At 40.4% G+C, this 131,077-nt stretch overlaps 4 protein-coding genes across 12 annotated transcripts; 1 reads left to right on the top strand and 3 right to left on the bottom strand.

Moving 5' to 3' along the window:
• Positions 1-17,952: 17,952 nt before the first annotated feature.
• Positions 17,953-77,127, top strand: LOC107223842 (proto-oncogene tyrosine-protein kinase receptor Ret). Of its 2 annotated transcripts, none has more exons than XM_046735260.1 (19): positions 17,953-18,479; positions 55,339-55,566; positions 57,774-57,901; positions 58,471-58,606; positions 59,880-60,139; positions 60,806-60,974; positions 61,555-61,652; positions 64,802-65,073; positions 65,505-65,678; positions 65,819-65,997; positions 66,497-66,703; positions 67,737-67,839; positions 69,882-70,050; positions 71,667-71,971; positions 72,687-72,888; positions 73,142-73,271; positions 73,367-73,568; positions 73,666-73,844; positions 73,905-77,127. In XM_046735260.1, the coding sequence occupies exons 1-19, from the start codon at positions 18,428-18,430 to the stop codon at positions 74,366-74,368; spliced, it is 3,657 nt and encodes a 1,218-aa protein (XP_046591216.1). In that variant the 5' UTR covers positions 17,953-18,427; the 3' UTR covers positions 74,369-77,127. The 2 variants fall into 2 exon arrangements, with proteins under 2 accessions (XP_046591216.1, XP_015519144.2); XM_015663658.2 differs by having other exon boundaries at positions 67,734-67,839.
• Positions 77,128-77,278: 151 nt separating this feature from the next.
• LOC107223844 lies at positions 77,279-80,914 on the bottom strand. Of its 5 annotated transcripts, none has more exons than XM_046735271.1 (10): positions 80,670-80,914; positions 80,324-80,568; positions 80,180-80,240; positions 79,964-80,098; positions 79,669-79,887; positions 79,261-79,566; positions 79,005-79,109; positions 78,671-78,837; positions 77,986-78,394; positions 77,279-77,880 (listed from the first exon to the last, which is right to left on the bottom strand). In XM_046735271.1, the coding sequence occupies exons 2-10, from the start codon at positions 80,438-80,440 to the stop codon at positions 77,714-77,716; spliced, it is 1,686 nt and encodes a 561-aa protein (XP_046591227.1). In that variant the 5' UTR covers positions 80,441-80,568; positions 80,670-80,914; the 3' UTR covers positions 77,279-77,713. The 5 variants fall into 5 exon arrangements, with proteins under 5 accessions (XP_046591227.1, XP_046591234.1, XP_015519150.2 ...); XM_046735278.1 differs by having other exon boundaries at positions 80,180-80,228; XM_015663664.2 differs by having other exon boundaries at positions 80,324-80,386.
• A 40,549-nt stretch (positions 80,915-121,463) lies between these two features.
• LOC124293318 lies at positions 121,464-125,812 on the bottom strand. 2 transcript variants are annotated; one of them, XM_046733761.1, is made up of 6 exons: positions 125,582-125,812; positions 123,814-123,959; positions 123,476-123,544; positions 123,104-123,236; positions 122,484-122,647; positions 121,464-121,888 (listed from the first exon to the last, which is right to left on the bottom strand). In XM_046733761.1, exons 4-6 carry the CDS (start codon positions 123,185-123,187, stop codon positions 121,771-121,773), a joined length of 366 nt encoding a protein of 121 aa, XP_046589717.1. In that variant the 5' UTR covers positions 123,188-123,236; positions 123,476-123,544; positions 123,814-123,959; positions 125,582-125,812; the 3' UTR covers positions 121,464-121,770. The 2 variants fall into 2 exon arrangements, 1 of the variants encoding a protein (XP_046589717.1); XR_006903251.1 differs by lacking the exons at positions 123,476-123,544; positions 125,582-125,812 and adding an exon at positions 121,973-122,172 and having other exon boundaries at positions 123,814-125,330.
• Positions 125,813-126,995: 1,183 nt separating this feature from the next.
• On the bottom strand, positions 126,996-130,296 carry LOC107227961. Of its 3 annotated transcripts, none has more exons than XM_015669292.2 (9): positions 129,723-130,293; positions 129,580-129,652; positions 129,368-129,511; positions 129,039-129,260; positions 128,667-128,975; positions 128,422-128,529; positions 128,131-128,291; positions 127,461-127,869; positions 126,996-127,331 (listed from the first exon to the last, which is right to left on the bottom strand). In XM_015669292.2, exons 1-9 carry the CDS (start codon positions 129,846-129,848, stop codon positions 127,168-127,170), a joined length of 1,716 nt encoding a protein of 571 aa, XP_015524778.2. In that variant the 5' UTR covers positions 129,849-130,293; the 3' UTR covers positions 126,996-127,167. The 3 variants fall into 3 exon arrangements, with proteins under 3 accessions (XP_015524778.2, XP_046589673.1, XP_046589679.1); XM_046733717.1 differs by having other exon boundaries at positions 129,580-129,633; XM_046733723.1 differs by lacking the exon at positions 126,996-127,331 and having other exon boundaries at positions 127,687-127,883; positions 129,723-130,296.
• Positions 130,297-131,077: the final 781 nt, after the last annotated feature.

Raw genomic sequence — 131,077 nt, 5'->3', positions numbered from 1 at the left:
TTATCGTACTCATTGTTAAAATTAATTCCTCACCTAGTCCACAATTTACTCTCAAAATCTCATGTATTATCTTTTTCGAACCGCTTTTGATCTTGAAATCGACAGTTGGTGAATAATTCAGCTTTTCAACTATTTTTTTACTCCTGCTCCTCAATATAATTGTAAACGTAACAAGCAGAATATTTATTGTGAGTTCCGTTTAATATTGCTCAGTATGAGGGATAGTTATACAACTCTAAGCTTTTTTTTTTTTTGTTGTTTTATTTTTTGTAACTTGAAAATTGCCGGTCAGATTCGGTCGAAACATTGAAATAGATTAAATTTCTTTATTTATATAAGAAGAGTTTTTTTATTTTATTCTTCGACCGAAATCGCTGCGGGTTTCTTGAAATATACACGATTTACAGGTGAGAACAAAGTTGCGTGTTCATTAGTTAGAAAAATTACATATTGCAGGAATATTTCATAGACGTTTCCGCGGGTTTTGATTATATTGTGAAAGAAGCCCGCATTACATAAACTTCAATTTACGGAGAATGAAGCAGCGTACTCAGACGTCTCTAATTGGCGCGTACATGCCGCGAATATTTCGCGATGTGAATATAAAACGAATGCTCGTGATGCGTTGAGACCCCAGACCGGAAGTGAAATTCAGTAGGTTATATATACATATACATATTACATGTATATGTTTATATGCATCATCTGGACATTCCTTCGTTATGAAATCGTAGGGCCCTTGCATTATATACACCTAGGAAGCGTTGCACGAAACGTCGGAGACGCTTTAATTTGCACCGAAACATTCCTCGGCGATCCGGAACGCCAGCCGAAGCTGCAGCTTACGCTTTGAGAAAAGTCGTCACAGGTCAACGTTCGTTAATCCAAGCGAAACGACATGACAATACGTGAAGGCTAAAGTGACGTCAGGTTTTACGGAGATCGCCGAAGTTTCGAAACGTCATGTATAAGTGATTCCAAATATTTTTCCGATCACTCTGCACACTTTTTATATGGATAACAATTGAGGATGAGAATTAAAAAAGGCTCGAGTGCCATTTTCTTTTTCTTTGAGATAATTTATTTCCTTAAAAGACGACAATTTTTTTGCTAGAAAATTTTTCTACCAATTTATTGTTAAATTGGTGATTTGTTTTTTTAAATTAAGATAATTGATCGTAAACTTTCCCGTGACCTTTGTTCTCTCAACCCTAGATTCACACCGTGAGGAATAGTTCGTCAAAACATACGAGATATGGAAATGGCGAATTGGACCAAGGGTGCGAAAAATTTTGTCGATGTGAAATGAAATTCGACTGAGAAACAAATCGATGTTGGACCACGTTGAGTTTTTGAAAGTCGCTCTATTGTTCCTCTTTAACGATTAGAAGGAATAGGTTTACTGTAAATATATCTATGTAGTTGAAATTAATGATTAGAAAAATCAGCAAATTATAGAAGCAAAGTCGATGAACATACATTAATTTTGTAAATCTTGTAACATTAGCTTTGCAGCTAACTGCAATTATGTAATTTAGCGCCTTTGCTCATCTGATCTTGCGAAATGCTCCGTCCACGCAGTCGATGACCCGTTGAATTACGACTTAACGCAGCTTAAGTCTATAACAGAGTCTGAAAATTGATGAATTATTCATGTAGGTCTGATGCTCCGTTATAGCGAGCGCGATTCGGACGGCAGGACCAACCGACGGTGTTATAATTGCCAAATTTGCATATTTATTTGGCAGATACCACATTGAGGTTCCTCGCCACGTGAATAAACGTGCACTCTGCCTTAGGGGAGACCCCATCATCGCTGCCTGACGTCGGCCATCAAGTGCATTCTCTTAGAACGTGCGAAATCATCTCGTCACGGTGCCTTGATATTTCATCATAGAAAAAAAAGTACCCAAATCTAGCGGAAGTCCGACGTGAAACAGTGTGTTTCGTTTCGAATCGACATTTTTTTTTAGAGAGAAATTTTTTGTTCTAGGTACACGAAGAAAATCAGTATTCTAGCTGTTACCGAATACTATTCTTTCTCATTATCATCACTGTTACTATATTTTCTTGTAACTGTTGCGAAAATTTAATGCCTGTGCAACGATAAATTGACGTCAAAGCCTTATTTAACTGAAAAAGTAGAGTAAACCGAAGAAACTGATTTTGCGTTGCAATTACCAAAAAAGGATCGACAATAGCGCAGAATGGTTACGTGTACCTCGTTTTTCGTAGTTCCAACAATATTCAAACAGTTTTTTTTTTTAACGATACCTGTTTTACTGCACTTTTTTAGTTACTGTAAAAAATTAAATTTTTCTCAGTGCTGAGAAGCTTATTGTAAATAGTAAAGAATATAAGAAGGATAAGTCTTGAATCCAATTTTTAAAAGTCACTTTCGAAATCTACATCAACTCGACAAAATTGTTATTACTCACAATCAGCCACATTCAATGACGCAAACTTTATCTTAAAAGCATTTTGTAAGCCAAAGCTTGAGCGATTGGAAAGTTATAAGCCTTGACTGAAAAGTCAATTTTATGTCATATAAATCATCTGTGAACATCTGTAACATCTGAACCATTGATTTCATAGCGAAAATTGAAATGCCACTTTTGCAGAAAATTCATCCCCATGTTATTTAAATGCGAAAGCTTCGAATTCCGCCAGAGAGCGATCGTTAGATTAAATTGCGGGCTTCAAGAGATAACTTAGCTCCAATTTTGTTATAATTATCAACTCTACTATCGAATGCAGATTCTTTCGATGATTAATGGCGTTTTTTAAATATGGCGAACATCATTTTCACACCGTAAGGCCTTGAGCAGTGTGGTTTTGACGCAACATTTTTAGCCATGTTTACCGATCGGATCGGCGCGCGATATTGGCTGAGCTCTGTAAACGGGGATTCGAACGAGTCGTCGACCAATCAACGCTTCTTCTTCCCATCTACGCAAATTCGATAATCTCGGTTGGATTATTACTCGATTAACGTCGTCAACGCTGCGTGTTTGTCGACAGCTTACAGTGGCTATCGTGCAGACACAATCGGAGTACATTATCAGCAGCGATTTCTAAACTTCGCAGGGATTCGGCAAGGTCTTGTAAAAACCCAGGACAGTCTGCGCTGACCGGATAACCAAATTCTGACAAGACCATCCACCGTTAAAATCGCCAAAGTCTGTATGCGAAAGGATTTAAGTTTCGCGGGAGCGCAGAATTTTATCTGGGAAAATTTGGACCGCGCTAAAATTCACAAATGTCGGTTTTACGCGAGTCTGATACGGGTTTTTGAAAGCGGTACTGCAACACGCGTGTTCGATAAAAAAAAGAATTTACACTCACGGCTTTACTGCGAAATTCAAATTAGCTCGTACATTTTAATCTCAGGCAAAACTGTTTGAAGTTGAAAGCTTTTTCTACCGCGAATATTTACCTGTACGCTATTGCTAGAACGAAATCCAAGCAGGACGAGTATGTGCAAAATACATAGAGCAATCTGTGTGCGTGTAAAAATCACGGATGTTGGTGTAAGCCTTTGAGCCCGCATCCATCACACGTCAATTTCGGAGGCCACGAGCTGTCTGGCTCTATTCGCTTGACGCCAACTCGGCTTATCGTCTATTACAATCGATCCAGTCCTACGGCAAGAACACTTCACGTGCCTGAAACACGCGCGAATTTGTAACTCGCCTTTAACGGCTCAGTCATTTCCGCAAATGGTCCATTCGACGCCGTCGTATCGTGAATTCCTATCGATCGTAGTTCAGACGTCAACTATAAGTAGAAAATTACCTGATCTTAAATCTCAAATTTTCTTGCGATAATTGATTAAGGAAAGTAACAATGAGAGCGTCATTTTGGTAGTAAATGAACGTTGAACAGTTTCAGTAATCTCTTTTAAGTCTCATTCGTTTGTAAGACGTTTAAAGATAAACTGAAATTATCGTGTGTCGAATTCTATTACGAGAACAAAATGCGTTCGAACCTTGCTCTGTCGTCTTTTTACGAGTCAGCGGTACACGGATATGGATTTTATACCTTGTACCTCGTAAAATCAAGGAAAAGACAGCAGTACCTGAGCCCTGTTAGTTTTCCCGGCAGTAAACACGTTCAAAGGAAAAACGAAACGAGCAAAAACGAAGAAAATGGTAAAACAAATAAGGAAGTAAGAAAGCACACGTCTGATCGAAGATCTTCGATGGTTTCTTCCAACAGCGGACTGGGAAACGGACTCCAGCAATTTCTTATGACCACTTTGGTTAACAAGATGAAATAACAATGTTAGAGCGAAATAGAAAGCGCGTTTAGTACCTGGACAAAGCAAGCGATAAATTGTTCTTTAAATTTATATTCAACTACGACGCTTCGAAGTGGTCAAAAATATGGTGGACTCGTTTCGTTGAGCAAAAACTTTTGGCCAATTCCAAAAAAATATTTTCTCAACTGAAATTATCCGTCGTAGAGTGAAATCGAACTAAATTATTGGATTTTCAGCCATTTTAAAACAATTTCAAATCAAACGTCGCTGTCTAAGATTTTATTTGCAATTCTAGTATTTTATATTCCGGTACACTTGGAGAGATCTTCGTAGCTTACAAACATAATAAATAATTGAACACTCAATTTGCGCCTATCTTGTAATAAAATTAATAACAAGTATCCATTTTTGGCCACGATTTTCCTTCAACCATGCAACGCCTGGATAATATCTTGCTATTAAATGCAAAAAATCTTACACGATTTCGCGTCATTCTTGTTGTGTAGACGAGGACTTACTTTGAAAAGACTCGTTATTAGTGCCACAGTTTTGCGAGAGACAGCGCCGACACCTAATCCCACACAATGGCTGGTCCCGGAGGCGAAATTTCGAAGCAGCCTCAGAAACGTGGAAAATGTCTGTAAAAGTGAAGTGCAGATACGTCGGTAGTCCGAAAAAGTTGTTGAAAACAAGCGGCTTTAGACTGGCCGTTAGCCAGCCTTCAAACTTCTCGTTGTCACATTGCAGGTTCCAAGTTCATAAAAAAAAAAAGAACAATATCCAAATTTAGATTCGTGATTAAGGATTTCAAAGCCCTCGGATACTCAGATATTACATGAAAACATGCTGGTTGTTTTTTTTTATTTTGAACCACTCTAATGCATCCACCGTTACAAATTTTTCAAGTCTGACCTTGGATTCGTTATCAGTGATCCAAAAAACCTCCGCCTACCAATTTCTACCAAAATCGGAACATTTTTAAATTTTTTTTCCACCAAATTGGATCATCAATTTGGATTTCGCAATCTGACTTCAGATTCGCGATCAGCCACGCAACAAACCGACGAGTATCAGTTTTCATCAAAATCCAAATGTTTTTAGTTTTCTTTCAGCTTATTGAACACGCTAAATTCAAATTTTGTAACTTTGACCTTAGATTCGTGATTGGCTACCCAAAAAACCTCGCGATACCAATTTTCATTCAATTCCATTTATCCATTCTTAAGATATCATCATTTTATTTGATTTTTTGCAATCTTATAGTTAAATAATTGAAAAAGTACTAAACCAATCAAAGCCAAAATCTGATGAGTTCTAAGTTGGGGAAAGCCGCGTTAATGGAGATGAAAATCACTAAAATCCACTAACTCGTTCTCGAATGATCGTCGGACAAAAAAATCGATCCCATATGTACATCCACACAAACACACAGACGTTCATCCGTAAATGATTGGAGGTGATTATCTAAACTATCTAAACTTCAAATCGTGGTGCTCCAGTGAAAACTCAACTTTTCATTTTCGAGGTGATTACAATGACATCCTTTTCTCTATGAAAACAGAGAAACGGGAAGTTAAAAAAACGAACCGCCGAGCCAAAACATCGCGGAAGAGCAAAAATGTAGGTACTTCGTAAAATCTACTCAACTCCCGCATCTCGCGAATTATTCACCAGGGAAGAAACTCCTTCATTTAGGGATAACTTGGAGCCAAGCATAACAGCCGATGAATTCGTGGTGGGAGTCGCTCTGAGTCACCGGCTTTTCCCTGGCGAGACAATTCGGGAGCCTAGTCGGACTTTTCTGCCGTCGAATCTTCCACACGAGACGTGCATCCTGTGGGAAATCCTTAAGGGAGTTTTATAACCCTCCGGAAATGCGTTCGCTTGTTGAATCGGTCGATAGGAAATACAATTCGAAGCAATTGCACCAAAAGATATCCCCGCGTAAAAATGAAACATTTTTCATGCTTTGCAGAAATATAATGAATGCAAAATATCCATACACTATAAAATTTCCAAAAAATTACGTAATTGATGTCAGAAACTCAGTGTGAGAAAGAAGTTGCGAATTTTGAAATCCTGACCGACGTACTTAAGGATTTGTAATTTAACCTGCTGAAAAAATGATTTTGTTGCATGAAAGTTCGGCGAAAGAAAACCGCACGCTAAGTTTTAACGCGTATCAATACAGAGGAATTGCAATTTTGTATTCCAGCAGCAGCGGCTTGATCTTATAATCCACTATTCTACAAACGCAGAGCTTATTCGTAGCACGCGTGCACCTTTAATCCAGAGCTTTTCGCGGATATGACTCATCCTCTGGTACGGGATTCATTCCAGCTACGTATCATTATCCTTGGAGAAAAGCGTCGCTGGGACAGGAGTGTGAACGCGGTTGGATTTGGCGGTGACGAATGCTGCTATCATGGAAGTAGATACATTGCCATAATTCTTTTTCTCGAGAAAAATTATCTCTTTATACATTGTATACGGAATCCAAGAATCGCGGGTGTATTTATTCTGGATAAAGAATTTTTTACGGTACTTGTGCTTCGTTATAAGCTTGTAGCAATATAATTGACCAGATAAGAAATTGACAGTCACGTCAAAACTCGAGAGTTCAAAGTTTCGAATTCTCGTCGAATATAAGACAAAAATATTGTTGAAGTTGTATTCGACGACACGTTGTGATAATTTCGTTCTTTACCAAAGAAAATCGAGTCATTTGTTATAGATGGATATTTAAATAACCCAAAGTCAATGAAATTTTACATGGCTTGAAGTCGGGACATAAGTTGGAAAAATTAAAATCGAACTGAAAGCTAGACAAACAAATATTTATTAATTATTGAAGCTACGGAAAGATCAAGTACGACGAAAAGAAAGTTTTACAAAGTTTGAAGGATACGAAAAAACACGTTTTAACTCAATTACCGAGAGTTCCCTACCAGCCGTGATTTCAACGTAATTTTCATGGGTAAAAACGACATAATAATTCACCGAAAGAGTGACGCGGTGCAGTGCCTAATGGCGTTTCATTTTTAATCGTCGATCGGCAGGAGGAAAATACATCCGTATAAAAATGGCACGTCATACTGGTGATTGCACTGTGCCTGGTCCAAACTCTCGGTCTAAAAATACATTTTTTTCTATTATTCCCGGCTCGTTACTTCCGGCATTACTTTTTAGGGCAACGGGTAATCAGCGGCTTCTCGTGAAACGCGTATCCTGTAGAGCGAGAAATCGATTTGGCGTATAATTAAAGAAGAGTTTGTTCAAGCCGTTTCTTCTCCGACTTTTACAAGCAGCCGCTGAAAGCTCGCGAAGCTTTTGGGGATGCTGCACAAATGCAGAACTGCAAGTACTGCGATCGTGACAAGTTGAAATCCGCGCGATAGAGAAATAAAAAAAATAAATAAAAAATAGTTAATTCTCGCGAAGGACTCTCGCGTATATTCTACTAATTAATTGATCGTAAAGGAAATGAAGGACCCTCTGCCGTGTAATCGCAATATGCACCCTTCGTGAGACCATTAATACTGCAATCTTTTGTTCCCATTGTGTTCGGTGCTGAGAGTGATATTTTTCGGTAATCAGCTTATAACGATCAGCCATAATAATCGCTGACGAAGGGATTATTTCACACCTATGCCCAAACACCATTGTTACGAAACAAATGTCCTGCGTGATAGCTGCTCCTATCTTAATAGGGGTTAAATTGGTTCTGAACGGCAAAAGAAACATATTTTCTATAATTCGTATTCTTTTATTTTCATATAATCAAAGAATTATTTTATTCAAGCTTTAAGCGTATAAGAGAACAATGCTTGAACAATGTTTTACGTAATATTCATCAAATAGTTTTGAAAATTCAGCCGTTGAGAACTGGTCTTCAGGATAACTCACGATAGCTTTATCTGAAATCAATAAACCAAATATTTTCTGTTAGTAGGTGACTATAACTCGTGATTGAAAGTAGGATTTTTTTTTCTTCGGTCACAACTTATTTCACAATGTAATACACGGTGTGAATTTTACCGAAAATTGTACTTTTCTGCACACAACTCTGCCAAAAATTCAAATTTCATTTTTTTCAAATCCATCTAGAACAAGTTTAAGCTGATACGTGAGAAGTGAGAGGTTAGAGTCGAAGATCGTGTAACTCAATTAGGTGTCTGGCTACTTGAAAAATTCATTGCCAACTGGTTAAACCAAATCGAATTGTTAATAATATTTTCAACAAGCTCACGGTTCTTTTCTCGCAGAACATTGAAAAGTTAATTTTATTTATACGCTATAAAGCAAGAGAAATTCCAGTACAATCACCTGAATCTGTCACCAGAATTCTTTCTCTCACCCTCACCGTGATAATCGATACGCGACTTGAGTTTCTATCTGGCTTCGCTAGCCTGTAAAAAATAAGAAATGTCAGTTTCTACTGCTTCTGCAGTACGAGAACCAACCGATACATTTCCGTATTTTTATTACCTGCATGTATCAATAAGTTGTACCGATCATTCATCGACTGTATAATGGCCGTTCGATCAAACTCGTGCCTTTCGGCAGACGTTGCTTGCGTCCTTCAGCCCCCGTGCAGTCGAAGGAGCTTGCAAAGAAGTTTTCCCCGCCGCGCCGTTGCAGGGTGGAATCGAAGGAGACCTTTTTCCGCACAATGGGGATGGAAGCCAGTCGCAAACTTGACCCGCCCAACCCTCGGATGTATTTCTTCCACGGTTAACAGACGGTGCTTTCGTGTCTTCTCTCAGTTTGCTGCAGTCGTTATCGAATCAGACCTCGATATAGTGATAATTATGCGGCATCCAGAACCCCAGATTGTCTACCCTCCTTTTGTGTAACGGTCTACGCTGTAAAAAATTAATTTATTCATGTTACAGTTACTAAACAAGGCCGTGAAATTCGTTATTTCCTGTCGCACCAAAATCGAAACATACCAATTAAATAATCCGAAAATATGGTAAGAGTGAACATAATCAATAATAAAAAATAACACTTGCTAGATTTTCCGGACTTAGCTACAAGACTCATTTTCATTGTATATCCAGAAGCATATTTTTCTTCGATGATGAAAACTGAAAATGTAGTCAAGGCCTAATAAGTACTGCATGGTAACCGCAAATAGAAATTTATCTCGTTGATTCTTGTGCTCAGAAAACACTAACCATATCAGAGTAAAAAATTCTCATCAATTTTTTTATACCTAAAAAGAGTCTGCAGGCGATCGGAACCGAACAGCAGCAGCATTAATTCGAGTCTGTGCCGGAAATCATCGCGTGCCGTTCGCCATTATGCCTCATATCCATATATATATATATACACATGTATATACACTCGGTATCGTAGGTATCGTAACACGACAAATTCTAGTGGCCATTAATGTGGCACAAAAATTCACACAGCACAGAGGGGAGATTAGAAGTTGTCACATATTATTGCCGCGGGGCTGCAGGACGAGTAATTCGAGATACCAAACTGCAGAAAAACGTACAAGCGGGATAGTGGGTATTAATTTCCGCGTCTCGTTGCATCACTCATTCCGTATCGTGTCGGCTGAAGGTGCAACCTGCATCCGGTTCTGGAATAGGTACTTCCAGACATGTTCTGTGCTAGTGAGGAAGCCGGAGATGAGTTACGCGATTACAGTGATATAATTTGTGGAAATTTTAACAAAACTGCAATACTGGGATTTGTCACGAATTATGATCTTCTAGTGATTTCTTGACTCTTGGGAAATGTATGTAACCTACGGTTTCAACTACAAAAGGTTTCGCGGTGAAAGGAAAGAAATGAAAGTAAATCGAGATTACTTAATTCAAGAACTAGCAATTTTTACTTATGCCTTGGTTATTAAATTTTCAATTCACTTGTCAAGTTACCGACGGAAAAGTTTTTACTCAATCGCACTTGATGGCTAATTACGAAAACGATGTACAAGTTACGAACTTTTTCGTCGTTGCAAAACGTATTAAGATATCAAAAATGTTCTAGTCGCATTTCATCTAAGAGATCCGAATCATAACCGAAATTATCCTTGATAAATCAAAATTGAACAGATTATTTTGGTACTAAAAATAACGATCCAGTAATTATAACTCTGCATTGTGAAAAATTTCATTTGTTACAGCAACTAGAAAAATTCTGTAAAACAGGTATCGTTAAAAAAAACTGTTTTGAATATTGTTGGAACTACGAAAAACGAGGTACACGTAACCATTTTGCGCTATCGTCGATCCTTCTTTGGCAATTGCAACGCAAAATCAGTTCGTTCGGTTTACTCTACTTTTTTAGTTAAATAAGGCTTTGACGTCAATTTATCGTTGCACAAGCATTAAATTTTCGCAACAGTTACAAGAAAATATAATGACAGCGATCGTAATGAGAAAGAATAGCAACGGATACTAGACTTTCCGGTAACAGCTAGAAAACTAATTTTCTTTTTGTACCTAGAACTGTATTTTTCGATTGCGGTAAAAAATGAAAATAGTTAAGGACTGAGCGGTAACCGGAACTAAAAATTTCTCTCAATATGCGATATTATCAACAACTGATCAAACTTTGTTGATTAGAATTTTCAGTTATTGTATTTCTTTCCGTGTCCAGAAGAGGTTCCTTTCACGCATCGTTTCACTTGAATAATTTTAGATTACACAGTTCTCGATCCTTTATTTTCACACAGCGGTTTTGACTAACCAGGAACTGGTGCGTCTACCCCGTGTAATTGGAAAATCGGACCAAGTCATTAAGCACGTGAAACGAGCAACGGATACCAGAAACGCCGTCGACAATGGTACAATAAGAGGATCATGGGCCCAATTAGAGGAGCTCCTGGCGTGTGTGAGATTGCCTAAGCCGTTTAGAAATTGTATTTCCTCGCCTGATCTCAATATTGCGAATCGAACAGAAGGCGAGATCTCTTAATTGGGGGAAAAATCTGTGACCTGCTCGGTAAGGATTGTACCGTAGCACGGAATTCGTGAAATGTCATATTATACGCCCTCTATCAACGACTAATTTAGACATATGGCACGAAATTAAGGCCTCCTTATACACAAAGCGTCCCGTAAGATTAATCGAGTTTCTAATTTATCACCAGTGTCACACACACGCTTGCTCCATACATGTCCTATATTTATAGTCACCTTCCCTCCGCCCTCTCTGTGCAGCGAGTCGTGCCGCTTTTCTGTTGACGAAAAGAAGTTTACGATTTAGATTTTAGACGAACGAAAGATGCGCCCACACGCCGCATCGACCCCATTAAATCTCGCGGCATCGCTTCTGATCAGGCCTGTAGTCTTCGTATCGTCGAGCAGCGGACGAAATACACCCTTCGGGGTTCTTCCGACCGTTCGCTTTTTCACGCTGACCGCCCTCCGAAGCTTTTTACGAATATCGCGGTTTCGAGTTGCGCCGAAGGGTACGGAGTGGCAAAAAACCCTCTGACAATGCCAGAATGATTTCAGCCTTTAACGAATCCGCGAAACTTGTTCAATTACCTTGTCATTCGCAACCCTCGTTTCCAAATCTGGAGCTTAAATTAGTCGAGTACCGCCTTTGACGACAATTATTGTAAAATTGATTGTTCAGTCTGTTGGAATTTGAAGATTTTTTCAGTTTCGCATTCGCTTCTGAATGTGAACGTCGGCCTGGCTGAAATTTGTCAACTGATGGAATTGGAGAACGTATTGTTTCTGCGCATCGCCGAAAGAAAACAAGCAACGAAACAATCGCTTCGTTTCGGTTTCATCCCAACATTGACCACCGTACTCCTGTATGAAAAAAAAAAAATGTCCACTTGTCCTGCGTAGAGTAAACACGAGATAGGGTCTTTTTGTCAATGGACAAGGTAAACGAGCCGAATGACCAATAAATTTAATGAACCAATTACGAAGATTGTCCGAGTCCCGGCCGAAAGAATAGGCCAATCGATAATCGTTCGACGACGTCGCGCTGATCGCTCGTTCAGCATTGAAAGGTGATCGAGTTGGACAACGGAAGTCAAAGGGCACCGAGAGCTTTTTCGCAGCGTGGCTCGAGCGGATTTATGCCACAGGTCGACAAAACAATTTTTTTTTTTTTATACTTGAGTTTATATTTAAATAAATGAAGTTTGCTTCTACACACTGAGAAAAATTTCACTTGTTATACTAATTAGAAAAATTCAGTACAACAGGTATCGTTAAAAAAACTGTTTGAATATTGTTGGAATTACGAAAAACGAGGTACGCATAACCATTTTGCGCTATTGTCGATACTTTTTTGGTAATTGTAACGCAAAATCAGTTTCTTCGGTATACTCTACTTTTTTAGTTAAATAAGGCTTTAACGACAATTTATTGTTGCACAAGCATTAAATTTTCGCAATAGTTGCAAGAAAATATGGCGACAGCGATCGTAATGAGAAAGAATATTAACGGATACTAGACTTTTCGGTAACAGCTAGAAAACCAATTTTCATTTTGTACCTAGAACTATATTTTTCAATTGGGGTAAAAAATGAAAATAGTTAAGGACCGAGCGGTAACCGGAAGTAAAAATGTCTCTCAGTGTACATCGAGTAGTAACGAAAATCTCAATTCATTACCCATAAAGATAGCTATAACCAAAAGCTTCAGGACTTATTCATCGACGTAAAAAAAAAAAACAAAAGCAAAGTTTGTAAGTAATCAATGAATACGAAATGAATATTTTGTTTATTATTCGATGCATAGAATAAAAATTTATCTATGCAAATATAAACTGGAAAAAAATAAAAAAAATTCTGTCGAGCTGAGATTGATTGTTATTTTTGAATAAAAGTGATTCAAATGCGTAACTGAAGCTTGTTTCATCGCCATTTAAAATAAATGTCTTGGAAAATAGATGACTCTTTTTTTAAAACCGAAACACCGTTCTGCTTTCTTCAAAATCAAACTTTATCCAATAACACTATTTTTCCTTTTTTATCATTTACGAAGAAGAAATGACAATTTGACATCCAGAACCCAGACCGGCGTAATGCGATCGTGAGTTGCCAAAGCGCATGCATCGTGTGTAGAAACTCAGCGACGCGGCCTAATAAATTCAGTTGTCAGACGCACCTTTCCTGCAGGCAGAGTGTAAAAAGGCGTTATATCTTCGTCGAATTGCGCAGCGCATTATCATGCGCATTTAACCTGCGTGCAATTTTTAAATCAAGAGCAATGACTGCGGCGTTTATATATATATATAAAAACATATACCTATATATATATATATATATATATATATATGTATATATAGGTATGTCGGTTGCAAATGTCTATGCAAACACTCGAATGGAAATGTATTAATACATTTTAATGATATGCGATTACAACGAGCCTCGTCGTTAACGCCGTAATTGACGTCATAACGCGTGTTCTTAAAAACCTGTTCACGTTTGATTTTTGTATTATAGGCTCGAAGATTCTTTCCCCGAAGTCAGTGAATTGCTCTCAACGCAATTGAGCGAAGATAGAATTTGAATATTTTCTACTTTCAAGCGCCGTGACTGTAAAGACTATTCTTGCCGTTAGCCAGTTTCGTGTGAATCGGTGTAACACGATGGTCGGTGGATGCTGTGAACGATCGCAGCTGATGTGAGAAATAAAATTGCAAGTGGATAAAAGCTCCGGGCGTCTTGATCTTGCGCCAACTTTTTATTAGCATGTCAAATATACGTTACGACTATTTTATTCGTGATTTTAGCTGACTTTCCACCTGAAAAAACACTATTTTACTCCGAGCAGGTATCTTGATCCGAGTAATCCAACGGTTGCCGTTTCAATAACACTTTAAATATTTTTCTAATTAAAAAAGAATGCGGTACTGTGAGTAAAACTACTTATCACACGACTATAGTTGTCAATAACACATTTTATGGTTATTTGAATTATAACGTTGTTGAATCTGTTCCTTCAGTTTAGTTTACACGTTTCGAGTTGAATAATTCAAGGCCTCAGCATTAACTTACTATTGCACCAACATCAAATTACCGGGTTGTTTACAAAAATCTAGAATCACAAAAAAAAAAAAAAAATACATAGTTAAACGTACCTGATTTTCCGGTTATACAGCTGCAAAACTGATTTTCATTTCGTAGTAAGATCTGTATTTTTCGGTAATGGTAAAAAATGGTAACGGGTAAGAAATTCGTGGTAACTGTGATAAGAAATTTCTCGTCCTGTGTGCGCAGAGATTCGGCCCCTTGGGTGTTACACCCCTGCAAAAGTGACACGACAATACGGAATAATGTCAGGGGCGATGCCACCTTTACAATTTTTCGTTACTGAAGCGTGCAACGCGTGTCGCAAGAGGGGTGCGTGCATGCGTGCACGCCGAGCAGAACCCTGCACGTAAAAATAACGGGAGTGCGTGAACCTTGAGTAGGGAGGGATATAAATCATAGTTAGAATGCGGCATGCGAGTCCTTCGGGGTTAAGCCCTCCGTGGTTCGACTAGGACCTCTGCTTCCTCCTCAAAGTTGCAGCTACTCTTGTATCGGATAGAACGCATTTTTTAGAAATTTTTCCGATCGAACGACTCGAGTCAACGCGATGACAGAGGCGGCTTCCAACGATCAAATTTAAATGTTACAGCGACTTGAAGGAGTTGATACACTTGAATCGGTACTTTTGTAGTTCATTTCATGCACAATAATCGCGTTTTGGATACCAATGACATTTATCTACTCGTGAGCTGAGAGAATTTCCTTTAAATCTTCCGGAAAAAACATCTTAAAATTATAAGCAATAGATTAGATATGAATTTTTCATTTTACAGTGGTTTGAAATTAAGAAGAATCCATCAAATCCGATCGATCTTGTTCTACCTTGGCTAATTTGTTCGGTCAACTATTTACAACGGTTTTTTGGACAATATTCAATTTTTTAACATTACACGGGCAACAATTCGGATGAATAAATAGTAGTATTCAACTGAGGATTGAAAAAAAAATCAATCGTTTCCGTGCAATTGTAGAAAATAGTTGGCTAAACACAACAAGTCAAGGTACAGTGAAATCGATCGAATTTTATGGATTTTTCTCCATTTTAAAACATTTGGAAATGCAAAATTCAAAACCAAGCTATAAGCTTGTAAGTTCTCTAACCTCACGAGTAGGGAAATGTTATCGATATATTCACCTACGAAATTAATTAGAAAAGTACTGATTCAAGAGTACGAACTGCCTCAAGACCATCGGAGGCGGAAGAGAAAGTTGTCGAGGACGATGGTTGGCAAAAAATGGACACTGTTTATTGATAACAATTTCACATCTGTAAGCTACGAATATTCATCTCAAAGCATAAAAAAAAAAGAGTATAGAACACCGTTATTATAAACAAAAGCTCGAATTTCCAACCCTTTGTTTCAAGTCGCTTCAGAATTGTTGATAATCTGGTAGCTCAGTTCGAGTATAATAATTGATGCACAACTCACGGTACGACTATATCGTAATAAAATGTTGAACGGTATCGATCTTTAGCCAACCTTCTTTAGCTCGAGACTCCGGGAGTAAATCATAAGTGACGGCGCGGCTCGTGCCGGCTTTTGGATCAGGGTAAAAGAAAGCGGACTTGAGCCCCGTCTAAAGCCCGACGTCTTAAATCATACGTGCTTGCCGGTAAGCCAACCCTTCCGCACTGCTAAGAAAATGAAAGACAAAATATCGCTACGCGTGAGATCTAAATACGTCTTCGAGACTCAACGCGCTTCTCTGAGCAACCAACTCGCAACCCTTTCGCCACAAACGTGTGCCGATCACCCGCGTTGTTGATTTTGGCGGGACTCTTCTTCTGGTCGATATTTTAATTCAATTAGAATAAAGGGTGCCGGTATTGACTGAAAACCAACACCTCGACCCGTCGGGGAACAAACTCGACTGCAGCTGAGGAACCCGATCGCACGATACCTTATACCTATGGTACAATGGTACGTACTTGAGAATTCTTTCTCGCGTCGGCTTTTAATCCGTATTTTGGCACGGAGACAAGAAAACAGATATGAAGATGAAAAGTAACGTCGAACAGGTGTGTTGTGTATTTGGGCAGATCCAACCATTATTCGAAAATCACTCGGAACCGAAATTTCGATGTATTGTAAACCGTACTATTTGTCAGATGTGAAAATAAGATTCAAGGTGTTTTCGATCTAAAAAAGACTCACCTTTCCGACCATCGTATAATCCGTTTTGAAGTAGATTTTCAGAAACCATTAAACAGAACTAAAAAAAACTCGTTCGTTTCTTATATTGTCAACTTTTATGTCAAATTTGACATTTTTATCCGAAGATTCGCAGTTTCTTACGTAGAGAACTCATATCTTTCAAAGATTTTGAACTGCAATTGATATCATGAGTAATAAAATTTTCCCTGTGTCAGAAAATTGTCTTTATTTCATTTACGTTTGTAGAAGAGCTAAATGTGGTATTTACTAAATTCGATAATTCTATTATCTTAACGCGAATGAATATATCCTCAACCGTGAGAATCAGGAGTTTTGCGTATTAATACGAACCGAAAGGTATGAAAAGTACGGAAAACCGGAAATTTCATGTATAACTTCTTATATCGTATATAGTGTTCAATGGCGACCATAAGTCTGAGATAATCCCTCGGAATTAATCTTCGTCTTATCGTTCCGCGACATCGACGCAGACGTAGGGATTAACCCAATTTCGAGAGGTGGTACAACAGACTTTTGACTGACACTGTGTCTACAAAGGGAATTTTAACGGCAACCAATTCTTTCGAAATTTCTCGGTTATATTTCGGGTGAAATGCTCGCTTTTTCAATAGTCGGTCGAGTTCTGAAAACCTATTTTAACCTCCTTTCTTCTAAAACGAAATATTCACGTATTTTGTGATTAAAATTTACAGTACATTTTTTACGAACCCCAGTGTTTAGAAATAATTTTCCTTACAAACTATGGCAAAAATATCTAGTTATAAATACAATTATTGTTTGAAAAACTAGACAGTTGCAGTGGTTTTTAATTCAATGGAAACTGTGCAGAAATACAGGACCGAGTTTCAAGTTAACATCTCTTATCCGATTCTAATTTTGTCCGTATAAATTTAAAAACACGAGTGATTGATATATCAACGGTGTAACAGTGTATCTAGCCACCTGGTTTAAAAAAAAGTGAAGTTCTAAAATTATGCTTCGAAAAAACCAAGCACGTTCTTAACAATGCTAATTATTAATTAATTAGTCATGAGTAAGTGATCCTCAGACCATTGCGTGAAAACGACGTCACAAGTATTTACATACTGTTATAATTTAGTATTCTCTGTCGTTTCTTTGCGGTTCTAATTTCCCACAGAATTGAAACACCTAATAGAGAAATGGTAACGAGAGGGTTGACCGCTCGGCGAATTCGCCCCTTATTACATTTAATACACGCGAAAAGTATACGATATTTATACAGTCTACAATACGCCCAGTTTCACGCGAATATTAATAAGGTGAAAAGGGGTGAAAATTAGACAAATTTTTTAAACCAATTAGCGCCTCTTCGTATTGCAAACATGGATCGCGGCGGAGCCGAATTGAAAGTAACTCCAACCCCTGGCTTAAAGGTATTTCGGCGCATGCGCGTGGGCGGCAGGCGAAAAGTTGGTGATAACGCGAGGCGTCGCGACGCAACGACGTCGGTTTAGTATCGGCCGCCACGCCGCTGCGTCACGACGCTCACGGAGCAACCCTCGCGCATTCTTTCAACGAACCGTTTGACAGGCCACGCGCCTCGGTCATTCTGTCAGAATCGGAGTTCGAGTTTTGAGAATTGCGTTTCGGATTTGAGGGATCGAATACACGAGTGCGTCGCGCTTGTCGAATTTGGACTAAAACCGTGAAAGTTGTTTCGAACAAAGAGAAGAAAAGTAAAAAAAAGAAAAAAAAAATAAAACAGTGAAAAACAGTGACTTGTGCCGCGGAATTTTTACGCGAGCTCGCAAGCTTTGAAATGGTCACGGTATCGTGGATGCAGGTCTGCAGCGTCGCGTCGATGGAATCGGAGGTTGACATTTTTTGCGAATAAATTAACCGCCTAACCGCAGTCAGATAAGAGAGAAGAGAAGCGGTTTACCGGGAACGATGCAAACCGAGTAAAGAAGGCGAGGAATTGGTGAAAATTCACACGTCACGGCGATGGACACTAGAACTGTCAGACTGCTGCTTTTGCTGACTACGTGCGCCGCAGGTAAGACGGTGTTTTTTTTTCTTTTTTTTTTTTTGTTACTTTTTGTCTTTGTCTTCCATCTTTTCGTTTCTTATAATTATCGAGAGCGCAGGTTAATTAGAGCCGGAAACTATCAGCGATCCTGCGTTATCTATCTTTTCGGGAAAACAGTCGATCCTCGAATATTCGTGAACTATGATCGAATGCCGCTCGACGCGGTGATTTGAAAATAGACCAACTACTGCGTATAAATACAACGTTGTTCCACTTGTGCAGAGGCAAGGCTCGTTACCTTAGAATCGAGGATATTTTGACGGTGCCTGGCTAAAAGTCAGTCCGAATGAACAATCGGTCGTTTTTTGACAGCCGTGACCTTCGAAGAGACTATTAGCCGCCGGTTATTTCCGATTTGAAATTTTTCTTTTATTTCGCAGTACGTACACTCTCGACTCGGTCGATCCATCAAATGAGCTTTTGACGTGTTTGAAACATCTCGAGACACGTTTGAAACGGTAAACAAACTGCGGTGCCAACAGAGAGCTGGAACAGCAGCCGGCGTCCAGGAATTATTTACATCTATACCTTTTTATATCACGTTGAACTGGCGTGCAGGCCGGATCATCGGAGCATCGAAAACACCTGTGGCATTAATGACAGGTGTACGTTTACAATTTAACGCCCATCTTCGAATGCACCGGCAACAGCAGCGGCGTGTTTTCCCAGCAGTAGTTTACCGTAGAGCGCGCAACGCAGTTGTTTGAGAATTAACTAACCTGCATCCTGCACTCAAGAATAACTATGCAAGCCGATGGTCGGACTGTAATAAATTCAATAATAAGCCGGCTCGATTCTTTGCCCGTATCGTGGATAGGAATGAAAACATACTATGTAGGTGGTTTCATCCTAATCCCAGCAACCCGAAGAATGCAGCTTTAACGCTTAACGAGTGTCTCTCGCGCACGTGATTTTTTCGAAATATTCGTTGCACAAGGCTTGTTTCCTATTTTTTCTATAACCGATGAACCTACCGACTTCAAACCACGACCCTCTTTCTGCCGGAAATACCTCCGCGTTTACTTTCGCTTTTTTTTTCCATTTTATCCATGCCAAAAACTTGTTTCTAGGTAAGGTTCTTGTTCCTAATAACTACCTGACTCCAAAACGTTTTAACAGTCCCTCTTAATTAGTCTTAATGTATGTACAGCATACCGACTATAAATTCTTACTAGGGCTATTCGGCATATATGTAACGTATATATAATACATATATACCTTTCCATGCGCCAAATACATAATTTGCATTCGATCAGCTGGTCGAACCATTGTATGTTGATCCAGAGAATTGACACCGATTATATGCATTCGGGATAAACGTTACCGTTCTATTGTTAGTAACTGAAAATTATAAGATTTTGTTTTTGGTTACTCAGCGTACGATCATTGGCGGAAAAGTAGAATTAACTTGGGCCGTTTATCAAATTCAAATTACTGTCACAACTGACTGGATTCCTCAAATTTTTAGTAACGAGGTAATCCCGATGTTATTATTCTAGTCAATTCCGGTCCAGGACAGTGGTGGGGGACGGAGTAGAGATTCCGAAAGCGCCAAATTCCGAATTTTTCGGTGGTAAAACTTAGTGTGAAAAAATGAAACTTTGATACAACATCCAAGTTTCGAATAGTCCGAAACCCGACGCTCAAAGTTCCGAAATTGCGATACTGAGAAAATTTGATAATTTGAAAGATCAAAATTCCGAATGATCCAAGATTTACAGTTCTGTGAATCCCTGGTTTGGTGAAATTTCACCACTTTGATCTTTCTCTGTTTTGGAGTTTCGATATTTTCACATTCGTAATCCTGGTCGTTCTGATTTCCGGTTTTTCTGATTTTTACACCCAGTCGTTGAGTAAACTGTGCCGTGTATTTATATTTTAAGTTTTGGAATTTTACTCTACCGAAACTTTATTTTTCAGAATTTTGCTCTATCGTATCTTGAATTTTCGGAACTTTAAGCCTTCGGGTTTCCGACTATTTGAAATTTCGTCGTTTCGTAAAAGTTCGATTTCTTTACTCCAAGTTTTCGCACCAAATAATTCGGAATCAGATCCTTTCGGAATTCTTCCAATTCGAAACTTCAACCCCACCCCGGTGGCGGTCACCGTGAAACAAATTATGAAAGGATGCGAGTTTGAGAAGAATCAAGAGCACGTTGAATGGTTTTTGCCGTCCAGCTATTAACACCGTTGTAATTGATACTGGAGAATGACGCTCAGCGTCCATTAACACAATTTCAAACTAACGATCACGAGTAGGAGTCGCGACCCAGATTTGATCCATCCCGTCTTGTACCACACGGCGTATTGTGTCAGCCAACAAATCGCGATATACATACAATAGATATACAGGCATAATGTAAACGCCGCAGAATTAGCGAGAGGGAGGAATGATCCGGATGATTCAACCAGCGCACAGAAGTTTCGTTACAATATACGCGAGGAATTAGACATCGACCATCTGCTCTCGGTTGTGCAGGATCGCCTTTTCCCCGTTGGTCCCGAGTCCTAATCCTTGGAATGAACACGTTGCGGCACAGTTTCCGTCTAACGAGATCTCATCTGCCCCGCTTCGCTTGTCGCATTAGCCAATTACAGTTGAACTATAACAGTGGTCATATTCTCAGCCGATGATGGCACAATGGTCTCGGCTCTTACCTATAAGCCACTATAAGGGGTATTAACTTTTCTTGTGCCCCGAACGGAAGCTGCGAAGGTTTAGGCGGACGTTCCGACAATAAATAAAGGTCGTCGCCACTCGGGATACTTACACAAGAAACGTGACGGGGTCGAGACGTTGGTGGATTGTGTTGTCAATTCTGAATGGCGGTGTGTACTCTGGGAGTAGAACAGGGCTAGACCCTCCCTAATTTCAAGTCTTCCGAGCAATTTGTTGGAACAGCGGTGCGACGGAAATTTTTTTTTTTTTTTTTTTTCTACCGCGGGTGTCATTAGGCACCATTCAGTTTCACAATCAGTCGAGTCGATTGTGGGGAGATAGACTAACTTTTTGAGAAACTATTCTGTGAAATATGCGGCGATGCTACCAGCTGCGAATTTTTCGATTCACCGATGCTAGCGCGAATCGAATTAGCAGCACCGAGCCAACGACGCTGTGCTAAATAGTATCTATCTGGCCAAGAGAACACCCATTTTCAATCTATTTACTGCGCTGTAATGACGTAGGTACAACCGATAATAGAGCTAGTATTTTCCCAAGCCAGGGACTCGATTGACTAACTTGATTGTGTAGGTGGTTGGGTTGTTGCTCACATGTGTGGTACCATATCGAAACTTACACATACGACACCGTGAGCGTCGCGTCTACGAAGAATAAAAAATAAACCGTGATTGCGAAGCCCTGGAAGACGAGGGATACTTACAATTTTTATTAAGGATATATATATGTGTATCCTGAGGCTCGATTCAATATTGACTTGATATTGCAAATATCATCCGACGGGAAATTTTTATGTTTGTTTGAAGGAATGCGTAACTTTAGGATTTTTCTTTGCCTTATTTGTTGATAAGTTTTGCACGTTTTTACAAGCACACGAGTAAAGTGGAGGAATTGTAGAGAGTTCGCATCACCGACGGACTCCGTTATTTTGTGAATTTTTCGCTTATCGTCGCGACGCGATAATTTTTTATCTCTGGCATACATCGTGTGCGTACGCTTGTATATATATATGTTCCGTGAAATTTAAACCGCACGTTATGTTTGATGTTTATATTTGCTGATCTCGTACCAGCCATACGGACAAATGTGTTCTTGTCCACGAAGCTTTGAATCTTACACACCAAGGTAGACGTACCTTGAATTGCTCCTTTTTCGCGTGCACGCGACGATGCTCCTTGTCCGGGACAAGTTTTCCCCCCGAAAAATATCAGCGGCTCGTCGCTCTTTATATCTGTATAATCTCAAGTCTCGGTTCAGCTGCGATTTTTCGCGTGAGATATGCAATTAGAGTGTCAGAGGGTGGTTTTGGCGTTGGCTAAAATTGATTGACCTTTATCGTCCTACGCTTCGATTAACTTCAGGGGTGTAAATACCGTATTGATGTTCGAAAATCGCAACCAGGATAATGTATGATATACGGACAAATGGGATTACAGTGGGATTTATCCTGTATAAGGCAAATAAATTGGACTGCGTATATTGCGAAGTTATGGTATCTATTGTCCAATTTATTGCGAATATTCTCATCTCTCCGACAATTTCTCTGTCACTTTTTTCATTATTTTCGTTGCAAAAGTCCAGCTTCTGCACTTCGGTCTAATCGTGAGTCGTGTATTGTTTGTATAATTCCTGGGATTCAGAGTTGATGGCTTGAAACAATTTGAACGGAAATACTCAAAATAATTTCTGTCTATATCCTTTCATCCCTATGAAATTAGATACCCGGTTTACCCAGCACAAATCCGGTGAAATCGCGTCTTGAGCGTTACGACCCAAGGTGACTGAATTAAGTGGTTTCGATTAAATACGTGATCACAGGCTCGACAAAGCCGTTTTACCGTAGCTGTAATTATACGTACTTGTGAAAATCGTACAAAAAATCTTGAGAAAAATTTGGTGCGATAGATTAATTTTGTAAAACGAAAGAAACAAATTTAGTTATACTTTTGTGAAATCCTTTGCAAGGCTCTGTAGACATCAGTTCAATCGTTTTTTACGAGAAGCTCTGAGAAAGTTCGACATTTTGGAGAAACTTTGTAAGAAAAATCGCTTTAGTGAATGCTTCTTAGCGTCACAAGTGCGGGGAAATATGTAGGCGCATTAAAACGCCGCTTGAATCCGTGTACACAAGTTTCACCAGACGCGTAATTATGTACCTGATTTGAGATGATTGATGGAAATCTTGGAGTAATTTATCGAATATAAACACGGCTGATCCCAGGTCCCCATTTAACTTTCTCGTAGCAGGACTCGGTGACTTAATTAATATATGCCAAATATTCACAAGACAAGAAAGTCCTGCACATATATACGTATTCATACTTATGAAACTCAATTTTACGAATATATGAGATAAAAGAAAAAAAAAAAAAAAAACAGACCTGGAAGTATCAGCGGCACGAATTTACCGTATATAGAGTGCTTTGTTACGGAAATTGACCTTTCCTCGATAAAAATGGAAGTTGTCGGCCGAAATAAGTATGGGAATAGATTCTATACATCTGTGTGACCACCCGTAAAAAAGTTCACCATGAAAATGGTATTTTCTAATCACAATACCCTGAATTTTCATACTTTCAAATTCAATCTGAAAAACGTAGAACTCTGTTGTCGTTGAAGGTGTATAAAATTTGAGGGTTCGGAAATAAAAACATGAAAAATTACACGAAAATTTAACTCTGCATTGAGATGAGGACTCAGACGCAGTTCTCATATTTTTAGTGGTGCGTGACGTGCTGCTTTGACGGTGTTTCAATGAGAGTTTCGTGATACTTTCGTTATACACACTGCGGAGCTTTGCCCTAAGTGTGTTTGGCCTCTCGTGCCGTATATCTGCGTCAAGCAAGTGCCACAAATTTTCGAGGGATGAGACGTTCGTACGCGATGCAGGGTACTTAACGCCGAGGGGTTATTCAAGTACGTTTTTCAGTCTATCATCGTCGGCTACCTCGTGGCAATATATGCTACAGGCGGACTATTATGAGGACCTTGTAAGAAAGGGAAACTAGGCACCGCAGGGAAATGTAAACAGTCTGACTTTTCATAGTCCGTAAACTTTTGTCTATCGTGTGACAGCATGAGAGTCGGCTGACAGTCGGACGAGCGTTGAATGATGACGTTAATGAGAAATTTTTTGAATGATAATGCAATTTTAAATAGATCAGGTTCACCGAAAATCTCAAGGCTAATTAAAACAAATCGTATGTGCAGTTAAAGATTGTCCGAAATGTTCGCTTTCTTCAATTAGTCTGCACTGTTGTAAGGATTACTTCATTTTTAATTGAGTATTACGAAAGAAAAATTGTATTCGATCCACGTTACCGATTACGGTAAAAAGGCAATCTACCCATAAATGACGTTGACTTGCGATTGGAATGCCCGTATCTGGATATTCGCAAACTAAAAAACTGCAGGGCATTAGCGAATCGATACCGAATCGTAATCAGAAATCGGGTTTTTTTGGTTGAAAAAATGCTGACGCAAAGTTGTTTGATATATCAGTGTGATTATTCAGACTCATTTCGACGAAACTTTATCGTTCGAAACTTCAGGTACCTGCGTGATAAAACCAAGCTCATTGAGTGGCCGGATAAGTGTATCCGCGTTAATTGCAGCAATCTTGGAACCGATCGATAACAAATCCAGGTATGTACGCCTCGGTGCCGCACGTCTCCTTGAAGCGGAGACTTGAACGCTGGAAGCGAGACTCGATGCAGAAGCTCGGTCTCACGCAGGAATTCGCACTCTCAGGCTGGTTGACTTAATTTAGGTTGCATTGAAAGAGGCGTAATTTTATCTTTCGTTTCCGTGCGGTAGAGCTTCTCGTCGAGACACTCACCTCCTCGGTAACAAGCGTGCAGCCCCGATTGGACTAGTAATCCTCATTACGGTTGCACCGTCTTGACTCCATTTCATGATTGCAGTTTCCTTATCGGTTCCCCTGCCGCTCCGCAAACCCAAGCCAAGCCTGAAAAGACAGTGACTGACGTGAATCTCGGATCTTGAAGTCTTCATCCGCTGCGAGTCGACCGACGAATATAGCCACGAATCGAGTAGCCGCTATCGATCTTTCCATAATGTGGCCGTACGTTGGGAACCGATGAGAAGGCGTCTTTTCTCAACCAGCACCCCGCGATGTCGGCCCCTTGGTTCCCGTTCTCGATTAACACGTGATGAGTATATTGGCTCGAACCGTTATTGCGTATTCCCAACACAAGGCCAAAGGCGATTGTAGTTCTTTTTATTATCCTCGAGGGATGTCCGGCCGATATTTTGTACAATGGTTACCAAGTCCGAGGCGTTCAGCTCAGTTTCAGAGATCGAAGGTCAAACGTGTGTTTAATAGAGAAAAAACAACACGCGCCATTCCATGGTTATCAGGATAAGCCGAGTCATCTTGTTGGTCTGGACTCGGCCTGAATGAATTGATCTTTTTCCAAATTTTGCCGGCTCAATTTTTCTCTGCGGTTACACGAAAGTTGTAGTACTCGAAATTCGGAAGGATAGTAGCTTCTGGTTGTCAAGACCACAACGACGCATTGGAATTGTGACATTTTTACAGCTTCCAACAATAAGCTACTGTCCACTCTCCAGAATCAATCCTCCAGATGACTCTTTAAATCCGAGGTCTCGTCCAGTGTTGAAATTGATTACATCGGACGCACCACGTACGGTATAATCAGGATTTAACCCAAGCCAAAGCCATGAACCAGACCAAGTCTGGTCGAGTCGAGTCTCGCGTCAGACCAGACAAGGATATTGCGTTTCCTATTTTAGTGTTATAGCCGCCAGAGAAGGTGTGCAAACAGAAGGCGTTAATTAAAGCTCCGCGTGACGCAGTAGCGTCTTATATGTGTTTGGTACGTCTGTCTGCCCGCTTTCTGCACCGCGCGAACGTCAATCGCCAATTCTTAACCGTTAACCTGATGGAAATATTCATTCAGAACCGCCTGACGGACCGCCTGTCTTTTCTTAATTCGGGGCTTTGGAGCCTTTCCGGTTGCCGGAAGTTTGGTCTTAGGATTATACGTATTTAAATCCGATTCAGGTGGCCTGCGGAGAATTAAGTAATTAAATTCATGGCTCAACTTTACAGTCGCAATGCAGTGGCCCATTTTGCGGAGAGATATCGCACACTACTTGTTGAGTTTAAATTATCGTTTGTTTAAAAATCGAACCTTGCGTGTGTTCAAATCCATTCCGTGTGCCTAGCACCGAATTTTTATTTTCGTTTCCACGGTATTTTCAGAACGCGATAGAGCGGTACCGTTACTAATTGCTTGTCAGAGCTTCTGTGAGGTACGATAGGTAATCTGGCACCGCCGTCTCTGCTTTTCCTGCTGCCTATAACGTCTGTCGGCTACGGTACACGTATAGTTATGCGGTATAGTATAACGTTTTTTCCCGAAAACACCGGAACATCACTCTGTATAAAGACCTGACAAACAGATAAGCAACTTTGTGTGCGTTTGCGTGCGTGTGGCGCACACATAGTTCAATTTTCGGATCGAGAACGGTGCTCGTCACTAACACGCGTATGCATTTTGGCAGCCCGAACCTGTCGGTAAAAATCAACTCGCAGTTTTAGCTACTTTTCACTGGATGACGACAGGTGCGTGATATATAAGCTCGGAAATTTCGAAGCAGAGTCGCAATGACGTCATTATAGAATTGAGAATACGCAGAATACATGTGTGTGATTTCACATTGCTGTATCTATAAATCCCGCAGTCAATAATCGGCAACCCAAAACTACGCAGAGAGAAATTTAAAGTCCTTGACTACTTTCATTATTTACCACAATCGAAAAATATAGTTCTAGGTACAAAATGAAAATTAGTTTTCTAGCCGTTACCGGAAAGTCTAGTATCCGTTACTATTCTTTTTTATTACGATCAGTGTTACTATATTTTCTTGTATCTGTAGCGAACATGTAACGTTTTTGCAACAATAAATTGATGTTAAAGCCTTATATAATTAAAAAATTTCAGTAAACCGAACGAACTGATTTTGTGTTGCAATTACCAAAAAAGGAGCGACAATAGCGCAAAATGGTTGGGCGTACCTCGTTTTTCGTAATTCCAAACATTATTCAAACAGTTTTTCTAACGATACTTGTTTTACTGAATTTTTCTAGTTATTATAACAAATGAAATTTTTCTCAGTGTACAACGCAACAGAAACTGATGACCAAATTGGCCGGGATCAGTTTTCGTGGTCGATTCTGAAATTTGTTATGAGATCGCGTTAGATTGACACCAAATTACAGATCGCAGTATCCTCGTCATTACAGTTTCCTGCATAAAAGCGAACTTGCGCACTAATCGTATCCCTTACTGCGAGGGGAAACTCTTGGACACCGTACATCAAAGGTTACCTAATGACGTGGTCACGACAGCCGAGTCTAGGCCTAGGTCAGACTCGACGAGGGGGGGGGGAAAGAAAAAAACCTCGCTTCCGACAACATTGACTCATCAGCGAGATCAGTCTCTATGCAGTTACCTATTCACGAGCCCCTCTGCCATCCTCGTTTACAACTCAACCTCACCGGCCATTCCATGGTCGGTTGGTCGGTGAGGGGCGATCGGAGAAGGTGCAAGGTCGAATGATATCTGGAGATAACATATCGTCAATAGAGACATTGATTTAGGATGTCCGCACTGTTATAACAAAGTGTCTCACCCACGGTTCACGGCTCATTGCTAAATGTATCATGGGTATGTGCATTAACCGATGGCATACATCTAATTTGTTTGTCCTATAAAATTCCCGCCCGGCGCCTAACAATGCGTAACTTTAGAAACGTAGAGGCGTTTGATTTTATTGCGAGGAAAATTGTCCAAAATTGACGGGTACAAATTGATTCGTCAAAGAGGTTAATTTCGTCCCATTTTTTATGGATCTCTGCACTGTTATTTTCACCCTAGACTCTCCTCGTGATCACAACTGCTTAGCGAATATCCTTAAGAACGCGAACGAGGGTCTGAATTATCGCCGTATATCCGAATTACCAACGGAAGAGTTCAGCGATGCTCGAATTCGGTCTTCTATGGTCTCGTTACTTGATATTACGCCGCGATTACTGTGTAATTTGTCTTCGCCCCGCCGCTTCTAGATCACGGTCTCTATGTGACAAATTTGACTCTGTGTGACTCATCGAGTATGCAAAGAATACTTGGAATCGATATCATGAAGAGATTTTAACACAATAATCGTCGTATCGTTCGTGGCTGTACAGGATAAAAACGATAACTTTGGCAATAATTAACATTCGTAGTGTGTACGATTTGAAAAATGGTAAAAAAGAAGGGATGAGCGAATGAGCTGTAAGCCAAGTTGAACTCTTCAACCCTCCAAAGGCTTCATCTTCGATACTCGTTGCCTTGACTAACTCGGGTAGCGAATAAGCGTATATTGATCAGGGGGTGGATGAACTTGGTTTAAGGCCTGAAATTATCTCGCTTTTAAAAGACCGGAGGTAGTTTTAACTGAGAATGATTATTTAATTCGATGCGACACGTGCCAAGATCTGACTTTTATACGTTCCGCCGAGTAATTATCGTACTCGTAAAATGATAATTAATAATCTTGTGTGACTTCTGTGCACTGCAGCGCATCGCGTACGTTAGTATTTGGCTTGGAATTAGTGGAGCAGATAAAAACTCCGAAATAATAAATATCAGCCCGGGGGCAGTACGGAAGAGATAATAATCTTGTGTGTTTTTATTTTGGTTTACTTTAATTTTTTTTTTCCTCGAGGCAATCTTCATATCGGCAATTTGCTGCAGCGTACCCGAAGCCTCGCGTAACGAGCCTCCCTGCCTATGTATAAGCGACCAATTAACCGTGTTATTTATAGTATCTAGACGCTTTACAGTACATGTTAGACGTCAAGAAGCAAATGTCTCGTATTTATATATTTATATCTCGAACCGAAGCGCAACACTTTAAATCATGCCGAACGAAACGATCGCGTATACCTTATACCTGAGTATAAATAGATCTGCTTGATAGACTTCACGGTCCCGTCGTCCGACTATCGAGCGAAACTCTGCCACAGTCACGTCGGTTTCCAGCCTTACGCTATTTATTGTTCTCAAACTTCGACGGTCATATAACGATCCTGAATCTTATCGCTCCGTAACAGTATCCGGCCAAAATCAACCACAGACCCATCAACCTGATTTTTCATAATTACTACGGGAAGTGCTTGACGGTATCGTATAGATGTACCGCGGAGCGCCGTTCCCCTGCCAATTATACTGAAAGTAATGGCCGTCTGCAATTTTCGAATAACGAAGACTCCGTCTTGTTTCTCCAACGGTTCGTCTTCGATCGTCAAAACCTCCGCACACAAATTTCACTCCAGTCGAGCTTGAAATTCTTTCACCGTGGGTGCAGAGCCCGTCCATCAGCCGAGTAAAAATGTAACTCAGAGACGAAAAAAGAAACTCTGCCCACCGCTCGGATGGAACAATTGATAGCACTGGTTCCTGAAGAGCCGGTAATGACAAATTGCCCGTCTTGAAGAAGCTCGTTCCAGCAACGATGAGACTAAAGACCGAAGACTGCCGGTCAATTATTCGATAAAGAAAAAAAAATTGCTAAACAGCAGGATAGTGATTAGCAGTTTCATATGTGATTGCTGGGACAAGGTTTGCGTAAGATTGATGAAAAATGTGCTTTGAAAAAGCTCGCGCCACGTAGAAGGTTGCAATTTATACCATGAAACTGTTCGAAGTGTGTTTAAAGATCTTCAAATTCGTTCGAATGTGCTTTTTGGCACGACCAGCAGAACGAATTATTGCGAATTTGTAAAAACTCACGGCGTTTGTCCGAAAAGTTTTCCAAAATAAGAAACCAGCCCTTTGATCAGGCGATCAAAAGGACGTCTCGAAGTCCCCCTAATCACTTCTTGATCAACCGACGCACCGGGCTACGTCAGCTATACAGTTTAAACAAACTTTTGCAGTAAGTAAGAAGACTTCGAGTCGGAGGTCGACGCGTCGTCCTCATCCTGCAGGCCGCTGCGCCACGAGCAGGAGCGTCGACACGGAGCATTGGGCGAACCCCTGTTATCGATCCTTGAGGGACATTAGCATTACACGGCATAAAACGCATCCTGGCGTAGGACAGGTTGAATTTCAAGGTACACAACAATGGCTTATAGGTGTGTATTATTATACAGAGTTTTATACCTGCGGCGTTGGCCGTTCCAGCTGAGGACGACGGGGATTCTCTCGCTTTTGGTTCACCCTTAAGCAGGCATGTCTCGTGCCGACCGTTCGCGGAAAGACGCTTTGTGACGATGTTTGAAAACTCTTACTTACTATGATTGAATTCAACTCCCACAACCGACTTCCGTTTAACTGCAAAACGTTTCTCCGGGTCACGATATACACGAAAAATTGGTTTCTAAATTTTAGTTATTGAACACATGAAATCTTTGATGAAACTCCGGCATCAGAAATTTACAGACAATGGCCCAAAGCTCGTCATATTTTTTTACACTTCTTTCTCTCTTTTCTTTACCATCACCGGGCACTGAAGGGTTAAAGATGTACGGGACGTACAGTCCGGGAAAAAATATGGTTGAAACTAGTTGTCAGAGGTGATAAAATAATGACTCAAAAGGCTCATTTGAGCTAATCTATTTACACGTAACTAAAGAAGTCCTCGTGACATAGGGGAGAATTTTAAATGGTAAGACCTCGTTACGTTAACAGCTTCAGGGAAATAACATTATTCTGCAATTTTTCACAAAAAATTCCACACTGCTTGTCCGAATCTGATAAATTATGACTCGTGTTTGATGTCGGAATAAATTCTCCACAGATCGTCTGCGGCAGATTTTGGGTAATAATAATGCAATTATTGTTTAATCACAAGTTTATCATCTGTAAATTATAACGAGTAAAGGCGTGTATCGAGTTTTTCTTTTCACCCACCGGCAAGCTCAAGAAAAATTATCTCGGACGATTTTTGGTATATTTATTTATTACGAACAAAAAAGCTATTGTTTTAAAAATTCAAAAGATGTACATGAATCGATTGGTATTTAACTTTATTAGTTTAAATTTATATATTATTTATATGTTGTTAACTTTACTGCGCGTTCTGAATTTTGTTACGTCAAGTAGAAAATTCTAAATTATATACTTTTTACCAGTCTATATTGAAAGAAAATTCGCTTCACCAATTCCATCAAAGTTCATTGAAATGAAGTTTATCTTACCTATTCTTAACGAAAATAGGACAGGCATAAAGCGTGCACACAAATAAATTTCACGGTGACTTCACAACGTGCCGTCGTTTCCTTCACCTTTTATGCACGAACTTCCCGCGGTGCACGATGCCGGGAACGAATGCAGGCCTGTGCGAAGGTGTATCACACCCTCCGTGATGTGTCTAACGTGCACCAAGACAGATGCATGTTACCGTTAAGGTATCGATTCGGTGAGCCTTCTGTTTGCTGTCTCTGGTCGCAGTCGCGGGCAACTTATTGCCTAGAAGCATGCAAGTCTGTGGCCTTAACCCCAACCTGGAAGTTCGTCGCTATCGCCGCGAATACCTTATACATGCTCAATTCCTGGTCTTCCGTCAAACGCAGCTATCGATCTGCAAAGATCACGGTGCAACGGCACCGCCAGGTTCAAAGTGTCCATAAAACGGGAAACTTTTGGGTACGGGACGCTTCAACTCGCGTTTGTAAAACGAATAACGCCGTGGGATGCAATTCTGGAATTATCGAAATTTCGGACCGTAATCATTTGCCAGAGCACGTGAACTGAGCTAAATTATTCAGTCGTGTCAATTCTCGTGTTTGCTGTCAAACAAAGATTACAGTTGGCTTTAGACTTTGTTTTATCATAGTTTACGTACCTATTTGAACTTCGCGATAAGGACCAACAACACTCGATATCTTTGAACAGCGTGAATTCCGTTGTAAAGAAACAAGTGCACAAGTTCAACTTTTTCTCAATCATATTTTTCTTTAAACCAACTTGATAAATTGCTTGGTCTCGAGTCACCGAATTACTTCGGCAAAACGTAAACGTTGATAGATTTTAATATAACTTACTAAATCAGCTTGACTTCTCGCAAGCTGATACACTTACATGAAAAAAAAAAAAACATATGATCACGGTGATATGATTTACTGTAAAGTGGAATTGCCGTACGTAATTCGAAAAGTCGAATTCACTTGGCGTTTTTTAAGAGGGGATAATTTATTGAGAGTTTCGAAGCCATTGAGGAAATGTTGGGAATAGAATAACTCGGTTTAAACTCTATCATTCCTTAAAATTAATCCTCGTCCCAACATCCCTCAAATTTGTGGACGAAAAAAGATTGAACCTAATTTCATTGGATGATCTGCTCAAACTTTTGACCGCCACTGTTAAACAATAACGTAAAATTCGGCGGTTTCGAAAATAGTTGATACCGAATCGATCTGAGTTTTTATCCTCCAGATTTTGTACGTCTTGAGAATGTTTTTCAGAAATTCACATTCCCCAATTTATTAATCCAATATTGATCCTTTTAGCTTCCATTGTACGTATGAAATGAACATCTAGCAGTTACTTTATTCGTCGCGCCTCAACGTGTGCATAACGCGTGCATTTATTACGTTCCCTAAAGTGCAGCGGGCACCTAATAGTGGGCACATTTCGTGTAGTAGACGTCGGTAAGAGTCGAAACGGGAGCAATTAGAATATTTAATGAAACTGAGGCAGTTTTGCGGTTGGGAGATGGAAGTTCAAGGTTCGAGTGCTGCCGAGTGAATTTTCTGGCGCGTTGTCCCGCACATGACATCCAGAGCAGCGATTTCAGCGAATGGCAAGGTTAACGTACAGCCAGATTAAGAGATATACGTAACATACGAATGATATATTACGTTATCCTCGGAAATGCAATTTTTTCACCCGTTGAAACGAGCAGGGAAACGGTTACAGTGAAGAGTTATTCAACGCCAGCTGTAATAAAACTGGAATGACATATAATTTAGTGATTCTTTATCTGATCTTGAAAGACTCTTCATAATTTTTGTGAAATATTTTATAACCTTATTTTTGTCCACAAAAATATACCGAAGCATCTACGAATTTCCTTCTGTCTCTCTAACTCTGACATTGTGGTTCTGTGTGTAAAATTTCCTGCTTCTATTGGACCAAAAATTGCATCTCCACATTTGTTTCCCTCATTTTCTTTTAAAGACTTTTCTAAAAATGTGTAGTAATTCAAGGAACAATCATTACATTATAACAACTAATGGATGAAATAGATTTTAAAAAATTGATATAATTTGAACGTAGCTTTGTTTATGAGGTGACATGTCGCGAGCTAATGAAATATTCTGATATAGCGTATTGAAAATAAGGAATATCCGTGTATGGCTTGAAAATTCTTGATGTATAACAATTGTGGAATATATTCGTATTTCCTTTGCGAATATCGTAATACGAATGTCTCTTTCCGGAATCTGGTACAATCTATAACGCGTTTGACTGTGATAAATTAAACCCATCCGTCATACTGTCAATATCGATTCAACGCCAACGCAAAGTAAGCTCCGAGAAAAATTTGCTCCTCATTAGAGCTCTTTTGAATTCAGTAAAAAATTGTTCTCGGACATAAATAAATAATTAGTCTATTTTATTCAATTGCTTTCATAAAAAAGAACCATTTCTTGGGCAAGAAAAATGTTTAACAGAACTAGGAGACCTTTTCCTACAGAGTACTTATCCACGAATCCACTTCATTCGCATAAGCAGCTTGCGTTTAAGGGTACAAAATGTTATTTAGCACGCAGAAGTTATGCCTCATTAAACTCAGTTATTTCATTGTCGGAACGAGAATGTTGCGAGGTTAAAAGGTGTGATAGAAATGTTTGAAATTGTCGTTTACCTCGAGGTTTTAATCATTGAAGGGGGGTTAAAAATTTTTTCCAAACAGAGTCCAACTGGGTCATATGTTCCATAATTTTACAATAACGGATGCTACAAGCTTTTGAAGTATTATAGTATGTACCAATATCAGTATTTGTCAAAGACCTTTCATTTTGAAAAGCGCTGTACAAGTTTCAAAATCACTTAAAATTATTAAGCAAAACCATGATCAAATGTTATTGAGAAAAACGCAGGATTCATTCTTTGTTGTTTTTGTCATTTCAGTAGGGAATTTATGAGAGTAATTTGTACGGTGACATAGAAGCACGTGGATGTCGAGAATGCGTTATAAAAACGATACGATCAGTAATAAACAGCGTCGTTTCCCCTGCGAGTTTAATTCGAAATTCAAAGCTGCTGCTGCACAGGTTATACCGGAGTAAATCTCGCTCGTGATAGACGTGTCCGAACGCAAGTGTAAATAACAAGCCGTGCCTTAAATGCAATGAAAAAGGACGATGGGGGAAAAAAAAGAACAATAAAAAATAAATAAACAGGTACATGCGTGTACCGAAAAATAAATATAATACGTAACGCGACATATCATATGCATCAGGCTAATATGATAATACGTTGGAACGAGGAAGTGATCTAGCATAGCTATTTAATTAGCGCAAACCTCTTACTATCATTGTGAACAAACACTATACACGTGTATAAAAATATGTGCATGCATTCGTCGTCTGCATAATGTTGTATGGTTTAGTATTTAGGTTACAGGGTGCGGCCGAGGCCCATGGGGTTTCCATAACAAACCCGCAACCGCCTTTCCTCTACAAAGCTGGATTATGACCGCGGTAGAAAGTCAACGAATACAAGCATGCGATGAAAAATTTTACAGTGGTCGGGAAAAATTTTGGCGGGAAAATTACGTCAAGCACTTTCATTGGAACAAAGGTGTTGCGGTGAATTCGGTCGGAACATAATATTAACATTTTTTAACCGTTAGAACGTGACGGGTTTTAATATAAGTACTTCGGGGTTGTTTGGTGGGTAAATACAAGGATTACTAACCAGAAACCGTTTGAGGCGGTAAATTCTCCTGTTTCACCCCGAAATTACCGTTATTACTGATTCACAAATTGCCTGAAACTGTTGCAGCGTCGATGTAAATCAGCTATACACGTGCCGAGTGTAATTGCGAAATTTGGAGATGTTTCGTTGAATAGAGATTAAATCATTTTCGTAGAAGTGTCCCTTACACTGAGCAATTTCCTTCAAAAGCATTTCTTCATTTCAGGTTCAATTTAATCAATAGCGTCAGTCGCAGTGCTCTTGTTCCGTCAAAGTTTCAAGAATCATTGATAATATCGGATAAGTGAAACACCAACGATATTACCGTCGGTGATGTTCGAAACTTTACACGATCGATCGACTTTTAGAAAAAATGTAAGAACTCGCAATCACTATTTGACTGATACAACGTGTGTGCAATTTTTGTCCTTATTGTAACGCGTATTTCTACTTCAAGTCGTGGTGTTTCTAAAAAGAATCGTAAAAATTGAGAACGAATGACAACGGTCGAAGCATTGAAACAAAAATCACGGTTTCGCGGTTCTAGAATAATTCTCAAGCCGAGGTTGAAGTTGGTAACGTTGACGTAACGAAACATTAGAAAAATATCATTACTTCGGAAGTTTAGAATGGTCTTGTTGAAGATATAAATTTGATAAATTTGAAAAAATTAGAATGGTCTTGCACGAGTTGGCTGTTCAAAGTATGAGCACGTTATGCTTCATTAGGGTTTAATTAATTTCGGACAATCCTTGAGTTGCGTAGAAATTATTTTTCTTAAACATGCATCGTTACGCTAACGTTACCAGCTCCAACCTCATTTCTCAAGGCGTTGAGCTTGCAACGTATGAGCACATTCACCTTCATTGTGGTTTACCGAATTCTGGACAATCGTTGAGTTGCAAAATGACGATTTATTCCTGAAAACACACCTTTACCTTAACCTTACGAACTTCAACTCCATGATGACTATTAGCATCATCTTGAGTGTGTCAATTCTCCCGGAGCGAAGGTAAATTGCAAATCCGAATATATTAGGAACGAGACATCGGGACGATATTTTTATTAAACTAAGCCACGTAACGTCGTTCGGGCCAAACTACAAACAGTCTCTTGAACAAACACTGCGGCGCCGAAGTTGACGATACATAATAGGTACGTAATATCGCATTGTGGGTACAGATGTGATATCCACGCGTGAAGATATCGCGCAGTCGTCGTGCTTGTTGGATTCTACGACGAGGCTGTTAGCGAGACTGCCACACTGTGGGCCAGACAATAATCCGCCTTGTGTCGTTGACAAAGCCGTTCGACACGTGTAGTTCCATAATGGAAGTTAATTTGATCTCCGTCTTCTACTGCACCGCTGATCCTTTCCCTTCGAAGCGCCGTAAACCAGCTCCTCATCCTCCCTCTTTCAGTCCCATCGTCTTTGTGCTCTATCTTTTTTACTCCCATTCTTCCATCCCCTCAATTCCACCTTGTTATTCCAGCAAACGGGTGCTCGCCCTCTGGCTTCGGAGTGTGTTTGCTGTAAGTCGCCGACAGTTTTCTCCCCCTTGTAATCGGCCGGTCATTCCTGCTGGCACTGAATTCTCGGACGGACGAACTCGAGAGTGTCATCTATGAGGTGCTCTAATACCGCAGTAGACCGGTACTCGCAATTCTTTCGGGACATTTTTCGCTAAACAGGATATACGTTACAAAACGTTGATCCGAGATCATCAGAAAAGTAAGGAAACGGGCAAAAGGGTTATTGGACCCTTTAGGATTTTCGACTGTCAATTTGGTTTTTGACAATGCACGTCCGACGAGTTTGTTCGTAAGAGGTGAACCAACTACGCCACCTTTGTTCACTTGGCAAATTTTCAACCATTATTCGCAAAACCCTATGGATCGAAGTACAGGTGGGAAAACGTGGAAGCGCTGTTTTATTGTAACCTCCGACGAAGCCAGCCAACATGTCGCATACATAAGGCATATTTGTCAACAGGACGCCACTTTATAGTGTAATCGTATCCCTATCTATACACTCTCTCCGAGGAACGTTACGGTGGAAACGGTAATGGACATTTTTTTAATTCAAATATTTACCACCACCCGGTACCGCCTATTAGTAGCAAAATAGGATTGTCCCTTTCATGGTAAACCGGTTGTTTACGCGATCATCGCGCCTAGCCGTCGTACCTTCCTTTCATTTTATCGGGTATGATATGCAAGCCCACCGTCAACGTTAAGAGGGAAAGGAATTCTCACATATCTCAAAATTATTATGATTTTGTAAGAGATCCAAACCGTCTATAAAAGGTGCCGCAGATCTTGCGGTGTCGTTCTCATTCATTACTTACAATTTTTTTTCATTTCACAAGTAACGTTAAACTGTATTAAAACAATGATCCGTAAATATTTACTCGTGAATTTTTGATAGTACATACGTCGAAGTTAATTGAGATTTGTCCTAAAATGATAGTCTTGATTCTTCTCCGAATATCTAATACCAGATTTTTGGAAACTGTCTATTTTCTTTAAACCCTCGTGAAACGGTGAAACACAGCTGGATGGTACAGCGTTAACTGTTAAGCACGTTGAGTGTTTTTTCTAGTCCAGCCTAATGCGCACCTTGGAGAATAGTAATGGAGACGAACCGCAAAACACGCAGTAAAATCCATATATCTCTTGAGAAGCGACGAAGAGGTTGGGCGAAATTTATTTGATGGCGAATGGGTTTGTTCAGGGTCCTTTGTGCAGAGTTTAGTATAAGTTAATAAGACGTGGGCGGATTGAATTCACTTGAGCAGGAAGGGTCTGGAAGTGGGTCGTGTTTGCCGAAGTCTTGATTAAGGCTAACCACGCCTGTATTACACCGCCAAAAACAGTCTGACGGACAGTCGATCGTCATAAGCGGCCGTTATCGAATCACGTTATCGGATTGAAGAGATGATTTTTCTCCAAGATAAAGAAAAACTTTTTCGTTTGATTCTTTTCACCGTTTTTTATTCGATTCAAGCCAAGGAATGAAATACTACTCAGCGGAAGAACTTCAGAAGCGTATTATAGGTTACATAAATTACTATCACACTTTGTGAGCGCGTGTCACTAATTACTTTTCAATGCCACCTACGCCTTCCGCGCCGCAAGACAGAGCGGTGGTAATTTAGAGTCACTCAGTTTCTTCGGGGCGAGTACCATAAAAACCGTACTTTCAACGTTTTAAGTGGTGAAAACCACCGAAACGATATAAAAAGAACTTGAGTTACACCTACTTTAGACGTTAGACGTTAGAGGCTATGACTTCGGGTTCACAACTTTTATCTCCAACGTTCGAACCCGTTCGCTGCCCTTTTTTTTTCTCCTTTTATATTCTCCCCTCATCACGGAACTCTCGACGTTACCGCAAACCGTTATCGTAACTTCAACAATTTCCTTACACCATTTTTCCCCCTGCAACGTTTCCTGTCGCACTTCCGACTAGATCAAAGCCTCCGGGGTACTCAAGATCTGTGAAACGCAGTTTTCGGGTTCATCGCACCCCGTGTTTGACACTACTTACACCTACACTTGTGCCTACCAATTCCTGCGAACCTTGGATCAATATCATAGGGAATACTTGCACGTTGTACCTACGCCTGATCAAATTACCTCGAGGAAAGCTAGCATCGCGATGAGTTCACTCTGACAAATGAGAAAAATACCGAGATTCGATCAGAGTGTAATTACTCGTGAAAATAATTAATCTTCTTATGCAGCTCACTACGATTTATTAGTTGTCATCAAATGATGATGATTGATACCAGTCGACGGAGGCTTGTATTCTGAAGAACGACGAATACCGACAACTTGATAAGGTTGGTCGGCCAAAAGTCGATACATTTCGATAATTTTATTATGAGGTAATCGTACATTGAGTATACAAAATAGTAATAACATAAACAAAAATTTGATCAGTCTAGAATAAAGTGTTACCAAGTGCTTGGTACTCTCCGATACCAAGATCGTCGACATGTCAAGCAACCATTTTCAATCATGCAAACTGCACCGAAGAGAACGGGTCGAGGACGTCAAAGTCTCGTCTTTGTCAGGGGTCGTTAGTGATTCAGTGGAGTTTTCGCGAGGAAGAGGGAATTGAATTTCTCGAAGGAAACATCGGCCACAAAGGTGGGATCGTGATGCCCCCAAGGCAGAAGGTTGAGAAAACGTTATACTAACATGTACGTGTAATCTTTGAAGAGTATAAATTATTCTTTTTGCTGCGTGTCGTACATAATAAAATTTGCACAACCCAGTGTTCGTTAGAATGCTTCTTTTGTCACTCGACTGTCGTGACGACCCCAATTAAAAACAGGCGAGACTAAAGTTCTTACCTCGCAGCTGACGGAACTGTTTAAATAACCTACAGGTAGTAGGGTCATATCTGCATGACCGCATATACATCGCATGTGGAATGGTATAAGGACGTATGCGCCAAAAAGGTGAATTTGGTGGTACAAGGGTGGATGATTTTTTTTTTCGAGCCACTCGATACAAAAACCGCTCAAAGTACATGTCTACATTAAACTTAGACGACAGAATAAATGAAGGTGAAAAGCCTTATGTTTGGTGAATACGCTCTTTCAGCCGCAAAATCATACATCATACATCATTATAGTAGTATTATCATACATAGTATTGAAGTTCGAAACCAAAATTTGGATGTTCGGCTGCTTGGATGTTCAGAAAACGACAACACCCAAAATTTTTTTTTCTTGACGTTATCAATCTATAGTAATCGCTGACGACGAAAATCAGCTAGCCGGATTCCTCAGTCTGGAAACAACCGCGCAATAGAACGGACGTATGAGAATCGCGCTGCGCAGATTTCGAGTACCGGGTTCTCTACCTCCTGGATCCTGCGCTCCGAGTCCGCTTCTTGGTGCAACTCGACTTCCAGGACAAGCGCTCCGTAGTTTCTGCACTCAAGGTACACTACCTGGTGAAATTTAACTTCCAGGATAAGCGCTTCATGGTTCCTGCGGAGCAGGTACGCTACCTGGTAAAACTCGACGTCCAGGACAAGCGCTCCGTAGTTTCTGCGATCAAGGTCCACTACCTGCAGGAATTCGACTTTCAGGACAAGCGCTCCGTGGTTCCTGCGCTCCAGATCTGCTACCTGATGCAACTCTACTTCAGGGACAAGCGCTCCATAGTTTCTATGCTCCAGGTCCGCTACCTGGTGAAACTCGACTTTCAGGACAAGCGCCTCATGGTTCCTGCGCTCCAGGTCCATTTCCTGGTGAAACTCGACTTCCAGGACAAGCGCCCCGTAGTTTTTATGCACCATATCCACTACCTGCAGGAACTCGACTTCCAGGACAAGCGCTTCGTAGTTCTGGCTGTCCAGGTTCTTGACCTAATGATTTAGCTGATCGTTCTGTGGTATTTTTTGACGAAATTTATTGTCATAAATTCACAATACGTTATACTTACATGCATGTGTAAATGTGATTTGTCACATTATATAGGAAAAATCTTACGGGCGGATTCGGTTTGCGTCACATGCGCAAAGACAGTGTTCATTCTGTATACTGTGAAGCAAGTACCACAATTTTTTAGGGAGTCCATCGTGCCCCAGTCTCCCCTACAACTATGTCATATGGTAAAACACTAACAACAGTAAGCGATCGCACGAGCATAAAAACCAGTTACACTAGGCATCCGACCCTGAGCGAGCTCTAGCGAGTAAGTGTTTTTAGACTAGAATATTTTTATTTATCACATTTGTAAATGGTATAAGGTCGTATCCACCAGTTTTTTTTTTTTTTTTTTGTGTCGAAGGCTTTAATAATCTTTGAAACGTAAAGATTCGTAAATTTCGGAAAGAATGTTTTATTCTCCTAAAAAATAAAAAATACATTATTAGCGAATGTGACTGTTTTTCATAAAGTTCGTGATAAAAGTGCATAACCGACAATACTTACGACCTTTCACCGTTAATCAATCTGTTTTTCAATTTCAACGTTTAGAATGTATTCTTACGCACTGAGAGTTTTTAATTCCGGTTACCGCTCAGTCCTTGACTATTTTCATTTTTTACCACAATCGATAAATATAGTTCTAGGTACAAAATGAAAATTAGTTTTCTAGCTGTTATCGGAAAGAGTAGCTTTTTCACCTTTACGTGTGGTAAAAGTTCGTACAATGGCGCATACCTCCTTGTATCCTTAGACATGCAATATCTGAAAGAGTATGAAATTTTTATAACTGCAATGGAAGGAAGTCGAGGTTACCTGTCGTCTCACGTTGGTTTTATCCGACACTCGGGGCGCTTATCGAACTCGGAAAAATGAGAGGAATAAGAGGAAGTTGCGGAAGAAATAGAGACGAAGAAAATAAGAGAAAAGAGAGCAGGAAAGCTCCGTCGATCCTCTCGAATCGTTTCGAAGTTGGGCGTTACTCGAGTCGCGGGTACGAAACATCCCTCCCCCCTAAAAATAAGCGTCGATGAAAAAAACTGTGCACGGGGCTATTTCGGGGCGGCATGGAAAGTCCTTTCGTAATTTACAAGCTGCGACTGCGTGCAGGTGTAGGTACCAAGTTTCGAACTTATACCCTACGACTCCAAAGTTATGACTTACCAGCGCCTCTAGGTTATACACGCGACGTGCTGCTCGGCTGGCTTACACATTCGATATCCGTGTGTATCTCTACATGTTATGTGCGCAATGCTCTCCCACCCCAAATAGCAGACATTTTTAGGCCAGTGGTAAATTCGAGGGCGTTTAAGGTTACACGCGGAGACGTTGAATTATGCAATCGTTGCTGCAAGCTCACGGAGTTTAAAAAATATTACGGGAAAAAAATTTGAATATTCGGCGAGGAAAATTGTCTCGTGCAATTTTTCAAAGTTTGGGAAATTGACACTTTACTTGGAAATTTGAGGAAGCTGGAACAGTCAGAGGTCTTTGTTTCACCTTGAATAATCATGGAAAAGTTAGGGAATTTTGTCGAAGTTACGAAAAAATTAGATTTTCAACTTTGACTTGAAAATGTTGATGTTTTAGTGAAATACTTGTACTTCGATTTTAAATAGAAAAAAAAAAAAAACTTTGAAATCAAGTAAAACGTAATTTTTAACGATTGCTGAAATTTATTCGTTTATCGTTCCATTTTGAGAGGCGAAAGAAGAATATCAAAAATGAGAATTTTGGGTCCGAAAGAGCTGAATAAGTTGAGGCATTCTGCAAACCAAAATTACTAACAAACCTACATCGAAACACTTATTGACAGGCATTCTAAGCTCCGTTAATTATCGGTCTCGAATAATTACCTATCTATCAATTTTCATCGTGGAATAAATAGTTTTTCCACACGGTTTCCGATTCCAACGCCCACGCATCGTATCGCATGTAGAAGTCTGATAACCTTTGACATTTTTCGAGTCATCACCCGGAATACAATGCGCAACTGACCCTGAACTAACATTCTCATACCGCGTTTAATTATAAGAGGATGATAATTAGCCAAGCCGGAGATTAACTCGACGCTTTTCCTAATTGACAAAAGAACACCCACGTGTGGCACGCGTTTAATCCTCAAACAGCATAATTCGAATCCTCGGTAAATATGGCAGCACCATGATTATTTTCATTTAATTAATTAATTACACCGAAGGTTTCACCCTCAGCTTTCCGGACTTGGATAATATGCACATCCCGAAATTCTATTTCATTCAATTCGACCATCGGTAGTATGACAATGAGTCGCGACAGCAATCCGAGGAACCGAGGTCTAAGGACGAGGGGACCTTCGGGTCTTTGGACTCCTTTACGACTGTTCTACGGCTGCTGTATCGAATTCACTGGATCCATTTTCGGGAATCGTACCTCGAACTGCACCCAGGGAGTAATAGGGTTTCCAGGTATACATCAACTATCCGGAGTCTCTTGTACTCGTAATGTGAAACCCCCTTCTATTTCCCCCGATCGTGGATCCCCCCCCCCCCCCCCCCCCCCGCCAACCTTTTTTATTTATTCTCATTTCCCTCAACTGGGATAACTTTTTACTTTCGGAATTTTTCGTATTCAAATTGTATATCGAACAAACAGTCACATTCCGTGCAATATTATTATTTCGAGAGTAACATGTTAATCGTTTTATTTATTTAGCAGAAAATTTCTGTAAAGAATCTACTGAAGTTAGTATTTTTTTCGAATTTGACGCAGCTTTCTTTTCTAACAAACATCATTTTACATTACATTGTGTGAAAACGAACAGAGAAAAATAGGTGAGCAAAATGTTCAACGAATGATTGGTAAAAATAAATGTAATCAGCACGAATTCTACTTGAATAAAAGACTCCGATCAATGTTGGTGATGTAAAATATCTTCGCCCAAACCTGCGAAAAAATTTTAACTAGACGCGCAGGCAGCATGAAAAAGTTTTTCATAAATTTTGACGCGAGATGCACTTCAAATGGATAAACTACAGAAGCACGGAAGATATCTTGAACTTGGATCTTCGTGGTCCCTCTTCGTCAAGCCGTTGCTGTTTGAATTTTATCGTCTGTGCATGCGACTGAATGCTGAGAAGAAAAACGATAACGATGATTAATTAGAATGGAGCAAATAATTTATATCGCATCAGCTAGTATCGACTTTATAACCGTGTAGCCTGAAAGTAGAGACTTTTTGTCAAACTTTGATTAAACTAATGAGACAATCATTCGTCGTCATTGATTCTCGAATGCCAATAAGTGTTATTTTTTTTCTGAATCAGCGAAACGAGAAAAATTACAAAGCTGTCAATGGAAGCGAGATCAGGTGTCGGTTAAAAATGATCGATTGTCCGTTAACGTATTTCAACCGCGTAATTTTCAATTGATAACAGTTTTCCAATGGATTTTTACGAAACGAAGATGGATTCACCTCTGCTTTACAATTTCTCCAATTTCCTCATCCGCTTCTTTGATGATACATCCCGCGACTCGTTACCGCAGCTGCATAGTGCGTAAAGCTAAGATAAAACTAATTATAGTTATCAATACACTACAAATCAGAAACTCCCTCGATCGCTCTGCACAGACTTTCAATTTTCCATTTTTATTCCCAAGCGTACAATTTCGTGGTAAGTGAGGGACGCTAGCTGCGATGAGTTTAAAATATCACGTAGTTATTTATCGATCTATAAGTTGCCGCCGACACTCTTATCCTAAAAGCTTTAATGCTGTACCGCTAAGGGTTCGAACTGTTTTGACATAAATATCACCATTCATTTCTAGACCATTTAGTCTAGGTACAATCAATATTACCGAAGCGTGAATTTCTGTTACAATAACAAACAACGATGATTTAAATGCGTATACCGACTAAAGGCACCAGAATCGAGGAGGTTAATAATACGTTAATTTTTACAGGTAAAAATTTATCGACTCATTGTATGTAGATAACATTTATTATTGACCTGAAGATTTGTTGATTTTTTTTTTTTTTTGATTCTGAAGAAATATCCTGACGTAATTAATGAATTTCGATTCTGCGGAGTTTATTTCTTATAGATTTTGCATTTAGATTCAATACATACAACGTATTGAAATCTCCTTCGTGAAAAAAAACCTGCTTGCTGCTTTTCAGAGAATCAAAAAATCGTTGCAGACATTATAAATTTGTATTCTCTGATCGAGTTGACAAGACAATATTCAGTGTAATAATAATCCGACCTTATTATCTCAATATTACCCATCAAATTAATAACTTAAGCCGAAATAAATTTTTATCATCATCCCGCCTCGTCGATATGTAAAAGTGGATTTGAAATTGAAAAATGAGACAAGGAACAAAAAATGTGGGATTGAATTTGGAAATGGAATGTATAACTAGATGATTGAGTTTATAAAATTCTTCAACGTTATTTTTTATAACAATTCCCGGCAAGTTTCGTTTCACCAATAAATTCAAACTGTTCGTTTCTCACAATCAGCTACGAATTATCGTGTCTTGCAATTAGCGCTTTCGATTTGAATCGATTGAATGTTCTTAATATCTTGATAAAATTCAAATCCCAAGACTCAAATCTACTTCCACCGATTTCAAACGCAACCTCGGATATATTTGAAGCGATTCGATAATACCAGCACCCTCGGGAGTGTCGATCGACTCAGGGGTGTTTTTTCGCCATGCGATACCGTCAACGCGACAGCGACGTTTAACCCGAAACAGCCCGAAGAGAAGAAACGTGCAGGTCTAGCGAAGGGCGGGAAATACAGGAAAAGTAAGAACCTTTCGAACGAGAGTCGACTTTATTTTTCCTAGATATTTCGTAAGTGCGCGTATAGCAGAGCTGCCACGAAAATACCCAGCTCTGACAATATCGTGTTACGGTACGCCTAGCGCGTGTATAACAAACAGGGACCGAGGGCCGGCCACACATATATTACCATAGGGCGTATAAATAGGCCCTTACAGCCCTCGGAATACCAATTCCTTGGAGACCCTCCTCCGCTTCTTCCCACCGTCGGCGTCATCGTCGACGGGCACTTGCAGATCCCCCGTGTAACCGCCCCTGCCTCGCCGACTGTGAGGGAGGGAGAAAGGAATAGAGAGAAAGAGAGAGAGAGCGAGAGAAAGGGAGGGAGGGAGGGCGATAAGTCGCTTCGAGCTTACCGCCTAATCCTTTGGTTTTATTATCACGCGCAACGTCCTAAGATCTTTCCTGTGTCCTACGGTACGCGTAGCCTCTTCAACGTTTGGATTTGCTTGTCGGGGTTGGTAACACTTTTTTTCAACTATTTATTTGCCCCTTTTATTTCACTCTACGATTATACGCTCCCTTCTTTATTTTCAGATAGATACAACGAACAGTTTCGCTTCGAAGAATGCAACGAATCGGGGAATAAAGTTGAAAATAAGACCGTTACTGCGGTTTTATTTTCAGGTTTGTTTTTTTTAGGTTAGGAAACTTTTTAGCCGTGGTTTTTAACCAACAAATTTTTACGTTGGCAATTTTTTTTTTGTTTTATACGCATTTAAACCTACTTATTTTGTTGAGACATTTGCACCGTTTTTATGTATGACAAGCTAAGGCTACTTAATTCGCTAAAGGAAATCATGAATTTAAACAGTTGGAAATCAAATTGTTAATCAAAGAAAATTTAATGGCTAAAATATTAGAAATATTAGGGAATAACTTGAAGTCATATGATACACTGAAGAAATCGCGAGGCAAGCGTTTGGGAATCGTCAAAATTAAACATTGGAAATCATGTACAAGATGAAAATTCAATGAGAGTCACACAGCACATTGGAAATAAATAAAAACTGCATTATAAGATAGAAATCAATAGAAATCGTTGTAAATCAATGTTGATCATTTGAAATTGTTTCGGACAATTCTTTGCTAAATGGTAATATATTCGTGTTCACACATAGCTCAAAATAACTTCAACCTAAGGCCTTAATTCTTGTTCATTTGATGTATTTTATTATAATTCATGATGCAATTGTCATGATTTTCGGCAAACAATCACGCACAACGGAACGTGACTCTGCGTGTTTGCCCGTTGTCAAAGTTGACTCGAGCTGATCTCTCAAGTTCTCGAACTGATTCTTCTTCTAACCGCTTTAACGAATCGATGAGTGGAATAAGCCGCGTTGGGTCAGCCATGCTTGAGTGGTCGGCTCTGACCGCCGTTGGCACTACTCGATTATCATAGCAAAAGACCTGCAATGCGGCCGGATTTTGAATGGTCGCAATATTTAATCAAAATTCTACACACTCTCGAAAGAAACTGTATACGAATATTCTTTTTTACATGGACCTGACAAAAATGCGTGGAATTATTCGATGGAATATTGATTGATGCTAAATGATGGAGTCAAAGCTATACAGTTTTGTCTTCTGCAAAAAAAAAAGTCACAATTATTAGAAATGAAAATGATTAATATTATCTTACTTAGCAAATATACGAAGCAAGTATTATACGTATTCCAAAAAATGCTCGACATCTGTAAGGATGTAGCTATATTATTTTTCCCGTGCAAAAGTAATAAATTCTTGCCATTTGCATGAAGATTTTTTTCACAGAGAATTTCAAGTTCTCTGCTACAAAATTCTCGTCTTCGTATTACCCGTTTCCTCGAAGCACGTCGTTCAGATCGTCGCTTTATGTGCTCAGGATTTATATCCAAATTTTTTCCAGCATTCCGGCCTATGCTATAAGGAACGTATAGCCTCATCCGTTTTTCCGAAACGAGTTCTTCTTATCTGCGCGTTAGGAATATGATTTCTTTTTCAATTTTTACTCTTTACTCCCCAATTATAAAGCATCGCTTTGGATACTTGTGGAAAATAATCATGATACTGAATAAATTAAATGTAATTTTGTATTCTAATATGCTTAATTTTTACTCAAATTGTTCCAAATGTTCAGCTATCGCAATTCAAAAGAGTATAACCAAATCTAAAAAATATCACTGGATTATAGCGTATCGAGTAAAACTTTGATCTTGCAAAGAGCATCGGAATTAATGTATTACACAAAGTTCAGCATCGCGGAGAAAAATCGAAGTGCTTAAAACCAGCGCATCAGCTCACTGCGGGTGGATTCAAAATAAAATTATAGTAAGTACAGAGTAAGTAAGGAAGATAAAACAGTCCAAATGGGCTAATAAAACGGGGTCTAAAGCAAGCCTGTACAAGTCGATGAGTTCCCTCGACGACGTCGTCGCTTCAGGATCGGGGGAAGTTTTTCCAGCATTCTCGGATCAGACGGCGGCTCTTTAGAGCCTCAATAAATTGGGATTGGGATAAGGGTTAAGAGGAAGAGAAGATCATCGAGCACTCTCGGCTCGTTGAAACGCGAAAGCGAACTCGTTGCGCCACGGAAGTCTGCTAAACGATCGAAATCACTTTTCGGGAGGTTGGTTGGCCCGGAATCGATACTCTTTGTTAATTTTATCACGGAATAGTCGTGCACTGATCGTTTATAAAATTATCATATTCGGAAGATAAGAAAATCTCTGCGAAGTTGCAACAAAAGAAAAGGAAATACTGGAATTACGATGAAAAGCTTAAATTTTGATACTTTATTTGTTGATTAAAGTTTTTTAATTTCATCATACGATGTATCATTTTGTGCAGACGACTATTTTCTATAAATTCATTTGAAAACTTATTTGGAATATTGGGTATCGTTGAATATTCAATCTCACGTCATACTGATATTAATTGATATGAAAAAATTGCGATATTACCAATTGAATATTGTAAAACAGTCAGCAGTTTTGTAAAATATTGTAAAATCTAACGAATCTACTAGATTCTTAACGATATCCAAGCGATTTGAAATATTTTCTATTTTTTCATTCTAGACGAGATTTTCGTATCACAGGATTATAATAATTTGATAAATACTCAACATAATGAACAAAAATTACAAATATTTTCCCAAACAATATCCGTAATGTAAAAAAAAGGTGAAGCTTCTGTCGGGCGAGAACTTGAACCAAAAGGCGAAGCCAAGGTCCCGACTAAAAGCCGGATCACGTGGAATGGCACTTGCAAAAAAAGGAATGCCTTTGGTCGACACGCGAATACGCGTTCAGGTGCAATTCGCGATCGAGATTACACGCAGCACTCGCCTTTCGGACAGCCACACACGACACTTGAACTTTACCTTGCAGGAAATCGGCCTGTGTGTGCGTGCGTCGATGTGTGTTTACTACCCCTAAGAGCCACCCTCTCCATCGGTTTAACGCTCCTCTCGCGTGACCCACGATACGACCTCGCGAATCCCGCATCATCGACGACTGGGAAACGTTAACGAATTACGTATGTTATACCTATTTATTCCTACTTCACAGTTTTCCACGTGTACGATTGTACAATGCGCGATATCTACGTAAAATTTAGGGTGGACCTGAAAAAGGTCATTTTTTGAATTTTGACTGGCTTACCCCCCAAATTGGCTCCGAATATTTAAAAAATAATTTCCTAATTTTTTCAGATTATTATCTGAACCTCAACCCGTGCCCGCAAGAGGGTGGATTTCCCCGTTTAACCCTTTCAAGGGTACATTAAACATACTGAACGGATTTCGATAAAATTTGATGTAGGGGGGTTTTTGAGGTCGCTGATGACGAATCCGAACTAGAAATTACAAGATATAGTAAAGTATGTTATGTACAAGATTATCTCATACATCAGTGAAAAAATTAGCCTAAGTCATAAAACGAATTTTCAACTCGTAAAACGTGATCTCGTGATGACGTATAATGTTCGATTGTTCTGGCATCAAGTGAGAAGAAGTTGATTGAAAATTCGACCCCTGTAAATTTCTAAACAATATCAATTTCCGACTAAACTATAACTATCGTTAATTAAAATCGGAGGAACGGTACCTATACCTGCTTATAGCATAAAAACAAAAAAGTTACCGACAAGTTGTTAATAATCCGCGAAAAATTTCGTCGTTCCAGTTTACGATATTTTCCCACTTTTTCCCACATCAACCGCAAATCGTCCAGATAAAATAAATTCGACTCGATTTACTCAAATTTCTGGAAGCCTAATGCCACGTTTTTTTTTTCGACATTGACTCATCGTCAGTATTCTTTCCACCAGGCTGTAGAACTGATGCATCATTGATACCGTGATTCATGAAGGATTTGATCCAGCCCTCCTCGCATTACGCATCCGTGTATCCATCTCAACGTGTCATTCTTCACTTCGCCCCGAATACCTCGCGGGCTTTTAGGTCTCTTTTATTATTTACTGCAAGATATTTGTTTTATCTCTTTTTTTCTTCTCCTCGCGTAAGCGATTACAAGAATTACGTAGGTACTGTAAAGATTCGGTTACGATTTTGCTCGCTGTACGATAAATTGTCGCGATTTTGTTGTATCCCGCGGTGTCGGACGATAGTATCTCCTTACAACTCGTTCTTTGCTCGAGATATTAAATTTCTCTCGAATTCTTTCCCTTCTGACTTTTTCTCTAAATAATTCCCCGAGTCGAAACATCGCGACGGTTTTGAATTTCGCAACCTGCAAGACTTTTAAGGCTTGTGGCTGATTTCGCGACAGCTAGACGCCCACGCCTGAATGCCACAGTCAAAGTGTTACGACCATCGGTGGTAAAACGTGTATGGCTCTTAATCAAGATCGTAACTGAATTTTTAATTTGGTAATAGGCGCCTCCGCACTGTCGTGCAAAGTCTGAGCGAGAGTCCCTCGGGGTTCAATCGCGGTTCATGAAACCTAGAATTCCTGGTATCGCCGAAATTAACCCCGAGTACACTGAGAAGAATTTCGTTTATTACATTTAAAAGATAATTCTAGTAAAACGGGCTTCTTCGCGATAGCGATTCAAATATAATATTATTGAAATTACACGAAAATGTGGTACAATAAGCAATTATATTCATTGCGATTATAATTGACAATACTTGTACACGGTTTCTGCTTATCACGAGGTTTATTAAACCTAGCAAAACAGTTTTTAATTTTGAATCTGAAGAACTGTATTTTTCATTTATAGTAAACAAAATAAGTAAATAAAACTATAAATTTGTCTCGGCAGACATCCCGCGTTTATTCTACGCCTTTTATCCGCAATGTGAAAACATGTGAGGTCGCGCAAGGGAGCGGAGGATCGGTAAAAGGGACGGAAGGATACATTGAGTTATTGTAAATGAAGAGAGAGAAAGAAAAAATTAACGTTCCATATAATAGCGGATGTTTTCAGCCTGCACGAGGATGGCGTCACGCAACTGTGCTGATTAAAATTAACTGCCTTGTAAATATCGATTAAACGCTCACCTTGACACGTGTTAGTTTGTTTTGTCTATATGAAAACAGACATGTATGTATGTTATATGCAGGCTGTAAATGTTGCGCCAACATCAGAACTCGTTTCCGGCTTCTGCTGGCCAGTAAAGGTTTTCTACCAGTCGCCTATGATTCCTCAAGATCATGTAGTACTCCCACCTTTACTGACTGAGCAAACTCAGCCTTTTTTCATTTATTAAACAGACAAAGGAACGGAGAGGGGTTTCTATTCAAAAAGGAACCACACACATTTTTGACAATTTTCGGAATATGAGTAACTTCGAAATTTGAACCCTTTCCATTCGTTTGTTTATTCAATATAGGAAGAAAAAGAGTGAGATTGCTTGGTCGGTAAAGATAGGACTACTACGTGACCTTAACTTGTTCGGGAGCCGCAAAGAATTTTCCTGTATGCGGTAAAATATATTTAACCGAACTAGCGTTCAATCCTTAATATCTGTTTAGATATCTATGATGCGTTCAATTCTGAAATGTAATCACAGTTTTTTTGAGATGAAAATATATATTTTCGTATCTAAAGATTTCTAATTATGTCGCAAAAGTTTTCTCGTAGATACAAATAATCTTGGGATATTTTAAAAACAGATTCAAATTTATTTTATGTATTTTAACGACTTGAAAAGAATTATATCAGTTAAAGTATCAGGTTAGTAGCTTTCGTGATTTTTTTTTCAGAACGTCAACGAATTATTCAGCGATAACGATTTCCGAATGAAGAATGTCCGAAAATAAATTTTTGTTTCACGCGAAGTCAATCAGTGTTTAGCTATCGACTAGTTTCGAAAATACACTTGCTGAACAATAATATTCTGTTTATTATAATAGAAATTTCTATAAATCAATCAGAGTATCGAAATAAAAACTGATTCCCCTATATCGCAGATCTATCAAAATTATGGATATTGAACATAAATTAGCAAAGTTCGTTTCAGAGCTTTGAAAAGCAACTTAATCTTGAAGGTTTCAAGAATACACGGATAAATAACGATTGGCGATGAAAAATCTGAACGAATTTTAGTTTTTTTTTTCAGATCGTTGGAGCGGTTATGACGAGAAAAACAAAATGGCAACCAGAGACGAGGCAACAGTAGAGTTAGCATAAAAAGTACCCCATATCCCTGTGTGTTTTTCTTACGCAGTCGTAGCTATTTCATCGCGTCTGTTTATAACTATGAAAATACGTGCGCGATTCGTACGAAATCTTTTCAACCATAAGTGGTTATTTTCTAAGGTCAATATTTTGTCAGTAGAATATTTTTTGCCCGCGGAAAAATCTCCGCAGAAAAATAGCGTATATATTGAAGAAAGTTTTTGTCGGTGATGTCTTTACACGGTTACCGCATTTTCGCATAAGTTATACACTGTATGTATAATGTATACATAGGCGAGTTAACTTGGGTGAGAATTTGTCTGGTAAATTTTGGCAAAGGTAAAAGAGAAAAGTGACAAAGTTATGGAAGAACCTTTACCCAACTCACTTAACAACAGATTAGCGATATTGAACACTGATGAACCTTTCCGCGCCCCTAAATGGATCGACGACAAAGCGGCTCATCCCTCCATTCTCGAAAGCAACGACAATTTGGGCGTTATTCACTTCGCTAGGATCGATTAAGTCCCTTATAGGTACATACGATATATATATACGAATGTATACTCGTATGTTCGTATGTAATGTACACCAATTTATTTCCCAGCAACGAGTAAAACGTATTAGTGAGAATCGCGAAGATTAAACAATGTTACATTTTGTACAGCAGTTGTACTGCGGTGAAATTTCAGATCCTAGTTTTTGGATCCTTCGCAAATTGCGATCCGTTTGAGGCGAGGCAAATACATACTCAAAATATATCGACGCATGTGTGAGAAACGCAGGGTCGTTTTTGGCTCATGTGGCAGCTCTATAACACTCAAAATTCATGATCCTCATTTCTCGAGTGTTTCGAATATTTTATGCTACTCGAGATGTAGGTGATATACTTCAGGGTCAGATGATAAATATGTTTGAAATGTCACGGGTATCTGTCCACAGCGATAAAATACAACTGCCAATACGTCTCAGCTACGTAAAATATTAGGGTTTTTCGCAAATTGTACTAAAACAAAACAAAAATAAATTGATAAAACAAATAATTCCGTTCACCTGATTCGTAACTTTGTTGAAATTTAAGTCTGTTTCGATAGAATCAAATTCACACCAATTTTATAAATATAACTGAATTAGTTCATTTATTTTTTAATTTTTACTCCTGTTAGTGAAATCACTTATCAAACGCCATCCTTCCGCCCTTCTATGATGACAAAATTCAAGTTAATGTTTTATTGCACTGGGCATTGAGTAACCTTTCATCATCTCAGACATCAAAAGTCTCCCGGTGAATGAATGAAAACGAAAAATCGGAGATTCGTTGTTCGAGTGGTAAGAAAAAAAAAGCCGCTTCCTTAGTACGCATCCGGCACCGAAGCGTTTAGAAAAACGTAGGTTTCATCATCTCGTTTGATTGAAATTCCGGAAGTTCCATTTGCTCCGATTATTTTAGGATATCCGATATATACACACATACCTTATACATTGTATACGGAAATAATGTGGCGCACTTTTTCCTACAAAGAAATTTTATATCACAAAATTTTCACTCGACACTGTGAAAATTAAGGAGCGTCCGGTTATTTTAAGACGTGAAATTATTATTTACGCATACTGTATATACCATTAAATGGAGCCATTTTTTAAAGGTCACCCCGTCTCAGGGGAATTTTTCATAGCGCAGCGGCTTATTACGAGACAGTTTGATAACCTGTAAGAAGTCGTGAAGAAGAAAATGAATGCAGAGTATTATAAGAATAATTAGAGAGGCTTTATAAACTGATAATCGTAATTTGATCAGAAGTGTGTCTCCTTAATTTAGAAGATTGTTTGAGTCCCTCAAGTTTCACAAAAATCGAATCAAAAATATGATTTTGAATGTGATTAATGACCGTTAACGCCCCTGCGCACAACCCCGAGTATACTCGGAGTCGGAGTTTTCATCAATAACTTTTGATGCATTAACTTATTGGGGGTGTTTGACAGCGCAAATTAAAGCTTATGAGCACAGCTTACAGAGGTGCGTACTTATGAATTTCAATCAGGCTCAGATTTTTTTTAAAATGACACGGAAAATGGGGAAAATTTGTCTACAGTTGTGGATAATTATGATCTTTTATCTCACATCTAGGAATGATCTAAAAGTGGCGGAAACGGGCTGAAACTTCATTCTAAGGGGTTTTCGAGGCCGCTGATCATGAACCTGTTATCAGATTTCAGAAATTCCAAGATGGCTGCTTGGTTTAGCGCATGCGCAATGGAGAACTCGTGCTAGACTTTCGGAATCGAGGCGAAACTTCATACCCGGGGGTTTTTGAGGCCGCTGATCATGAACCTGTTATCGGAATCCAGAAATTCTGCATTCCAATTTTTTGTATTTTTGTATTTTTTTTTTCTTTTTTTGTATTTTTTTTTTTCTTTTTTTGTATTTTTTTTTTTGTTTTTTTGTGGTCTTGTAGATTCCGAGCCATCTGTTGACATTTTCCCGTACTACAAAGAAAAATAGGGTAACTGAACAGCGCAAAGGCGGCAGATTTGACAGTAGGACTAAGAAATTTTGCCTTCAACGACTCCTTCCAAAAATTTTTGGCTGCACTGGTTTGAGAAGATTCTTGTCATCCCCAAAGCCAATATGTCTATTTCGACTCCCAAAGGATCGATAAAAAAATAAATGATTAAGTAAATTTATTTATTTCTTGTACATGAATTTGCATGGATTTCGCCAAAAGTTTGGGTTTGGCCATGAAATTGGCCAATTGAATATTGACCTGTCCAATTTTGACACGGCCATTGTGAATCGCGAACTTTTGGCCTTATATTCGTGCTCAGCGACACGGAGAGCCCATGTACACAAATTTTCTCAAATTTTGCAAAAAGTTTGAATCTTACCATAAAATTGGCCAATAATGGCCTGGCCATTCTGAATTTCGGAAAACTAATGCGAAATTCGGTTTCAGCGCCCTCAAAAACATAGAGTCTGATAGTTTTCCTGACAAACCCATCACTTTGCTCAGGATTTCATATGCGCAGGGGGGTTAAAGACGAACCGCATATCGCGACATTGCTTCGTACTTCAAATGCAACTGAGCTTTCATTGACGGTTTGAATTTCTTCTCTTGTCACAATAATCAAGTCAATCAATTTTAGTTTGAATTTTGAAGCCCTGATATCATCACAGTTTGCTTTATGAATTCTCTTAATTCTTCACGTCGCCTCTGTAAATCCTCTACTCGATATCATCGATTTTACCGGAAATGTCTTTCCACCTTTTTGTTCCAGTGTCAGCTTTGTACTTTCCTCAGTCAGACCTATCCCTGAGGTTACCTTACCTAGCCAAAGGCGGGGGTAAATTGATTGGAAATGTCAGCCTAGTCACGGTCAGGGCACTTAGGAATGACTCTGTCGCTTCCACGGACCTAAAGTACCTTATCGCCTCGTCGTCCCACAAATCACTGACCTTAAATCCTTCCACCGGAGACCTGAAATTATCGATCACGACTGATAGAGGTAAGTATACCCTTACTTTATGTACCTTATACCCCAATTTTCAGCTAATTAACGTCAACGTCACGACGTTGGATCAACGACGATCGCTAGTATCAAGTGTCCATCAATTACCTTATAGGTATAGTTTGCCCTTAGATGGTTGAACAATCTCCCGCTAGTCAAGTATTAAAAGGGGTTTAGCCGTGATGAGATATATTTACTCCAGAATAATCAATTTGCTCAATGGCTTGATATTGAGCAACTAAATTCCATCGATTGTACTCACGAGATCCGGGTGCGGGTCAAAATCTCGAAAGGTCAAAAAGTCGACCGGTCGAAAGCTCGAAATTTTCGTGATACGAATTTTTTAAGCAATGAACGATCGGTGTGTTCCATGAATCACTCGGTTCAATAACAGTTTTTCTGAAAGTTCATTTAACCGAATGCTCTTTTATCTGAAAAAGTATTTTCGAACACTCTACATTCCGAATGAACGGAGCACAGAATGTTAAGATATAGAAAACTGAAAAGTTCCGAAATTAGAAATTGAGAGCGGATGATAATTCATATCCAATAAAATTATCTGGCGAAAATCAAAATTCAGAACGAGCAAAATTTCAATATGCAAAATACAGAAGGGCCAGAATCCCGAAATGACGAAATACCGAATCTGCTGACAATTCGGGATTTGTGAAATTCGTGAACTCGATGCTAGATTCATCAAGATTATATCATTGTATTAGACAATCGCCTGTGTCATCAAAGAAAACAAGAAGGCAAAGGAACAGGCAACAAATTTTTAATAACATTCAAACAGTACATCTTGTTCCTCGTACGTTTAATTTATTCAAGACATTACTACATTAAATCGTGTTCCACATTCACGTACGCGTCCTAGTGTCACTTCAGAAGCGCAACGCCATCGATTAGCTGCAACTGGTGACGTTGGAGAGAATAAAAGTGCTCCTGACGTCTTGCAGCTTTTCGGTATCTTGTCCATTCTGACTTAGAGGATTTCGAGATTTCAACCATTCGAGTCTTTGGTCAGTTGTTATTGATAAATTCGGATTCGTAAATTTTCGAAAAAGGCACGAGTCTGAGATTTGAAAAGTCGACTTTTTGACTGTTCGATATTTTTGTGATTCAATATTTTGCCGTAATCTTGCCCATTCTTAAAAAAATATTTCTGTAGAAATTAATTACAGATTTTTGCGTTATCAAGTTTTATTTTTCTACTAGATAAGTTACCGTATTTGCGGTCTTTTAACGTTTTTAACCGTCGGCAATTTGACTTTCCGAACTTCATCCCGTCGACTTTTTGATCTTTTGCATTTTTATACCCCGCCATTAGATTCTCAAATAAAATGCGGCACATCAAGTGCAATTCGTGTTATAAAAATTCACAAGACGCAAAGTTTCAAATAATTTTAAAAACTTGATGTCAAATTATAATTACTTTTTCTCCTCATACTGCACGTATATTTTTATGCGGGATAAATTTTGAAATTGTTGAAGCGAAACGAAGCTTTCCGCAGATCATAAAATTCATAACTTCGTTAGCTAATAAAAAATTATTAAAATGCTGGACTCGTAAACAGAACCTAAGATTTTGACGCATCATTTCAAATCATTTCAAAATGTTTAAAGATATAGTAAATTTATTTGATTTCAGTCCATATCATCGCTCTCTCTATTCAGAAGATTATTTTTTACAAAATAACTTTGACATCTGTTTTCATTATGTTGGCATCGTTAAATATTTGAGAATACAGTGCACTGATATTGATTATGTATCAACAAGTAGCAATATTTAATTGACAATTTGAAGAAATAATCTGCTACACTGACTTTCTAGAAAATAGTATCCGTGAATAAAATGCGCCGTAGCAAAGTGAAATCGAACGAATCTGCTCGTGTTTTCAACATTTTGAAGCGGTTTGAAATAAAGCATCGATATCATTCTAAGCTGTCGTTTATAATTGCAGTATTCACTGTATGTTAATCTTTTAATTTTTATTTTTCTAGAGTTATACGTAGCTTACGTTTTAATAATTTGATAAATACTGAATCTAAGACTACATCGTCGTGAAATTAATGTACGATATCGAGCTTTGCCTGACAAACCTTCTCAACGAGATGATTAATTCTATCATTCGTGCACAGAATCAGCTTGTATCTCTTTTTCGCCTAATTTTTCTTATCCATTCACGTCAATCTTATCTTTAAAGTTTCAGAGTTTCCAAAGGTAATAATCGTGCAGGCGACGGCACGTGGAAGATCGGACGCCGAGCTGGAAATTAAGCTTCAGAGCATTTCCTCGGAGGGGAAAAAACTGAACTGTACACCCTACGTGAAGGTAAAAGATACCCGTTAAGTACCTACGGTCAAGAGAATCGGAGCTTGTTTCGATTGCGATTAGCCGAGTCACTCGTGGCCGAGTTTTGATTGGTAGAATTCCAGGACGAAAATTCTGTGCTTCGCTTTTCCGGGGGGATATTTTTATGACTCAAGAGTCACGTTTATACGAATATCATCCGTGTGTGCAATAACGCCGGCGTATTGACTTGGCATTAGGCTTTGACACCGAGTTTTATGACATCACGTCTCGAGTTTATGAGTTTTAAAACTCGTCGACGGTTTCTGTGTAGCTGTATGAGATAAAATAAAATTCTATGTTCGTAGAAACGTTTATACCGATACCCAACAATTTTAAAGGGTGGGATGACTGCTTTACATCCAGCAGCTGGTACGGGGAATTTGTATTTCTGTCGAAGTACGAAGTGGGTACACAGACACCGAGATAGTCACACTTTCCATTCGTTTCATGACTTCTCATAAGCGTCTTGATCCTTTTACGTTGCTGCGTACCGCCCAGAATAATCGATCCATTAATTACTAAACATTACTCGGCAATTCACTTTGCAGGACATGTGCTTTTGGAACACTTCGAAGTACCGAATATACGAAAACAAGCCTGCCACCATGCTTGGCCGACTTGGACCAGAAGTCTATGCCACGATATGTCCAGACTTTCACGTCACACGTTACGAGCTGCTAAACGGTAAATGGACAAACCTTTAACCCTGGAAAAAACTAAAATGAATTTCATTCTTCGTGTATACAAAAACCCCGAACCCGAACTAAAAATTTTTCTCAGTACACCTAATTTAAAACATCTTTTGCATTGTGATCGACACAAACACCGCCCCACAAATCTCCCTCACTCCCTCCGATTCCAGTTTCAATTTATCCGGAACGTTTCCAGCTTGTGTCATAAAGGTTATCTAATACGTCACGGGAGTAGAAATAACCGCAGCTATAGAGAACGAAGGATTTTCGCTCTCCAGCCGTTATTATACCTACGTATCCGCGCTAGATTGCAATTTCAATATTTGTATACGTGCGTCAGTGAATCGAACTGTTATTATTTACGCACGTTTTGTACATAGCTTGTTTTCAACCGTGCAACTCAAACGACACCGTGATAAACTGAACTTTGCACAGTTAATTTTATCCTTGCATTTTCACGGTTTTGTTTCGCGGCAAGTTTATAATATATATTATGGGCGTCAATATACGTATGTTTTAAATATTTGTTGCACAATTTTGAACGCATTCAGGGAATGATTGTCGATATAGCAATTTAAATTTTGTTTTGTTTTTTTAACCCCACTAATGTGTTTCGAAATTAGTTTTCACGCTCGTGAATAATTCACCCTGTCAAGAAGAAGTTGAATAAATTCTCAACTGCCACATTGGGCATAAAAATAACAATACAGCTAGTACAGTGGCCTGGTTTCAAATTTCAAAATGATACTTGTTTTACCCTCAAATGTTAACTATTCATTTGATACAAGTTTTTATGTAAATATAAATACACTTTTCTTCGATGTTCAGTATTTTTTCAACAATTGTAACAAAACTGCATTAACACTGACTTTTGTAATTGCATTAAGTATTGTGTTTCTCTATGGAATAGAATGTTCAACCATCAATTTCGTACGAGGATAAGAACATTTTTTTAAACGACTCAATTCTTCACTATTATATTATTAAAAAAATGGAATCCAGCCCAAAAACATCGGAGATATTTTTGAACAAGTAATTATGCAGTTTGTTTCCAATTATTTAGGAAATACTTTATTTTTCAAATTAATGATTTTGTTCTTTAGAAAATTTGGTTTCAATTATTGTTGCTTTGTTGTACCTTACATGCGATAAAAGAAAAAAATAATCACATTCGGGAATGAAATATAAATTTTCGCGTTTATCCTCAACAGTTTCAGCAGCCGCAAATAAGTCCTGAACAAATGTTTCCAAAAAATTGTTCGCAGGTACAAAATATTTTCATATAGTGAACAAAAGTCTCCAGGCTGAAGCTGCTCTGGACCGAGACACGTTGCCGAAGCCAACTGGCCCTGGTCCCGGACCCCACATGAACATTTTGGTGAGCTGCGTTGTTTGGAATGAGAAGACGGGCAACCAGCATGTCTCGAACGCGACACTGAGCATCGACATCCTCGACGAAGACGACAATCCTCCCGTTCCCCAATTTCCGAGCTTCAAAAAAATTCACCTCAAGGACTTCGTCGCGGTAAGTCAACGAGGACGAAGTTAGTGGATGTTAATTTAAGGATGCATATTTGGGAAAAATCGTTACTTCGCACACGTTGGCAATGTCCAGGATTTAGTAAACGATGATAAACGAGACATGCTCTTATTTTTAAAAAATAACTCCTTGAAAGTCGTTCTAACATTGAGCAATAATGATTTTCTCCTTGATGTTTCGTTGCGTTAACGTTACTAACTTTAGCCTCATGTAAGTCAGAGCTGCGGTTTGCATTGCAACAGAATTCCAATGCAGGGGTGAAAGGGTGTTGGGATCGCGTATTGTGTAAATGATTAAACCGTTGTTCAGACCTCGGGATGAGTATGACTGACTGTAAACTGTTGAGAATTGAGAATGTCGGGGTGCAGAATGCAGGAGGCGGAGTGAAACGATGCCCTGGACAAGAGATAACGGGAGTAAAACGAGCAAGAGAAAGTTGGGAGGAGAGAAGGAGAGAGAAAGGCTGCGTAAAAGCCTCCGGCACATCCTGATTAAAACCCGACTCCTGCAGTTGGTTCCAAAGCTCGCTTTCCTTCGGTTTGAAAGTGACAGTCGTAGGATGAGATTTCGGGGAGGTTTCTCTCGGGGTAAAGGGTGGGCTTTCTCTTCTTTTCGTCACGATACTGTACAGAGTTCGTTGTCCGGAAACAGGGGGACAGGCTTGACGAGAACGACTTGATCATCCAGGACGCGGATACCATGACCGTAAATCAGTACAGCGTTCGGATGTTGGGAGACGTCGATAACGCCCTCAAAATCGACTACGAACCCTATCTCGTTGACCATCACACCAATCCTGCCTCCATGGCCATCTACACCAGTGAGTTTCGTCACTTTGAGCCTTTACGCGACTGGGAGTCAAAAAGTGTCACTATGTCCATTTTTAAAAGACTCAATAATTTATTCCGCAAAGTTTCAAAATGTAGAAAGCTGAGATACGGAAAATTGGGTAAAAATGTACGTTGTCAAAAATGGTGGTGTTAAAATTGACGAAAATCGGCTGGGTTGAACCGTTATTGAATAATTGTTACGGACGATTCAAAAATTCCCTATTTATTTTTAGTAGTGTCAGACTTATAAAAAATTACAGTCAGTTCTTTATGTATTCTAGAGTAACCGTTAGAATAAATAAAATTTTTGCAAACGAACCGGTTTGTTTGATTCTATATTTCGGTCTGCTGCCTATTTTTATTCATAATTTTGACGATTCTATAGAATCGCTTTTTACATACTTCTGACGTTTCTACATTTTGAAATTCTACGAAAGAGATTTTCGCTATCTTGAAAATTCGATATTGTGACGCTTTTATCGTGTGGCCATTTCACTCTTTGACACTCACTCTGTTTTCTCGTAGCTGTTAAAATTTCTATACTCAGAATTTCTTTTTTTTTTTCTTGAGGGTTGTACGCGAATACGACATTACTGCCCAGGTCGCCGTACAAAGTTGTCCTGCAGATGACCGACGAGAGCTTGCTACGCGGACACGGCGATAAATCGGTAATTACGATGTATCATCTTTATTGTTTTTGTGATATAGCCAACCTTGCGTCTTTTTTACTGCTGCAACCTCGTCTGCAGCTTTTTTTTCTCAATTATATTTTCTGTACCCCACTGGAATTTTTATGAATCGTTATTCCGTGGTGTAGGAACGTGGGCGCAAAAAATGCCACCTACGGGAGCAATTAATAACCGGAAAAAAATCAATGCCCTATCCACGCGATTATCCTGCAACCCGTGGGAGAAACTCGCCGTGTGGTTACTAATTGTTTGATTAAACGAACCGTTTTCAACTTTTGTTAAATTAAAGAGGCTGGGTTGAAATTTCAAATTTGAAAAATTCCGCAAGCGCCAAATTGCGAATTTTTTGGTAGTGCAGCTTAATAATAAACATATTGTACAAAATATGTACTAAAGGAGCATATTTTACATTAAAAAAATGCCAAGTCCGCCTTTACGATCTTCCACAAAACTGTTTTAATTTACCGTTGACATATTAAGACTTCTAAAGGTTCGAAGCAAGAAATAATGGCAGCGGTTTTTTTCCCAGTCGTACAACTGCTTCGGTGGTAGTCGAAGGGTGCATCCGGAGGGTTGATGTCTTCTGGTATTTTTATTCCGCGATCGTATCTAGTCACGAATCGATGTACAAAATATTATTTGTAGTTTTTCCGCATGCCGCGTGTAGTTGACAGGTATTAATGACATTTTAAGGCCCTCTAAGCCTCCCTATTGGCTGCGAGCCACGGCTACTGGACATCGGCCTGTTCGTGACATATTTCGTAGACGTTTCCAAACCTGATCAACAGTTTAAATTGAACTTGAGAAAATAGACTTTCGATTTATTTCAGACTGGTGCAAGGTGAAAGGAATCAGAATTTTCGGAGCAAGGTGTATAATATATATTAATCGATTTTCAATTCAACAGCGTCAAATAGTGACTAGCATCTGTATTTATTTATTTATCAGAGATTAACGGGATATACCCTTGGACATAAAAAAAATATAATACAATATAGATATAAAGTATTAAGTGACACAATGGTGTAGTATAATTTACAATGAAATGACTATTCATACTTTCAAATAAGGCTCTAGAGTAGTTTCTTACATATGGTATAAAAACTAGTGATGGTAGGATCAAACCAATTTTCATTCTCATTACATAATGATAATAAATGGTCAATTGCAGAGTAAGATTTGCTGTTCAAGTTTATTTAGAAATAGTAATTGTTGTGTCATAAAGTTCTGCTTGGAACAAAAAAACGAAACCTAAATAGTAATTCGGGACAGTCAATCGCGTTGTTAAGAATTTTATAAGCAAATATTAGATCAATTGTATATATTGCTGAACAAACTGAGGATATAAGAAGAATCGAAGAAATATTGGAGTAATCGTGATCAGTAAAATGCTTTTGGATTGCCAGTCTTAAAAGCTGCAAAACGCGAAAGTATACTGATGAAATTTTTCCAGATATCCGACCATCGGGGCTGAACGAAGTAGCAAATTCAAACTTTTGAGTAAATTTTTACCACACTGATGAAAATTTCGTTTGTTATAGTTACCGAAAAATTCTAACAATAAATGTGCTACCAAACTATTTAGTGTAATTGTACTCGTCAAAACCTAATTTCGCATTGTACTCAGAACCATAATTTTTGGTGATGGTAAAAAATGAAAATAGTCAAGACCTGCATAGCAAGCACAACCAGAAACTACCCTGAGCCATAAATACTGCATACACGCGTTGGTTAAGTCATGTATACATAGGTATAATATGAATGGTGTTGCCTGAAGATAAGATTTTCCGGACTGCCAGGCTAGAGTAATAAAAGGATTCGATGACCTTAACCTTTGTCTCCTCGCTCATACACAAGGCTCGGTAAAATAATTTATAAGCGAAGATTGAAGAGTGTCCAATTTCTGCGAACTCCACGTATCGCGGTAAGATCAGGGTATCCTTTTATTGGCTATGAAAGCCAAGTTCGGCAAATCCAACCCGCGATTCCGATTTGATCTTTCCTTGAAAATAAATCTCGCTTTAAGGGTCTGATTTTTTTTCCCTTAGTTTTGTTTTTTCTACTTGTGCGATCAGGTTTATAGGATAACTTGATCCGGAGTCAAAGTTCATCGATATTTTTCTCAGATAATACGAGGAAGTTACAGACACGGTTTAACAATCTGAAGACTTTGATCGCTGTATTTTTTCACAAAAATGAACCCCGAGATCTATTAATAGAATGCCAATCCTTTTTCTAAGTGCTACTACTAAGTGCTACGGCTCCGGTTTTTCATAGTTAGAGCAAAGTGGTACCATTCTACGCGCGTGTCAAACCTGCAGTTCGGAGAGAAATATTAGAAACGATGGAACAAAATTGTTACTAATGTCCAAGTAATTTGAATCAATGAGAAAATGTTTTTAACTGAACCGAATCAACGTTGCAGTCACAGGAAAGTTTACTAACAACTATAATTATGATAAACAGTGACTTGTACCTCATATTCTTGTAAGTCCAATAATATTTAAACCGATATTGCGAAGATGACCACTGTTTTATACTTACGTACTAAAATTTTCCAGTAATTCGTAACAAGTGAAATTTATCTCATCATCTGTGTATTCAGGATTTCATTTCAACAAATTAATTTATCATGCACTGAGAGAAAATTTTAGTTCCGGTTACCGCTCAGTCCTCAACTATTTTCATTTTTTTACCACAATCAATAAATATAGTTCTAGGTAGAAAATGAAAATTAGTTTTGTAGCTATTACCATAAAGTGTAGTATCCGTTACTATTCTTTCTCATTACGATCACTGTTACTATATTTTCTTGCAACTGTTGCGAAAATTTAATGCTTGCGCAACAATAAATTGACGTTAAAGCCTTATTTAAGTAAAAGGGTAGAGTAAACCGCACAAACTGATTTTACGTCACAATTACCAAAAAAGGATTGACGATAGCGCAAAATGGTTACGTGTATCTTGTTATTCGTAATTCCAACGACATTGAAACAGTTTTTTTAACGATACCTGTTTTACTGATTTTTTCTAGTTACTATAACAAATGAAATTTTTCTCAGTGTGGGGTTGTAAAAGAGATATTTACTAATTCCCCCGTATTTCTACCTGTCACATTCCTATCCCAGGTAAACATCACGCTGTCGTTTTACGGTTCGATACGACAAGTATCGTCAGCGACGACAACTGTTCCCGTGCAGCATCCGATATCATACCCCAAAAACATCCGAGTAGCCCGTGGATCCTCGCAATTTTCTCGCATAGCGGCACCCTCAGTTTCCCCAAACTCGGCAGTGGTTTTCATCCTGCGGAATTCGAAGGCTTTCGACATCACCAGAAGCGGCGGCATCGTCTACGTGGCCAACACAACGGAATTGAAATCCGCACCGTCGTCGATAACGTGAGCAATTAATCAATTAACTATTCCGAGTAACAAAGGAATCGGTGACTTATATTATAATACAATGCCCTCAGGATTATAATAAGAATTTATCACTTTCCGCAATAGTTGCAAAGCTGGCAATTTTCGGATAGCTAATATGCCGTAATAAGTTATCACCGAGGATTCTACAAGCTGCGCGAAGTTGTGCACAGATGTGTATCGAACTCCGTAACGATTTATTGAAGATTTTGGAAACCATTTACTTTTTAGATCACAGTCGTACGATTTTTTTTTTTTTTCTTTTAACGGAAGTTAACGGCGTCTGTTAAATTGTGAATTCTTGCCTGAGAAATGATTTAAAAGAGGTCGTTTGGTCGTCTTTAAAGTTTCAAAGATTCTCGAGAGTCTTGTAAGAGATTTCAGCCGCGGCTAAATGACGGATGTTTCAGACTGAAAATCGAGTGGCGTAACCGAAACGGCACGGTATCAACGACCTCGCTAACAGTTCACCTGGTGAATGGATCATCCTGTAATCGCACATCGGTGGGATTACATTCCTGCGCTAACGCCGAGACGGAGGAAATTTGCAAGAGCAGCTGCGGCGTGGGCAGCGGATCGTTAACGTGAGATAAAGCTTGTGAAATTTTCACTACTAACGTTGTGCAAATAACGTTAAACAGTCTGATCCCTCGTATTTGCACAACCAAAATTCATACTTTCCCGTGAATACCCTGACCGATACCAGTCACTGTGTAATCGTCAGGAGCGGCAACTTCACCCCCGAATGCAGCTGGCGAAAGAATGAAGCGAGTGCCGCCTCTATGGTCATGACTTCGCGGTACGAAACTTGTTCGCCGTCCCTTTCACACTGTCCGGACAAAACTTGCGACGCCCTCGAAGAACTCAACCCTCGAATTTGCCCTCAGGATTGCGTCATCGAATGTGAGTTTTCCCAAATTTCAATATAGTTGTATACATAGAAAGAAATTATCGCGTTTCGATTAGCGCACTGTCCATTGGTCTCATTTGGCACCATGCGTGAAAAATATAGTCCTGGGTACAAGATGAAAATTTGACTTGTCACTGTTATCAGAAAATCTAGTACACGTTACTTTTTTCTTTTTTTTTTTTTACCGTTACTCGTACTATATTTGCTTGTACAACTGTTGTGACAATTTGACGTTGGTGCAGGAATAATAATCTAGTAAACTATACAAACCAAACAAACGTCAGGCGATAACTAGAAAATGTAGTATCGACAACTATAATTACACCGAATAGTTACTTGTACCAAATTTCCTAGCAACTCTAATAATATTTAAACTGTCATTGTAACGGTTGGAAACTGCAACAAATGAAATCGTTCTCAGCACGGAGAATCATAATTCTTTTTTACTTCTTTTTTATATGCGTATTTGTTTCTTTTTTTTTTCTTCCACAGCCGACGTCCACTTTGCTCACGTTAACAAGGAAGGGCGAGGAATCGACGTTGGTTTGGGTATGTGCTCGTGCACTGACACGTTGCAGTGCACCTGCGGTCCCAGGACAACTCAGAAGAAAGAAAACGGCCCGCATGGAGGTCCTGGATCCAACGGCAAGTCAAAGAAAGATGGTAAAAGCCTGGCCGGTATTGCAGGACCGGAAAAAGGTATGTTTGATGAGGAGCTGCTCGTTTACTCAAATTTTCACACCGTGTATTGAAAGCGAGCTTCGATTTCCAGAATAGATAATGTTTACTCGATTTCAACTATCCCAGAGTGGAAATATTCTATAGATTTGACACACATACATATAGTCAGATTTTTGTAGGTACAGGAATGTATATGTGTAAAGGGTTGAGTGTTAAATCCCTGATTACTAGATGGATGTGCATACGGTAGGTGAAGGGTCAAGTCTTCATAGGTGTTATGGTATTTATGTAGGGTAAAGGGGGTTAAATCAGTATAGGTATAATGGTACATACGTAGGGTAAAGGGTTAAATCGTCACAGATATGTACGTATGGTACAGGGTTAAATCGTCATAGCCGTAAGGGAATAAACGTAGGATTAAATTGGGTTAAATCTGCGTAGGTATAAATGTGGCGATAGTGAAGGGAATGACGGGTGGTCGACGGAAGGGCTGGATTCCTGAAACAACTATAAGATATCTTTATAATATAGAGAGATATATAGTAACGGTATAAGAAGAGAAAGAAAACTATTTTGGGTGTTGAGAGAATTACCTGTGTCTCATCACTTATCACCATTATCGTTGGGGTGGTCGAGAATAGATATTTATAACAGCAATTAACCGTGTAATACAAGCAGCAGAGTCTAAGGTCGACTAATCCTAACTCAAAACAACGACGAGGTCGTTTCGGGTCGCAGTAGGTTCTTGTTTCCACCGTTATAATCGTTAATATTAACGGGATCGAGGTCGGATTACATCGCCAAGATCATTACCGTGACTTTCGTAAACCTTAATTAACGTACGGTAGTTCGTTTTTTATCAAGGATTCAAGAGTCGCCGCGGCGGTATCGAATTTGGCATTCTGATATCATTCTGATATCATTATCTTAATATATCTTAATTATCTAATTCTATTCAAGGCACGAATTCTCATTCATCCGGCAGAAACTGCAGACAAAGCTGTATGGAATATGAAAATTTCCTACTCCCAATGCTTTGGTGTTTCAGTAGTTCCTGGCAGCTCTTGCGGACCGACGTGTCTTGTCGGTGTAATCGGCGCGAGTCTCTTCGTTCTGATCGTCGTTGCTGGAATTTTTGTCACCTGGAGATACCGGTAAGAATTAGAGTTCCCTTGTTTCTGTGTATTACAGTGCGTATTCAACGTTCGTTGCATAACAACTCTCAATTAATCAGAGCAAACAAGCTTTTATTTTAACCTGACCTCGATGAATCATAGATTCAAAGAATTTAGCGCAAGGAATTAATAAAAAATATTTTCCCCAACGTCACATGACGCTGAAAATTTATTATTTTTTCGTACACATGGTATGAGGCTAGTTTTTTTTCCGAGTCATGGGATTACTCTTTTTCAGATTTTTTCGAATGTACCGGTACTGATGTTTGATTGAGGTCACCTCCTCGGTATATTGAGGAATAAACTCTTCTACGAACGATATACTTTTTTCATCTAGTTAACACGATTGGATCAGATATTCCCGGCTCGCGCGATATCAAGCTCTGACTTTTGCCGAGGTTCAAATATCAGAGTGCAGTTGCATTGTACTATGTGCGGGTTGCGTCACTGCAGACCTGGAAGTAAACTCATTTCCTGTTTCATTTCGGATTTTTTTGTTACTTGCGGCACGGAAATTGGTGATATTAACGCATTTCAAAGCAAGTTGAAAGAGTTTTTCAAAGAACAAGTAGCGAGGAAGACTCGCGATGTCATCGAATGCATGACAGATGCAATAACTTGAAGGTGAAAAACTGTACGCAGTCTACAAGCAGAAGCCAAGACCCCTGCATCACGTCACTACAACAGACTAAAATGCATAAGTCGCACTAAACTTGTTTGCATTTTTTGTATGCACAGCGGTTGCACCAGACGTTGCAGCCGGCTGTTGAAAGATGCAGTATAATCGAGTCAGCGTGCGGTGCAGCAATCTGGCAAAAAAAGTGATAAGTTAATCTCATTATTTGATCAGAAACGTGAAACTCTGTGCCTCAGACGTGAAGACAGTTTAAAACTTTCGTTCTCGACGCCAAGTCGACGTTATATATATATAACGCAGAGCTGAATCATCCGGATAATTTATCATCGTGAATCGATTTCCTACCCTCTTCGACACGATGTAAGAATTCGGTTGATCCTTGGGTTTCGCGAAAACTTTCCAAATGTCTACATGATGGGATTGACTTACGGTCGGGATCTGGTCCATCTGTTTTCTCGGAGGCACTCTATGGGCTAGAAATTGACGTACGCAGTGCGCTTAGCGAATCGGATCTTATAACTAATTCACCAGACTGCACTCACTCATGAAGTTTATACTTAGTCCTCTCACTCATTTCACCCTCGGCTGCGAACCCGAGGCAGGAAGATCCTTATCGTCGACACTTTGGGATATCGATTGGACGCCGCAAGGCCTGTGACCAGGGGTCGAATACTGAGTATACTATAGCGGACGCTGCCGATGAGAAGCGCACCTCAAAGCTGCAACTACCTACTTGACAAAAGCTCCGTACTCTCAACGCGCAATGCAATATCATCCCACTCGCCTGGAAGATTACAAAACTTTCTAGCTCTCGAGTTATCCTCTCTTTATATTCTGTGAGAAGGCAATCTTGTCGCTTATAGATATATGTATATCTATTTCGTACCGCGTAACAGTTTATTATACTTAGATTGTGTATAAGAATATCTTCCAATACCTACATACAATTCACAGGCTTTTCAATCCTTATTCGATTCCCAATTATTCTCAAATTCGCCAATGCAACGTATAAATCCTTCGTTTTTCATCAATCAATTCATCAATCCGCAAAACCTGTTTCGTAAAATGGACGTGTTCGATTATTTCGACAGTCAGCGAAATGTTTTCAACCTGCTCGAAATCCTGTGTAATTTTCCAAATTTTGCCTAAAGAAAATCCCATGTCACGAAATTTTCGGACATGTTTCGAAAATCTCTTCATTCCTGATATCTTGAAAACTAGTGTTCGAATGGTTAACTTTAGGTGAGATTTGGAAATCGTTGGAATACAATTATTTCCTACGAAAGTGAATATTACTTTTAAAACCGGGATTTCGGATATTTCGAAATTGTGAATAAGTTCCCGTTCACTGGGTATAGGTATGTCATCGATTCGTCTTTCGCAGAATGGCGGTCAAAGGATCGCGCCGTGAGTGCAAACACGACGCCGATGGGGGTGTAGGCGGTCTCAGCATTCTACCCTCCGACTACATTGACCGCGGTGATGGTCTTCTCATCGGCCTGGACTCTCTAACCACAGCAAATCGAACCCTGCTATTGCCAAAGTCTTGTCCGGTAAGTTTTTGACTTTTCTCATTTTACGAGTGATAAATTCATTGCCTAAGTTTTGCGAGAATCAGATTGAAAGGAATTCTTTCAACCACGGATTTTCGCGGATTTCCATTTCGCATACTTGGAATTTGAAAGAAACCGCGGACTGGCTGTGACTAAAAATAATCACCGGATGGCCTGCATACGGGATTTTCTCACCGCTTACAGTGCACAGATATCCTTGATATTCAAAGAGCTGGGAAGTCAGTTTAAATCTCGGGGATTCACGTCACCCCTTCTATTCGCACAGCTGAATTCTGCAGGCTGCATGACCCTTTAATGCTGCGAAGAGTATAATCCACGTTAAATAACGCTAGTGCCTGAGCCAAAGGCTCTGCGAGAGGCTTCTTCTCAATTTTTTTGCAATTACATCGTCTGTTGAAGGCTTTCGCGTTACCTGTACCAGCACACCTCTCAATTTAATTTTAATTTTCGAGCAGAAGTTCGCCCTGTTTCGTTGGTTGCACGGCAGGGTCCCAATCTTTCATGTTTGCTTTTGAGACAGGCAAATATAAAACTAGTAGTTATTAGTTCTCGCAGTAAAGTTTCCAAGTGCTATTCCGCGAAACTAGCAATCAAACTTCCTGGGCGTTTCATTTACTTCAGCGTCCACGCGTCCCTTCATCGCGTGATTGATCGCCGCTGTACTCAACGTTCTTCACCCCTGTAACTACAGTCACGATGGTGTGTTTAGGTGTAAGGTAAAATGGTAGGTATATTACCGATGAGATGAGAGAAGAAATTTATGGATTTTATTTAGTCCTATAAATCAAGAATCTGTATCATCTGGATTAAGTTGGATAAGCTCCCTATTCCTGGGAAATCGATCCATTGGTAGATATCTATTCGCGCAGTACACCCCACGCGTATCTCCGTTACGAAAGTGAAAAAGAAACGCGTTTCATCAACGCTAATAGCCCGGATAAAAACGACGATTAGCAGCGTAAAATTTTCCGTAAGCTGGCGGTTCATCGCGGCAAAGGATACACAAAAGTTCCTTCGCTTTGACAATTCCTACAGAAAACCGTTTCCGGTGAATCGAATTAGGGGACAACGTATTTGAATGCTAAAGTTGCGAATTTATAACAAACCTCCAAGTATGTATTGATCAGTTTCAAAACCACGCGAAAGTTTTTGATGTTTTTCTTTTTGTTTTTTAATTTTGGTTTTCTATCACATTTTGAAGGAAATTGAATTTTTTTTTTATTAGTTTGATTACCCCCATACCAGTGCTGGAATACGATCTATCGCAATTCGCAAGAGGATCGGCGTCAACACCGACCTTTAAAAATGCTCAGTTCCAAGGTTTGTTCACCTCCGACCTTCCAGCTGAAATTAAATTTCCACCGTCAATATGTATGAAAATTGCACACGTGTGTTTACGCGGAAGAGTAAACAAATAAGTCAGAAAGCGAGCAATGTGTTTCACCCAGCAGGCAAGCATTGCTTTCGCGTTGTTCCACAGCGAAAAGTTCAAAAATACGATGAAAAACGAGTTGAATATATTTTTCAGCAGGTGAAATGGCCATTTTTAACAAAATTAGAAAAATTCTAACAAGAACCGAATCCAATTTCTTCAGCCGGATCCCAAGTGGGAATTTCCACGATGCCAGTTGGCCATCGAACAAGTTCTCGGCGAAGGCGAATTTGGCCGAGTCCTTCGAGCTCGAGCCATCGACATCGGCGGTTGGCCCGGACCGACGACTGTAGCGGTTAAGACACTGAAGGAAGGAGCATGTGCTTCGGAACTTGCCGATCTACTTTCCGAGTATCAACTACTTAAGGAAGCACAGCATCCAAACGTCATCAGACTCCTAGGAGCTTGCACTTCTCCTGGAGGACCGGTCTACTTGATCATCGAATTCGCCGAATTCGGATCACTCAGGTTCGCCATTCCTTTCTCCCTGTCAACTATTTGCTTATACGAGCTCCGAAGTTGCAATCATACTTTCGTACACCACATCATGAATCCTTTGGTAGATACGTGAATTTTCGTAGAATCGTTTATAGAAAAGTACGCGAAGGTGCAGTGGAGAATTTTTTCACATCTAATCATCCGAGTAAAATGATTCCGCTCTCGTTTACTAGATATACTCGTATTCTCCGAACGGTTGATTGACACCCACTGTGTCCGCCATACTATCCATAAGAATGAACCTAAGGTGTTCCATTGTATCGTTAGAATATATGAAATGAGAAGAACTACTACCTTACGTAAAAATGGTAAGCATAGGTATAGCGAATGTACCGTCGGTGTATCTACGTTCATACCTATATACACGACATATATATTAAACTAGTCCAACGAATTCCGTTCGAACGGCACAATGCTTTGCCGCTGGTCGAGTGGACAATAGTTCTTTTCCCGCTTATTATTAAATTTTTCATTTCTTCCCCAAGCTATACCTATACATCCGCGCTCATTGTGGTGCTGAGTTGAATTCACCCTGGTTGGCCGCTGACCCCAACAAGTCGACATTATAGTATTGAATTCCTCTTCTCTCTGTCAACCTCGAATTCTCTTTCCGTCACCCTCACTTTCTTCTCGCCCTCTTTTCGTCGTATAATATGATCAGCTTCCTAGTTTTTCTCCTTCACAGAAATTATCTGAGACGAAGTCGGCACTTGGAGTCAGAGGGCAGAGCCCCGTGTTCCACGTCCCTGCTTTCGGCATCCCCTGCTGTAACTCGAGAAGACGTCTCGATTGTTGACTCAATCTGCAACTACGGCGTCACGCCACGCGATATTCTGTCATTCGCATGGCAGATCAGCAAGGGCATGGCTTACCTCGCCGATATAAAGGTAATTTAATGAACCGAGGACACAATGAGGACAAAATGATCTTCGCTGAAGTTATGGTAATGGCGCTAGATTAGAAAAAACTGCATTTAAGACTGTCATATTCAACCGCGAGAGTCGGTAGTATCTAGCATCTTCTATGTTGAAAACAAAAACTATACCCTGGCCTAATCTGTTTCCGACCCCATGTTATTTAGCCACATCCATGTGTAACTTCCTTAAAAACTATTAATACCGAATCATTGCCTGCGATCAGCTAGTGCATCGGGATCTGGCAGCCAGAAACGTCCTTCTTGCAACCGGAAAGGTCTGCAAGATCTCGGATTTCGGGTTAACGCGAGACGTCTACGAAGACGACGCTTACCTCAAGCGAAGCAAGGGTCGAGGTGAGAAGAAGCGGAAACTAAAGTCGGAGAAATAACGTGCATTATGCAAATCCTCATCGACTAACCGAGAAACTTTTTTGTCTTCCGGATTACAGTTCCCGTTAAGTGGATGGCGCCTGAGTCACTCGCCGATCACGTGTACACGAGTAAATCGGACGTTTGGAGTTTCGGAGTACTTCTTTGGGAACTCGTGACTCTCGGAGCGTCGCCTTACCCCGGTGTCGATGTCCATAATCTCTACAACCTGCTGAAGGCCGGTTACCGCATGGAGAAGCCAGCAAACTGTTCTCACCAGTTGTGAGTAATAGAATATTACAAGTCTGTAAAATTTGCTTTTTACGTATTCTCTATCTCTTTGCCCCCCACAATTTGCGACTCTCCTTATGCCCTGAAGGTACAAGTTGATGGTGTCTTGTTGGCACGAAGAAGCGGGCATGCGGCCATCGTTCAAGGAGTTGACTTGCCACTGGGAGCGCATGCTAGAGGATGGCGTCGACTACTTGGATCTGAACCCAAGGACGGTTCACAACAGGGCATACTTCACGTCCCTCCACGCATTGGACAGTCCAACAAGTGAGTTTCGATGAAAAGATCTGGGAGGAACGGTCGTCAGTATATACTCCTGTGTTTCAGGTTCCGGAACCGACAAGCTGGGCTACGGCAACGTCAACAACGAAGTGATGCGGACGGACGTTAACTACTTGACTAAAACACCGGCCGAGGAGATGACCAAGTGCGACAAGGTCGACAAGCTCCAAGCTTTGTGGCAACAGCCCATCGCCTCGTTTCCGGAGGAGCCGATCAAGCCACCGTACGTAAACGACATCTCCAACCGACCGATGGCCCAGAACCATTACGAGAGTCCCATTAAACTCCGGAACGCTAGCGTGGCCAGTAGCACGGACAACACCCTGAAAACGCCACCGAATGAACGACCCCAGTCGTACATCGACATGGACGGAAAGAAGGCGAAGGAGGGACAAGAGGACCTTCTGCTTTTCAACAGCGTGGAAAAGAGCATTGAAAAAATTGAAAACGGGATAGTTTTGAACGGGTTGAATGGTCTGAATGGTCTGCAGAATGGACGCGCCATGTAGAATCCGTTGCGTGTAGATTTCAACTCGTTGTTATTGTCGGATGACGGATTTATACAGTTGAACGATGTACATAGGGGATCACAGCCGTGATTGACGTAATATGATTATACGAGGATTATTTAAATACTTGTGAGATCGAAACTTAATAGGGAGATTGCAAACGGGTGACGAAATTTCGGTGAATTTATTGGACCAAAGAAACACGGTCAGGGTAATCATTGTAATAGCCATGCGTGTTTCGATAGGCGAAAGTGAAATAACGGATCCGTGTATGTCCTGGGACGATTGCCTTGGTGTATAACATACAACATACATATTATACACAAGTTTACACTATTATTTAATATACCAAAAGATAGATATACCAAATAATTTCGTATTTCAGCCTATGATGCATTTTTATCTATAATAGAATACTGTTACATGTACTTAAAAAGTGTCACGGAACTGTTGCAGTGCTGAATTCGCAGTACGTTTGATCGTAGTGGGAGATATGTTGTGTATAGTGTTTATCACGGTACAGACTAATCGCTGTTATAGCGTTTTAAAAGTGATTTATATGTTAGTTTTATGTGTTGCGTTATAGTTGAACATAGTTGCGGGTATAGCGCAACTGTACCTATGATTGTTTGTCTACAATAATTATTCCGATAATTAAGAGTGATTGAATATAGCTGTTTCGTGTTTGGATTGCGTTTTTCGAGATTTTTCGGTTTTTATTTTCATATTTTATTACACTGATTATATTTAAGAGGTACTGCGTAAGGTTACGCCGTATAGAAGAAAATCTTCATAATTCAACCATTTAATTTCATCTTTATAATTATTATTTGTGTATATACAAATATATCTACGATGCTATATATATTTATATCGATATAGATACCGTGTACAACACCAAAGAAAATCGTACAACATTTCAGTTCGATGGTACAAAATTATATTTTAAGTTTTATTTTAAAGTTTAGATCTAGGAAAGAAAAAAAGTGAAAGAGCCCGATTCACCTGCGGTCCACTTTCCACAGAGAAATATTGATCTCGTAGTTGTTTCACACAGCGTTAATTGACACGACATTATTCGCCTCAGGTACTTCTACCGGGACGTCCTTGTAGAGAACGCCGTGTCAAATAACACCAGCATTAAATAGAACCTCAGACGAATTATCCCTTGTCGAATAATGGTGTCCGAAATAAGGTCATGTGCAAGTGATCTCAGGCGAATCGAAATGAGGCGAAAAGGATACCCTGTCGAAAATAAAAAATTACTATTTAGTTCGGCCATTTTTAGTTACATCAATCAGTTATTCAGTAACGACATATCTTGTTCTTCTTCCTTAATGATAATACCCCGTTGAGGCGAGTGCCAGTAACAATAACAGATTTAATCGACAGCCATCCCGTTCTAATATGTTATGCTGGAACCCTTATTTTCATCTTCAATATTATTATAATTATTATTACCATCGTCAATGATTTTTACTATTCTTGTTTTTATTATTATCTACATTACGTTACATATACATGGAGGCTTAACTTATTTACGGTTTGCAATCTTCATATCTGATTTAAGAAATTAAAGACTGCGTTTCCGTACCTTATTATGTATATTGCGATAATGTCGTAACGTTTGTATTTATGTATAAAATCGAACATTCCATTAGTCTGCCTAATTATATTTATACACACTATTATACTATAAATTTACGTGTTATACGATGCAGTCTTCAAAAACTATAAATATTATATACTTATGCATTATATACGTAATATAACTAAAAATACGCAGAACATTATTTACTACGTCATCTTCAAGGAAAAAGATTAATCTGACGCACTATAGCTAATAAGGTGCCCATTATTCTTTGCTTGTAATTACTATGTAATAAAATAAAATTACACACATATAGCATCTGCGTACATTCGACCATGCAGTCATGGACAAATCTGGCGATCGCTTTAATAGTAACCAAATCGGTAATTAATGCGTTAGCTATCGACTATCATTTTAAACCATTGGGAAAACCGAGCACAATCGGACCATCACTTCGGTCATAAGCGGTAGATATTTAAAACATCGTATATTTGATGCTTTTTTGCAATCCTTGAAGTCTAATTGGGCTCGAACAGATCATGTGTATCGATTCTAAGACGTACATTTTTTTAACCAATCAATCGCGGAAAAGTAAGACTAATGACTGCATTTTTGGCGAAAATTTTCGCGATTTTGAAAAGTGATGGAATAATTTGTTTGATGCACTATTCCGATGTGAATTTGCGATAGGAATTGATTGGACGCAGTTTCAACGCGTTACGAGCAACGGATCAAAAGTTACATTCAAAAAACCAAAAATTCTTTGCCGTCACATTTTTGATGATGGCATTTCGTTCGTCATTGCTCTGCCGTTGAAGCTACGGTCTTTTTGTCGCGTTTTCTGCGGTCCAGGGGGACCAATTAGTCAAGAAATGGTCATACAAATCGATTCTGACACGAAAGATTTTTTCTGAAGACGTAAGGCTTTACAGTTTGATGAAAATTTTTACCGGTTTGAAAAATGCTGGGATTGATTCTTTAATGCACTATATTGTAACGAAGTTGTGTCACAACCCTTAATGTTATTCCCCTTAGACAGCCTCGCAGTTATCAAATGTTGAATCATCTCCCTTCCGTACGGTTACTCGGTCTATCGTGATGATAGTAACAATAGTCAGTCTCGAGACTTTAAAACGAGAACATCTTGCAAATATATCCTCTAAACGTTTCCCTGCTATGTTTCTTCTCTGGCTCAACGTTCCCCGTAACGCTCAGAGGACCAGTTTTCCTCTTTGGGGGCAATTCGTAGATTGCCCCATTATAAATATATCAACGTTATTTTGCGAGAGAAATCTTATTTTCAATTGATAATTACATTCTTTCAATTCAACAGATGGCATTTAATTTCAGCAAGTTTTTTACTGCAAACTCATGGATACAACTTATTAAACTTAGTTAAGATTCACGTGTATAATATCACTTAAATGTACCTACTTACATAATATGTATAAAAATATTCATCACTGAGAAATAACACTTCAATAACGTAACACTTAAACACATTTTTTTTTTTAGCGGTGAAGAGAAGGAGTCTACGGGGCATTCCTTCAAGCGGTAATCATAGAAAAAAAATTAACACCCGCCCATCATGCACATATTTTTCTGTCCTAGTCTCTTTGAAAATGCGCCTTTCTTGCATATGAAGCAGACTCGAAAAATTGTCGGTTGACGCACGAAGTCTTTGTTCAAGTGGAGTTGGACAAAAATATTAGTTATTCGCATTCCATGAACACGTTCTTATGTGACACATGTACTTAGTTAAACTTTTCATTTGCTTCTAGAAGATCCAAAGAACTCAGTAACGTTGCATAAGATCGATCTCCAAAATCACGTCTTTTTCCGTTCATGAAAGTAGTACTTTTATTGCCAGCTATTGTCGTTGAATCAACCTTGGACCTCGGATTGTTTTTCGACAGACAACCTAAAATAGATGAAAGTATCAACGTGCTCTAAGCTATAAAATCAAGATCATAAATTTGCGATAATAGAAATATAGATTGACAATGGAAGAGAAAATGCAACTGACTAGGGATGTTTTCAAAAGATGTTGGTTTTTCACGTGTCTGGTTAATAATGCTTCTTGTGGCCAAATTTATGCTATTTATAAAGTCTCTGGCGTTATGGTCGGTATATACTGTGGAATAATCCGCATTATGTACTTCATCAACGAGTTTGTCCAAATCTGTGGGCATTTTGAATCGTTTGAACGACGCTGCTTCAACAGGTATGTCAGTCTGTTGACAGTATTGAAATTCGATGAAGAAATATCTTCTGTGGTTCTGATGGTAGTCTTCCTCTATTAATCTGCGAGCATGGTCATATAGGAATCTATATATTGTTCTAGTAACTCTCACAGAATTATCACGTGGCGGGGACTGTGCCACAATAACACAGTTAGACATGTGAAGTGCTTCGTCGCACCATTGAGTTGGACTCTGAAATAGACGAAAATTTCTCTTGAGTAAAGCTTAATGATATAATGACCGTATCTGTTACTCCAGGCCTGTAACATAAAACGTATTTTAGGTATGATTTAATGTACTGCATATAACTAAATTTGGCGGTCAAAAAATTCAAAACATATCACAAGACGTGTTCAATTACTGAAATTTAGTTATGAGAAGAAAAGCTTCAAAAGCTGTTTTTTTACTATTCATTGCAGAATATTACTGATAAACGCAGAAATTAAATTCAATATTATGGATGGTTACATGGAGATTGAGGTCATCCTTCATGGCATGCAGCACATCAATTATAGCATCGATATCACAGGATATAAGGTATTCTGCCAGTTTAATCATAACATCAATGTGGTCATTGTGTGTTCCATCATATATCAACAGACAACGTGGCTTTCTTGAACGTATGTTTGGTAATTCTGCGGGGTTAAGAAATTTAGTTATTTTATTAAATGATAAATAATTGTCTAGTCTTCAGATAAATAATGAAATATAAATTTGTCAGATGAAATAGTATTGCCATGGGACCATGTGCGAATTGCAAAATAAATGTACATCGATTGACCAAAGTATTAAGTTAACATACTCTTGTTTCGGTAGTAGAAGTAAACACAGCGTAAAACAAAGAACATCCCAATCAATAAAAAAACCACAGTAGTCACTATGTATGTCGCTGTCCAGAGGGAACTTTCTGTAAGATAAAAAATGTTTTCTTCAATGCATTGCTACATATATTCAATTTTCGAAAACTAGTTTTGATCATTTTTAATCTGAAGGTAGTATCGAATCAATGAATAACGATTATAGTTAGGCACCAATAGTTCCAAACTGGAATAACTTACTCATAACAAAATGAGCACTTTTTGTCCATTCTAGCACTTTTCCATCATGTTTGGAAATTGGTGTTACTTTGAAGTAGTACTTTGAATTTTCCTGTGGAAATAAACTTTGTTCCCAAGTCAATTGTCCTTTAACATGTTCAGGCTTGTCAAGTTTACAATTATGATTAGAAAATTTGCAAAATGATACATTGTACATGGACACATTGAAGACCAGAGGTAGTGGTTTCATGTTTAAAAAGACTTTGTCTGAGACGCTCACGTCCACGTATGTGAATATATCGTCATATTGTGGAGTTTCACCAGCATCTGAAAAATAATTAGTTCAGTATAAAAAATTCAGAATTGTTTTAACCTGTGCAAGAAGTCTATTGAATTTTTCATTGGTGGCATACTTGCAAAACATCTTACCATACGCACGTCGTCGAGGTGCTTTTAAAGCATACTTCTTAAAATAACTAGTACTCTTTCCTTCCAGTAAAAGTTGCAGGATTGCATCGAATCCGTGATGTATTAGCGAATACCACGATAAGGTTTTTGACGAAGTATCATTACGCAGATCAACAGTCTGGCATATCCTGTCATTCGTAGGAGGCTTCATGCTGATATACCTCAGTCCTATGTGCAGTTCTGTAAATAAAAAACAAATCTAACATGAAGTTCTACAGTGAACAAATTTTTTCTTGCTTTCTGTCCAAACACTCACTGTAAAATGTGATGTTGGTTATCGTCAAATTCAGTACAGTTTTTGTTTTCCCAACAAAAATATCCAAATTAAATATTTCGTCATAGCTGAAAGAAGACGAACCACCCCACATACTTGAGGAAACCTCTGGACACGCTGAAATAGGTGAAAACCATGGTGAAAAAAAGACTAGATGAAAACAGAGGCCAATTTATCAGTGTAAACTTTCTGACTTACAGTCATTAAAAGAACATGTTGTTTTCCTACAATTCTTTATCTTGTTCTCCTGTAAAAAACTCTGAAAAGTAAGGTGTGTTCATCAAATATTTTATGCACAAAAGTTATGGCATTAATGTCAAAGGAAAAAAGTAAATAACATACCGTTTCAAATTTACCTTCGTTACAGCCATTGAGATAACAAACCAATCCCGAAGTATGGTCACTCTTGGAATTTTTTAAGAATGAAAGAAGGAATAAAGAAAAAATTATTTTACTCATTTTTCACGATAACGAGGATTACTGTGTATAATGTTATAACACAAGTGGTATTCGATCTAAAATATGTACTGACGCTGTAGCGTTGAGCAATATTTAGCCTTATCTCCCACCAATGTAAAACTTTTTCCCTGTGGTGAGAGTTAAACAATAAGGAAAAATAAGTCGACTGAAATGCGTAAATGACAATTAGGTTTACAGTAAGCATGAAAAAATCATCTATTACCCATACCTTGGTATCCTCAGTTCTCATTGTTCCATACTCTGTACTTCCGTTCCATCAACCCACGGGCCACACGAGCCACACCAGACTCGTTTTGTATTCTATCATGCCGCCGAAAAACGAGAGAAATCTATGGCTATAAGGATAGAATGATGAATATGATAGGCGCTCATTGCTTGTTTGCATAGAATTTTCGTTGGATACAAGCTGAGGTGTCTCGTTATTGAAATGAGAGAGGAGATCGAAACCGGTGTTTTTTCTTCCTCTCTCTAATGACGCATGCGCAGTAACCATACTGCGCCCACGGTCTTCTAGCATTGACTGAAGATATGTAGACTGTAGCCTTATGGGATTTTTCGTCGGCATGCAGCGCTCTCTGCGAACTTCTACGCTCAACAAGGCGCAATTCAATTCGGCAAGCATCGAAGCGGTCAGTATGTAGAGGCGACAAGAACTGATAGCATTTTCCACTGGTTGCACTGAGTGTGAACTGAGAGCGCACTAGCGGTAGACTCATATTTCCAGCGTGTTCCACTGGCAGCTCGAGTGCGTGAATTTAGCACTGAGTGCGTAAAGTATTGCACTCAAATCGGGAGTCGGTGTCATATACATATAAGAATAGACCGCATGAGCGGGCTGAGAAGGCGATAGCGCGGTAGAGAGCAAAAGCTGCGTATAGGCCCCCCTCTATCCTTGTCTAATCGCGCATGCGCGGGACACGCGAGTTGTGGTGACCTCTCGACAACGACCAGGTTCGCCCGTCGTCAGAGCTGAGAGCAGCGCCCCAGATCGTAAGCGGCAGCGTAAGCAGACGCTGACGTTCCGTCTCTGCGACGAATGATCGTGCGAGAACTCTCTCCCCGCTCCCGAGCGCGAGCAAAAAGTGCCGGTTACACTCAGCCAGAGCTGTGGCGAAAAAACCGCGTGATATTTTCATCAGAATTCTTTAATAAACGATAATTCATTATCTGTGATACTTATCCAGGCGTACCAATCATTTAGTTACCTGTTCTCCCTTCAACAAAGCTAATGTAGCCTAAGAAAGCCAAAGAGTCGTGTATGCCAGTATACTACACTGCGAGATAATGTTGAGCGCGCATGCGCGCGATTAGACAAAGATGGAAGGATGGGCTCATATGCAACTTTCTCTTCCTATCAGTGTTCCCAACCGTAACATAATTATAGTACATGTCACATAATTTGACTACTTGTACTATGTAACATTGGACCCGTACTATAACTCGTAAATGTACTATAATTTCACATTCACTGCCATCACATGTAAATTTTTCCTCGTTTCGTTCGGTTTTTCTTCCTCGTCGATGTTTTGCTAGAATCTTTTCTTTCCCCCCCGATTCCCCATAATCGCTGTTCGATCATGAGTCCGTTTCACCAAAGGAAAGAAGACATTACTTAAATAAAATAATCGAATTTGAGTGTTCATAGATGTTTTTTGTTTCTTTTCACGAATCAATTTTACGTTATTCAGGTTTCCTGAAAAATACTAGAATTTTGTTATGCGTACGATAATGCTACGGCTCTGGCCACATAATTCTGATCGACGGGGTTGGGAACGCTGCTCATATCAACGGTCCGTCGACCAAGTTGTCGTGTGCGCCCTTCGGAACGTCTTGTAAGCTCCAACGAAATTAATGTTAATTTATCTATTTTCAGCCCACCAATCATCCCGAGTTCAAGAAGGACAGAGGGTTGACAACTGTGGGGACGGAATACTCCACTTAATAATTGTGCTCATCGTTTTACACCTGCTGTGCATTGTGTGGACAATTTTTATGGCAAATAAAATACATCTACCATACTTCTTGGTATCATTGACATGGAATAAGCTGACCCGACACTGCGTCCAGTAGGCATCCCAACTCACGTATATACCTGTATGAGCTTAGGTCTCGATCGGTCCGCTAGCAGGCTGCATGTGCATTGAATGTGCATCGGACCGACGCGACATGCAGATGTAGGCGTTACGCTGGAACTTGTGCAGCAGCTACTGCACTCTGATAGGTCGAGCGAAACAGCTTAGGAGTTAAAATCGATGCATGATAGAGTTGTGTCTCCTGATTTCAAAAATACCACCCCCCGCTGCTCCCAAGCCCTAATTTTGAAGTTATAGCCCGTACGTTCTTGTGAAACTGACTGTATGCTGTACACGATTAGTTTGTAAGTTCTAGACTCTAAGAGTGATGGTATATAGTTATAAGCCACATCTGTATATCTACTTCATACGTGTGGTTAGTGATTTTCTTTTTTTTTCAACTTGTACAAATCAGGCTGTATTCATATATATATTATTATAAACGGATGCTACCGCATTTCAGGCTCAGTAGAGTATCAATTGGGGTAGTAGTTCAAATTATACAGTGCATAAACTTCTAGATTAAACACAGAATCCATTTCCATATGTAGCTGTCCCCATAGGCGACGGATAGATAAGATCATGTTCACTGTATAAACAGTCATGAGTTATCAGCAGCTGCCTCGTGACTTGATACATACCTGTAAAACACGCTTGTACGTAGCGAAGTTTCAGTAACACGTTGATCATTGCTTCACGCGTTTACTTTGACAGCTGATGCAATATCTGTTTTCAATCCGTCCAAGTTTATCCGGTCAAACGGATATTTTTTGCATGCTCGAACGTAACATGAATATTTACCGCCACTGTACACAGAAGTAGCACTGATCAGACGTAATTTTGCGAGAGAAATCGATTGGGCGCAGTCCCAATACGCTGCGATCAACGTATCAAAAGTTACAGCCGAAAAACCAGAACCCGAATTTTCGACATTTTTCAGCATGTGGTTTTCGCTCGCCATTTCTATCCTGTTGGTCCTACGCTCTTTTCGCTGCGATTTCCGGCTTCCTGAGGGTCCAATTGGTCAGATAAGGGTCATTCAAATCGAATCTAAGAACAAAAGTTTTTTGCCCAAAAAAAAAGTAAGGCTAACCCCTTTCCATTTTTGGCGAAAATATTCGCGATTTTGAAAAGTGCTGGAATCAATTAATCGTGACACAGATCGGACGTAATTTCGCGAGAGAAATCGATTAGGCGCAGTCCCAATACGCTGCGATCAACGCATCAAAAGTTACAGCCGAAAAAACAGAACCTGAGTTTTCGACATTTTTCAACATGTGGTTTTCGCTCGCCATTTCTCTCCTGTTGGTCCTACGCTCTTTTCGCTGCGATTACTGGGTTCCTGAGGGTCCAATTGGTCAGATGAGGGTCATTCAAATCGAATCTAGGACCAGAAGTTTTTTGCCCAAAAAAAAAGTAAGGCTAACCCCTTTCCATTTTTGGCGAAAATTTTCGCGATTTTGAAAGATGCTGGAATCAATCAATCGTGACACAGATCGGACGTAATTTCGCGAGAGAAATCGATTAGGCGCAGTCCCGATACGCTGCGATCAACGCATCAAAAGTTACAGCCGAAAAACCAGAACCTGAATTTTCGACATTTTTCAGCATGTGGTTTTCGCTCGCCATTTCTATCCTGTTGGTCCTACGCTCTTTTCGCTGTGATTTCCGGCTTCCTGAGGGTCCAATTGGTCAGATAAGGGTCATTCAAATCGAATCTAAGACCAAAAGTTTTTTGCCCAAAAAAAAAGTAAGGCTAACCCCTTTCCATTTTTGGCGAAAATTTTCGCGATTTTGAAAAGTGCTGGAATCAATTAATCGTAGTAAGGATCGGACGTAATTTTGCGAGAGAAATCGATTGGGTGCAGTCCCAATACGCTGCGATCAACGCATCAAAAGTTACAGCCGAAAAACCAGAATCTGAATTTTCGACATTTTTCAGCATGTGGTTTTCGCTCGCCATTTCTCTCCTGTTGGTCCTACGCTCTTTTCGCTGCGATTTCTGGGTTCCTGAGGGTCCAATCGGTCAGATAAGGGTCATTCAAATCGAATCTAAGACCCAAAGTTTTTCGCCCAAAAAAAAAGTAAGGCTAACCCCTTTCCATTTTTAACGAAAATTTTCGCGATTCAGAAAAGTGCTGAAATCAATCAATTGTAGCACTGATCGGACGTAATTTTGCGAGAGAAATCGATTGGGCGCAGTCCCAATACGCTGCGATCAACGCATCGAAAGTTACAGCCGAAAAACCAGAACCTGAATTTTCGACATTTTTCAGCATGTGGTTTTCGCTCGCCATTTCTCTCCTGTTGGTCCTGCGCTCTTTTCGCTGCGATTTCTGGGTTCCTGAGGGTCCGATTGGTCAGATAAGGGTCATTCAAATCGAATCTAAGACCAAAAGTTTGTTGCCCAAAAAAGAAGTAAGGCTAACCCCTTTCCATTTTTGGCGAAAATTTTCGCGATTGTGAAAAGTGCTGGAATCAATTAATCGTAACACTGATCGGACGTAATTTTGCGAGAAAAATCGAATGGGCGCAGTCCCAATACGCTGCGATCAACGCATCAAAAGTTACAGCCGAAAAACCAGAACCTGAATTTTCGACATTTTTCAGCATGTGGTTTTCGCTCGCCATTTCTCTCCTGTTGGTCCTACGCTCTTTTCGCTGCGATTTCTGGGTTCCTGAGGGTCCGATTGGTCAGATAAGGGTCATTCAAATCGAATCTAAGACCAAAAGTTTGTTGCCCAAAAAAGAAGTAAGGCTAACCCCTTTCCATTTTTGGCGAAAATTTTCGCGATTTTGAAAAGTGCTGAAATCAATTAATCGTAACGCTGATCGGACGTAATTTTGCGAGAGAAATCGATTGGGCGCAGTCCCAATACGCTGCGATCAACGCATCGAAAGTTACAGCCGAAAAACCAGAACCTGAATTTTGGACATTTTTCAGCATGTGGTTTTCGCTCGCCATTTCTCTCCTGTTGGTCCTACGCTCTTTTCGCTGCGGTTTCTGGGTTCCTGAGGGTCCGATTGGTCAGATAAGGGTCATTCAAATTGAATCTAAGACCAAAAGTTTGTTGCCCAAAAAAAAAGTAAGGCTAACCCCTTTGTGTTTTTGGCGAAAATTTTCGCGATTCTGAGATGTGCTGGAACCAATTAATCGTAGCACTGATCAGACGTAATTTTGCGAGAGAAATCGATTGGGCGCAGTCCCAATACGCTGCGATCAACGCATCAAAAGTTACAGCCGAAAAACCAGAACCTGAATTTTCGACTTTTTTCAGCATGTGGTTTTCGCTCGCCATTTCTCTCCTGTTGGTCCTACGCTCTTTTCGCTGCGATTTCTGGGTTCCTGAGGGTCCAATCGGTCAGATAAGGGTCATTCGAATCGAATCTAAGACCCAAAGTTTTTCGCCCAAAAAAAAAGTAAGGCTAACCCCTTTCCATTTTTGGCGAAAATTTTCGCGATTTTGAAAAGTGCCGGAATCAATTGATCGTAGCACAGATCGAAAGTAATTTTGCGGGAGAAATCGATTGGGCGCAGTCCCATTACGCTGCGATCAACGCATCAAAAGTTACAGCCGAAAAACCAGAACCTGAATTTTCGACATTTTTCAGCATGTGGTTTTCGCTCGCCATTTCTCTCCTGTTGGTCCTACGCTCTTTTTGCTGCGATTTCCGGCTTCCTGAGGGTCCAATTGGTCAGAGAGGGGTCATTCAAATCGAATCTAAGACCAAAAGTTTTTCGCCCAAAAAAAAAGTAAGGCTAACCCCTTTCCATTTTCGGCGGAAATGTCGCGATTTTGAAAAGTGCCGGAATCAATTAATCGTAGCAAGGATCGGACGTAATTTTGCGAAAGAAATCGATTGGGTGCAGTCCCAATACGCTGCGATCAACGCATCAAAAGTTACAGCCGAAAAACCAGAATCTGAATTTTCGACATTTTTCAGCATGTGGTTTTCGCTCGCCATTTCTCTCCTGTTGGTCCTACGCTCTTTTCGCTGCGATTTCTGGGTTCCTGAGGGTCCAACCGGTCAGATAAGGGTTATTCAAATCGAATCTAAGACCCAAAGTTTTTCGCCCAAAAAAAAAGTAAGGCTAACCCCTTTTCATTTTTGGCGAAAATTTTCGCGATTTTGAAAAGTGCTGGAATCAATTAATCGTAGCACGGATCGGACGTAATTTTGCGGGAGAAATCGATTGGGCGCAGTCCCATTACGCTGCGATCAACGCATCAAAAGTTACAGCCGAAAAACCAGAACCTGAATTTTCGACATTTTTCAGCATGTGGTTTTCGCTCGCCATTTCTCTCCTGTTGGTCCTACGCTCTTTTTGCTGCGATTTCCGGCTTCCTGAGGGTCCAATTGGTCAGATAAGGGTCATTCAAATCGAATCTAAGACCAAAAGTTTTTCGCCCAAAAAAAAAGTAAGGCTAACCCCTTTCCATTTTTGGCGGAAAAGTCGCGATTTTGAAAAGTGCTGGAATCGATTAATCGTAACACTGATCGGACGTAATTTTGCGAGAGAAATCGATTGGGCGCAGTTCCAATACGCTGCGATCAACGCATCGAAAGTTACAGCCGAAAAACCAGAACCTGAATTTTGGACATTTTTCAGCATGTGGTTTTCGCTCGCCATTTCTCTCCTGTTGGTCCTACGCTCTTTTCGCTGCGATTTCTGGGTTCCTGAGGGTCCAATCGGTCAGATAAGGGTCATTCAAATCGAATCCAAGACCCAAAGTTTTTCGCCCAAAAAAAAAGTAAGGCTAACCCCTTTCCATTTTTGGCGAAAATTTTCGCGATTCAGAAAAGTGCTGAAATCAATCAATTGTAGCGCTGATCGGACGTAATTTAGCGAGAGAAATCGATTGGGCGCAGTCCCAATACGCTGCGATCAACGCATCGAAAGTTACAGCCGAAAAACCAGAACCTGAATTTTCGACATTTTTCAGCAAGTGGTTTTCGCTCGCCATTTCTCTCCTGTTGGTCCTACGCTCTTATCGCTGCGATTTCCGGCTTCCTGAGGGTCCAATTGGTCAGATAAGGGTCATTCAAATCGAATCTAAGAACAAAAGTTTTTTGCCCAAAAAAAAAGTAAGGCTAACCCCTTTCCATTTTTGGCGAAAATTTTCGCGATTTTGAAAAGTGCTGGAATCAATTAATCGTGACACAGATCGGACGTAATTTCGCGAGAGAAATCGATTAGGCGCAGTCCCAATACGCTGCGATCAACGCATCAAAAGTTACAGCCGAAAAACCAGATCCTGAATTTTCGACATTTTTCAGCATGTGGTTTTCGCTCGCCCTTTCTATCCTGTTGGTCCTACGCTCTTTTTGCTGCGATTTCCGGCTTCCTGAGGGTCCAATTGGTCAGATAAGGGTCATTCAAATCGAATCTAAGACCAAAAGTTTTTTGCCCAAAAAAAAAGTAAGGCTAACCCCTTTCCATTTTTGGCGAAAATTTTCGCGATTTTGAAAAGTGCTGGAATCAATTAATCGTGACACAGATCGGACGTAATTTCGCGAGAGAAATCGATTGGGCGCAATCCCAATACGCTGCGATCAACGCATCGAGAGTTACAGCCGAAAAACCAGAACCTGAATTTTGGACATTTTTCAGCATGTGGTTTTCGCTCGCGATTTCTCTCCTGTTGGTCCTACGCTCTTTTCGCTGCGATTTCTGGGTTCCTGAGGGTCCGATTGGTCAGATAAGGGTCATTCAAATCGAATCTAAGACCAAAAGTTTGTTGCCCAGAACAAAAGTAAGGCTAACCCCTTTCTATTTTTGGCGAAAATTTTCGCGATTTTGAAAAGTGCTGGAATTAATTAATCGTGACACAGATCGGACGTAATTTCGCGAGAGAAATCGATTAGGCGCAGTCCCAATACGCTGCGATCAACGCATCACAAGTTACAGCCGAAAAACCAGAACCTGAATTTTCGACATTTTTCAGCATGTGGTTTTCGCTCGCCATTTCTATCCTGTTGGTCCTACGCTCTTTTCGCGGCGATTTCCGGCTTCCTGAGGGTCCAATTGGTCAGATAAGGGTCATCCAAATCGAATCTAAGACCAAAAGTTTTTTGCCCAAAAAAAAAGTAAGGCTAACCCCTTTCCATTTTTGGCGAAAATTTTCGCGATTTCGAAAAGTGCTGGAATCAATTAATCGTAACACTGATCGGACGTAATTTTGCGAGAGAAATCGAATGGGCGCAGTCCCAATACGCTGCGATCAACGCATCGAAAGTTACAGCCGAAAAACCAGAACCTGAATTTTCCACATTTTTCAGCATGTGGTTTTCGCTCGCCATTTCTCTCCTGTTGGTCCTACGCTCTTTTCGCAGCGATTTCTGGGTTCCTGAGGGTCCGATTGGTCAGATAAGGGTCATTCAAATCGAATCTAAGACCAAAAGTTTGTTGCCCAAAAAAAAAGTATGGCTAACCCCTTTCCATTTTTGGCGAAAATTTTCGCGATTTTGAAAAGTGCTGGAATCAATTAATCGTAACACTGGTCGGACGTAATTTTGCGAGAGAAATCGATTGGGCGCAGTCCCAATACGCTGCGATCAACGCATCGAAAGTTACAGCCGAAAAACCAGAACCTGAATTTTCGACATTTTTCAGCATGTGGTTTTCGCTCGCCATTTCTATCCTGTTGGTCCTACGCTCTTTTCGCTGCGATTTCCGGCTTCCTGAGGGTCCAATTGGTCAGATAAGGGTCATTCAAATCGAATCTAAGACCAAAAGTTTTTCGCCCAAAAAAAAACGTAAGGCTAACCCCTTTCCATTTTTGGCGAAAATTTTCGCGATTTTGAAAAGTGCTGAAATCAATTAATCGTGACACAGATCGGACGTAATTTCGCGAGAGAAATCGATTAGGCGCAGTCCCAATACGCTGCGATCAACGCATCAAAAGTTACAGCCGAAAAACCAGAACCTGAATTTTCGACATTTTTCAGCATGTGGTTTTCGCTCGCCATTTCTATCCTGTTGGTCCTACGCTCTTTCCGCTGCGATTTCCGGCTTCCTGAGGGTCCAATTGGTCAGATAAGGGTCATTCAAATCGAATCTAAGACCAAAAGTTTTTTGCCCAAAAAAAAAGTAAGGCTAACCTCTTTCCATTTTAGGCGAAAATTTTCGCGATTTTGAAAAGTGCTGGAATCAATTAATCGTAACACTGATCAGACGTAATTTTGCGAGAGAAATCGATTGGGCGCAGTCCCAATACGCTGCGATCAACGCATCAAAAGTTACAGCCGAAAAACCAGAACCTGAATTTTCGACTTTTTTCAGCATGTGGTTTTCGCTCGCCATTTCTCTCCTGTTGGTCCTACGCTCTTTTCGCTGCGATTTCTGGGTTCCTGAGGGTCTGATTGGTCAGATAAGGGTCATTCAAATCGAATCTAAGACCAAAAGTTTTTTGCCCAAAAAAAAAGTAAGGCTAACCCCTTTCCATTTTTGGCGAAAATTTTCGCGATTTTCAAAAGTGCTCGAATCAATTAATCGTAACACTGATCAGACGTAATTCCGCGAGAGAAATCGATTAGGCGCAGTCCCAATACGCTGCGATCAACGCATCAAAAGTTACAGCCGAAAAACCAGAACTTGAATTTTCGACATTTTTCAGCATGTGGTTTTCGCTCGCCATTTCTCTCCTGTCGGTCCTACGCTCTTTTTGCTGCGATTTCTGGGTTCCTGAGGGTCCAATTGGTCTGATAAGGGTCATTCAAATCGAATCTAAGACCAAAAGTTTTTTGCCCAAAAAAAAGTAAGGCTAACCCCTTTCCATTTTTGGCGAAAATGATCGCGATTTTGAAAAGTGCTGGAATCAATTAATCGTAGCACAGATCGGACGTAATTTTGTGAGAGAAATCGATTGGGCGCAGTCCCAATACCGTGCGATCAACGCATCAAAAGTTACAGCCAAAAAACCAGAACCTGAATTTTCGACATTTTTCAGCGTGTGGTTTTCGCTCGCCATTTCTCTCCTGTTGGTCCTACGCTCTTTTCGCTGCGATTTCTGGGTTTCTGAGGGTCCAATTGGTCAGATAAGGGTCATTTAAATCGAATCTAAGACCAAAAGTTTTTTGCCCAAAAAAAAAGTAAGGCTAACCCCTTTGTGTTTTTGGCGAAAATTTTCGCGATTCTGAGATGTGCTGGAACCAATTAATCGTAGCAAGGATCGGACGTAATTTTGCGAGAGAAATCGATTGGGTGCAGTCCCAATACGCTGCGATCAACGCATCAAAAGTTACAGCCGAAAAACCAGAATCTGAATTTTCGACATTTTTCAGCATGTGGTTTTCGCCCGCCATTTCTCTTCTGTTGGTCCTACGCTCTTTTCGCTGCGATTTCCGGCTTCGTGAGGGTCCAATTGGTCAGATAAGGGTCATTCAAATCGAATCTAAGACCAAAAGTTTTTTGCCCAAAAAAAAAGTAAGGCTAACCCCTTTCCATTTTTGGCGAAAATTTTCGCGATTTTGAAAAGTGCTGGAATCAATTAATCGTAGCACAGATCGGACGTAATTTTGCGGGAGAAATCGATTGGGCGCAGTCCCAATACGCTGCGATCAACGCATCGAAAGTTACAGCCGAAAAACCAGAACCTGAATTTTCGACATTTTTCAGCATGTGGTTTTCGCTCGCCATTTCTCTCCTGTTGGTCCTACGCTCTTTTCGCTGCAATTTCCGGCTTCCTGGGGGTCTAATTGGTCAGATGAGGGTCGTTCAAATCGAATCTAAGACCAAAAGTTTTTCGCCCAAAAAAAAATGTAAGGCTAACCCCTTTCCATTTTTGGCGAAAATTTTCGCGATTTTGAAAAGTGCCGGAATCAATTAATCGTAGCACAGATCGGACGTAATTTTGCAGGAGAAATCGATTGGGCGCAGTCCCATTACGCTGCGATCAACGCATCAAAAGTTACAGCCGAAAAACCAGAACCTGAATTTTCGACATTTTTCAGCATGTGGTTTTCGCTCGCCATTTCTCTCCTGTCTGTCCTACGCTCTTTTTGCTGCGATTTCCGGCTTCCTGAGGGTCCAATTGGTCAGATAAGGGTCATTCAAATCGAATCTAAGACCAAAAGTTTTTCGCCCAAAAAAAAAGTAAGGCTAACCCCTTTCCATTTTCGGCGGAAATGACGCGATTTTGAAAAGTGCTGGAATCGATTAATCGTAACACTGATCGGACGTAATTTTGCGAGAGAAATCGATTGGGCGCAGTTCCAATACGCTGCGATCAACGCATCGAAAGTTACAGCCGAAAAACCAGAACCTAAATTTTGGACATTTTTCAGCATGTGGTTTTCGCTCGCCATTTCTCTCCTGTTGGTCCTACGCTCTTTTCGCTGCGATTTCTGGGTTCCTGAGGGTCCGATTGGTCAGATAAGGGTCATTCAAATCGAATCTAAGACCAAAAGTTTTTTGCCCAAAAAAAAAGTAAGGCTAACCCCTTTCCATTTTTGGCGACAATTTTCGCGATTTTCAAAAGTGCTCGAATCAATTAATCGTAACACAGATCAGACGTAATTCCGCGAGAGAAATCGATTAGGCGCAGTCCCAATACGCTGCGATCAACGCATCAAAAGTTACAGCCGAAAAACCAGAACTTGAATTTTCGACATTTTTCAGCATGTGGTTTTCGCTCGCCATTTCTCTCCTGTTGGTCCTACGCTCTTTGCGCTGCAATTTCCGGCTTCCTGAGGGTCCAATTGGTCAGATGAGGGTCGTTCAAATCGAATCTAAGACCAAAAGTTTTTCGCCCAAAAAAAAACGTAAGGCTAACCCCTTTCCATTTTTGGCGAAAATTTTCGCGATTTTGAAAAGTGCTGGAATCAATTAATCGTGACACAGATCGGACGTAATTTCGCGAGAGAAATCGATTAGGCGCAGTCCCAATACGCTGCGATCAACGCATCAAAAGTTACAGCCGAAAAACCAGAACCTGAATTTTCGACATTTTTCAGCATGTGGTTTTCGCTCGCCATTTCTATCCTGTTGGTCCTACGCTCTTTTCGCTGCGATTTCCGGCTTCCTGAGGGTCCAATTGGTCAGATAAGGGTCATTCAAATCGAATCTAAGACCAAAAGTTTTTTGCCCAAAAAAAAAGTAAGGCTAACCTCTTTCCATTTTTGGCGAAAATTTTCGCGATTTTGAAAAGTGCTGGAATCAATTATTCGTAACACTGATCGGACGTAATTTTGCGAGAGAAATCGAATGGGCGCAGTCCCAATACGCTGCGATCAACGCATCGAAAGTTACAGCCGAAAAACCAGAACCTGAATTTTCGACATTTTTCAGCGTGTGGTTTTCGCTCGCCATTTCTCTCCTGTTGGTCCTACGCTCTTTTCGCTGCGATTTCTGGGTTTCTGAGGGTCCAATTGGTCAGATAAGGGTCATTTAAATCGAATCTAAGACCAAAAGTTTTTTGCCCAAAAAAAAAGTAAGGCTAACCCCTTTGTGTTTTTGGCGAAAATTTTCGCGATTCTGAGATGTGCTGGAACCAATTAATCGTAGCACTGATCAGACGTAATTTTGCGAGAGAAATCGATTGGGCGCAGTCCCAATACGCTGCGATCAACGCATCAAAAGTTACAGCCGAAAAACCAGAACCTGAATTTTCGACTTTTTTCAGCATGTGGTTTTCGCTCGCCATTTCTCTCCTGTTGGTCCTACGCTCTTTTCGCTGCGATTTCCGGCTTCGTGAGGGTCCAATTGGTCAGATAAGGGTCATTCAAATCGAATCTAAGACCAAAAGTTTTTTGCCCAAAAAAAAAGTAAGGCTAACCCCTTTCCATTTTTGGCGAAAATTTTCGCGATTTTGAAAAGTGCTGGAATCAATTAATCGTAGCACAGATCGGACGTAATTTTGCGGGAGAAATCGATTGGGCGCAGTCCCAATACGCTGCGATCAACGCATCGAAAGTTACAGCCGAAAAACCAGAACCTGAATTTTCGACATTTTTCAGCATGTGGTTTTCGCTCGCCATTTCTCTCCTGTTGGTCCTACGCTCTTTTCGCTGCAATTTCCGGCTTCCTGGGGGTCCAATTGGTCAGATGAGGGTCGTTCAAATCGAATCTAAGACCAAAAGTTTTTCGCCCAAAAAAAAATGTAAGGCTAACCCCTTTCCATTTTTGGCGAAAATTTTCGCGATTTTGAAAAGTGCTGGAATCAATTAATCGTAGCACTGATCAGACGTAATTTTGCGAGAGAAATCGATTGGGCGCAGTCCCAATACGCTGCGATCAACGCATCAAAAGTTACAGCCGAAAAACCAGAACCTGAATTTTCGACTTTTTTCAGCATGTGGTTTTCGCTCGCCATTTCTCTCCTGTTGGTCCTACGCTCTTTTCGCTGCGATTTCTGGGTTCCTGAGGGTCTGATTGGTCAGATAAGGGTCATTCAAATCGAATCTAAGACCAAAAGTTTTTTGCCCAAAAAAAAAGTAAGGCTAACCCCTTTCCATTTTTGGCGAAAATTTTCGCGATTTTCAAAAGTGCTCGAATCAATTAATCGTAACACAGATCAGACGTAATTCCGCGAGAGAAATCGATTAGGCGCAGTCCCAATACGCTGCGATCAACGCATCAAAAGTTACAGCCGAAAAACCAGAACTTGAATTTTCGACATTTTTCAGCATGTGGTTTTCGCTCGCCATTTCTCTCCTGTCGGTCCTACGCTCTTTTTGCTGCGATTTCTGGGTTCCTGAGGGTCCAATTGGTCTGATAAGGGTCATTCAAATCGAATCTAAGACCAAAAGTTTTTTGCCCAAAAAAAAGTAAGGCTAACCCCTTTCCATTTTTGGCGAAAATGATCGCGATTTTGAAAAGTGCTGGAATCAATTAATCGTAGCACAGATCGGACGTAATTTTGTGAGAGAAATCGATTGGGCGCAGTCCCAATACCGTGCGATCAACGCATCAAAAGTTACAGCCGAAAAACCAGAACCTGAATTTTCGACATTTTTCAGCGTGTGGTTTTCGCTCGCCATTTCTCTCCTGTTGGTCCTACGCTCTTTTCGCTGCGATTTCTGGGTTTCTGAGGGTCCAATTGGTCAGATAAGGGTCATTTAAATCGAATCTAAGACCAAAAGTTTTTTGCCCAAAAAAAAAGTAAGGCTAACCCCTTTGTGTTTTTGGCGAAAATTTTCGCGATTCTGAGATGTGCTGGAACCAATTAATCGTAGCAAGGATCGGACGTAATTTTGCGAGAGAAATCGATTGGGTGCAGTCCCAATACGCTGCGATCAACGCATCAAAAGTTACAGCCGAAAAACCAGAATCTGAATTTTCGACATTTTTCAGCACGTGGTTTTCGCCCGCCATTTCTCTTCTGTTGGTCCTACGCTCTTTTCGCTGCGATTTCCGGCTTCGTGAGGGTCCAATTGGTCAGATAAGGGTCATTCAAATCGAATCTAAGACCAAAAGTTTTTTGCCCAAAAAAAAAGTAAGGCTAACCCCTTTCCATTTTTGGCGAAAATTTTCGCGATTTTGAAAAGTGCTGGAATCAATTAATCGTAGCACAGATCGGACGTAATTTTGCGGGAGAAATCGATTGGGCGCAGTCCCAATACGCTGCGATCAACGCATCGAAAGTTACAGCCGAAAAACCAGAACCTGAATTTTCGACATTTTTCAGCATGTGGTTTTCGCTCGCCATTTCTCTCCTGTTGGTCCTACGCTCTTTTCGCTGCAATTTCCGGCTTCCTGGGGGTCTAATTGGTCAGATGAGGGTCGTTCAAATCGAATCTAAGACCAAAAGTTTTTCGCCCAAAAAAAAATGTAAGGCTAACCCCTTTCCATTTTTGGCGAAAATTTTCGCGATTTTGAAAAGTGCCGGAATCAATTAATCGTAGCACAGATCGGACGTAATTTTGCAGGAGAAATCGATTGGGCGCAGTCCCATTACGCTGCGATCAACGCATCAAAAGTTACAGCCGAAAAACCAGAACCTGAATTTTCGACATTTTTCAGCATGTGGTTTTCGCTCGCCATTTCTCTCCTGTTGGTCCTACGCTCTTTTTGCTGCGATTTCCGGCTTCCTGAGGGTCCAATTGGTCAGATAAGGGTCATTCAAATCGAATCTAAGACCAAAAGTTTTTCGCCCAAAAAAAAAGTAAGGCTAACCCCTTTCCATTTTCGGCGGAAATGACGCGATTTTGAAAAGTGCTGGAATCGATTAATCGTAACACTGATCGGACGTAATTTTGCGAGAGAAATCGATTGGGCGCAGTTCCAATACGCTGCGATCAACGCATCGAAAGTTACAGCCGAAAAACCAGAACCTAAATTTTGGACATTTTTCAGCATGTGGTTTTCGCTCGCCATTTCTCTCCTGTTGGTCCTACGCTCTTTTCGCTGCGATTTCTGGGTTCCTGAGGGTCCGATTGGTCAGATAAGGGTCATTCAAATCGAATCTAAGACCAAAAGTTTTTTGCCCAAAAAAAAAGTAAGGCTAACCCCTTTCCATTTTTGGCGAAAATTTTCGCGATTTTCAAAAGTGCTCGAATCAATTAATCGTAACACAGATCAGACGTAATTCCGCGAGAGAAATCGATTAGGCGCAGTCCCAATACGCTGCGATCAACGCATCAAAAGTTACAGCCGAAAAACCAGAACTTGAATTTTCGACATTTTTCAGCATGTGGTTTTCGCTCGCCATTTCTCTCCTGTTGGTCCTACGCTCTTTGCGCTGCAATTTCCGGCTTCCTGAGGGTCCAATTGGTCAGATGAGGGTCGTTCAAATCGAATCTAAGACCAAAAGTTTTTCGCCCAAAAAAAAACGTAAGGCTAACCCCTTTCCATTTTTGGCGAAAATTTTCGCGATTTTGAAAAGTGCTGGAATCAATTAATCGTGACACAGATCGGACGTAATTTCGCGAGAGAAATCGATTAGGCGCAGTCCCAATACGCTGCGATCAACGCATCAAAAGTTACAGCCGAAAAACCAGAACCTGAATTTTCGACATTTTTCAGCATGTGGTTTTCGCTCGCCATTTCTATCCTGTTGGTCCTACGCTCTTTTCGCTGCGATTTCCGGCTTCCTGAGGGTCCAATTGGTCAGATAAGGGTCATTCAAATCGAATCTAAGACCAAAAGTTTTTTGCCCAAAAAAAAAGTAAGGCTAACCTCTTTCCATTTTTGGCGAAAATTTTCGCGATTTTGAAAAGTGCTGGAATCAATTATTCGTAACACTGATCGGACGTAATTTTGCGAGAGAAATCGAATGGGCGCAGTCCCAATACGCTGCGATCAACGCATCGAAAGTTACAGCCGAAAAACCAGAACCTAAATTTTGGACATTTTTCAGCATGTGGTTTTCGCTCGCCATTTCTCTCCTGTTGGTCCTACGCTCTTTTCGCTGCGATTTCCGGCTTCGTGAGGGTCCAATTGGTCAGATAAGGGTCATTCAAATCGAATCTAAGACCAAAAGTTTTTTGCCCAAAAAAAAAGTAAGGCTAACCCCTTTCCATTTTTGGCGAAAATTTTCGCGATTTTGAAAAGTGCTGGAATCAATTAATCGTAGCACAGATCGGACGTAATTTTGCGGGAGAAATCGATTGGGCGCAGTCCCAATACGCTGCGATCAACGCATCGAAAGTTACAGCCGAAAAACCAGAACCTGAATTTTCGACATTTTTCAGCATGTGGTTTTCGCTCGCCATTTCTCTCCTGTTGGTCCTACGCTCTTTTCGCTGCAATTTCCGGCTTCCTGAGGGTCCAATTGGTCAGATGAGGGTCGTTCAAATCGAATCTAAGACCAAAAGTTTTTCGCCCAAAAAAAAATGTAAGGCTAACCCCTTTCCATTTTTGGCGAAAATTTTCGCGATTTTCAAAAGTGCTCGAATCAATTAATCGTAACACAGATCAGACGTAATTCCGCGAGAGAAATCGATTAGGCGCAGTCCCAATACGCTGCGATCAACGCATCAAAAGTTACAGCCGAAAAACCAGAACCTGAATTTTCGACATTTTTCAGCATCTGGTTTTCGCTCGCCATTTCTCTCCTGTTGGTCCTACGCTCTTTTCGCTGCGATTTCTGGGTTCCTGAGGGTCCGATTGGTCAGATAAGGGTCATTCAAATCGAATCTAAGACCAAAAGTTTTTTGCCCAAAAAAAAAGTAAGGCTAACCCCTTTCCATTTTTGGCGAAAATTTTCGCGATTTTCAAAAGTGCTCGAATCAATTAATCGTAACACAGATCAGACGTAATTCCGCGAGAGAAATCGATTAGGCGCAGTCCCAATACGCTGCGATCAACGCATCAAAAGTTACAGCCGAAAAACCAGAACTTGAATTTTCGACATTTTTCAGCATGTGGTTTTCGCTCGCCATTTCTCTCCTGTCGGTCCTACGCTCTTTTTGCTGCGATTTCTGGGTTCCTGAGGGTCCAATTGGTCTGATAAGGGTCATTCAAATCGAATCTAAGACCAAAAGTTTTTTGCCCAAAAAAAAGTAAGGCTAACCCCTTTCCATTTTTGGCGAAAATGATCGCGATTTTGAAAAGTGCTGGAATCAATTAATCGTAGCACAGATCGGACGTAATTTTGTGAGAGAAATCGATTGGGCGCAGTCCCAATACCGTGCGATCAACGCATCAAAAGTTACAGCCGAAAAACCAGAACCTGAATTTTCGACATTTTTCAGCATGTGGTTTTCGCTCGCCATTTCTCTCCTGTTGGTCCTACGCTCTTTTCGCTGCAATTTTCGGCTTCCTGAGGGTCCAATTGGTCAGATGAGGGTCGTTCAAATCGAATCTAAGACCAAAAGTTTTTCGCCCAAAAAAAAACGTAAGGCTAACCCCTTTCCATTTTTGGCGAAAATTTTCGCGATTTTGAAAAGTGCTGGAATCAATTAATCGTGACACAGATCGGACGTAATTTCGCGAGAGAAATCGATTAGGCGCAGTCCCAATACGCTGCGATCAACGCATCAAAAGTTACAGCCGAAAAACCAGAACCTGAATTTTCGACATTTTTCAGCATGTGGTTTTCGCTCGCCATTTCTATCCTGTTGGTCCTACGCACTTTTCGCTGCGATTTCCGGCTTCCTGAGGGTCCAATTGGTCAGACAAGGGTCATTCAAATCGAATCTAAGACCAAAAGTTTTTTGCCCAAAAAAAAAGTAAGGCTAACCTCTTTCCATTTTTGGCGAAAATTTTCGCGATTTTGAAAAGTGCTGGAATCAATCAATCGTAACACTGATCGGACGTAATTTTGCGAGAGAAATCGAATGGGCGCAGTCCCAATACGCTGCGATCAACTCATCGAAAATTACAGCCGAAAAACCAGAACCTGAATTTTCGACATTTTTCAGCGTGTGGTTTTCGCTCGCCATTTCTCTCCTGTTGGTCCTACGCTCTTTTCGCTGCGATTTCTGGGTTTCTAAGGGTCCAATTGGTCAGATAAGGGTCATTTAAATCGAATCTAAGACCAAAAGTTTTTTGCCCAAAAAAAAAGTAAGGCTAACCCCTTTGTGTTTTTGGCGAAAATTTTCGCGATTCTGAGATGTGCTGGAACCAATTAATCGTAGCACTGATCAGACGTAATTTTGCGAGAGAAATCGATTGGGCGCAGTCCCAATACGCTGCGATCAACGCATCAAAAGTTACAGCCGAAAAACCGGAACCTGAATTTTCGACTTTTTTCAGCATGTGGTTTTCGCTCGCCATTTCTCTCCTGTTGGTCCTACGCTCTTTTCGCTGCGATTTCTGGGTTCCTGAGGGTCCAATCGGTCAGATAAGGGTCATTCGAATCGAATCTAAGACCCAAAGTTTTTCGCCCAAAAAAAAAGTAAGGCTAACCCCTTTCCATTTTTGGCGAAAATTTTCGCGATTTTGAAAAGTGCCGGAATCAATTAATCGTAGCACAGATCGGACGTAATTTTGCGGGAGAAATCGATTGGGCGCAGTCCCATTACGCTGCGATCAACGCATCAAAAGTTACAGCCGAAAAACCAGAACCTGAATTTTCGACTTTTTTCAGCATGTGGTTTTCGCTCGCCATTTCTCTCCTGTTGGTCCTACGCTCTTTTCGCTGCGATTTCTGGGTTCCTGAGGGTCCGATTGGTCAGATAAGGGTCATTCAAATCGAATCTAAGACCAAAAGTTTTTTGCCCAAAAAAAAAGTAAGGCTAACCCCTTTCCATTTTTGGCGAAAATTTTCGCGATTTTCAAAAGTGCTCGAATCAATTAATCGTAACACTGATCGGACGTAATTTTGCGAGAGAAATCGATTGGGCGCAGTTCCAATACGCTGCGATCAACGCATCGAAAGTTACAGCCGAAAAACCAGAACCTAAATTTTGGACATTTTTCAGCATGTGGTTTTCGCTCGCCATTTCTCTCCTGTTGGTCCTACGCTCTTTTCGCTGCGATTTCCGGCTTCGTGAGGGTCCAATTGGTCAGATAAGGGTCATTCAAATCGAATCTAAGACCAAAAGTTTTTCGCCCAAAAAAAAAGTAAGGCTAACCCCTTTCCATTTTCGGCGGAAATGTCGCGATTTTGAAAAGTGCTGGAATCGATTAATCGTAACACTGATCGGACGTAATTTTGCGAGAGAAATCGATTGGGCGCAGTTCCAATACGCTGCGATCAACGCATCGAAAGTTGCAGCCGAAAAACCAGAACCTAAATTTTGGACATTTTTCAGCATGTGGTTTTCGCTCGCCATTTCTCTCCTGTTGGTCCTACGCTCTTTTCGCTGCGATTTCCGGCTTCGTGAGGGTCCAATTGGTCAGATAAGGGTCATTCAAATCGAATCTAAGACCAAAAGTTTTTTGCCCAAAAAAAAAGTAAGGCTAACCCCTTTCCATTTTTGGCGAAAATTTTCGCGATTTTGAAAAGTGCTGGAATCAATTAATCGTAGCACAGATCGGACGTAATTTTGCGGGATAAATCGATTGGGCGCAGTCCCAATACGCTGCGATCAACGCATCGAAAGTTACAGCCGAAAAACCAGAACCTGAATTTTCGACATTTTTCAGCATGTGGTTTTCGCTCGCCATTTCTCTCCTGTTGGTCCTACGCTCTTTTCGCTGCAATTTCCGGCTTCCTGAGGGTCCAATTGGTCAGATGAGGGTCGTTCAAATCGAATCTAAGACCAAACGTTTTTCGCCCAAAAAAAAACGTAAGGCTAACCCCTTTCCATTTTTGGCGAAAATTTCCGCGATTTTCAAAAGTGCTCGAATCAATTAATCGTAACACAGATCGGACGTAATTCCGCGAGAGAAAACGATTGGGCGCAGTCCCAATACGCTGCGATCAACGCATCAAAAGTTACAGCCGAAAAACCAGAATCCGAATTTTCGACATTTTTCAGCATGTGGTTTTCGCTCGCCATTTCTCTCCTGTTGGTCCTACGCTCTTTTCGCTGCGATTTCCGGCTTCCTGAGGGTCCAATTGGTCAGATAAGGGTCATTCAAATCGAATCTAAGAACAAAAGTTTTTTGCCCTAAAAAAAAGTAAGGCTAACCCCTTTCCATTTTTGGCGAAAATTTTCGCGATTTTGAAAAGTGCTGGAATCAAATAATCGTAGCAAGGATCGGACGTAATTTTGCGAGAGAAATCGATTGGGCGCAGTTCCAATACGCTGCGATCAACGCATCGAAAGTTACAGCCGAAAAACCAGAACCTAAATTTTGGACATTTTTCAGCATGTGGTTTTCGCTCGCCATTTCTCTCCTGTTGGTCCTACGCTCTTTTCGCTGCGATTTCCGGCTTCGTGAGGGTCCAATTGGTCAGATAAGGGTCATTCAAATCGAATCTAAGACCAAAAGTTTTTTGCCCAAAAAAAAAGTAAGGCTAACCCCTTTCCATTTTTGGCGAAAATTTTCGCGATTTTGAAAAGTGCTGGAATCAATTAATCGTAGCAAGGATCGGACGTAATTTTGCGAGAGAAATCGATTGGGTGCAGTCCCAATACGCTGCGATCAACGCATCAAAAGTTACAGCCGAAAAACCAGAATCTGAATTTTCGACATTTTTCAGCATGTGGTTTTCGCTCGCCATTTCTCTCCTGTTGGTCCTACGCTGTTTTCGCTGCGATTTCTGGGTTCCTGAGGGTCCGATTGGTCAGATAAGGGTCATTCAAATCGAATCTGAGACCAAAAGTTTGTTGCCCAAAAAAAAAGTAAGGCTAACCCCTTTCCATTTTTGGCGAAAATTTTCGCGATTTTGAAAAGTGCTGGAATCAATTAATCGTAGCACAGATCGGACGTAATTTTGCGGGAGAAATCGATTGGGCGCAGTCCCAATACGCTGCGATCAACGCATCGAAAGTTACAGCCGAAAAACCAGAACCTGAATTTTCGACATTTTTCAGCATCTGGTTTTCGCTCGCCATTTCTCTCCTGTTGGTCCTACGCTCTTTTCGCTGCGATTTCTGGGTTCCTGAGGGTCCGATTGGTCAGATAAGGGTCATTCAAATCGAATCTAAGACCAAAAGTTTTTTGCCCAAAAAAAAAGTAAGGCTAACCCCTTTCCATTTTTGGCGAAAATTTTCGCGATTTTGAAAAGTGCTGGAATCAATTAATCGTAGCAAGGATCGGACGTAATTTTGCGAGAGAAATCGATTGGGTGCAGTCCCAATACGCTGCGATCAACGCATCAAAAGTTACAGCCGAAAAACCAGAATCTGAATTTTCGACATTTTTCAGCATGTGGTTTTCGCTCGCCATTTCTCTCCTGTTGGTCCTACGCTGTTTTCGCTGCGATTTCTGGGTTCCTGAGGGTCCGATTGGTCAGATAAGGGTCATTCAAATCGAATCTGAGACCAAAAGTTTGTTGCCCAAAAAAAAAGTAAGGCTAACCCCTTTCCATTTTTGGCGAAAATTTTCGCGATTTTGAAAAGTGCTGGAATCAATTAATCGTAGCAAGGATCGGACGTAATTTTGCGAGAGAAATCGATTGGGCGCAGTCCCAATACGCTGCGATCAACGCATCGAGAGTTACAGCCGAAAAACCAGAACCTGAATTTTGGACATTTTTCAGCATGTGGTTTTCGCTCGCCATTTCTCTCCTGTTGGTCCTACGCTCTTTTCGCTGCAATTTCCGGCTTCCTGAGGGTCCAATTGGTCAGATGAGGGTCGTTCAAATCGAATCTAAGACCAAACGTTTTTCGCCCAAAAAAAAACGTAAGGCTAACCCCTTTCCATTTTTGGCGAAAATTTTCGCGATTTTGAAAAGTGCTGGAATTAATTAATCGTAGCACAGATCGGACGTAATTTTGCGAGAGAAATCGATTGGGCGCAGTCTCATTACGCTGCGATCAACGCATCAAAAGTTACAGCCGAAAAACCAGAACCTGAATTTTGGACATTTTTCAGCATGTGGTTTTCGCTCGCCATTTCTCTCCTGTTGGTCCTACGCTCTTTTCGCTGCGATTTCTGGGTTCCTGAGGGTCCGATTGGTCAGATAAGGGTCATTCAAATCGAATCTAAGACCAAAAGTTTGTTGCCCAAAAAAAAAGTAAGGCTAACCCCTTTCCATTTTTGGCGAAAATTTTCGCGATTCAGAAAAGTGCTGAAATCAATCAATTGTAGCACTGATCGAACGTAATTTTGCGAGAGGAATCGATTGGGCGCAGTCCCAATACGCTGCGATCAACGCATCGAAAGTTACAGCCGAAAAACCAGAACCTGAATTTTGGACATTTTTCAGCATGTGGTTTTCGCTCGCCATTTCTCTCCTGTTGGTCCTACGCTCTTTTCGCTGCGAATTCTGGGTTCCTGAGGGTCCGATTGGTCAGATGAGGGTCATTCAAATCGAATCTAAGACCAAAAGTTTTTTGCCCAAAAAAAAAGTAAGGCTAACCCCTTTGTGTTTTTGGCGAAAATTTTCGCGATTCTGAGATGTGCTGGAACCAATTAATCGTAGCACTGATCAGACGTAATTTTGCGAGAGAAATCGATTGGGCGCAGTCCCAATACGCTGCGATCAACGCATCAAAAGTTACAGCCGAAAAACCAGAACCTGAATTTTCGACTTTTTTCAGCATGTGGTTTTCGCTCGCCATTTCTCTCCTGTTGGTCCTACGCTCTTTTCGCTTCGATTTCTGGGTTCCTGAGGGTCCGATTGGTCAGATAAGGGTCATTCAAATCGAATCTAAGACCCAAAGTGTTTCGCACAAAAAAAAAAGTAAGGCTAACCCCTTTCCATTTTTGGCGAAAATTTTCGCGATTTTGAAAAGTGCTGGAATCAATTAATCGTGACACAGTTCGGAGGTAATTTCGCGAGAGAAATCGATTAGGCGCAGTCCCAATACGCTGCGATCAACGCATCAAAAGTTACAGCCGAAAAACCAGAACCTGAATTTTCGACATTTTTCAGCATGTGGTTTTCGCTCGCCATTTCTCTCCTGTTGGTCCTACGCTCTTTTCGCTGCGATTTCTGGGTTCCTGAGGGTCCAATCGGTCAGATAAGGGTCATTCAAATCGAATCTAAGACCCAAAGTTTTTCGCCCAAAAAAAAAGTAAGGCTAACCCCTTTCCATTTTTGGCGAAAATTTTCGCGATTTAGAAAAGTGCTGAAATCAATCAATTGTAGCACTGATCGAACGTAATTTTGCGAGAGGAATCGATTGGGCGCAGTCCCAATACGCTGCGATCAACGCATCAAAAGTTACAGCCGAAAAACCAGAACCTGAATTTTCGACATTTTTCAGCATGTGGTTTTCGCTCGCCATTTCTCTCCTGTTGGTCCTACGCTGTTTTCGCTGCGATTTCTGGGTTCCTGAGGGTCCGATTGGTCAGATAAGGGTCATTCAAATCGAATCTGAGACCAAAAGTTTGTTGCCCAAAAAAAAAGTAAGGCTAACCCCTTTCCATTTTTGGCGAAAATTTTCGCGATTTTGAAAAGTGCTGGAATCAATTAATCGTAGCAAGGATCGGACGTAATTTTGCGAGAGAAATCGATTGGGCGCAGTCCCAATACGCTGCGATCACCGCATCGAGAGTTACAGCCGAAAAACCAGAACCTGAATTTTGGACATTTTTCAGCATGTGGTTTTCGCTCGCCATTTCTCTCCTGTTGGTCCTACGCTCTTTTCGCTGCGATTTCTGGGTTCCTGAGGGTCCGATTGGTCAGATAAGGGTCATTCAAATCGAATCTAAGACCAAAAGTTTGTTGCCCAAAAAAAAAGTAAGGCTAACCCCTTTCCATTTTTGGCGAAAATTTTCGCGATTCAGAAAAGTGCTGAAATCAATCAATTGTAGCACTGATCGCACGTAATTTTGCGAGAGGAATCGATTGGGCGCAGTCCCAATACGCTGCGATCAACGCATCGAAAGTTACAGCCGAAAAACCAGAACCTGAATTTTGGACATTTTTCAGCATGTGGTTTTCGCTCGCCATTTCTCTCCTGTTGGTCCTACGCTCTTTTCGCTGCGAATTCTGGGTTCCTGAGGGTCCGATTGGTCAGATGAGGGTCATTCAAATCGAATCTAAGACCAAAAGTTTTTTGCCCAAAAAAAAAGTAAGGCTAACCCCTTTCCATTTTTGGCGAAAATTTTCGCGATTTTGAAAAGTGCTGGAATCAATTAATCGTAGCACAGATCGGACGTAATTTTGCGGGATAAATCGATTGGGCGCAGTCCCAATACGCTGCGATCAACGCATCGAAAGTTACAGCCGAAAAACCAGAACCTGAATTTTCGACATTTTTCAGCATGTGGTTTTCGCTCGCCATTTCTCTCCTGTTGGTCCTACGCTCTTTTCGCTGCAATTTCCGGCTTCCTGAGGGTCCAATTGGTCAGATGAGGGTCGTTCAAATCGAATCTAAGACCAAACGTTTTTCGCCCAAAAAAAAACGTAAGGCTAACCCCTTTCCATTTTTGGCGAAAATTTTCGCGATTTTGAAAAGTGCTGGAATCAAATAATCGTAGCAAGGATCGGACGTAATTTTGCGAGAGAAATCGATTGGGCGCAGTTCCAATACGCTGCGATCAACGCATCGAAAGTTACAGCCGAAAAACCAGAACCTAAATTTTGGACATTTTTCAGCATGTGGTTTTCGCTCGCCATTTCTCTCCTGTTGGTCCTACGCTCTTTTCGCTGCGATTTCCGGCTTCGTGAGGGTCCAATTGGTCAGATAAGGGTCATTCAAATCGAATCTAAGACCAAAAGTTTTTTGCCCAAAAAAAAAGTAAGGCTAACCCCTTTCCATTTTTGGCGAAAATTTTCGCGATTTTGAAAAGTGCTGGAATCAATTAATCGTAGCACAGATCGGACGTAATTTTGCGAGAGAAATCGATTGGGTGCAGTCCCAATACGCTGCGATCAACGCATCAAAAGTTACAGCCGAAAAACCAGAATCTGAATTTTCGACATTTTTCAGCATGTGGTTTTCGCTCGCCATTTCTCTCCTGTTGGTCCTACGCTGTTTTCGCTGCGATTTCTGGGTTCCTGAGGGTCCGATTGGTCAGATAAGGGTCATTCAAATCGAATCTGAGACCAAAAGTTTGTTGCCCAAAAAAAAAGTAAGGCTAACCCCTTTCCATTTTTGGCGAAAATTTTCGCGATTTTGAAAAGTGCTGGAATCAATTAATCGTAGCAAGGATCGGACGTAATTTTGCGAGAGAAATCGATTGGGCGCAGTCCCAATACGCTGCGATCAACGCATCGAGAGTTACAGCCGAAAAACCAGAACCTGAATTTTGGACATTTTTCAGCATGTGGTTTTCGCTCGCCATTTCTCTCCTGTTGGTCCTACGCTCTTTTCGCTGCAATTTCCGGCTTCCTGAGGGTCCAATTGGTCAGATGAGGGTCGTTCAAATCGAATCTAAGACCAAACGTTTTTCGCCCAAAAAAAAACGTAAGGCTAACCCCTTTCCATTTTTGGCGAAAATTTTCGCGATTTTGAAAAGTGCTGGAATTAATTAATCGTAGCACAGATCGGACGTAATTTTGCGAGAGAAATCGATTGGGCGCAGTCTCATTACGCTGCGATCAACGCATCAAAAGTTACAGCCGAAAAACCAGAACCTGAATTTTGGACATTTTTCAGCATGTGGTTTTCGCTCGCCATTTCTCTCCTGTTGGTCCTACGCTCTTTTCGCTGCGATTTCTGGGTTCCTGAGGGTCCGATTGGTCAGATAAGGGTCATTCAAATCGAATCTAAGACCAAAAGTTTGTTGCCCAAAAAAAAAGTAAGGCTAACCCCTTTCCATTTTTGGCGAAAATTTTCGCGATTCAGAAAAGTGCTGAAATCAATCAATTGTAGCACTGATCGAACGTAATTTTGCGAGAGGAATCGATTGGGCGCAGTCCCAATACGCTGCGATCAACGCATCGAAAGTTACAGCCGAAAAACCAGAACCTGAATTTTGGACATTTTTCAGCATGTGGTTTTCGCTCGCCATTTCTCTCCTGTTGGTCCTACGCTCTTTTCGCTGCGAATTCTGGGTTCCTGAGGGTCCGATTGGTCAGATGAGGGTCATTCAAATCGAATCTAAGACCAAAAGTTTTTTGCCCAAAAAAAAAGTAAGGCTAACCCCTTTGTGTTTTTGGCGAAAATTTTCGCGATTCTGAGATGTGCTGGAACCAATTAATCGTAGCACTGATCAGACGTAATTTTGCGAGAGAAATCGATTGGGCGCAGTCCCAATACGCTGCGATCAACGCATCAAAAGTTACAGCCGAAAAACCAGAACCTGAATTTTCGACTTTTTTCAGCATGTGGTTTTCGCTCGCCATTTCTCTCCTGTTGGTCCTACGCTCTTTTCGCTTCGATTTCTGGGTTCCTGAGGGTCCGATTGGTCAGATAAGGGTCATTCAAATCGAATCTAAGACCCAAAGTGTTTCGCACAAAAAAAAAAGTAAGGCTAACCCCTTTCCATTTTTGGCGAAAATTTTCGCGATTTTGAAAAGTGCTGGAATCAATTAATCGTGACACAGTTCGGAGGTAATTTCGCGAGAGAAATCGATTAGGCGCAGTCCCAATACGCTGCGATCAACGCATCAAAAGTTACAGCCGAAAAACCAGAACCTGAATTTTCGACATTTTTCAGCATGTGGTTTTCGCTCGCCATTTCTCTCCTGTTGGTCCTACGCTCTTTTCGCTGCGATTTCTGGGTTCCTGAGGGTCCAATCGGTCAGATAAGGGTCATTCAAATCGAATCTAAGACCCAAAGTTTTTCGCCCAAAAAAAAAGTAAGGCTAACCCCTTTCCATTTTTGGCGAAAATTTTCGCGATTCAGAAAAGTGCTGAAATCAATCAATTGTAGCACTGATCGAACGTAATTTTGCGAGAGGAATCGATTGGGCGCAGTCCCAATACGCTGCGATCAACGCATCAAAAGTTACAGCCGAAAAACCAGAACCTGAATTTTCGACATTTTTCAGCATGTGGTTTTCGCTCGCCATTTCTCTCCTGTTGGTCCTACGCTGTTTTCGCTGCGATTTCTGGGTTCCTGAGGGTCCGATTGGTCAGATAAGGGTCATTCAAATCGAATCTGAGACCAAAAGTTTGTTGCCCAAAAAAAAAGTAAGGCTAACCCCTTTCCATTTTTGGCGAAAATTTTCGCGATTTTGAAAAGTGCTGGAATCAATTAATCGTAGCAAGGATCGGACGTAATTTTGCGAGAGAAATCGATTGGGCGCAGTCCCAATACGCTGCGATCACCGCATCGAGAGTTACAGCCGAAAAACCAGAACCTGAATTTTGGACATTTTTCAGCATGTGGTTTTCGCTCGCCATTTCTCTCCTGTTGGTCCTACGCTCTTTTCGCTGCGATTTCTGGGTTCCTGAGGGTCCGATTGGTCAGATAAGGGTCATTCAAATCGAATCTAAGACCAAAAGTTTGTTGCCCAAAAACAAAGTAAGGCTAACCCCTTTCCATTTTTGGCGAAAATTTTCGCGATTCAGAAAAGTGCTGAAATCAATCAATTGTAGCACTGATCGCACGTAATTTTGCGAGAGGAATCGATTGGGCGCAGTCCCAATACGCTGCGATCAACGCATCGAAAGTTACAGCCGAAAAACCAGAACCTGAATTTTGGACATTTTTCAGCATGTGGTTTTCGCTCGCCATTTCTCTCCTGTTGGTCCTACGCTCTTTTCGCTGCGAATTCTGGGTTCCTGAGGGTCCGATTGGTCAGATGAGGGTCATTCAAATCGAATCTAAGACCAAAAGTTTTTTGCCCAAAAAAAAAGTAAGGCTAACCCCTTTCCATTTTTGGCGAAAATTTTCGCGATTTTGAAAAGTGCTGGAATCAATTAATCGTAGCACAGATCGGACGTAATTTTGCGGGATAAATCGATTGGGCGCAGTCCCAATACGCTGCGATCAACGCATCGAAAGTTACAGCCGAAAAACCAGAACCTGAATTTTCGACATTTTTCAGCATGTGGTTTTCGCTCGCCATTTCTCTCCTGTTGGTCCTACGCTCTTTTCGCTGCAATTTCCGGCTTCCTGAGGGTCCAATTGGTCAGATGAGGGTCGTTCAAATCGAATCTAAGACCAAACGTTTTTCGCCCAAAAAAAAACGTAAGGCTAACCCCTTTCCATTTTTGGCGAAAATTTTCGCGATTTTGAAAAGTGCTGGAATCAAATAATCGTAGCAAGGATCGGACGTAATTTTGCGAGAGAAATCGATTGGGCGCAGTTCCAATACGCTGCGATCAACGCATCGAAAGTTACAGCCGAAAAACCAGAACCTAAATTTTGGACATTTTTCAGCATGTGGTTTTCGCTCGCCATTTCTCTCCTGTTGGTCCTACGCTCTTTTCGCTGCGATTTCCGGCTTCGTGAGGGTCCAATTGGTCAGATAAGGGTCATTCAAATCGAATCTAAGACCAAAAGTTTTTTGCCCAAAAAAAAAGTAAGGCTAACCCCTTTCCATTTTTGGCGAAAATTTTCGCGATTCAGAAAAGTGCTGAAATCAATCAATTGTAGCACTGATCGCACGTAATTTTGCGAGAGGAATCGATTGGGCGCAGTCCCAATACGCTGCGATCAACGCATCGAAAGTTACAGCCGAAAAACCAGAACCTGAATTTTGGACATTTTTCAGCATGTGGTTTTCGCTCGCCATTTCTCTCCTGTTGGTCCTACGCTCTTTTCGCTGCGAATTCTGGGTTCCTGAGGGTCCGATTGGTCAGATGAGGGTCATTCAAATCGAATCTAAGACCAAAAGTTTTTTGCCCAAAAAAAAAGTAAGGCTAACCCCTTTCCATTTTTGGCGAAAATTTTCGCGATTTTGAAAAGTGCTGGAATCAATTAATCGTAGCACAGATCGGACGTAATTTTGCGGGATAAATCGATTGGGCGCAGTCCCAATACGCTGCGATCAACGCATCGAAAGTTACAGCCGAAAAACCAGAACCTGAATTTTCGACATTTTTCAGCATGTGGTTTTCGCTCGCCATTTCTCTCCTGTTGGTCCTACGCTCTTTTCGCTGCAATTTCCGGCTTCCTGAGGGTCCAATTGGTCAGATGAGGGTCGTTCAAATCGAATCTAAGACCAAACGTTTTTCGCCCAAAAAAAAACGTAAGGCTAACCCCTTTCCATTTTTGGCGAAAATTTTCGCGATTTTGAAAAGTGCTGGAATCAAATAATCGTAGCAAGGATCGGACGTAATTTTGCGAGAGAAATCGATTGGGCGCAGTTCCAATACGCTGCGATCAACGCATCGAAAGTTACAGCCGAAAAACCAGAACCTAAATTTTGGACATTTTTCAGCATGTGGTTTTCGCTCGCCATTTCTCTCCTGTTGGTCCTACGCTCTTTTCGCTGCGATTTCCGGCTTCGTGAGGGTCCAATTGGTCAGATAAGGGTCATTCAAATCGAATCTAAGACCAAAAGTTTTTTGCCCAAAAAAAAAGTAAGGCTAACCCCTTTCCATTTTTGGCGAAAATTTTCGCGATTTTGAAAAGTGCTGGAATCAATTAATCGTAGCACAGATCGGACGTAATTTTGCGGGAGAAATCGATTGGGCGCAGTCCCAATACGCTGCGATCAACGCATCGAAAGTTACAGCCGAAAAACCAGAACCTGAATTTTCGACATTTTTCAGCATGTGGTTTTCGCTCGCCATTTCTCTCCTGTTGGTCCTACGCTCTTTTCGCTGCAATTTCCGGCTTCCTGAGGGTCCAATTGGTCAGATGAGGGTCGTTCAAATCGAATCTAAGACCAAAAGTTTTTCGCCCAAAAAAAAATGTAAGGCTAACCCCTTTCCATTTTTGGCGAAAATTTTCGCGATTTTGAAAAGTGCTGGAATCAATTAATCGTAGCACAGATCAGACGTAATTTTGCGAGAGAAATCGATTGGGCGCAGTCTCATTACGCTGCGATCAACGCATCAAAAGTTACAGCCGAAAAACCAGAACCTGAATTTTCGACATTTTTCAGCATCTGGTTTTCGCTCGCCATTTCTCTCCTGTTGGTCCTACGCTCTTTTCGCTGCGATTTCTGGGTTCCTGAGGGTCCGATTGGTCAGATAAGGGTCATTCAAATCGAATCTAAGACCAAAAGTTTTTTGCCCAAAAAAAAAGTAAGGCTAACCCCTTTCCATTTTTGGCGAAAATTTTCGCGATTTTGAAAAGTGCTGGAATCAATTAATCGTAGCAAGGATCGGACGTAATTTTGCGAGAGAAATCGATTGGGTGCAGTCCCAATACGCTGCGATCAACGCATCAAAAGTTACAGCCGAAAAACCAGAATCTGAATTTTCGACATTTTTCAGCATGTGGTTTTCGCTCGCCATTTCTCTCCTGTTGGTCCTACGCTGTTTTCGCTGCGATTTCTGGGTTCCTGAGGGTCTGATTGGTCAGATGAGGGTCATTCAAATCGAATCTGAGACCAAAAGTTTGTTGCCCAAAAAAAAAGTAAGGCTAACCCCTTTCCATTTTTGGCGAAAATTTTCGCGATTTTGAAAAGTGCTGGAATCAATTAATCGTAGCAAGGATCGGACGTAATTTTGCGAGAGAAATCGATTGGGCGCAGTCCCAATACGCTGCGATCAACGCATCGAGAGTTACAGCCGAAAAACCAGAACCTGAATTTTGGACATTTTTCAGCATGTGGTTTTCGCTCGCCATTTCTCTCCTGTTGGTCCTACGCTCTTTTCGCTGCAATTTCCGGCTTCCTGAGGGTCCAATTGGTCAGATGAGGGTCGTTCAAATCGAATCTAAGACCAAACGTTTTTCGCCCAAAAAAAAACGTAAGGCTAACCCCTTTCCATTTTTGGCGAAAATTTTCGCGATTTTGAAAAGTGCTGGAATTAATTAATCGTAGCACAGATCGGACGTAATTTTGCGAGAGAAATCGATTGGGCGCAGTCTCATTACGCTGCGATCAACGCATCAAAAGTTACAGCCGAAAAACCAGAACCTGAATTTTGGACATTTTTCAGCATGTGGTTTTCGCTCGCCATTTCTCTCCTGTTGGTCCTACGCTCTTTTCGCTGCGATTTCTGGGTTCCTGAGGGTCCGATTGGTCAGATAAGGGTCATTCAAATCGAATCTAAGACCAAAAGTTTGTTGCCCAAAAAAAAAGTAGGGCTAACCCCTTTCCATTTTTGGCGAAAATTTTCGCGATTCAGAAAAGTGCTGAAATCAATCAATTGTAGCACTGATCGAACGTAATTTTGCGAGAGGAATCGATTGGGCGCAGTCCCAATACGCTGCGATCAACGCATCGAAAGTTACAGCCGAAAAACCAGAACCTGAATTTTGGACATTTTTCAGCATGTGGTTTTCGCTCGCCATTTCTCTCCTGTTGGTCCTACGCTCTTTTCGCTGCGAATTCTGGGTTCCTGAGGGTCCGATTGGTCAGATGAGGGTCATTCAAATCGAATCTAAGACCAAAAGTTTTTTGCCCAAAAAAAAAGTAAGGCTAACCCCTTTGTGTTTTTGGCGAAAATTTTCGCGATTCTGAGATGTGCTGGAACCAATTAATCGTAGCACTGATCAGACGTAATTTTGCGAGAGAAATCGATTGGGCGCAGTCCCAATACGCTGCGATCAACGCATCAAAAGTTACAGCCGAAAAACCAGAACCTGAATTTTCGACTTTTTTCAGCATGTGGTTTTCGCTCGCCATTTCTCTCCTGATGGTCCTACGCTCTTTTCGCTTCGATTTCTGGGTTCCTGAGGGTCCGATTGGTCAGATAAGGGTCATTCAAATCGAATCTAAGACCCAAAGTGTTTCGCACAAACAAAAAAGGAAGGCTAACCCCTTTCCATTTTTGGCGAAAATTTTCGCGATTTTGAAAAGTGCTGGAATCAATTAATCGTGACACAGTTCGGAGGTAATTTCGCGAGAGAAATCGATTAGGCGCAGTCCCAATACGCTGCGATCAACGCATCAAAAGTTACAGCCGAAAAACCAGAACCTGAATTTTCGACATTTTTCAGCATGTGGTTTTCGCTCGCCATTTCTCTCCTGTTGGTCCTACGCTCTTTTCGCTGCGATTTCTGGGTTCCTGAGGGTCCAATCGGTCAGATAAGGGTCATTCAAATCGAATCTAAGACCCAAAGTTTTTCGCCCAAAAAAAAAGTAAGGCTAACCCCTTTCCATTTTTGGCGAAAATTTTCGCGATTCAGAAAAGTGCTGAAATCAATCAATTGTAGCACTGATCGAACGTAATTTTGCGAGAGGAATCGATTGGGCGCAGTCCCAATACGCTGCGATCAACGCATCAAAAGTTACAGCCGAAAAACCAGAACCTGAATTTTCGACATTTTTCAGCATGTGGTTTTCGCTCGCCATTTCTCTCCTGTTGGTCCTACGCTGTTTTCGCTGCGATTTCTGGGTTCCTGAGGGTCCGATTGGTCAGATAAGGGTCATTCAAATCGAATCTGAGACCAAAAGTTTGTTGCCCAAAAAAAAAGTAAGGCTAACCCCTTTCCATTTTTGGCGAAAATTTTCGCGATTTTGAAAAGTGCTGGAATCAATTAATCGTAGCAAGGATCGGACGTAATTTTGCGAGAGAAATCGATTGGGCGCAGTCCCAATACGCTGCGATCACCGCATCGAGAGTTACAGCCGAAAAACCAGAACCTGAATTTTGGACATTTTTCAGCATGTGGTTTTCGCTCGCCATTTCTCTCCTGTTGGTCCTACGCTCTTTTCGCTGCGATTTCTGGGTTCCTGAGGGTCCGATTGGTCAGATAAGGGTCATTCAAATCGAATCTAAGACCAAAAGTTTGTTGCCCAAAAAAAAAGTAAGGCTAACCCCTCTCCATTTTTGGCGAAAATTTTCGCGATTCAGAAAAGTGCTGAAATCAATCAATTGTAGCACTGATCGCACGTAATTTTGCGAGAGGAATCGATTGGGCGCAGTCCCAATACGCTGCGATCAACGCATCGAAAGTTACAGCCGAAAAACCAGAACCTGAATTTTGGACATTTTTCAGCATGTGGTTTTCGCTCGCCATTTCTCTCCTGTTGGTCCTACGCTCTTTTCGCTGCGAATTCTGGGTTCCTGAGGGTCCGATTGGTCAGATGAGGGTCATTCAAATCGAATCTAAGACCAAAAGTTTTTTGCCCAAAAAAAAAGTAAGGCTAACCCCTTTGTGTTTTTGGCGAAAATTTTCGCGATTCTGAGATGTGCTGGAACCAATTAATCGTAGCACTGATCAGACGTAATTTTGCGAGAGAAATCGATTGGGCGCAGTCCCAATACGCTGCGAACAACGCATCAAAAGTTACAGCCGAAAAACCAGAACCTGAATTTTCGACTTTTTTCAGCATGTGGTTTTCGCTCGCCATTTCTCTCCTGTTGGTCCCACGCTCTTTTTGCCGCGATTTCTGAGATTCTGAGGGTCCAATTGATCAGATGAGGGTCGTACAAATCGAATCTGAGACCAAAAGTTTTTTGCCCAAAAAAAAAGTAAGGCTAACCCCTTTCCATGTGTGGCGAAAATTTTCGCGATTTTGAAAAGTGCTGGAATCAATTAATCGTAGCACAGATCAGACGTCATTTTGCGAGAGAAATCGATTGGGCGCAGTCCCATCACGCTGCGATCAACGCATCAAAAGTTACAGCCGAAAAACCAGAACCTGAATTTTCGACATTTTTCAGCATGTGGTTTTCGCTCGCCATTTCTCTCCTGTTGGTCCTACGCTCTTTTCGCTGCGATTTCCGGCTTCCTGAGGGTCCAATTGGTCAGATAAGGGTCATTCAAATCGAATCTAAGACCAAAAGTTTTTCGCCCAAAAAAAAAGTAAGGCTAACCCCTTTCCATTTTTGGCGGAAATGTCGCGATTTTGAAAAGTGCTGGAATCAGTTATTCGTAGCACAGATCGGACGTAATTTTGCGGGAGAAATCGATTGGGCGCAGTCCCATTACGCTGCGATCAACGCATCAAAAGTTACAGCCGAAAAACCAGAACCTGAATTTTCGACATTTTTCAGCATGTGGTTTTCGCTCGCCATTTCTCTCCTGTTGGTCCTACGCTCTTCTTGCTGCGATTTCCGGCTTCCTGAGGGTCCAATTGGTCAGATAAGGTTCATTCAAATCGAATCTAAGACCAGAAGTTTTACGCCCAAAAAAAAAGTAAGGCTAACCCCTTTCCATTTTTGGCGAAAATTTTCGCGATTTTGAAAAGTGCTGGAATCAATTAATCGTGACACAGATCGGAGGTAATTTCGCGAGAGAAATCGATTAGGCGCAGTCCCAATACGCTGCGATCAACGCATCAAAAGTTACAGCCGAAAAACCAGAACCTGAATTTTCGACATTTTTCAGCATGTGGTTTTCGCTCGCCATTTCTCTCCTGTTGGTCCTACGCTCTTTTCGCTGCGATTTCTGGGTTCCTGAGGGTCCAATCGGTCAGATAAGGGTCATTCAAATCGAATCTAAGACCCAAAGTTTTTCGCCCAAAAAAAAAGTAAGGCTAACCCCTTTCCATTTTTGGCGAAAATTTTCGCGATTTTGAAAAGTGCTGGAATCAATTAATCGTAGCACAGATCGGACGTAATTTTGCGGGAGAAATCGATTGGGCGCAGTCCCATTACGCTGCGATCAACGCATCAAAAGTTACAGCCGAAAAACCAGAACCTGAATTTTCGACATTTTTCAGCATGTGGTTTTCGCTCGCCATTTCTCTCCTGTTGGTCTTACGCTCTTTTCGCTGCGATTTCCGGCTTCCTGAGGGTCCAATTGGTCAGATAAGGGTCATTCAAATCGAATCTAAGACCAAAAGTTTTTCGCCCAAAAAAAAAGTAAGGCTAACCCCTTTCCATTTTCGGCGGAAATGTCGCGATTTTGAAAAGTGCTGGAATCGATTAATCGTAACACTGATCGGACGTAATTTTGCGAGAGAAATCGATTGGGCGCAGTTCCAATACGCTGCGATCAACGCATCAAAAGTTACAGCCGAAAAACCAGAACCTAAATTTTGGACATTTTTCAGCATGTGGTTTTCGCTCGCCATTTCTCTCCTGTTGGTCCTACGCTCTTTTCGCTGCGATTTCCGGCTTCCTGAGGGTCCAATTGGTCAGATAAGGGTCATTCAAATCGAATCTAAGACCAAAAGTTTTTCGCCCAAAAAAAAAGTAAGGCTAACCCCTTTCCATTTTTGGCGGAAATGTCGCGATTTTGAAAAGTGCTGGAATCGATTGATCGTAACACTGATCGGACGTAATTTTGCGAGAGAAATCGATTGTGCGCAGTTCCAATACGCTGCGATCAACGCATCGAAAGTTACAGCCGAAAAACCAGAACCTGAATTTTGGACATTTTTCAGCATGTGGTTTTCGCTCGCCATTTCTCTCCTGTTGGTCCTACGCTCTTCTCGCTGCGATTTCTGGGTTCCTGAGGGTCCAATCGGTCAGATAAGGGTCATTCAAATCGAATCCAAGACCCAAAGTTTTTCGCCCAAAAAAAAAGTAAGGCTAACCCCTTTCCATTTTTGGCGAAAATTTTCGCGATTCAGAAAAGTGCTGAAATCAATCAATTGTAGCACTGATCGGACGTAATTTTGCGAGAGATATCGATTGGGCGCAGTCCCAATACGCTGCGATCAACGCATCGAAAGTTACAGCCGAAAAACCAGAACCTGAATTTTCGACATTTTTCAGCATGTGGTTTTCGCTCGCCATTTCTCTCCTGTTGGTCCTACGCTCTTTTCGCTGCAATTTCTGGGTTCCTGAGGGTCCGAGTGGTCAGATGAGGGTCATTCAAATCAAATCTAAGACCAAAAGTTTGTTGCCCAAAAAAAAAGTAAGGCTAACCCCTTTCCATTTTTGGCGAAAATTTTCGCGATTTTGAAAAGTGCTGGAATCAATTAATCGTGACACAGATCGGACGTAATTTCGCGAGAGAAATCGATTAGGCGCAGTCCCAATACGCTGCGATCAACGCATCAAAAGTTACAGCCGAAAAACCAGAACCTGAATTTTCGACATTTTACAGCATGTGGTTTTCGCTCGCCATTTCTATCCTTTCGGTCCTACGCTCTCTTCGCTGCGATTCCCGGCTTCCTAAGGGTCCAATTGGTCAGATAAGGGTCATTCAAATCGAATCTAAGACCAAAAGTTTTTCGCCCAAAAAAAAAGTAAGGCTAACCCCTTTCCATTTTTGGCGGAAATGTCGCGATTTTGAAAAGTGCTGGAATCGATTAATCGTAACACTGATCGGACGTAATTTTGCGAGAGAAATCGATTGGGCGCAGTTCCAATACGCTGCGATCAACGCATCGAAAGTTACAGCCGAAAAACCAGAACCTGAATTTTGGACATTTTTCAGCATGTGGTTTTCGCTCGCCATTTCTCTCCTGTTGGTCCTACGCTCTTTTCGCTGCGATTTCCGGCTTCCTGAGGGTCCTATTGGTCAGATAAGGGTCATTCAAATCGAATCCAAGACCCAAAGTTTTTCGCCCAAAAAAAAAGTAAGGCTAACCCCTTTCCATTTTTGGCGAAAATTTTCGCGATTCAGAAAAGTGCTGAAATCAATCAATTGTAGCACTGATCGGACGTAATTTTGCGAGAGAAATCGATTGGGCGCAGTCCCAATACGCTGCGATCAACGCATCGAAAGTTACAGCCGAAAAACCAGAACCTGAATTTTCGACATTTTTCAGCATGTGGTTTTCGCTCGCCATTTCTCTCCTGTTGGTCCTACGCTCTTTTCGCTGCGATTTCCGGCTTCCTGAGGGTCCAATTGGTCAGATAAGGGTCATTCAAATCGAATCTAAGACCAAAAGTTTTTCGCCCAAAAAAAAAGTAAGGCTAACCCCTTTTCATTTTTGGCGGAAATGTCGCGATTTTGAAAAGTGCTGGAATCGATTAATCGTAACACTGATCGGACGTAATTTTGCGAGAGAAATCGATTGGGCGCAGTCCCAATACGCTGCGATCAACGCATCGAAAGTTACAGCCGAAAAACCAGAACCTGAATTTTCGACATTTTTCAGCATGTGGTTTTCGCTCGCCATTTCTCTCCTGTTGGTCCTACGCTCTTTTCGCTGCAATTTCTGGGTTCCTGAGGGTCCGATTGGTCAGATAAGGGTCATTCAAATCGAATCTAAGACCAAAAGTTTGTTGCCCCAAAAAAAAGTAAGGCTAACCCCTTTCCATTTTTGGCGAAAATTTTCGCGATTTTGAAAAGTGCTGGAATCAATTAATCGTGACACAGATCGGACGTAATTTCGCGAGAGAAATCGATTAGGCGCAGTCCCAATACGCTGCGATCAACGCATCAAAAGTTACAGCCGAAAAACCAGAACCTGAATTTCCGACATTTTTCAGCATGTGGTTTTCGCTCGCCATTTCTATCCTGTTGGTCCTACGCTCTTTTCGCTGCGATTCCCGGCTTCCTGAGGGTCCAATTGGTCAGATAAGGGTCATTCAAATCGAATCTAAGACCAAAAGTTTTTTGCCCAAAAAAAAAGTAAGGCTAACCCCTTTCCATTTTTGGCGAAAATTTTCGCGATTTTGAAAAGTGCTGGAATCAATTAATCGTAACACTGATCGGACGTAATTTTGCGAGAGAAATTGAATGGGCGCAGTCCCAATACGCTGCGATCAACGCATCGAAAGTTACAGCCGAAAAACCAGAACCTGAATTTTCGACATTTTTCAGCATGTGGTTTTCGCTCGCCATTTCTCTCCTGTTGATCCTACGCCCTCTTCGCTGCGATTTCTGGGTTCCTGAGGGTCCAATTGGTCAGATAAGGGTCATTCAAATCGAATCTAAGACCAAAAGTTTCTCGCCCAAAAAAAAAGTAAGGCTAACCCCTTTCCATTTTTGGCGAAAATTTTCGCGATTTTGAAAAGTGCTGGAATCAATTAATCGTAGCACAGATCGGACGTAATTTTGCGGGAGAAATCGATTGGGCGCAGTCCCATTACGCTGCGATCAACGCATCAAAAGTTACAGCCGAAAAACCAGAACCTGAATTTTCGACATTTTTCAGCATGTGGTTTTCGCTCGCCATTTCTCTCCTGTTGGTCCTACGCTCTTTTCGCTGCGATTTCCGGCTTCCTGAGGGTCCAATTGGTCAGATAAGGGTCATTCAAATCGAATCTAAGACCAAAAGTTTTTCGCCCAAAAAAAAAGTAAGGCTAACCCCTTTCCATTTTTGGCGGAAATGTCGCGATTTTGAAAAGTGCTGGAATCGATTAATCGTAACACTGATCGGACGTAATTTTGCGAGAGAAATCGATTGGGCGCAGTTCCAATACGCTGCGATCAACGCATCGAAAGTTACAGCCGAAAAACCAGAACCTGAATTTTGGACATTTTTCAGCATGTGGTTTTCGCTCGCCATTTCTCTCCTGTTGGTCCTACGCTCTTTTCGCTTCGATTTCTGGGTTCCTGAGGGTCCGATTGGTCAGATAAGGGTCATTCAAATCGAATCTAAGACCAAAAGTTTGTTGCCCAAAAAAAAAGTAAGGCTAACCCCTTTCCATTTTTGGCGAAAATTTTCGCGATTTTGAAAAGTGCTGGAATCAATTAATCGGAACACAGATCGGACGTAATTTCGCGAGAGAAATCGATTAGGCGCAGTCCCATTACGCTGCGTTCAACACATCAAAAGTTACAGCCGAAAAACCAGAACCTGAATTTTCGACATTTTTCAGCATGTGGTTTTTGCTCGCCATTTTTCTCCTGTTGGTCCTACGCTCTTTTTGCCGCGATTTCTGAGATCCTGAGGGTCCAATTGATCAGATAAGGGTCGTACGGATCGAATCTGAGACCAAAAGTTTTTTGCCCAAAAAAAAAGTAAGGCTAACCCCTTTCCATTTTTGGCGAAAATTTCCGCGATTTTGAAAAGTGCTGGAATCAATCAATCGTGACACAGATCGGACGTAATTTCGCGAGAGAAATCGATTAGGCGCAGTCCCAATACGCTGCGATCAACGCATCAAAAGTTACAGCCGAAAAACCAGAACCTGAATTTTCGACATTTTTCAGCATGTGGTTTTCGCTCGCCATTTCTATCCTGTTGGTCCTACGCTCTTTTCGCTGCGATTTCCGGCTTTCTGAGGGTCCAATTGGTCAGATAAGGGTCATCCAAATCGAATTTAAGACCAAAAGTTTTTTGCCCAACAAAAAAGTAAGGCTAACCCCTTTCCATTTTTGGCGAAAATTTTCGCGATTTTGAAAAGTGCTGGAATCAATTAATCGTAACACTGATCGGACGTAATTTTGCGAGAGAAATCGAATGGGCGCAGTCCCAATACGCTGCGATCAACGCATCGAAAGTTACAGCCGAAAAACCAGAACCTGAATTTTCGACATTTTTCAGCATGTGGTTTTCGCTCGCCATTTCTCTCCTGTTGATCCTACGCCCTCTTCGCTGCGATTTCTGGGTTCCTGAGGGTCCAATTGGTCAGATAAGGGTCATTCAAATCGAATCTAAGACCAAAAGTTTTTCGCCCAAAAAAAAAGTAAGGCTAACCCCTTTCCATTTTTGGCGAAAATTTTCGCGATTTTGAAAAGTGCTGGAATCAATTAATCGTAGCAAGGATCGGACGTAATTTTGCGAGAGAAACCGATTGGGTGCAGTCCCAATACGCTGCGATCAACGCATCGAAAGTTACAGCCGAAAAACCAGAACCTGAATTTTCGACATTTTTCAGCATGTGGTTTTCGCTCGCCATTTCTCTCCTGTTGGTCCTACGCTCTTTTCGCTGCGATTTCTGGGTTTATGAGGGTCCAATTGGTCAGATAAGGGTCATTTAAATCGAATCTAAGACCAAAAGTTTTTTGCTTAAAAAAAAAGTAAGGCTAACCCCTTTATGTTTTTGGCGAAAATTTTCGCGATTCTGAGATGTGCTGGAACCAATTAATCGTAGCACTGATCAGACGTAATTTTGCGAGAGAAATCGATTGGGCGCAGTCCCAATACGCTGCGATCAACGCATCAAAAGTTACAGCCGAAAAACCAGAACCTGAATTTTCGACATTTTTCAGCATGTGGTTTTCGCTCGCCATTTCTCTACTGTTGGTCCCACGCTCTTTTTGCCGCGATTTCTGAGATCCTGAGGGTCCAATTGATCAGATAAGGGTCGTACAAATCGAATCTGAGACCAAAAGTTTTTTGCCCAAAAAAAAAGTAAGGCTAACCCCTTTCCATTTTTGGTTAAAATTTCCGCGATATTGAAAAGTGCTGGAATCAATTAATCGTAGCACTGATCGGACGTAATTTTGCGAGAGAAATCGATTGGGCGCAGTCCCAATACGCTGTGATCAACGCATCAAAAGTTACAGCCGAAAAACCAGAACCTGAATTTCGACTTTTTTCAGCATGTGGTTTTCGCTCGCCATTTCTCTCCTGTTGGTCCGACGCTCGTTTCGCCGCGATTTCTGAGTTCCTGAGGGTCCGATTGATCAGATAAGGGTCATTCAAATCGAATTTTAGATCAAAAACTTTCGGCTCCAAAAATGAAGAATAAGTAAGGCTAACACAGTAAGTTTCCATCTTTGGTATATATTTACATAAATAATGTTCAATTTCTTGTAATAATATAAGTCACAATATAGAAAACATCTTAGTAATAATGCAACAATTAATTACTGCTTTAAAAAACTAGGCTTAAGAATGATTTGAAACAATAACGTATGTTCAAAGTTTTCTCGAATACACTCATAACTAACTCAACCATAAATATATCCACTTATAAAATAGATTAATGTAGAATTTCTCATATTATAAAATAGGGCGTATTTCCTTCAGTCGTACCAAAACACTTTGGTTTTTAGCGCATAGATACATCGAAAAGTAACGGGTCGATCGACTTCTTGTAAAATTACGTAAGTTAGGTCAGAAAGTGCAGGCGTTTGGCAAAATAAAAGTTTTACAAGCTGAACAAACATTTGAGATCATCCATCAATAACTTGGAGGCACCTGCAGTACCTGCTCCTGTCAAACCTCCGTTCGCTATTTCTAGCTTTCTGTTTTGCAGTGCTCTAATCCTGTGTAAATGTAAATAATTACTTATGTAGACTCTCATGTTAGTTTGCATAACGTATTCTCAAAAAATAATTTGTATGTATTACTTGTAAATGTAAACGCTTTTAGTTTGGCCAACTCTGTAAATTCGATCCTGTGCTTGCGCTTCCAATTACCGATCCCAACGGATATCAAGCAAAAGTAAGTGATTGCCGCCAACCAAATTTAAGCTTACTCCGCCTGCAGTAAGCGATAGTAATAGAATTTGCGGTGCTGAGTCTATTGTGTTGAACGACTCCACTATGCGCTACAAAAATTAAGAAAGACGTTAATCGTATTTCCGAAGTAATGAGAACTCGGTCTGTTTAAATAAATATGTGATTTAGAAAAATACATCGTAACTACAGGCCTGGTTATCATTTTTTTCAACAAAAAAATCTTAAGGATTAGAAATAGAAATGATTCGACCAAGGTAGTTGGTGAAATACTCATGAAAATAAATATTGCAAATGTGTGAGAAAACTAAGAATATCATTGTAGCCAAAAAAAAATCACTGTGCAATATAAAAATAAGAAGTTTTTCAGACGTATAGACAAAAACTCTCAAATCGTACCTACCGATTTTTTACGGGAATTTTTCCAGACAGGGTGTCATAAGTTGCTCCATTTAGGGTTTTGAGACGAGACCTCACAACTTCCAGCATACTGGTCCATTGTGGTACTACTATCATCTCATCACCTTTGTCCAGTATTTCTTGTATTGTGTGGAGTACAGCTCTCAACTAGAAAAGATATCCCAAATCAATACGCTGTGATCAACGCATCAAAAGTTACAGCCAAAAACCGAGAACCTGTGTTTCCAAAATTTTTCAGCAGGTGCTTTTTCGCTCGCCATTTCTCTCCTGTTGGTCCTAGGCTACCCTACCCTACCCTACCCTACCCTACCCTACCCCTAACCTTACCCCACCTTACTACTACGACTCCTCCTGCCACTCCTACTACTACGACTACTCCTATTTCTACTCCAACTTCTACTACTACTTTTACTCCTTCTACTCCTACTTCTACTCCTATTCCTACTCCGAGTCCTACTTCTACTACTACTCCTACGTTTACTCCCATTTCTACATTTACTTCTAATCCTACTTCTACTTCTAATTCTGATCCTACTTCTTCCCCTGATCCTACTTCTGATCCTACTTCTACTGCATCAAATATTATAAAAATGTTAAACTTACCGAGCACAAATCCTCGTCCTTCTCGTCCACATTGTTCTCCTCGACTTCCTCGTCCTCCTCCTCGTCCAGCTCGACCACCTCCATCCACCACCAACCATCTCCAACGACCACTGCCAACCACCTCGGGTTATGTCTGGAATAGTAATAAATATTTTCCGTATAAGAACACATCAAAAATATTGTGTAAGGATTAATATAATTAATTTATTAATCAATAATATACTAAATTGTATTAGCGCATTGAGAACTACTGAATTTGTGCTTACGCGAAAAAGAATTGAAATAATTTATTGTAAACATGACAAGTTTAAAAAATGTTATATCAAATGTAATTACGATTGCCTTTAGACATTATGAAAATGTTAGACTCACTGTGCAGAAATCCTTGTCCTCCTCGTCCACCTCGATCACCCACAACCACCTCGGGTTATACCCCGAATACTAATAAATATTTTCAGTAGTAGAACACATCAAAAGTATTGTCTAAGGATTAATATAATTTTTTTATTGACACATTTTACCAAGAAGATTATGAGAAAATTATAAAAAATTATATAATAGAAATTTCATTAGCGCATTTATTGCTACTGAATTTGGGCTTTCGCGACAAATGAATTTAAATAATCTATTGTAAACATGACAATTTCAAAAAATTTCAAGTAAAACATAATTACAATTGCCATTAATTATATTAAAAATGTTATACTCACTGTGCAGAAATCCTCGTTCTCCTCGTCCACCTTGTCCTCCGCGTCTTCCTTGTCCTCCGAGAGTTGAAATTCACCAGATAGCAGACCTGGAGCACAACAACCACGGAGTACTCATCCTGGAAGTCGAGTTTCACCAGGTAACAGACCTGGAATGCAGAATGTACGAAGCGTTTCTTCCCGAAGTCGAGTTCCACCAGGTAGCGGACCTTGAGCACAGAAGCTACGGAGCGGTTGTCCTGAAAGTCGAGTTTCACCAGGTAACGGACCTGGAGCGTAGAAACTACGGAGCGCTTGTCCTAGAACTCGAGTTGCACTAAAAACTGGACCTGGAGCGCAGGATCCAGGAGGTAGAGAACCCGGTACTCGAAATTTGCGGCGCGCGATTCCCATACGTCCGATCTACTGCGCAGTTGTTTCCAGACTGATGAATTCGGCTAGCTGATTACCATAGATCGATGACGTCAGAAGAAAAAAAATTTCGGTGACGTCACTTTCTGAACATCCGAACATCCGAATACCCCAACTTTAGTTTTGAACCTTAATACTATGATGATGTATGATGTAGGATGCATGATGATGTATGGTGTATGATGTATGATGATATGATATGACGTAAATGATTTCAGTTTTTTCGTTTCAGACAAGAAATACGCACTTTATCTTTCCTGCCGATTCCAGACTCAAGCGGCTAGGCCCTTCGATGGTCAGCCTTTGACTACAGATATATTCTCCAGTTAACGGGTCAGCTAATAACTCTGCCGGTCTGCGACAGTTGGATGATAAAAATTTTTGCTTGTATCTTTCAAGTATGTCAGAAAATACACTCGAAGTTTTAAGAAGCTACGTTCTTTCTCTCGCTGTCAGAAAAAAAAGATCGCCGACCATCACTTTTTGAGGTCTTTAAGTCAGGACACTGCGTTAAATACTGTCTTATATACGGAGCATCCATTTCATCTCGATCAAAATCAGCGCATCCGTTATGTATTACAGTTACTCTGAATTTTTTTCGATATGAACACTTTTCGAAAACAATTCTGCTTCACTACCCAATGTAGGTACTTCACTTGCGATAAGCTAAATCAGCGTTTCGATTCTATGTCTACGAAAATTCAAGATCGAGAGAGCAAATGAAAAGTTGTTGGAATAATTATGAATATTAATGTTATGGAATACATCGAGCGCGTGTCGAATAGAATCCCATTTCGAAATGAATGATTCTTCTATTTCCATATTATAGCCGTATTATTGTAGATGATCTAGCTTGTTTCTTCGAAAATTATAAAATTTATAATCTCTGCATCATTGTTGCTTCTGATCTGTTATTATTTATGATCTATGTATACATTCTTCTCTCGGGTACCTATACTTCAATTAAATCACTGTTTTGCTACGAATGTTGGGAGAAATTTATTAAGCAGAGTCGATAGAACAGAACCCTCCTACGCTCCCAGGCCTACCTGCGCCCACTTGCCCGACGAAAACTGGTCACAAAAATTTACCCAGGGGTATCCGTCTCTACATTCGTTAGTCAACGCTTGAGATATCGAATTTTTTCATCCAATAATCTTAAAAGTGCTGAACAAAGCAAGAAAAACTCTTCATAGGAACATTCTTGAAATGATAGGAACTAGAAATAAAGTAATTCAAAATTTTTCAAAAATATATGCAGCTCAGAGTTGCCTACGTAAAAAACTTTAAAAAAATAAATTGAGCCGCTTAGAAATGCTACTGTCGCCTGTAAAAGATTTCTAGGTAGGAGAATACATACTTATAGACTGATGCAAGGATACCTCCCCACTCTCTTGATTGTACGACAGAGAGAGGACCCTATACAGGACTAGCTCCATCCTTCGGTCACGGCTTCAACAGCCCCTTAAGCCGCGCAGTTTACCTGCATGAGGCTTACATGCTCTTTCTCTTTCTTTTTATGGTTGGCCTCACCTAGGTACGCTCACAATCAGATAACGCATTTGCGAACCACGGTTGACATAGAATAGTATTCCTATGTCCACGGTGCGATATAACGTTCGCTTAGAGCGTGATGTTACGCATGCGCATATCGAGCAAGGTTAATTTCGTACCATGTTTGAAACGCCTGACAACACGAAACGACTGCAGTTAAAGGAATTTGAAAGGGAAATTTTCTTCTTCTTCATCCCTTCAATTCTTCTTCTGCCGTTGATCAGCCATATTGTCAACGCAAGGTTAATAGCACAGATTCGAATCCTTACAATCACACAAAAAAAACTAGCTGCTTAAAAAGTTCCAATTACATTTCTAGGATCTAACGGGTTATTTTCGTAATGCGCCCTACAGGGACCCCTAATTATAGGCAAATCAGGGTTGCAAACGTTGACTGATATATCTTCACGTGGTCATCAGGCGACGTTTCGAGTCCACTCAGTAGCTCCGAGTTTCGCCGTGGCGACATCAGCCGCGTGCTAACAACAGAGCAGCGGGTTATTCAGAGTGGACTGATACCCTGATTTGCCTATAATCAAGAGTCCGGAAATAACCCACCATATAAAAGTACCGTAAGCATCGAACTGCAGATACTAATGGTAAGCTGATTAGTTTCAATTTTATTTTGTGTCCCGAGGGTGATAAAATATTAACAGTATTTCGAATTTTCTAGTTAGAAGTTTGTCCTGACAATTAATATTTACCAACAGCTCCACAAATTTCGTTACATTTTTTACTGATTTAACGCAATTCAAATTCTCGGCAAACTAGTGATATTGTTTGTAGTAACTGCTTTTCTTGGCACAAGGTATTTTGAAATAGTGAAATAATTCACATATAGCAGCAAAATGGTTTGAAAGAATGAAGTTGATCCAAAAAATTGCTTGTTATTCGAACTAATTGTTTCTTTTAGAATATGTATGCAATATTAAACCGCACTAAATGAAACCATCAGGAACAATAATTGAATGTGTTCATGGCAAACTGAAAAATGCACATATGTCGCAGTAGAATTTTGTAGAAGTAGCGAACACAGTTTGACAATTGATTTACAAAGGCAATAGTCATGTGCAATTATACAACTCAGGAAAGTTTCCTTGATCGAGTTCCGAGTAAGAGAGAGCTCCTTTTTTATCCTTAAGCACACATAGAGCCTCGTTTACTGTTCGAGGAAAATCTAACTGCATACAGAATTCATGATTTCAGTGAAAAAGCTTGGGTGTGTTTTAGAATTTTCATTAAAAATAATACACGTATAAATCATTAATATTAGTAATTAAATTACTCATGTGTCGAACTTGGTAAAACACAAGTAAAAAATATTGATTCAGTACAAAATGATGATTACAATATTTATACAACGTTCGTGGTTTTTTTGTGGACTTCAGATTCTTATTCAGACTCGTCATTGACTCCGAGCAACTCTAACTCACCAATATCAGTTGCATAAAACCGTTTCTTATCATCGTTTTTACATCCTATGAAAACAGTACACTCGCTGATATTGTGTGTCTTTGAATATGTATCATTCTGATCATTATTTTTCAACGAACATCCTGTAATATAAAGAAATATTTAGATACAGAAATCCTAAATTATAAAACTGATCGGTGTAAAGAATTATCAAATTTAAGGTCGCAAATAAAAAATACAAGTTGACGATGAAGAAAGAAAATACTACTCACTAGAAATATTTTCGGAGGATATTGGTTTCTTGTCAAGTGTTGGGTCGGGCATACTATCTTTCGCCAATTTTAAGCTCTTCAAAAAATCTCCTTTGTCTCTGGGACATAGTTTAGAATAAGTCGCATTATGAATTTCATCAACCAGATTATCCAAATCTTTGGGCATCTTGAATCGTTTAAAGGAATATGCGTGAAGATGTACGCTGTCGGGTTTAGAATAGGGAAACTCAATAACAAAGTATCTTTTTTTCTTCCGATGGTAGTCCTCCTCTATTAATCTCCATACATGCGCATGTAGGTATCTATATATTGATCGAGTCACTGTGACAGAAATATCACGTGGCGGAGATTCAGCTACAATAACAGTACTTGCCATTTTAAACGCACTAGTACACCAGATACTAGGATTCTGAAAAATTAGTACTAAATGCAGTTTTATTGAAGTGTTGTACACAATAATCCTATCTTTTACTGAATAATTATAAGGAGTTAATTAAATCCAATCTTATTGAATATGATTGAATGGATTGAACTTGATTTAAAAAAGCGGCCTGTACGTAAGACTATATTAAATATAGCATATTCAAATATGGTATATTCTTCACGATGTGTGAGGGCTGTTAGAAATAAAATCTAGGATTGCACTCAATGTTCAGAAAATTTTACATACCTTGAGAGGATCCTTTGGAGCATCCAGTACATCAATCATAGCATTGATATCACAAGATCGTAGGTACTCAGCCAACTTGGTCATAACACCAATGTGGGTATCATGTACTGCATCATATGTCAGCAGGCAATACGGTTTTCTTGCACGTAAGACGGGCAATTCTGTTGGGTGATAAACCTCATCATTAAATTACGGATAAACAAAATAAATTAGTCAGACTATGTATCCATGAAAATAAATTTAAAAATAATTTAAAAAATTAATGGAGAAATTTTGGGAAATCAATCTTACGATGGTGTTTTGTCCAGTAGACGTAAATCTGGCGCAGAGCAAAGAACATCACAATTGGTATGCAGCCAGCACCAACTATCATGACAATTACCTTTGCAGGAGAACGTCCTATAAAATGAGAAAGATAACCTTTACAATTATTGAAGCTTTGGAACTGAAAATTTCCACATACAACAGAGCAAAGAATGAGGAATTTACTGTCCAAAATTCTAACCATGCCATGACTCAGAAACGAAAAAACTTACTCCTCATGAATACTGCGCTGGCTACAGCCTTACATTCCCGTTCACACTTTGAGGACAATGGTACCACTGTAAAATAGTACTGTGTATTCTCCTGAGGAATTCGATACCATTCCCAGATCCCCGTTTTATTTGAACTATCAGGCGCAACAGGTTGAGAACAACTATCGTCTATGTATTTGCAAAATTTTACTTCGTACTGGGATACATTGCATTCTGCAGGAAAAGGTTGTATATGTAAACGGACTTCGTCCAATTCACTTGTATCGACATATGTCAATAATTGTCGTTCTTTTATCGCGTGACAGTGTTCTGAAACATAATTCCGTTTAGAAGTGAAATTTTTGTCAAGGGCATATGTTCAAAAGATCTTACCATTGGGCTGTGAATTAGGCACTTTTACTTTATACTGTTTGAGGTAATTAGTACTGTCTACTTCCACCAAGATTTGTAAGGTCGCGTCATACAAGCAATTGTTACCATTTATTGGGTATAACCAAGATAATTGTTTTGGGGAGTTCTCAGGAGCTACATGACTTAAGTCGATGGCCTGGTAAATCTTTTGGTCCTTGATATACTGAAATAGTATTTTCACTTCTGCAACCAAACAAACACAATTGTCAAGAAATTTTCCTTCATAAAAAAAAATCAAATAAAATACATCAAGTGGCTAAAATTAATTTAATTTGTTTTATACAACTCACTGTTGAAGTGAATGTTGGTCACAGTCAAATTGAGTATCATCAAATCATAATCATAACACTCAAAAACTCTCAATTCAAACTGTTCAGCGTCATTCTCAGAGCGATGCAAATTATTTAACTGCATCGCAGAAAGATCTGGACATTCTGGAATCAAAAATGAAATAAAGTCAAAATTGCATGTTGAATCTCTCTGTAAAATTTTGGAAACTCACCGTCATTGAGAAGGCATTGGTCCACATATTTATACTTTGTCTCGTTCCCTCGTGCTAATCGGTAAAAAGTGTCCTGAGTAAAGAAAACATGAAGTAAAAATGCAAAAGAATCAAAAAAGTTTACACTTTGTCGATATTCTTACCTTGGCCATATTCCTGCCTTCATCGCAACGACTTATGTAGTACTCAGACTTTGGCTCGCAGATTGAACTATTCGAAATTGGAGACGCAAAGAAGAGGAGCAACAAAAAAAGAACTCTTTCACGCATTTTCAACGATACTAGCTGCGACAATAAGCTTGACACAACTCGGATTCATCCATACAACGTGTACCTACAACAATAGAAAAACTATCCACACAACTACCAATAACCGTAATGACGTTTCCGTGGGGGCTTGTTAGAGCGGTTGCAAGACGGAAAAAAGCTGGTCGTATCGCGTCGCAGCGAATTTCTCTTATCTTGAGATTAAACTAATCGCTTTGGGCGTAACATATTTTTTGACACGATATTGTATACAGTGGTGGAGCATAAGACTTTTCTTCTTATCTTTATAAGCCTATGCTGGAACAGTGATGCGGGTACATGTATTCTGACACACATCAGCTTTGAAAACGGGAAAACCAGGAAAAACGGCCGAGTGGGGCTCGCAAATTTTCAGCAATGCTTATGCTTAGCGTTGATTGAAGATATACAAAGACTGCTAGCCTTGTGGGACTTTTTGTAATGGCAACTGGATGATGTAAATTCATCGTCGAGCGGCGCCCTCTACGTCCTTCCCGGCAAGCGGTCGGTACGTAAAGACGACAAGAACTGATGTTACCATCACTCACGAATTCCGTTAGTAAGATTGAAATTTTCAAAAGAATTCTTAATTCGAATTTTTGAATTCAAAAATTGAAAGTAATTGTATTAATAGGGATTTGCTCATTGAAGGAGAGGAATTAATTTGCAATTAAATTTTTCAAATCAACGGAATGAAAACGAATTCCCGTTAGAGATTTTCGAATTAAAAAATATAAAATGATAGCGAAAAATTAGAAATAATTCCTACTTCAATTTCTTGCAGTACAAAAGTGAATTAATCAGCAAATTTTTTGAATCATGAAATAAAAAACAATTCAGAATTGATACTTTGCTTCTACGCTTAGGTAAGCTCTGGCTTGCCTATCAAAGCCAATCTGTACTTTCTACGTGAAAACGACTTTTATCCCATATAATTTGTAGATTTATAAATAAAGAAAGGAATAAATTCATGATTCGATTTGTGGTTTAGGGGTAGTGAACTAGTTCCGACGAGCGTCTATCGAACTTACAGGTTGAACTAGACGGATTCGTCTATGCGTAGTAACATGACACTACTCTCCAATTCTTTACGCAGAAATTGGACGGTCGGACAAAGAATTAGGATCAAAGGGCAAAACTAGTTTGAATTGATATCAATCACTGTTGAGTATGGAACTGTTAATCGTTGAAAGTTGATTCGGAGATTTCTCGAA

This window comes from Neodiprion lecontei, chromosome 1, assembly GCF_021901455.1.
Source record: "Neodiprion lecontei isolate iyNeoLeco1 chromosome 1, iyNeoLeco1.1, whole genome shotgun sequence".
Classification (NCBI taxonomy): domain Eukaryota; kingdom Metazoa; phylum Arthropoda; class Insecta; order Hymenoptera; family Diprionidae; genus Neodiprion; species Neodiprion lecontei.
Note: the sequence above shows the minus strand (reverse complement) of the source record. Positions and strands in the feature narration are given on the sequence as shown.

Excerpts from the sequence above, each read along its gene's own strand:
- LOC107223842 (XM_015663658.2), top strand. The coding sequence starts at position 18,428 with ATGGACACTAGAACTGTCAGACTGCTGCTTTTGCTGACTACGTGCGCC. Across the intron at positions 65,074-65,504 it reads TCCGCACCGTCGTCGATAAC|ACTGAAAATCGAGTGGCGTA; the intron begins GTGAGCAATTAA and ends CGGATGTTTCAG. Across the intron at positions 72,889-73,141 it reads CTTACCTCGCCGATATAAAG|CTAGTGCATCGGGATCTGGC; the intron begins GTAATTTAATGA and ends GCCTGCGATCAG.
- LOC107223844 (XM_046735271.1), bottom strand. The coding sequence starts at position 80,440 with ATGAGTAAAATAATTTTTTCTTTATTCCTTCTTTCATTCTTAAAAAAT. Across the intron at positions 80,099-80,179 it reads AACATGTTCTTTTAATGACT|CGTGTCCAGAGGTTTCCTCA; the intron begins GTAAGTCAGAAA and ends CACCTATTTCAG. Across the intron at positions 79,110-79,260 it reads AAGTGCTCATTTTGTTATGA|AAAGTTCCCTCTGGACAGCG; the intron begins GTAAGTTATTCC and ends TTTATCTTACAG.
- LOC124293318 (XM_046733761.1), bottom strand. The coding sequence starts at position 123,187 with ATGGAGGTGGTCGAGCTGGACGAGGAGGAGGACGAGGAAGTCGAGGAG. Across the intron at positions 122,648-123,103 it reads AGGACGAGGATTTGTGCTCG|TTGAGAGCTGTACTCCACAC; the intron begins GTAAGTTTAACA and ends TATCTTTTCTAG. Across the intron at positions 121,889-122,483 it reads AAAATTCCCGTAAAAAATCG|GATTAGAGCACTGCAAAACA; the intron begins GTAGGTACGATT and ends ACATTTACACAG.
- LOC107227961 (XM_015669292.2), bottom strand. The coding sequence starts at position 129,848 with ATGCGTGAAAGAGTTCTTTTTTTGTTGCTCCTCTTCTTTGCGTCTCCA. Across the intron at positions 129,261-129,367 it reads GACCAACATTCACTTCAACA|AAGTGAAAATACTATTTCAG; the intron begins GTGAGTTGTATA and ends GTTTGGTTGCAG. Across the intron at positions 128,530-128,666 it reads CAGCGCAGTATTCATGAGGA|GACGTTCTCCTGCAAAGGTA; the intron begins GTAAGTTTTTTC and ends CTCATTTTATAG.